The sequence below is a fragment of the Rosa chinensis genome, chromosome 1 (assembly GCF_002994745.2).
Source record: "Rosa chinensis cultivar Old Blush chromosome 1, RchiOBHm-V2, whole genome shotgun sequence".
NCBI lineage: Eukaryota > Viridiplantae > Streptophyta > Magnoliopsida > Rosales > Rosaceae > Rosa > Rosa chinensis.
Window position 1 is genome coordinate 6,634,060 of NC_037088.1, and position 128,451 is coordinate 6,762,510.

At 38.8% G+C, this 128,451-nt stretch overlaps 9 protein-coding genes and 4 long non-coding RNA genes across 36 annotated transcripts in view; 3 read left to right on the plus strand and 10 right to left on the minus strand.

The window, feature by feature from the left end:
• LOC112187831 (calcium-transporting ATPase 4, plasma membrane-type) overlaps positions 1 to 2,544 on the plus strand; it is a 7,083-nt gene extending 4,539 nt beyond the window's left edge. Inside the window, exons 3-7 of the mRNA XM_024326786.2 lie at positions 1 to 472; positions 578 to 736; positions 1,244 to 1,415; positions 1,528 to 1,826; positions 2,044 to 2,544. The exon at positions 1 to 472 is cut by the window's left edge and continues 1,471 nt beyond it. Coding sequence (XP_024182554.1) covers positions 1 to 472; positions 578 to 736; positions 1,244 to 1,415; positions 1,528 to 1,826; positions 2,044 to 2,355 — 1,414 coding nt within the window. The 3' untranslated portion in view covers positions 2,356 to 2,544. The remainder of the gene's footprint in view (positions 473 to 577; positions 737 to 1,243; positions 1,416 to 1,527; positions 1,827 to 2,043) is intronic.
• Positions 2,545 to 4,245: 1,701 nt separating this feature from the next.
• Positions 4,246 to 5,855, minus strand: LOC112199245. The gene is made up of 2 exons (XM_040512428.1): positions 5,489 to 5,855; positions 4,246 to 5,175 (listed from the first exon to the last, which is right to left on the minus strand). Exon 2 carries the CDS (start codon positions 4,974 to 4,976, stop codon positions 4,284 to 4,286), a length of 693 nt encoding a protein of 230 aa, XP_040368362.1. The 5' UTR covers positions 4,977 to 5,175; positions 5,489 to 5,855; the 3' UTR covers positions 4,246 to 4,283.
• Positions 5,856 to 5,949: 94 nt separating this feature from the next.
• Positions 5,950 to 9,037, minus strand: LOC112201253. Its single transcript, XM_024342212.2, has 3 exons — positions 8,814 to 9,037; positions 7,734 to 8,030; positions 5,950 to 6,260 (listed from the first exon to the last, which is right to left on the minus strand). Exons 1-3 carry the CDS (start codon positions 8,945 to 8,947, stop codon positions 6,194 to 6,196), a joined length of 498 nt encoding a protein of 165 aa, XP_024197980.1. The 5' UTR covers positions 8,948 to 9,037; the 3' UTR covers positions 5,950 to 6,193.
• Positions 9,038 to 16,025: 6,988 nt separating this feature from the next.
• LOC112199252 (receptor-like protein 2) lies at positions 16,026 to 18,230 on the plus strand. Its single transcript, XM_024340295.1, has one exon. It carries the CDS (start codon positions 16,026 to 16,028, stop codon positions 18,228 to 18,230), a length of 2,205 nt encoding a protein of 734 aa, XP_024196063.1.
• Positions 18,231 to 18,420: 190 nt separating this feature from the next.
• On the minus strand, positions 18,421 to 21,652 carry LOC112199260 (putative B3 domain-containing protein At5g66980). Its single transcript, XM_024340304.2, has 6 exons — positions 20,907 to 21,652; positions 20,738 to 20,789; positions 20,173 to 20,251; positions 19,386 to 19,680; positions 19,170 to 19,273; positions 18,421 to 18,871 (listed from the first exon to the last, which is right to left on the minus strand). The coding sequence occupies exons 1-6, from the start codon at positions 21,049 to 21,051 to the stop codon at positions 18,596 to 18,598; spliced, it is 951 nt and encodes a 316-aa protein (XP_024196072.2). The 5' UTR covers positions 21,052 to 21,652; the 3' UTR covers positions 18,421 to 18,595.
• A 1,681-nt stretch (positions 21,653 to 23,333) lies between these two features.
• LOC112192570 (probable glycerol-3-phosphate dehydrogenase [NAD(+)] 1, cytosolic) lies at positions 23,334 to 62,300 on the minus strand. 5 transcript variants are annotated; one of them, XM_040512907.1, is made up of 6 exons: positions 27,364 to 28,458; positions 26,764 to 26,985; positions 25,607 to 25,854; positions 24,436 to 24,575; positions 24,083 to 24,234; positions 23,334 to 23,511 (listed from the first exon to the last, which is right to left on the minus strand). In XM_040512907.1, the coding sequence occupies exons 1-5, from the start codon at positions 28,016 to 28,018 to the stop codon at positions 24,105 to 24,107; spliced, it is 1,395 nt and encodes a 464-aa protein (XP_040368841.1). In that variant the 5' UTR covers positions 28,019 to 28,458; the 3' UTR covers positions 23,334 to 23,511; positions 24,083 to 24,104. The 5 variants fall into 5 exon arrangements, with proteins under 5 accessions (XP_040368841.1, XP_024188150.1, XP_024188142.1 ...); XM_024332374.2 differs by having other exon boundaries at positions 23,459 to 23,869; XM_040512906.1 differs by having other exon boundaries at positions 23,459 to 23,920.
• On the minus strand, positions 32,889 to 34,738 carry LOC121051048. The gene is made up of 3 exons (XR_005804935.1): positions 34,451 to 34,738; positions 34,096 to 34,240; positions 32,889 to 33,271 (listed from the first exon to the last, which is right to left on the minus strand). It is a non-coding gene; the product is annotated as an uncharacterized LOC121051048 (long non-coding RNA).
• On the minus strand, positions 47,486 to 50,098 carry LOC121051049. Its single transcript, XR_005804936.1, has 3 exons — positions 49,370 to 50,098; positions 48,934 to 49,059; positions 47,486 to 47,918 (listed from the first exon to the last, which is right to left on the minus strand). It is a non-coding gene; the product is annotated as an uncharacterized LOC121051049 (long non-coding RNA).
• Positions 51,390 to 61,126, minus strand: LOC121051047 (disease resistance protein RPV1-like). Of its 19 annotated transcripts, none has more exons than XM_040512905.1 (13): positions 60,466 to 61,126; positions 60,300 to 60,346; positions 59,006 to 59,075; positions 58,754 to 58,869; positions 57,436 to 58,666; positions 56,199 to 57,321; positions 55,749 to 56,036; positions 54,438 to 55,615; positions 53,903 to 54,028; positions 52,551 to 53,560; positions 52,015 to 52,202; positions 51,851 to 51,934; positions 51,390 to 51,664 (listed from the first exon to the last, which is right to left on the minus strand). In XM_040512905.1, exons 5-8 carry the CDS (start codon positions 57,954 to 57,956, stop codon positions 54,536 to 54,538), a joined length of 3,012 nt encoding a protein of 1,003 aa, XP_040368839.1. In that variant the 5' UTR covers positions 57,957 to 58,666; positions 58,754 to 58,869; positions 59,006 to 59,075; positions 60,300 to 60,346; positions 60,466 to 61,126; the 3' UTR covers positions 51,390 to 51,664; positions 51,851 to 51,934; positions 52,015 to 52,202; positions 52,551 to 53,560; positions 53,903 to 54,028; positions 54,438 to 54,535. The 19 variants fall into 19 exon arrangements, with proteins under 19 accessions (XP_040368839.1, XP_040368838.1, XP_040368837.1 ...); XM_040512904.1 differs by having other exon boundaries at positions 60,239 to 60,346; XM_040512903.1 differs by having other exon boundaries at positions 59,006 to 59,141; positions 60,239 to 60,346.
• A 1,576-nt stretch (positions 62,301 to 63,876) lies between the features above and the next one.
• On the minus strand, positions 63,877 to 68,191 carry LOC112164362 (G-type lectin S-receptor-like serine/threonine-protein kinase SD1-29). Of its 2 annotated transcripts, none has more exons than XM_040513033.1 (8): positions 68,048 to 68,191; positions 66,536 to 67,839; positions 66,320 to 66,427; positions 65,947 to 66,125; positions 65,639 to 65,849; positions 64,732 to 64,969; positions 64,511 to 64,661; positions 63,877 to 64,405 (listed from the first exon to the last, which is right to left on the minus strand). In XM_040513033.1, the coding sequence occupies exons 1-8, from the start codon at positions 68,125 to 68,127 to the stop codon at positions 64,103 to 64,105; spliced, it is 2,574 nt and encodes an 857-aa protein (XP_040368967.1). In that variant the 5' UTR covers positions 68,128 to 68,191; the 3' UTR covers positions 63,877 to 64,102. The 2 variants fall into 2 exon arrangements, with proteins under 2 accessions (XP_040368967.1, XP_040368966.1); XM_040513032.1 differs by having other exon boundaries at positions 63,878 to 64,405; positions 66,536 to 67,928; positions 68,048 to 68,182.
• A 1,384-nt stretch (positions 68,192 to 69,575) lies between these two features.
• Positions 69,576 to 70,342, minus strand: LOC112199269 (probable glycerol-3-phosphate dehydrogenase [NAD(+)] 2, cytosolic). The gene is made up of 2 exons (XM_024340311.1): positions 70,141 to 70,342; positions 69,576 to 70,072 (listed from the first exon to the last, which is right to left on the minus strand). Exons 1-2 carry the CDS (start codon positions 70,340 to 70,342, stop codon positions 69,576 to 69,578), a joined length of 699 nt encoding a protein of 232 aa, XP_024196079.1.
• A 23,147-nt stretch (positions 70,343 to 93,489) lies between these two features.
• LOC121050724 lies at positions 93,490 to 99,566 on the minus strand. The gene is made up of 3 exons (XR_005803665.1): positions 99,468 to 99,566; positions 93,618 to 93,674; positions 93,490 to 93,505 (listed from the first exon to the last, which is right to left on the minus strand). It is a non-coding gene; the product is annotated as an uncharacterized LOC121050724 (long non-coding RNA).
• On the plus strand, positions 96,901 to 98,441 carry LOC121050723. The gene is made up of 3 exons (XR_005803662.1): positions 96,901 to 97,104; positions 97,944 to 97,997; positions 98,093 to 98,441. It is a non-coding gene; the product is annotated as an uncharacterized LOC121050723 (long non-coding RNA).
• Positions 99,567 to 128,451: the final 28,885 nt, after the last annotated feature.

Consider the following 128,451-nt stretch of genomic DNA (forward strand, 5'->3'; position numbering starts at 1 on the left):
TCCTGGTAGTGATATGTGTCGAGCATTCTGCAAAGGAGCATCAGAAATTATTTTAGGAATGTGTGACAAGGTTGTCAATACTGATGGTGAAGCTATGCCTTTGTCTGAGGAGCAGAGAAAGAAAATATCTGATGTCATAAATGGTTTTGCTTGTGAAGCTTTAAGAACTCTATGCATAGCTTTCAAGGATATAGAGGACCCTTCTAGTGCAAAAAGTATTCCTGAAGATAAATATACATTAATAGCTGTTGTGGGAATTAAGGATCCTGTGCGCCCTGGCGTGAGGGAAGCCGTGAAGACTTGTTTAGATGCTGGGATTACTGTACGGATGGTCACTGGTGATAATATCAATACAGCTAAAGCCATAGCTAAAGAGTGTGGCATTTTGACAGAAGATGGTTTAGCTATAGAAGGGCCAGATTTCCAAAAAATGAGCCAACAGGAGATGGCAGAAATAATCCCAAAACTGCAGGTTTTAGTTTTTCACTTGCTGAAACAACTTAGCATCTAAGGTTCCCTTCTTTTGAGAAAAAATAGTTCTTAGACCAGGAAAATTTCTGAAATATGCTTTGTGCAGGTAATGGCACGATCCTTGCCTTTGGACAAGCACACTTTAGTGAAGCAGTTGAGGAATGTGCATAAAGAAGTAGTGGCAGTAACTGGTGATGGAACTAATGATGCTCCTGCTTTGCACGAGGCAGACATTGGACTCGCTATGGGTATAGCCGGAACAGAGGTTTGTTACACATCTCTGCATTTATGCAATGACCTCATCTGACAATCTTACATGTATAGATTTTTACTTCTTGTAAGGGGGTCTTTGAAGTGAACTGTTTTTCTCATGAATGTCGACATATTCAGACGTCTGCATTTATGCCCATATTCAGACGTCTGCAAAATAATTCTTAAGAAAAAGGTTTTTCTTCTGTTTCCTTCGCATCAAGTCAATATAATAGTACCTGTGTGTGTTTTACCAGTGTGATACAGAAGAGCTTCAATTTCGTTCTTCGATTCATATCTAAGCTGTTTTTGGAATTCATTAACAATGAATATGACGTTTTTCTGGTCTTCTTACTAAATTTTTAGTTTAGTGCAACAATACCGACTCAGTTAGATAAGAGCTCCCTTTCATACACTAGTGTTTACTTATAGTCATAAGAAGGGCATATAGAGAAGATCTATCAGAGGAAACACTCCTGATTTGAATACTACAATTGGCTTAACATCTTCTACCTGTTCACAGGTTGCAAAAGAAAATGCTGATGTTATCATTATGGATGACAACTTTACAAGTATAGTGAATGTTGCAAGATGGGGTCGTTCAGTTTATATCAACATTCAAAAGTTTGTTCAGTTCCAGTTAACGGTTAATATTGTCGCTCTGATGCTCAATTTCGTATCAGCATGCGTCTCAGGTTTGTTCATACATGGAAAAATAAACCTTTCTTGTTAAACTTAAACTATTACAGAAATCTTTCGTTTCTTTACCTAATGCATATGCAAATGGAACTTTGAAATAACATTCAGGATCAGCTCCTCTCACTGCTGTCCAGATGCTTTGGGTAAACTTGATTATGGATACTCTTGGCGCTTTGGCACTGGCTACAGAGCCACCGCATGATGGCCTTATGAAAAGACCACCAGTTGGAAGGAATATTAAATTCATCACTGGGATCATGTGGAGGAATATTATCGGTCAGAGTATCTATCAAATTGCTGTCCTTCTGGTTCTTAATTTTTGTGGGAAACGTCTTTTAAAACTCACCGGTCCAAATGCAAGTTCCATTCTCAAGACCTTCATATTCAACTGTTTTGTATTTTGCCAGGTAATATCTTACTGATATTTTGTTTTTCTCTTTGTTTGTCCCAGTTAAATCATGATAGTTTCTTGTAAATAGTATCAGTCATTTAATTCTTTTGCCTCTTATATTTTACTCATAAGTTGAGAAATAGAGAAGGGAAAAAGTAATAGAAACCTACGTCTGTTTTAAAATATCACATTGAATGTTTTACCTTTCATAATAATCAAAACTTGCATGGCAGGTATTCAACGAGATTAACAGCCGTGATATGGAGAAAATCAATGTGTTCAGAGGGATGTTTAATAGTTATACTTTCATGATAGTGATGATCTGCACAGTAGTTTTCCAGATCATAATAGTTGAATTTTTGGGCACTTTCGCTCAAACTGTGCCACTGAGCTGGAAGTTGTGGTTATCAAGCGTCTTGATTGGAGCCGTAAGTTTACCAGTTGCTGTTGTCTTGAAGTGCATTCCTGTATCATTAAGGAAACAAGCTGCTAAGGGTCACAGTGATATCCACGAACCTCTTCTCCGTGGCCCTGAGCTGGCTTGAAGCCAAAATATAACTGCTACTGGGGTACCGAACCTTGAAAGCATTCTCTTACATTTCAAGGCATGCTTAATTGCTTATAGCAATTTCTACACCAGTGCACATAATTTTGATTTTACGTTCCTTTCATAAGTCAGGTGGACATTGACCTTGTACTTTTTTATTTTGGTGATATCATTCGAAATTTACTGATGATATACTTCAGTTAGCTGGGAAGTGTATTTTCTCGGAGCAGGAATTTGCAGGATTTATTTTCGGGTTGACATTTCTACGTTCTACTCTCATTTTTTATCTATTCAGTATTGAGAATGTTCCCTCTTAACCTCTAGATTTGTGGACAGGGATGTGCACTGTGTGTGTTGAACTAACCATATTGATCCCTAGTGCAGGATTTTGAGAAAGAGAAGTACTTCAGGTTCATAAATATCTTTAGTTATAGTGTAGTCTTGACTTGTAATACTTCTGAACTATACTATTGCTACTAACCAATTAATAACATTGAGATCTTTTACACTCTTTCAGAAACAAAAGCAGATCTGGTTCTGTTTCTATGCTGGCCTTAAACAAATACAAAAAAAGTTTGGTGGTATAAAGTTAAACATGAGTTGCTTCCAATGAAGCTATCAGCCTGTTGCAAGTTTTGCCTGATTCTGGCAAGCAGCATCCATGTTGTGAATTTGTAGCTTTGGATTTTTATTCTCAATCTAGCCTGCTGCTTCTTGCCCTTCTTGTCTTCCATAATTTTCATCTAGGAATCATATAAACCAGACGAATACAAAATATGAACCTAGTTCTCTACGAAGTGGAGATGGTGGAGGAGTTGTAATACCCATTGACGACCTTGCTTATAGGCGACCTTGTACTACAGATGAAGCATCCTTCATTGCCAGCACGCCTTACCTTGTAGTTGGTTACAATGCAGTAGAATTCTGTAACTGTAAAATTTGGAGCTAAAGTCTCTGGTTGAGTCTTGTGAGCTTAGAACATTACCATGCAAAGGTGGGTGCCACAAAGTATGACAAACTCATCCGCCTTATCACATAAACTCTTATTTTCCATTTTAGGTGAGGGATTACAAGAGGCCCCTGAACTAATAATGGTAACTTGGTTACTGTGGACCTGTAGTTAGCTTGCTTTGATATGAGAATGTTGAACGGGCTTGGATATAAGCGTAGCAAAGCATCAAGAAGAGAAACTCTAAGGTTGAAAATGGTTGCAAAATACCATACGGTGAGACTGCTCTTGTCAAGCAATGTCTCTTCTTCTGTTTGGATGATAGTCATGGGAAGCGGATCATAGCTCAAGTACTTTCCAATCTTATTCCACTCATTTTCTACTCGAAAGAATATCGATTGGAAGCATCGAAGAACCAATGCAGTGATTGCAATATAGTCATGAAGTCATGATAATTTGAGATCAGCTGATACATTAACAAGTCGATATAACAGTGAATGTGACAGAAAAGCTCTGCCTGCTGATATATAACCAAGTCGATCAGATAGAGAATGTTACTAAGACATAACCAAGTCGATCTAATAGAGCAACTCCTTACCCATTTTTGTCCATCTAATAAGTAGGAATAATTGTTGGCTATTTAAAAGCTGTACTATCAGGGAAGACATGATATTTAAAGGGCTGAAAGAAAAATCACCAGGACTGCGATGACATGTTAGCATTAGCAGTAAAAAAGAACCTGATTATATTGAATAGGCAATGTGTAACATTGATGCGAAACGATTCATACACTCAAGTGAATCAGAAGAATGTGCCTTTGAACTTTGTATGTATGCTTTATTTCTGGATTGCTATATATAATGAGGAAATAATAACTAGAGATATACATAGTGAAAGAACTTCCATTCAGGATGATTTGCATATATGTCAACACCAGTTTGCATTTGAATTAAAACATCCAGTCCTCCTTAAAAAAATTAAGCATGAGTTGCCTCCAATGAAGCAATTCTTTTTGTTATAGCTTTTTGCTTAGCTTCCAATGAAGCAAGTTTTGCTTGATGATCATCATATCCAATCATCAATTCCCCGTCGTCGTATAAATTTTCTCTTTCAGCATGATCCCAGATTGTTGGATACTTGAGCTGCATCTCCATGCCGGCCTCTTGTGAATTTATATTCTCATCATCATCCCAAGCATGCAACTTCTTCTTCCCCTCGTCCTCTTTCAACTTTTTCGTTTGGGAATCATAAGAACCGGACAAAGACAAATCTAAGTTCATGTATTTTCTCTTCTCTGGTACACTTCGAGATGGAGATGGAGATGGAGATGAAGATGGAGGAGTACTAGTAGACTTATCTTTGATTTCCGGCACGCTTGTGCTAGGAGATGAAGCATGAGTGGAGGCTGCAAGCTTTGCCTTGTATCTGCGGATAATGCGTTCGACTTCTGTGGGATCTTTAGGCCAAGTCTCTGCAGCTGGCTGACTAGTAGTACCCTTGTCAGTTGGTTGGAACAGGATCACAAGGACATCGGTACCACAAAGTATGGAAAGCTCCTCCCCCTTTTTAAATATATTCATCTTTCGATCTCGATACATCTTCTTACGAGCCCTCCTCTGATCGGGTAACAGTTCCATGTTTCTATTAATAGGAAAAAGAGAAAGAGCCATATATCGATCTTGTTTATAGCACTATGAATGTATATCCACCAGAGAAAGAACTTTATCTTCAAGTTAGCTATATGCAAGTACCTTGTAGCTTTCGAGTGGTAAGCAGTTACAGCTAGCTTCTTGCTCCCAGTTACCTCTTTCTGGATACAAGAATGCAGTGTTCCATTGGCATCCTCTGATTTATAGAGACCGTTGTTTCCTGAATAAAAAGGGAAAACGCGAATATAAAATAGGAATTAATATTTTTCCTATTGCAAGTTGGGAAGAGAGAAAAGGAAAGTCAGGACACGTGTCTTTCTTTCACTACTGTAGGAATAAAATTCCCGGTTTGACCAGGATTTCATTCCCTCATTACACACGGGATTGAAGCCAATTCCCAATTAGAACATGGGGTTGCTGAAATTCAAAGTTGCCAATCCCCAAGTAGCCAACCATCAATTAATTTCTATCAAATTTTCAAACCCTATAGAAAGAAAAGAAAAGTGAACGTATCAAAGGAAAAGGATTCAAACTTGCTCGGAGTTCAATTATTGGGTTATGGCATGAAGTAGGGGGATGAAGTCACTGGGATTTTGCCACCTTCTGGGTCCGATAGGATTGACGTCAGCCTGTCGGCAATAGTCAGATTGCATTGCCGTCTGAGCCTAATAAGCTTTATTTAGGAAGTAAAAATGAAACCTTGAAGGAGTCTTAGATTGCGAGCTGACAAGTGCCTGTAAGCAAGCTATTCTAGTGGTGAAGTTGGGCCAGTATTGCTGTGGTTGCCTGTATCATGTGTCATATTTTGCCTAGAGGGGCAAACTTTTCTCGAAGGAGGAGGTATGAGCAATCGGCGTAGGCCCTGGCCCTGGCGGCTTCTGATTGCAAAGGAATATAATCATAGAATGAATAACAAAGGGACTATCAAAATTGAGAAATGTTCCAAAATTTGCTTCGTAAGTGCAACAGAGGCAATTAAAAGATGAAAATTATCTTTGAATAACTGAAAAATTAGGAATTGTCATTGTCTCAATGGTGCTCTTATGCAGTAGTTCATCCAGTGAGTGCGACCACGTCAACTAGTGCAACACAATGTCCGAGTCTAATATGTAAATACAATAAAAGGGGGGTCCTCTAAAAGTCTTTACATTTTACGGAAGCGGAAATTTCAGCAGTCATTTATGATAAAGTGTCATTATCTACTACTACAACTACACCGTCATACATTTAGATATCCTCTACTGTGGTGAACCACCTTGCTTTTTGACAAATAGCTTGCTGACATCTTCTGTGACAATATTGCTCCTGGACCCAAAAAGAAAACAGCTGATGAGCAATACGCAACTTACTAAAACATAGAAATATTCTTCTGGCCAAAAGAGCCAAAAATGTTTAGAGAACAAAAAAAAAAACGAAAAACAAAAATTTCTCAGAAGAAAGTACTTGTCACAAAATCAGATGTGACCGAATGGTGGTGCTGGACCAAATACATCGTTTGATGTAAAACCAAAGATTAAAGGATGCAAATATAGTGAATCTTATAATTACAGAACAGTACAACATAATTCACATTGCACACCCAAGAGGTTGCAAAAGAACTAGTGTGGAGGAAGTGAGGAACCAACTCATTTGATTAAATTAAATTGAGCGCATATAGCTTTTCTCACGTAATAGAGTCCTCTCCAACAAAGGATCACAACTATTGTACAATACTGTGCTCCACATAAATACAGTCCATTCATTGAAGTCACTAGTAGTATATATCTGGCACATCCACATGTACAATTGGTTCTCTAGTATGCAAAGTCTACCAAGTGATTGGCGAATCTATGGGAATGCTTTGAGGGAAAAAGAAATGTCTAATTGAAGTACTACTTTACCCTCAATTCATAATTTAGATGTCCATGTTAAATTATGTGCTAGTATGAAGACCCAGCTCAGAAAGTTCACTCATTGGACTGATATAAATAAGTCACTAAAACTGACCACATACCTCAAATATACTAATCTACATATAGTCACAAGCTCACAGGATCACCTAATCAAATCACCAGTACACAGATTTTGAAGTTGTGGTGACCGGCAAATGCACCTACAGCTAAATTTATGACTTGCATTTCATATAATACAAACACATGAACCATTCAGCCTTGACGTTAAAAGTGCAGATCCCCATTATGCTGTGCTGGTGTGCAGATAACAGTCGTTCTAGCCCAATTCTAAACATATTCAAGCATTTACAAGGCTACGACCTAAACTTGCTGATTAATAACATCATCATCAAATGACTGGGGTAAAGACGAGTTCTCAATATCCACTCTGTTTATAATGATTAGTCTGTTGGCTTCCCCAAATTGCATTTATCTATTTTTTTTTCCAACCAGAGACGAACACCACCTGACTGTAATCACAATCCATTGTGATGTTCAGATCCCTCTACAACCAGAGTATCCCTCCACATTACTAGATAAGTTACTTATAAATAACAAAACTAGGTTGTAGTTGGACTACTTCCCACCACTTGCATATATGTAACATAACAAGATATAGGCCCTGGCATAGAATAGGTGGGCTCTGCTAGAGATAATTTTTACATGTGATAATAGGAAGATCACTTAGTACAGTGAAAATGCAACTTTTGATGTAAATTCATTGAGTAATGTGTACGCGCATGCAAAAGAATGCGAGTGTTTGTTCATGTGCAAAATATTGAACAGAGTGCATACAATTCAGACACCAAATAACACTCAGATGTACTTCAATCATTAATAAACTGACCTTCCACTAAGCTGAGGTGGAACCAGCATACCACCAAGTGTATCTGGAACATTCCTGGAATGGGGCAAGTTACCTCTAGGAACTTTACTGCGAGGAATAGGGGAAGCAAAGGAATTTGACTCTCTTTTGCGTGATGCACTTTCAGCTCCAACAAGAGAAGACTGGTAGTTACCACTCAGCATATTGGATGAGAACTCAGAAGAACCAAAGAGTTGTGAAGCATCAGGAAGTTTCTCGACCGAAGGAGCTGATGAATAAGCAGTACTTTCAGACTGCTGATATGATGAAACAACAGATCTATTACACAGGAAAAAGTACCAAATTAAAAGCAACCCAAGGGAGAGGCTTATCTAAATCATTCTGACTACTTCCCTGCTAAGAATTACATATATATCTATATATAAGACAAGACAAGAAAAAGAAAAGAAACAGCCCTCTTTTAGCATCCAAGCAATCAAATCAAAGACAATGGAAGCCAAACTCAGCTTTTACAAGATTCATCCGTGATATATTTATTCCATAATTCCGAGTATCTGACACATTTGCATTATCTATCCCATGTCATTATCCCTCTATCTACGAAAACAAGATATCTCTAGTAAGATAAATAGGCAGAATCTCTTAATATGAGCCCTACATCAAAACCCAAATACATTTGCCACATCAACTGCAAGCACCCGTAATACTCGCATGTGCAATCCAATTGTTAAGCAAATACCAGCTTACTTACCAAGGAAACCATTCCAAAAACACGGTTAGCCCGGTGTTTTACCACCCCATATATCTAACACTATCTGTAGATTATTTCAATTGTGCTTTAGAGTAAATTTGACAGTCATGTATATGAAATAGTAAGTAACCCAAGAAACCCAATTACTTAAAAAAAAAAAAATTGAAAATTTTTTTACTAGCTAATTACAGTATGCTTCTTCCTGAGAACCCTAACAATTAGAGCATTAATTCATGAAAACAATGCAAGCATTCTGAATGGAGATGATAAAAAGTTCATGGGTAATAAAGAAAGAAGTGAACTTTATCAAAAGAAGAACCCGAAATCGAAAGAAAGGATGATAGAATTACTGGGTGTGAGGAGGACGAGTCGGAGGGTGGGGTTCATCCATGGCTACTTGGGCTGGTTCGTTTTCCTTGTTCTCTTTATCTTCCTCCTCCTCTGAAACGTCGTCGTCTGAAGATGCGTAGTCTACCAGTGACATCTTCGCTTGCTCCTCTCAACTCTTCGCGTCCGCCGGTCGGAGGGCACCACTGCCTCTGCTATTCTCCAAAGAGTGAGAGACTGACCCACTCTCTGCCCCTTTTTGTAATACTTGTCATTTTTTTTTTTTATAATATTTTTGAGCAAATTGTCAATTACATCAATAAAGAAAAAAAATCTAGAATAGTAATTACAGAACCAAAATTACAAGATACAGATTTCGGAACCGGAAAAAAAGATTTAAGGGAAACCCATGGTCCATATGTCACGTCTAAGTTTGAACGATGTGTATAAATAATAAGGAATCAGCGATCTTCAGTATAAATGATGATCTTATTCGTAGAGTATGTCTTCATGGGGATTTAGGACCAAGTTTGGTACGGTTGTGCTTATAAGATAATTTGGTTTATACTGTGATATGAAAATAAGTGAATGTTAAGTACAGCAGCGGAGTATTTAATAAACTAGATTTGCTTATAGTACTAAAAATAGTGGTAAAGTATTTTACTTAATATGAAACTAAAAGTGCTACAGTGAAAAATAAGGTTATTCTATAAGTTGGTTTGAGTAAGTTTCTACTTTTGTCTCTAAAAGAGTTTTGGCTTAGAATGAAAGCTTATGTTTTGGGTGAGGTGGGCTAAGAGTTTTTTATTATTATTATTTATTTATTTTTATTTTTTATTTTTATAAAGCTTATATTTTTTCAGTTTTTACCAAGTATGTTATGTTTGTTGCTTTTAATTTAAGCTGCTTATAAGTTTTCCCAAACGCAACTTAATCTTCAAAAGCTGAAATGACAAGATGGTGGGCATGGCAGATTTAGGACCATAGGCATGGCCATATATCTTTGTCATTGGAGATTTTAATATGATCTCATTGGAAATTTTACACATGGACATAGCCAGATTTCGCATCATGAAAGACTTTTAGATTGTTGAAGGAGACAATTCACAGTCAATTCTAATTGACTATCCAAAGACAAACTTGAGCAAGCTGAGAAATAGGGATCGAGGGAGTTTTGTTTGAAGAAAATTATGCAATTGGTCAGACATTTGGAGTTGTGAAAGCCTATAAGTCAAACGCCTTTATTTTAGTGAACAATTCATAAAGGGAGGTCTCCTGACCTAAGGGATAGTTTTTTAGGGACAAGTGAATATGACGGTTTTTTAAATGCACAGTGTTAAGTTGTTATAATTTTACTGTTATATTTAATACATATATGACTTAGATGCATGTGTCCCTCATAGTCACTTAGGTGAGTAAAATTATTCATAAAGGTACTGTGTGTGTGTGTATATATATATATTAATAAATAAGAGATTAGGCGATATTAGCTCCTCGGAGGTAAACAATGTAGGGAACAAGCCCCACCCTCAAACCCGAAGGTGAACGGTCCACCATACTCTGGGAGCCCACCGCTCGTCCTATTTAATTTTGTTAACTGACAAGAAAAAAATACCAAAGTACGATTAGCAAAATACAAGAAAAAAAAGAAGGAAAAAAAAAATAGGAGAACCAACGAGGCATCCTCATCTCTTGTACAAAACCAAAAGGAAACTTGCACAAAACCAAAAGGAAACTTATACAAAAACAAGAAGAGGATAACTCTTCCTGACCTAACATGCAAGTAGTCCAAGTGGGAGAAGCAATTATGTCTTTGTGATGCAGGTACCCTGAGAACAAATCTGATCTCTTCCAAAAGCATCACCCTGTGATAGAAAAAACACTCCCAAGTATCATGATAAGCTACTAACATGTTAAACTAGTGGACAAAAACCAATATGAAAAATTGCCAAATTAAGTTGCCCTATGATATGGGAAACCCATGACATCTATATATAACAATGGGAGAAGCTCAGATGGAGGAGTATCATACCAAACAAGAGATGTGGATGTCAAACCCAGGCTCGTAATCTTATCAGCCACTGTGTTGCCCTCAGGAAGAATATGAGAGCAGAAGAGATGCATGGCACGAACGTTCTAAGCAATTTTAACCAAAGGATTTGCAGTGGCCATGGTGGAATAAAAGAAGAGGAAGAGAGACATGCCAGTACGCTAGTTGAATCACTTTCAAGTCAGATAGGATGCCACCCCAATTGGTAAGCCAATTCAACCCTAATAATGATTGCCATTAACTCAGAGAAGAAAGCACTTTATTGATCTAGGCCTTTACAAAAACATCCAACGAATTGCCCAAAACAATCCCGGAAAACACCACCACAAGCAGCAGGGTCTGGATTTCCTTTAGCAAGGCCATCAATATTAAGTTTCAACCAAGGAAGAAGAGGGGATGCCAAAAAACTTGTCGGGGAATTAGCCTAGCTAATTTGCACTGGAGTTACACCTAGCCCCACAAGTAACTTACTGTCCAAGATTGCATAGAGTGTCCAGGCATGTGTGGGGCAATAAAACAAATCCAAGCTTTAGTTAAGCGGAACGCTTTCATTAGTGAAGGCTGTTTCGTTTGAAATCGCAGCTTGTTCTAGTCTTCCAAATAGCCAGTGCATATAGACCGCTAGCAATCTAAAGATTCATCAATTGCGCAGAGAATACTTTACTAGTATATGAACCCCAAAGATCAATGAGCATACCTGATGATGGGAGGGAGGTACCAAAACAGCAAGCAAGCCATTGCTAGATGTGTTGAGCAAAAGCATAGGTGGCAAAGAGATGGGTCAGCATTTCCTCATGACAAAAAGTGCATAGCTGACAAACTGAAACCACTAGGAGACCTCGCCTATGAAGCTGATCATCTGTAGGTAATTTATTATGACAAAGATGCCATGCGAGCATAGAAAAACGATAAAGGTACTATATCTTAATTGGTTGAGTTCTGCATGTACGAGGTGCTTGATCTTTCATTCTTTTTGTGTTTTGAGTTTGTACGTACGATTGAATGTTGCCTTTGTTGCTTTGTGCTTGCATGTGTTTGGAAACAACTATGATTTGATTATTTTTCTTTTCCTTTTTGGTTTGCTTTTTGAGAGGCTAGCATTTAAATCAAGTTAAATGTATGACTCATTTTATGTTATCTCAACCAGGTTGGTGTTGAAAAAAGTTGGGGTATATGACGAGAAGAGGTTATTTGGTGGAGTAATTATTCTATGGTCCCGGATTACCATGTGACATTGCTATGTGGTGATCACGGCTAATCATATCATTTGAATGGTGGGGACCTTTTAAGGGGTGAAAAAAAAAATTAAATTAAGAGAATCAATTAGGAATAAGTATATGTCAGATGGACGAATAACATCAAACAGAATCACCACATGTACTATGGTCTGGGACCATATAACAATTTTCTTGTTTGGTGTGACTACTCTTATGTGGTTAAGGCTAAGACTTTTTATGGTGCAAGGCCAATGTGTATCCACTCTTGGTATAACTCTACGTTGTACAAAGCTTCTCAGAATTCATTGCTTTTGCATCAGTTAAGTACGTGTTAATATCCCCTTTGGTGGCTTGCATTCATTTGCTCTGTATATTTCCTTACAGTCAATCTTAGTAAGAAGAATGCACACAAAAGTGTCATGTTCTATAAGGAATATGCAATGTAGCACAAGTTAAGCATGGTTGCAAGTCAATTGCAAAAGAAGAAATGTGAAGCAATGGAAGAAAAGATCATGGAGCAATTGCAAGAGATGCAATGTGAGTGCAAAAATTGGGCCAATAAGTGTGAAATGTTGTATCAAGAAAATGAGAGATGGAAGAACTGTTAGACTACTTTTGTTTTGTTATAAAAGTCTTTAATATAAGATATTTTATTTACATGTACTCTATATATTGGTATATATTAATTAGTCCAGCGGTGGTGAGAGGTTTCCATTAATATCAAAAGGAGATTACAAGGTATTTAACATTCAAACCCAATTCCCAATTAAACCTGAATACACTCACAGAAAGAGAAACACCAAATAGAAAAATGACTACCTTAGATATATAGTTGCTCACAAGAACAGAAGCAACAAACCAAAGGTAATCTTTTTATAGAACTCGAAACTGTGGCTACTTCTTTTCTCTCACACCATTTTTGGTGACAGAAAGTATATATTTATATGTGCATGAGGCTGACACTCTCCAAAACCTAATAGGATTAGGTTAATTATATGGACTTGGTCCAAAAGATAATTTATGGGCTTATTAATTTAAGCCACATACCAACAATCTCCACCTTAATTAGCTTAAATTAACCAAAATCTTCTCCAAATGTCTTTTCCATCAAACCCCGAAGGGTACTAACTCCTACTAGCAATCAAGCCCAAGCAAAGCTTGAACTTGCAAACATGAACCAGCTTGATCAAAATTAGATGACCCTGATGAAGAGACTGAATTTCTTCATACAAAGCAACATTGTAGAACCGAAGTTGCTTCTCTTCAATATCACCAACAAAAACAAGCATCTCCTAAGTAGGTTGAATAAAAGTGTAGTCTGACACTTTCTCTTAAGCTTAAACAAGCTCCACTTACTTACTAACAGCATGGCTTGAACCTGCATCAATAGACTCTCCTTCAAATAGCATGGCATACTCTTCAAAGTTCATAACTTGGCCAATTACAAATTTGGGTTACTTAGACTGGACACACCACAAGTCATAATTATTCAGTCCATATGCAAGTCCATGGAATACAATTTTTTCCCTCCACTCAAGTTTACCATCACTCAAATGAGCACCAACGGGACGACTAATATCAGAATAATCAGCATGAGTACCAAACTGTACCTTAATTGGAGTCTTCATACAAAATGAGGATGATGGAGACCAATTAACCAAGTAGCAGGAACTAATAGATTTAGCACAGAAGTTTTTAGACTTATCCAAGTTTCTCTATAAGGGACCCACAAATATGTTATGCGATTTTTATATATGATGTCTTCAAAGCAGTGCAGTGTCTCACTATCCAATCTTCACATAATTGATCAACCCTCAACAAATACACTTGTACCAAAGTCTAAATATGGACTTGATGAAGAGGCAACTGATGGAGCACCAATAACTGTGCTACCCTGAAGTACGTAGAGTTATGACAAATCAACTTTCCCTGAATCACAACAAGAGCGCACCCTTACTAACTCTTAAAACTCCACCTTGAGATGAGACTTATAGCCTTGTGAGTCAAGAGTACCCAAAGATATCTGATTATTTTTCAAATCTGGGACAATGCCTAACCTTTGTCAAAGTCTTGATAATTTCATCGTGCATCTTAATTTGAATTGTTCCAATCCCCATTACTTTATTAGGAATATTATCCCCTTAAAAACATACCTTCCATCAATAGACTGATAAGTGTCAAACCAGTCTCGATTGAAGCACATATGGTATGAGCAAGTTTAATCAAGCAACCAAGCATTAACAGAAGAATCACCAGCAGATAAGGCAAAAGCAAAAGTAGATTTATTATCCTCATAATTCGCATTATCACCAGAATTTTTTTTAGAAGGCTTACCTTTATCATTAATTTTCACATCCGTACTTCTCAAATTAGATATAAGCTTATTAAACTCATAAATATGGCTTTAAACAGGTGCACCTTCAGACATACGAAAAGTGTATAGTCGCTACTTCAAATATAGTCGACTGGTTAGGGATTTGGTCATATATAATTTCTCTAGCTTTAGCCACAATTTAGGGGCAGTTGTCTCATCGACAACTTCACGCAGAACCTCATCAGATAGACATAACAAAATTGCACTATGTGCTCATTCTAACATGTCTCATTTTTCTTCTTCTAACAAAGTAGTTGGCAAAGCATTCACACTTTTAGCGCCTTTAATTAATAACTCTTGCTGAACTAACATGGCTCGCATCTTCAAACACCAAAGGTTGAAATCATTCATCCCATAAATTTTATCAATCACATATTTCATCGAAGAAACAGACTTCATCATTGAATCCAAAATCATAGCTCAAATTACCATGCCAACAAGAAAAAAAAAAAAAAAAAATCAGCAAATCAGTGATTAGCTCTAAATCAAATAGCCCTAGGTGTAGCCTGAGCTCTGATACCATTTGCTGTGTGAAAGCGTCAAACATGTATGAAATATAAAAAATATGAAAAAGATAAATTAATAGACAAATGCAGAACACCAAGGATTTACGTGGTTGACCCCAAAATCAAAGGGTTACATCCACGGGCAGAAACGGTGAGAGGATTCTATTAATATCAAAAGAAGATTACAAGGTGTTTAACACTAAACTCAATTTCCAATTACACCTGAATAAAGTCACAGAAAGAGAAACAACAGATAGAAAAACGACTATTCAAATATATATTGTTGCTCACAAGAACAAAAGCAACAAACCAAAATGTAATATTTCTATAGAACCCGAAACTGCGGCTACTTCTTTTCTCTCACACCTTAATTTGTGATAGAAAACATACATTTATATGTGCATGAGGAAAACTCCAAAACCTAATAGGATTAGGTTAATTATGTGGGCTTAGTCCAAAAGATAATTGATGGGCTTCTTAATTTCTTAATTCCAGCAACAAACCAACAAGTTCAACGTGGATATATAAACTTGCAATAATTTCCCACAAATGTACCTTTCATCTAATAACTGTAATTTGATCACATCTTTGATCCTTTCTTCCTATGCTGCTATTGAAGATTTGTTGATATGGTCAGGATATGGTTAACTTGCAATTTACGTTTGTGCAAGTGGTGAATCCTCTATTATTCCAAAGCAAGCATGGTGGTGCTGCTGCACAAAAAGTCCTTTCTCATTCAACGAAGTTTAATGCATGGGGAAGGAAGTCTAAAGCATGGCGTTGACTTTCTTCTATTGTAATTAGTTTAGGTAGGATTCAAGTAATGTGAATCCTCCTAGTCTTCTTTCTCTTTTCTTTGTAGAGTGAATCTCTTAATGTTCTTTCTCTTTTCTTTGTCTATATGTTTACTCATTCATGTAAAGTTTCAATCACAATTCAATACAAAGAAAATTGCAACCATCAGTTTGTGTTTTTCTACAGCTGCTAGTTCACTTCGTTTCTATAATTCGATACACAGTTCTTCCATTCAGAAATTCAACAAGAATTTTTCTCAAAAGAAAAGAAGATAATAAATTCAACAAGCTAGAATGATGCCATTACAACCTAACTATCTTACTCCTTATGCCATCATCTTCATCTTTTTCATCTCATCTGTCGATTGTAGAAGCACTGCATGCAACAAACTGGATCAAGATTCTCTATGGTCCTCTTTCAACATGCCCTCTTCTCCTTTAAACTGGTCGTCGGATGATTGCTGTCAATGGGAGGGCATCACTTGTGATATGAGTGGTCGGGTGGCCCGTGTATCGTTGCCCTCCAAAGGCCTCAAAGGATATATATTTTCCTCTTCATCACTACGAAATCTCACACATCTCACCCACCTGAATCTCTCCCACAATTCACTTACTGGTTCACTAGATCAAACTGGTTTCTTCTTGTCTTTGAGTCATCTTGAAATCCTAGATTTGAGCTACAACTTTCTTTCTGGAGAGCTACCATTTTCTCTATCGTCTGTTAATATTCGGATGCTTGATTTGTCCAGCAATCACTTCCATGGTGCAATTCCATCTTCATTCTTCCAACAAGCTTGGAACTTGACTAGTTTTAACGTCAGCAATAATACGTTCGCCGGGTCTATCCCATCCTCTATTTGTACCCGTTCTTATCCCTTGATTAGGCTACTGGATTTTTCGTTCAATAAATTCAATGGCAGTATTTCTGGTGGAATAGGGGAATGTTCCAAGCTAGAAGTTCTTCGTGCTGGTTACAATAATCTCTCGGGAATACTTCCAGATGATATCTACTCTGCTTCAGCACTTGAAGAAATTGTATTACCTCACAATTCAATCTACGGATCCATAAGCGAAAGAGTTGTCAACCTCACCAACCTCAGAATCCTTGACCTCTACTCTAACGAGTTGAGTGGTGCCCTCCCTACAAGTATTGGTAAGCTATCGAAATTGCAATTCATGCTCCTTCATTTCAACAATCTAGAAGGTTATCTACCTCCATCTTTGATGAATTGCACAAGCATTGTAGAACTAAATCTAGTAAGAAACCATTTGGAAGGAAATATCTCTACCCTAAATTTCTCCAAACTTGGTCAACTTACTAAACTTGACCTTGGGATTAATTACTTCACTGGTATCTTGCCACTTAGCCTTTACTCCTGCAAGTCCTTGAAAGCTATTAGATTGAGCAAAAATGACCTTGAAGGGCAAATACAACCTGAGATTCGTTCATTGAAACTTTTGTCCTTCCTCTCACTCAGTTATACCAGATTGACTAATGTCACTCGGGCAATACAGATACTGATGGGTTGCAAAAGGCTCAGGGCACTCTTACTCTCATCAAGTTTTCATCTAGCAGAAAATTTTCCAGCTGACTATGGTATGGTTGATTTTGATGGATTCCAAAATCTGCAATTTTTGGATTTGGCTAACTGTGAGCTCATGGGACAGATACCTATATGGTTATCTAAGCTCAAGAAACTAGAGGTTTTGGAACTCGGTTATAATAGAATCACAGGATCCATTCCTAGTTGGTTGGGGAATCTTCCGAAGCTCTTTTATCTGGGTTTGTATTTCAACCAACTTTCAGGTGAATTTCCAAAGGAAATCTGCAGACTACCGTCATTGGTTTCTGATCAATCCACGGATCAAGTAGACGATTATCTTGAACTGCCCATCTATGAATCCAGAAATACAATATTTGTGCAGTACACATTGTCTTACTTCCCCCGAGGGATTGAGATACAGAACAACACCATTACTGGGAGTCTACCTATTGAGATTGGTGAACTTCAGCTTCTCCAAATCTTGTCTATTAGCGGAAACAACTTCTCCGGCAACATTCCAGAGGAAATATCCAACCTTAAGAACTTGGAAGAATTGGATCTTTCCATGAATCATTTCTCTGGAACTATCCCACAGTCATTGGCAGCCCTTACTTTCTTGAAATCTTTCAATGCCTCATACAATGATTTTGAAGGACAGATACCAATTGGTACTCAGCTCCAAAGCTTCAGTGCCTCTGCATTTGAGGGGAACCCGAAACTTTGTGGTGCTCCACTTCCAAATCACTGCCTACCGATTAATGACAATGATGCAGATAAGAACAGCCAATATATGGAAAGTGAGAAAAAAATTGACTGGTTTCATATATCTGTGGCACTTGGGTTCATCACAGGGTTTCTGGGAGTCTTTGGCCCTTTGTATAACCAGGCATGGAGGTATGCATATTTCAATTTCCTAGACAATCTATGGAATAGACTTTACAGTTTGTACTGCTAAGATACAGAGAAGGGTTAGAAGCTAGACTGTTGTACTCTTTGTTCAAATCATGCACGATAATATGTTTCTGAGTTATTTTCTAGTCACAGAGATCACACTCTCAGATTCGTGTAGATTTGCAGTGCAATTGTAAATCTGTAATCGCAACATATAAGTCCCTGCTCCATCATTATGGGATCATTCAAATCCAAACTAGTCAATTATCTCTTTTCAATTGCATTCAAATCCCATTACAGAACATACCAAACAACAATCACTAATTAACAGGAATAGAAGCGTCCCCGAAATGAAAAATAACCATACTTAAGTAACACAGGATCCTTTACTGAAAACAGACAAGACTATTGCACCTGCAGTGACTAGCTTCAATACACGATATTAGGACCTGTGAGCATCACTTCATATCCCTCATCTCTAACGATGTGAAGCTTCACATGTCCCTTCACAAACTCAAAAACAACGGTGTTCCCTTTCTTAATCTGGTTCGCCTTGTAACAATCACACCAGCCTTTGTTCATAAGTGTACGACCATCTTCCATGGGGGTCACTGCAACAGGCCATGATCTGTTGCTTGGATCCCGAAGCTCTATAGTCCGCTTGCTCATGAGACCCTTAGCCCTGGCTATTATTATAGGAATGTTCTACAATTGGAACATATTTGATATCAGGGGACGAAATATTAGAAATAAATTAACCTTGTAGATGACAAAAGAACAAAAAAGGGAAAGAAAACTCTGCTGACAAGTGAAGAACTCTAAAGAACAACTTCTGATTCACAAGTGATGGAACTTTGATTTTCACTGAAATGATTGAAAATTCTTATACTCACGTACGCATTCCATTCAAAAGACAAGAATCAATATTTTTCAGTCATAACAGGGAAAAGACTTTTAGAAACATAATTAGCTTTTTCATTGGGTATTATCACTTATTACTTACCAGCTGATACAGTCTGTGAGTCTCCATAGTTCTCTTAAAGCAAAGATGCTCTGATTTGAACTCAATGATTCTGAGTCTTGTCTCCCCAGGCATGACATAATCCCCTATACAGTCCCAAATTGAAACACAATTTCAGAAGAATGTAAATTACTTGGCAGATAAGAGAAAAACTTGATTGTCTGGTCTTGTATACAAGTAAAGCAAACTAGAACTCACTCATTTGACCAACAAGACCACCAGTACTTCTCTTTCTCTTGGCTTCTTCCATGTCCATTTCACATGCACTTTCATCATAGATTGTCACACTGAACAATGAATTGCCATCATAATTGAAAACCAGAAAGTCTCCTTCCTCCAAATAGTTATCCTTCACAAATTTCTTCCAGCCTTTATGGAAGAAAAGATCATTGTTTTTCTCTTCCAATTTTACATCCCAGCATTTTCCATTAGGGCCTCGAAGTTTGCATAGTGCTGGTCCATTGAAGTCGTTGACAAAAGCTGTTGGCATTTTCTACAAAATATAATTGCTTCTCAGAAAACATCAATGTTTTTAGAACCAATAAAAAATTCTTACATCAGCAAGAATATCATTTGTTTTACAAGTTTAGAACACAGACAATTTGGTCATGGAAATAATTCATGCCAAGTCAATGACAATTTGATTATTGACTAGCTCATTGAGCAAATTAGGTGAGATCATGTTAAAAATGCATCTTTTCCCTGAGCTTTATGTCACTATATTCCATAATCAGTCATAATGTTGATCAATAACACTACTTCAGCTAAGACAGTTGCTGTGTACTATATTAGAAAGATATGGACTCATGATTCAGTGTCACACATTAAATATAATAGAATTTGATGAAAATCATACACTTGACATGGAATACACTAGAAAGATATGGATTCATGAATATCTAATACATTAAATTAAATTTGAGGAGAACTATACACTCAATTTTGGAAATATCTTGAAAACCGAAAAAGGAGGTCAAGATGTTACCAGTTTCTCAGAGAAATCACCAACAAGGACCTGGAAAAAGGCGGGTACTGGTGCTGAACGAGCCATTTGAAGATGGTACCTGCAGCTATTTTGGATTTAGTTTATAGGCTCAACAATTCCATCACAGATAAATTTTTTTTGTAAACAGTTGCTTCATATACTAATGCTAATTCAAAGCTTTCAGCTTTGGGTAAAAACAGCTACAAAATAGATATAATGAACCTCAAGGATGAATAGAGGTAAATATAGCTTTGAAGGCAGTGGCTTCATATGCTTGGGGACTAAAGGTAAAATAATAGATTTAATGAACCTCTTTCTGAGTGAAATTTGTAGTTATATACGTTGCTCTTATGCTATACTATTTTCCAAAGCGTTTTTGAGTTTTGATATTATAGGCTCAACTGTTTCACTAGTTTCAAGCCTTGAGGCTCAACTTTTTCTCCAAAATAAGGTATAAACTTGGTACAAAACAGAAGCAGATTGGAGTAACAAAAATGCAAACCCCAACAAGAGAAAAAGACTGAAAGAGATGCAATAAACTAAAGAAAGAAGAGAAAAAACTGACCTTGAAGCCTTGAAGAGGAATAGGAAATGCAGAGCTCTCTCAAGTGTAAACTCTGAAAGTTAAAATTAGAATTCCTTTAATTAGTTTGTGCTAGTTCCAAGGAAATATAAAGATGAAGAAGAAGAAGAAGAAGAAGAGTAAGAATGAGTAAGTAAAGTAGGGTTTGAACCTGAGGCAGCAGCAGAAGTAAGGACTGCCTTGAATCCCCAAGATAAATATGTAAACCAACAAAAAGAAAGAGGGAAAAAATAGCCTAAATTTAAAAGAATAAAGCTGAATGAAGTGATCATAAGGACATGGGACACAGTAAGCATTGACTCCAAACGTAAATGCTTTGAGTAATGTCCAAAAGGACATACACACAGAGAAGAAACCCAGCTGAGCAATAACTCTTATCTCGTTTATATTTAATATAAAACCAGCAAGTCTGACTTCTGAGCTCGGTTTCTGTTTTTGTGGCCTGTAAACTATTATATGCAGTTGTCCTTCCTATATTGCTTGCCTCTTCTTGTGCAAAGTTGCTCTGCCTTGCTGATTCGTTTTGATTTTGTGCAGACTGGAAAAACCAGTGAGCTTTAATTTTCTTATAGCCGTTGCTTCTTGTCTCTGCTAGATGGTTTTCTTTTGGGCCTTGGGCTTCAAGAACTGCATTACCTTCACCATATGAATCCATAAGCAAAAGAGTTGTCAACTTCACCATAGACCAAGACCTTTGCTATAACCTCAACTAGTCAATTGTTTCTTTTCAATTTCGTTCAAATCCCATTACAGAAATCACCACACCGATCAGTAACATTTGAGAGAAACAGAAGTGTCTCCTTAATTAAGTAACATAGGATCATCTCAAAGCAGACAAGTTAGTGCTCCAATCACATTCCAATCAACCACATTTGAAAAGAGTTTTTCACCTGCAATGGAACTGTCTTCAATCTTTGGCTTTAGGGCCAGTGAGTACCACAGCAAGCTAGGACCTGAAAAAATGCTGGCACTGGTACTGTATAAGCCATTTGAGGATGTTACCTTCATCTGCTTCAAAGTTTTAGCTTTTGGGTGAATAAAGGCAAAACATACATATAATGTAACATATGGGGTATACTTAATTTCTGAATGCAAATAGATAATTAGATATGTCCCTCTTATAGGCTCACCGCTTTCGCAGTCACAAATAATAATTTTGGAGGCAGTTGCTTTTTATGATAATTCAAAATTTTTAGCTAGCTTCTGGTTAGTAAAAGTAAAAAGTAGACGCAATGAGACTCCATGATATCTTTGTGAGTGCAAATACATACTTCTTATGGTGTGTTTACATATGATTTTGATATTTATGCCAGTGATACTCTTGTTTGCTAGCAATAAAGGTATAAACTTGCAAAAACAAACTGAAAACCCCTAAAATGGAGACCAGAAAAGGCACAAAAAACTTAAGAAAGAAAAAGAAAAACTAAGCTTGGGAAGAACAGGAAATGCAGAAGTCACTTCAATGTAAAATCTGAAAGGTAATGAATGCAAGCCCCAAAAGATATATATGACATGGTAGATAAACAAGCATTGACTCCAAAGAGAAAAGAGAAATGCTATCAGTAATAAATAAGTATCGTTTGTGTTCTGATGCAATCAGTCTGGTTTCTGTTTTTGTGGCCTTTGAGCTCTGATGCAATCGTCCTTCCTATAATGTTTGCCTATTCTTGTGCAAACTTGCTCCACCTTTTGATTTTTCTGCTGACTCAGAAAGCTGTGAGCTTTAATGCACTCATCTTATAGTGATAGCCTGTTTTTGCGTTAGGCTTTCTGGGCCTTAAGGTTAAATTTTGCACCAAAATAATCTACACGTTTAGACCCAAAAGCACATTTTTGTTTGGAATTTAACTCCTAATGAGAATGAAATAAAGAGAATTAATTACTCTCAGTTCCCCTTCAATCATGTGTTTACCAACAGTTAAGGGGAATCAAATGTTTGTTTGATCAACGAGAAAATCTGAAATGACTCGTTCATTTTCATGTCAGTTAAAATTTATTTAATAGTCTTGGATCACCATTTATACACTGGGCCAAGCTAATATTATTAGTCCATGTAATAATTTATTATTGATTGGTCATTTAATATATTCTTTTTACTTCTGCGATGAAACCCACAAATATATTTTAAATCTATTGGTTTAGACCATTACATGACAATATCACATAATACTTCGAGACCATAGAATAATGACTCCATTTTGGTGGAGGGTTGTTAGTGACTTTCATTCATGGATGAATTAAATCGTCATACCGAACAATCATCCAAAAATACCCATTTGTATTCTTCGGAAAGAATATCAGTAAATATTAAACACCTCAATAAGAATGACTCATGTTCACTCTTTTTCCATATTTCCCTCACTAGTCATTACTCCTCTCTGTTTCCTTTATTACTATTTTTCATTTTTAGCAAATGGTTCATTATTAATACAGAAGAAACCCTCTTATAAATACTATGAATGATACAATAATGAGTCACTAGTGGGCCTACTTATAACAAAACGCCTACTTATAACAAAACATCAGACCAATGAGCCATGAGCCTGAATTTAACTTCCCGAGTCTAAAAGGACAACAATAAAACTATAGCATCTCTAGTATAACTCAAGGCTGGAAAGCGGTCATGTGACCATAGTGAACCCAAATCCAACAAAGCATCAACAATAATGGTAGAAGAAAGTCGACATACCAAACAGATAGTGATTCTGAAGTCTGAACCCGTGAAGCAATTACTTGGGTGAATACACATGATAAATCTGGATGATATGTCATCACTTAATTAGCTTTCTTTTGTATTAAAACGTCAAAACAACAACAAAACAGAGAAAACATAACACAAAATCAAAAGGACTATTCTGCGGCTAATTTTCAGGCCAAGGTTTGGCCCAAATTCAAGCCCAATTTTATAACCAGGCCCAAAACAAGGCCCAATCCTAATCCCAGGCCCAAAACAAGTTGTCCCCAACCGCCAGTCACCGATCAACAACACCACCAACCGGATAGTCTGCTGCAGACCGAAGAAGCCCTTCTGCCATCGAGAACCCCCACCGCCAGATCCTCCGACCTCTCCACTTCCTTCTTGACTGACCTTAAGTAATCCTTTCAATCTGGTTGCTGTGGGAACTTATTTGTCATTCATCTCAGGAGAAATATGTAATGACAATTCTGAGTAGAGAGTGACGATTTCCAACGCAAGTAAAAATCTACACCAACTTTAAACAATACACAACAGAACAAACCATCTGTACCAAGGCATTCTCCAGATAAAATCACCACCAGACAGGAATTGCTATTTTGAATTTTATGCTAACAGTTCTTGCCACTTACATGCTAGAGGAAATTTCCATTATCAGAGCTGCTGCTGACCAAGAAGAAATGGCTTGTAAAAAGCATGGGTTTGTGCAATCTCAATACGCTCCCGAGGGTCATGCATGGTCTCATCCCTTAAAGCTTCAAGAATAGCCTGAGGTGGGAACTCCCTATTCACACAATCATACAGAATGCCATTACATCTGTAATACTAATTAACATCATGATAGACCAATTATATTAGTGATTTAAACCAACTTGCCAACTTGATCAATGCAATTCACACTAGCTGAGTCAGAACTCAGAAGATATTGACCCAACTCAAACTCAAGTGGAATTTTTTTCTTTGAGAATAGGAAAAAAAAAATTACCTTTTTATAAGTATACTATATAGAATCCTCAAGATAGGACAAAGCTGAACAGGAGCAATGAGCCTATCTTCTTCAGGATGTTTGACACTTAGAGAGGGCTCACTAAGCAACTCATAAAATGCTTTCACAGCAGAGACTCCCTGAAAGATAAAAAAGGAATTATCATTCACATATGGTGAGTTGACTCTGTGCTAAATCCAAATGATTATGGTCTTCTAATCAAGCCGCTAATCTGACTTTATTACAAAAAGAGTGATCATTCCACACAAAACATAAAAATAAAAACAAAGAAAAAGAAGTCACACGACAGAACAAAATGCAGACTCATACTCCAAACTAGTTCTTAAATAGCCAGTGAAATCAAACATGAATGAAAAAAGATAAAGAGTAGATTCATCATCTATGCTGCAAGTGATATAGATTTGTAGTAATGCAACTGTGAAACAGCTCTCCCAAAACAATGGTTCATTGGGGCACTCAATAAAAATAATTATAGTTTGTATCCAGCTATAAACTTCTATCATCAAGGAATTACACATCCTATATGATCCTTCATTCTATAATTATACCGAACTCTTAACTTTCCAATTGCAGAGTCAGCAAGGCCCAACAAACAATGAATATATGTAGTTCAAGTTCCATAATATATTCTGGCCAACAGGCCACACAGTATACATTTCCCCACACCTTGAATATCTAGACAACGCAACTCCATTTGGATAGTTGACTGTAAATTTTCTAAATTATAACTTTGCAATCACTTGTCATTAGAATTTAATCAATGCAAACATTATTTATAATATATACCCAGAAATCCCACAAAATCACTTTGCAGGGCTCAAAACTGGGGCTTCCTGCCGAACCCTATACTCTTTAGGTACCATGAGGAGGTTTCAACCCTTGATCACATGAGACTAAAACACAGGCAAGACCACTCCTATAACCCCTAACTGGCATGCTTCCCATATTGTTCATATGTTCCCAAGTCGAAGCCCTGAGCTATAAAAAAGTAATATGATTTAATTCAAGGAAGTTGTAAGTATTCATTACCCTTCCCCATCTCTCCCTTTTTTAACTCCATTTGGATTGCCAGTCATTTCACGTTTAGTTCTAAACAAACTCATGCTTGTTTCTTTTTCCTATTTAATTTTAACATGATTGAGATCCATACCTGAATCATACCCTTCCCCTTGATGCTATCACCCATTTCAAGGCTTAACTCCCCGTTGGCCAGCTTTTGTCCATACCATGCATTACGACCTTTCAACAGGGTTACATACGTGTCAGCCAATAAAGGTCCTGCTAGCTTCTCTGGTTCTTTTGCCAACAAATGAGTGATAAATATCATCTCTGATGTACAATGTGCAAAGTATACAGATTTGCTGGTGGCGCTCTCATTGGTTAACCCAGCTACCATTCCTGTTGAATCATAATTAAAAATTAATGTACAGATTAAGCCTTGAACTACATTTGTTAGAAACGATAGAACAATAATCAAAGTATTAAGGTCCCATAAACAAAAGATAATATCACAGGAATGAAAGAAACATCCGAACATAAGATATAGTAGAACAACACGAGGCCATAGGATGATAATTGAACAGACCAACATTCCAACTGACAAAATATGGCCAATTAAAGCAGGCAATTAACAATAGTTCTTGGTTTCATACGCAAAGGATTTTAGCAAGAAACTTCAGAAAGTCTTCACCCAATTAACTGGACTATATACATAAATATTTTCCTTATGACAACTTGAAGTACCTAGGTTTCCTTACAATATGTCCTTACCTATCACGGTACCTAGGTTTATATATCACTGAACTACCAAATAGTAGTGAATAATGCACAGAACTTTTGGATCGTAGGACATGAGCTTGTTGTATTTAGACAATAAAGTGCATGTAATTCAACCCCCCACCACCACCACATCTGTGAAAGTGTATGATTTGGTTACGCTAGCTAATGTGCAAAGTAGAAGCTTCATCTTCCAATAATTAATTTAAGTCCACCTGTATTTCATCTCTGCCAAAAGCTAAGGAATATATGATGTTACACTCAATTGTTTGCAATCCTTTGGTCACATCACATGCAGTCTTTTTCCAGTTGTCAATTCATGAAATAAATAGCATCTATGAAAGGCACTGTAGTACGTGTTAATTGTACAGCAAGTAAGAAAGGCATTCCTAAACTGAAAGCATCAAGAGATGGAACCTCTTAACATCACAATATAGCATTTATCTTAAATAGCGGTTTTGTGTTCCTTATTTTTTCTCCTAAATTTTTACTCATGTTCAGGTTGCACTAAGCTATGAGACTGAATCTTACCAGCTCCAATGGCATAGACATTCTTTAAGCCACCCATAACTTCATGAGTAACAAGGTCACCATTGTCCCACACAATGAAGTGTGGCTGCCTTAAAAACTTAGCCATTGGTTTTCTCCACTTTTCCGCTCCACATAACCGAGCATTAGCATATTCGTTGTTGTATATCTCTGAGGCAATGTTGGGTCCTCCAAGGTAGAGAATGTTTTCAACAGGAGCACCGGCTGAAAATACCATACAAATTAGATAGAGACGAGATAATCCGCGACCAAAGAGAATTGCTTAACTACTAATTGATGACAGATGTTCCCTAATCATACAGGCATTCCATTGCATTATAAACCACTGTAATAGTACAAGTAAAGAAATGAAGATCATTTTTATTATCATAAGAAGATACCCACTACAAGCCTGAAGATCTTCAACTTATTAGGGGGTTGGGGGTAGTCGTAGTAGTACACCAAATAACACCAGAGAGCACCAAAAATGTTGAAACAGATAAAAAAGAAGAGAAAATGAATCTAAAATCAGAATCTTCTATACCAGTGCATGAACCCTGAAATTTACCAACTATTGAAGCAAAAAATGGGAATCAGCCTTACTTGCTCGCTGGATCATCTGAGTGGGAGTAAGTATGCGTGGTTCAGGCGCCAATTCAGCTTCAACACCTTTTGAAAGAGAAACTATGATTGGCATTGTTTTTCTATCCCTCCAATACCGACTAATTTCCTCAAACACGACACGAGTTTCAGTCGACGGCAGCCCATTCACCACAATATCAGCATCCCACACAGCCTCCTGCAAATTGGTGACAACCTTCAAAGGGCAAAGAGGGGTGTCAATCATATTCAGACAGAACCCGTCTCTCAATATCTCATCCGCAAAAAGTATCCGGTCACCTAATCTCCCCTCGACATACTTCAAGTAAGCGCACCGCCTAATAAGCCTCCTCAACACATCTTCCCTTGCATTGATCACTTCAAACAAATGTTCAGCTGTGGCTCTATCCACAGACCTTCCAGATCTTCTCCATATTCTCACCACCGCCTTCTCTCTCAAGTGTCCATAACTGTCTTGCAACATAGCAACAAAAACACTCCCCCAAGCACCTGCCCCTACACCAACTATCCTTAACGGATCACCTTCGGCTTTGCCCATCAAACGCCGAAGCTCGTCAAGCTTCTCCTCAACAGAAACATTCGAGTGCTTAACCAACCACTCGGGTGAGTACTTCACTCCATCCGCGGTAGCACTCATCCTTCTTCTTTTTCCTTCTTACAGTTACAAACAAACTCACCTCCAAACCCAAGTAACTCTTAACATTTAGACACACATCAACTGCCCCATCTCAACTCAGAAATCAAAAAAGCTTTGATCTTGTTTGTGGGATTTTCGGCAAATTAAAAAAAACAACCCTTCTCTAATCCAAGTTGGTTCAATTAATACAAGAATTGAAAGGAAAAGGAGACGAACCAAACTGGGTGAGATCGAACCTAAACGAACCCAACAGCCTTGTTCAAACCTCCACGCATTGCATGTGTACGCAGAGTGGTTCCCAGAAGAGGAAAAATGAATGGGAATGAGGAAAACGCAGAAAGAACCAAAAATGGAAAATAACAAAGCTGTTACTGGCTGCTCTGCCGACTTGTGTTTAAGGAGAGAGCTAAGATTGTAGGATTGTACTAATTGCGTGGGGCAGCTGCAAATGAAAGTCGGAGTTGTTGTTGTTGTCACTTGTCACTTGTCAGTTGGCCCGTCTTACAATTGCACGGATATTCTTGATATGTGTCGCACTAGTTGACAAAAAAAAAGCCCATCGCACCGCTCACAATGTTCATCAAGGTGTGAAATGACGGTTTTGCTTCTTCTTTTTTTCATTAATTACGGAGTGCCTGAGTTGTTCAAGTAAATTCAGAATATGTGTCTGGCCCAAACTCGAGGTTACTTGCTCTAATTGAAATAGGGTTTATATTAGAGATATTCTTGGAGAATCTTAGGAGATATCCAATCAATGTACGATTATGTTTCTATGTACAATTCTATCTCTATGCTTGTAATTCTCTATATAAAGAGACCCCTATTATCAATGAAAGCACGATTCAATTCTGTCCCAATTCTGTTTTCCTTAAACACGTTATCAGCACGAAGCCCTAACCCTGAAACAAATAGCAAAATCCTGATTCAAGAAGCAAAAACCATAAATCCGACAACAAAACCTCAAAACCTTTTCTGCCTCCGCCACACAACTTGAAGCCCTCGACCGCAGGAATCCATAACCGGCGGCAGAATCATCAGAACCGGCCGGAACCTACCGAACCGGCCATCGGAATCTCTAAACCATCCATAGCAAATATTCCACCGGTTCACCAACTTCCAGACCTCCAATTACTACCAAATTTTACTAATAGTAGGTACTCAATCCCAGAATCAGGGAACCAGAAAATTTTTTCTCGGAACCTGCATAAAAGTATGTGAACCGACCACTTGACTATTGCTAGACCTTAAACCGGCAGAGAGAAGAAAAAAAAAAAAAAAAGGAGGCAGCCCAGAAGAAGTCAGCGGCCCAGAGAAAATAAAGAAGAGGAGGCCTAAGCCCGTGAAGCAGCCCAGAAGCAGGCCCACTGCCGTAGCCCAGAATCAGGCCCACTGCCACACACCTTGCCACGTCAGCAACAGGGACCACACTGCCACGTCAGCAAAGGACCCACTGCCACGTCAACTCTGTCAGCTCACTGGTCAACCTGGTCAGCAGTCAATGCCAGTCAACGACCGCCGACCTCTTTTTTTGGCAAAATTTCCCGGCGACCTATTTCGAGGTATTTTTTTCTAAAAGTTCCCGTTTTTTTTTTAATTCAATTTCTCTTCTTTTTATCGGGGACTTGCAACCTCTCTTCTTCTACCCCCGTTTCTTCATCATAGGGGAGACCAAATTAAGCCGAACTGTGGGGGTTTGTGCTCACTCCAAGCTTCGAGCTTGTTGAGATCTCCAAACTTAGAGTTTGTAGAGAATTTATGATTGACCACTTACGTCATTGTTTCGATCTAATCCAATACCTCTTGGTATTTAATTTCTTGGAAGCGATTACGCTTAGAAATTCCTAATTTCTTGGAAGCGATTACGCTCAGGAATTTTATATGTTTTCGTGGTAGCTTTTTACGCTCCGAAACTAACCTTTTTTTCTTGTTCTCTTTCAGGATGAGTAACCTGAACAAATTGGACTTTGCTCCATTGGGAACAACTGGCTCTGGATATCACAGGTGGGTTCGTGATGTCCGCCAGCATCTCAAGGCCGATGGAATCCTAGATATGATTCTCAAGCCTAGCCATGACGTGCTAACTGTTGAGCAAGCTCAAGCTTTGGAAGCAAATAGAGCAGCCTTAGAGGCAAATAAAGCGAAAGCCGTCATCCTAATGACTCGTCATATAGATGATTCGCTATGGATGATTCGCTCCACTACGAGTGTATAAATGAAGAAGACCCCAGAAGGCTGTTGGTCTCACTCGAAGAAAGATTTGGCAACGTCCGTGACTCCTTGCTTCCTAACCTAGAAGTGAGATGCCATAGCCTACGCTTCTGTGATTTCAAGTCAGTTCTTGACTACAACTCGGAAGCACTTCGCATGGAATTCTGTGGTAAAGAGATCACACATGGGATTTTGATTGAGAAAACTCTCTCTACCTCCCCCGTCTTTGCATTGATGGTTGCTAATAACTATCGAATCGATATTGCTACAGGACGGATCACAAGGTTTCATGAGCTCATTGGAGCTATGAATGTCGCTGAAAAGCATGACAACATCCTTGTGAAGAACTATAATTCGAGATCCGTGGAAATAGAGCATATTCCGGAATCCAATTATAGTCACGCCCCTAAGAGAAGGCGCCAAGAGCGAAACCCTAACCTTAGGGATACTTCTGGACGTTCTGGTCCATATAATCGCTCTACTTGGGAAGGTAATCGCTAAAATAGGCGAACACTGAACCGAAGAGGTCAACGTGGAAAGAGAGAGGGAGGCAACACCTCTGGCCATGTTGGTAGCACCACCAACACTAAGAGCCATCTAAATGACTCTTTCAAAGCGCCTCAATCAATGGAGTCTGAGCAAAGAGACGTATGTTCTCGATGTGGAGTATTCGGTCATTGGGCACACATTTGTAGAGCTCGTGGAGCAATTGTCACCGCCTACAAAGCATATTGTGAAGAAAGAGAAGCTCACTACGTGGAACAAGAAGATCAAGAAGATGATCTAGAGTGAAGGGTTGAAGACTACAAATCTGGCTTGGATCAATAGATTGCCAATTCTGTTTAAGTCTTTTTATTTTCCAAGAGATGTAATAGGCAATTGCCATATATTTTTGTAGTAGATGCCAATGGTTTAGTCTTTCTTCAAAGTAGTCTCACCCCAAAGTAAGTGTGATGTCTAGGAAGGTTACGAGATTAGTGGTACTTAAGCGAGCCTTGCACCACCGACATCTCCTTACTCACCTGGTCACATTTATTTTGGAATTACCAAAAGAAGTTAGACGACTACCATTGTTTTGCATTAGCTAGCATTTTGGATTAGATTTTCTTTGGTCAAAGAGACAATGATGTAACTTCGTTGGCTTATGAATAAAATTTCGAGTTCTTTTCATTATGACTCAATTTTGATTCTGAGCATATTACTTTATGACTACGATGGCTGAGTCATCAGTATTAATTCAAGGACATGGAATAGCCCAAGTTCCCTTTGCCAAATGGCACCTTGATTACTACCACAGAAACTCTACGCTCCTTGGGAAAATCGCACCTATGAATAGCCAACGGATTCCATGCGAAAACACATGTAGAGAACGAAAATGAGTTCTTTTGCAATACCCCTAATGATTGCGAACAAATGCGCATCTTAGAGAAGTTTATGTGTCTCTCTAGTGGACTCTATGTTACTATTCGAGCTATTAAATCCAATAAAGTTGTGAGAGAAAATCTCTTGGATTTAGACACATATTGGCTTTGTCACGACAGGATAGGTCATCCTAGTCATGATATGATGATCCGTCTACTAAAGACTTCACATGGACATCCTTTCTTTCGAGTGACACGAAGCATGAATCAAAAGTTGATTCCTGGACTAAGTGTGACCGCCGCTGCTACCTCTGGCACCTCCGCCGTCCACCACCAGCCTAGGGCTGGCACAGTCCCTATTCATGATGATCACCAACTTTGCTTCAAGTAGCGTTTCAGATGCTTAGGCCCAACCACAATCCTCATTGGTTGCTTCTAAAGCCTCTCGCTCCTTTACAAAGTTGGTTCCTTAGAGAAATTAGGACTGAGACCGTCCTATGCAAAGGATATGAAAATACTCATTCTGTTCTTACATAGAATCCGTAGGGTATCTATGGACTGTTTCAACCAACCTGCAGACGTTTAAATATCTCATGATGTTGGTTGACACGCAAACACGCTGGTCACATGTTGTGCCATTGTCCACTTGTAATGCTACTTATGCTACACTCCTAGCAAACATCATATGACAACGGGCTCACTCCTCGAACCATCTTATTCAGTCAATTGGATTTGACTATGCTAGAGAGTTTACATCGACGACTTTCGATGGATATTGCAATAGGGACTGATGTTGGACATCATATTCTCATGACCACACCCAAATAGTCTCGCAGAAACGACTACGATCACTACTACAATAAGTTAATTAGACGACGGGTATTTGTAGTTGTGTGATGACCAGCCTCACTGTGGTCTAAATGAGTGTTGTGTGATTGAAAAATCAGACAACGGTGATTTCACCGTTGTGTGACAATACTTTGCTCAACAGAATATCTGTTTCCGTTGTGTGAATTCTGCGCAGGCATGTGCCTAGCATGGCATGCACGGGGATGTGTCGGTACATTCAGACAACAGAAGAAGGAATTCACCGTTGTGTGAGATTCATAACACACAACAGATATAACTCATTCTTTGTTGTCTGAGGTTCATAACACACAACAGATATTACTCATTCTTTGTTGTTTGAGATATGTAACACACAACAGATATTACTCATCCTTTGTTGTCTGAAATTAATAACACACAACTGAAGTGAAATGATCTCCCTTGTCTGTTGATTACTCAGACAACAGATATGATTTCATTTCTGTTGTGTGTTATGAATCTCACACAACAGAACTTTGTTTTCTTTTGTTGTTGGTTGTTAGTTCACACAACTACTCTATTTGGTTAGCTGTGGTGTGAATATTGTAATCAAATTAGGTAGTAATTACCACAAAAACAATCCTCTAATTCATATCATTCCATTACCATTTTTCAAACATCCATACATTCAAGTAACTAGATAATGTACCAAACAAGAAATCATTCCTAGCTGTGTACACTTGAATCAAAAGCTTATATAAAATTATTCCTAGATATCATTCCAACTGCTGTTCCACTGACAACTACTTGGCGACCTGATCTGCAACTGCTTTGATGAGCCCCTCAATATCAGCATCTTCATTTTTTGCATCATTTTCTGCTATAAGATGCCAAAATGACATGGAATAAGCCATTTTGATACATCACACAAACTTCAATTGATTCACCATATACAATTTTATAAGCATTGCAATAAATTTCAATTGATTCACTGTATTCTTGTTACAAAATTGAAATCACAAATCAAGACATGAACAAAAGTGAGGAAACCAGGAAGCAATTTTGGGTACCTTCCATCCATGCCAATGATCATGATAAAGGAATAAGAGTGAAACAAACCAAAAATTGTTCTCTTAACACATTATAAAAATATCTTCAGATGCCTTCCAGAATCTGTTCACAGACTTTATGCTACAAAGTACAAACCAAAAATTTACCTATACAGAATAGAAGGAATATGGTCTAGATGCAAAGCAGGAAGTTGTTTTCCTAAATTCCTAAACAGTACATATCAACAAGTTTATCCAAAGATCATTCATGTCTGTGGGAGTCCATAGATCAAAGAATTAAGTCAGCACCACATGTACTCAACGGAATCATGAAGTATCACGAACGACTTGACGTCATGATGGACAACAAAGTTTAATTATAACTCATAGGAACAAAATTGAAGTTTGGGTTGAGCTCCTTAAAACTGCCAATCTTAGACTAAATTTTTGCTTTGTTCCAACCTAAAACACAACAATCGAAGCTTGATATGGGAGGCCGACAGAACACCAAGAAAATGAAATATATATATACTAGATATGTAAGCAGACACCTAACCCAAAAAAATCATCTGATCAGTCACAATGTAGACTACACAAGGTCAATTTCTGACTAATGAACAAAACATACAAACAATTATGAAGACAATGTTACCTGAAGAACGGTGAGTGTTAAGGCCACCATTGGGTACTAAGATCTCTAAATGACCCGTCAAAGGCTTCACTACTTTCTGGAGAAGCTCATGCTGTTCCTTCAAGCTCTCATGCTATATGTCAAACACCTCCCGCACATTCTTTGCCTGTGTCAATAAAAGTATTAAATACCTTTTCCTTTCTACCTTATTACTATCAGTTAAACAAACTATTACAAGTTGTCAAGCAAACATTTCCAAGATCATAAAACTGTTCACAGAGCTTATAGCTAATTTCTAGCATTACAGGAAGCAAAGGCTTGCACCTGCCAAGCGTTTAACATTCAAGTCCCAAACCAAATCCCTAAGCAACCATACCTTTAAGTTATGATCCTCTTCAATGCTCTCTTCCAACCGAGCAAGTCCACCAAACGCAATCAATAGATACCTAACAAATTTCATTCAGTCAAATAACAAGTATAAGTGGATAAGCAGGTACAAATCTCTATTTAAATAACTATACATTAGCTTCATGTCTCAATTAATTTTTCCTAAAGAAAAGCAATGGAACCTGATATATCGATACTAATTATAGGTCCATGGTCCTCTTAAATACACTCAGAGCAATCAATTGTTAAACCAAAATATTCAACAGGAATTATGCCTACTAACCCCTTTAACCTTGATGCATCTTTACATATATGTATGTGTGTGTGTGTGTGTATATATATATATGTATATATATATATAGATATATTTTCTTAAAGTAATATAAAAAAAAAGAAAAAGGAATGGCTGCCTCACGGCAAATCTTTGAAAAAGCTACTAGGGCACCTACTTGATTGGAAAATAACAAAAACCAGCAATTTTTAAAGGAGCAATTCAAGCACTTGTTAGAAAAGTAAAAAAGGAAATGGAGAAGGTGGGGTGAGGTGCGCTATCTATCTCATGTTACAGGAGGGAAGGATTTTCTTCAATTGCGAAAGCCTGATGGAGAAAGAGATGAGATGTTCCTCATAGAGCTATCACCAGCTAGTCCTTAAGTTGCAAAGAGATACAGCAAAAATGAAATTGAAGGAAGAATATGGCATGGTTCATTTTCATAACTTCTCCAACTTCAGAAATTTCAATTGGCATGATGCATTTAGTAGGATATTAAAGGTGAGTTTCCCTATAAATAAGCAATTGGCCCTGAAAGAAATCAGAGGTCAACAGATTCAAAGATGTTTAAAACCTGTCCCACATACATCAAGAGTCTCCCTATAAATAAGCAATCTAGTTTATGGACACAGTAGGCATCTAGCAAAGAGAACAACCACCATTTGTGGCTAAAGACCAGCTACCCAGGAAAAGCAATACCCGCCTCATCTAAAAGTACAATCTTATCAATTAATGGTTAGTACCTGAAAGTGGGTATAGTGAGATCGGAGGAATTGATAATCTGACCATGCTCTGAGGTCCCAATCAAATGATCATAGCCACCCTGTCATTAAGATAACAGAAGTTGGTAAGGAAGGTCATATCCGAACGATTAGAGAGACAACATGAATATATAAGGCAAAGAGAGGCATAGAGTCAATGTATGGATACCTCGTATGGAGATTCAATCATTACCGAAGTGATATTGGAAGCATAGTGCACTTTGTACCCCCAATACATCCCTGCTTCTTCCCTTGGCTTGGATGATGATCCAACCTACCGTGATATATCTAGATAAATGCCATAGGAAAAAGAAACCATTACGTATCTAAGATTCATACTAAAATATTAAAAGAAACCTTAACTAACTGTTAAGAAAGGAATCACTATAGTTAAAAGAATTCAGAACAAAACATTCATTACCAGCATCCAAATTCCATCTGTCTCCCATAGCCACTGTAACTCTTGTTCTAGGATCAAGTACTTGATCAACAACGACATTCTGCATATTGTCAACAAAATCAATTAATCGCTAACTCCCGGGATATAAGAAAAGTACCAGGCAATAACTCGTGAAAGACTAGCAAAACCAGACAATGAGAATACCTTACTCAAGCCCACATCAACTAACGTCCTAACACCGTCTGGAGATCTTTCCTTTAGTGTGACACCTATGCATTAATGGCAAATATCAAAACTTGTCCAATGTTCTAAACAGCAAACACAAACAAGCCACCAAAACTAAACATTAGCAGTACAAACTCCAAACCATCTCATTTCTCAGTTGGTTCTAGTTCAATATCTTCAACATAAGCAAGTTAAACAATTGCTTATCTTGCGATAAACTAATAAAGCCAATAACCATAGCACAACCGTACGAGAAACAAAACTAGTCACTTGAATAGCACAAAATGGGTACTAAGCATTGGTAAACATACTACTGAACTGAACTGGTTTTGGTTTACCTATGAAATACTTGGTCATGACATCAGGAGTAACAACCTCGCGCTCATCAATATCACCAGGTCGAGAAGCCTTGAATTGGAGGTGGGTTTGGATAAGTGAAGAGCGAGCCCCAATTCGAACCCTAATCTCTCGCTGGAGAGCAAGAACAACCGGTGAATTAGGGTTTCAACGATAAAGAGTAAATCGGAGTAGAGGATTTGGGTAATCGAATTTGCACTACACAATGATATAACTTCTATTCATCAATTTCACCGATCCCAAACCTCTACTCAAATCCATAGAAAATCAAGCACGAAATCGAATCATAAATAGAAGACAGAGAGAGAGAGAGACCAGAGCGACGGAGGAGTCGAGGGGGTTCGGCTGTGCAAAGAGCGTAGAAGATGTCGTCTTGCCACTGAGTCGACTCGTTGATGTCGTCCCACCAGCACAGCACGAATGTCGCGACCTCCATCGGCGCCGAGGTCTGAGAGAGTGAGAGAGAGAGAGAGAGAGAGAGAGAGAGAGAGAGAGAGAGAGAGAGAGAGAGAGAGAGAGAGAGAGAGAGAGAGAGAGAGAGAGAGAGAGAGAGAGAGAGAGAGAGAGAGAGAGAGAGAGGACCTAGAGGGTTCAAGAATTGAGAGAGGACTGAGAGAGAGAAGGTCGAGAAGGTCGAGAGCTTTTGTTTTCTTTTCTCTATATTTAGGTCGATATGTGGCTAGGTCTAGGGATTGTCGGGCTTGGTGGGAGTAATTGGGGGAAGTAAAGGAATAAGAGTGGTTGTCGGGCTTCAATGAAGTTGTTTGGTGGGAAACTTCAATTTGTCTCAAGTTTCTCCCACAACAGATGAAAATGACCGTTGTGTTAAATTGTGATGAAAAAGCAGGCTGGGAGGGAAAATTTGCCGCTTGTGCCTACATATGTTTCATCAAATTGAAATTTTGCCGCGCTATGCAACTTGCTGAGTTGCTTCCTTGCTCAGACAACAGAACTATGACAATCTGTTGTACAAATTTGTGAATCTTACACTTGGTGTACCTAGAGGATTTCTAAAAGTTCGTACAACATTTCTTATACAACAGATATAAAAAAAACTGTTGTGTGGATAGTTCAAATTGAGCTCCTTTTGGGAGGGAATTATGTGCTCATTTCCCTCCATTTAGGCCTCACATTCACACAACGGAAACTTCTTAACTCAGTTGTGCAATATCTTCCTAAAAAAAAAAATTTCAGTTTGCTTACATTCACACAACAGAAACATATTTGTACCGTTGTATGATAGAGTTCATGTTAACACACAACAGAAAATTTTAGATCTGTTGTGTGATGAGTGTTGTGTGTTTCGATTTTTGTAGTAGTGGATGGTAGTCAGGACATGGGTAATGCGCACCACTCTCCATATATCCTCTTGGGGTGATGCAATATCGCATGCAGCTATGCTAATACGACCCACCGCCACTCAATCTAACTGTGCGTTGCAGCTAGTGACTGGATACAAGCATCGTACTTACGCATATTTGAGTGTGCGATTTATGTGCCAATTGCGCCGCCACAGCGTTCTATGATGGGTTCTTACAGACGAATGGGCAACTACGTTGGATTTGAGATTCCAACAATTGTCGGCCACTTAATGCCCTTGCTAGGCGATCTCCTTACCGCTAGATTTGCGGATGTCACTTTCATGAGACAGTCTTCCCATCATTAGGGGGAGATAAGAACACGAGACGTGGGATAGAAACTCCATCATAATTGATGATGTAGTTGCCCATTTCGTTGCGCATGAGTTTGTTGAGTCTGATGATATCGAACTACACTCCGTTGATGAATGAATACCAACAAAGAGAAATTTGGCCTAAATGGAAAGATGCGATCCAGGTTAAGTTGGATTCTCTAACAAAGAGGAAGGTTTTTTGAGCCAGTGATGCCAACACCTCCTAACATAAAACCTATTGACTAATGGGTCTTCATTAGAAAGCGTGATGAGAAAAAGAGATGGCAATTTGGCCTTATGGCGCAAGGCTTCTCACAAAACGCCCTGGAATCGACAACGATGAGATATATTCTCTCGTAATGGATGTCATTGCACTCCACTACCCTGTCAGTTTCGTAGTTTCCAAATAACTGATCATGCAGCTTATGAATGTAGTCACTATGTATCTCTATGGGATCTAGATACAGAATATACATGAAGGCTCATGGTGAACTTCATTTACCCAAGTCAAGTGGCTCTAGACCACGGAGTGCGTTTGCAATAAGATTGAAACGCTCACTAAAGTGACTACTTGATTGGGAAGGGATATGCCTGTGCGTTTCCATAACAAGTTTCGGATTCTATCGCGGGTTCATGTTGGACATGATCTTCATTATAAGCTCTTAAAGAGTTCAGGGAAACCGCTAAACAATTGAAATCCGAGTTTGAGATGAAGAATTTTGGGTGAACACGATTATGTCTCGGGTTGGAACTTGAGCATCGTGTTAATAGATGCTTAGGTATTTTGACAAGGTCAAACTTTCAAGCATCCCCATGATCGTCCGTAGTCTTGATCCTGAAAAGGATCCTATTCGTCTGAAGGATGATAACAAAGATGTGCTAGAGGCAGAAGTGTCTTACTTAAGTACAATAGACGCATTATTGTACTTAGCTCAATGCACAAGACCAAACATCTCATTTGCAGTGAACTTGTTAGCTAAGATATAGCTCTGCGCCAACGCGACACCATTTGATTGGTGTAAAAGATATCTTTCGGTACTTGAGATGTATGATTGATATGGGCTTGTTTTATCCCTTTAGAGATATGATGGATTCAGACCCATAACACACCAGAAACGCCGCCAACGCTGGCCTGCGTTCTCTATCCCCACCCCAAAACGACATAAGTGTTTTGGAAGGTTTTGCTGATATTGGGTGTCTCTCTGACCCACACAAAGGTCATTCCCAAACTGGTTAAGTGTCCAGCATGGGTAAAGACTATGATATCTTGGAGGTCTACATAACAGACCCTAGTCGCTATATCTTTGAACAATGCTGAGATTATTGCTCTTCATGAACTGGTTCGTGAATGTATATGGATTGGATCTATAATTACGCATGTTCGAACAATTGTGGTGTGAAGTCTACCACAGATGAGCCTACGAGCATTCAGGATAATGCTGCTTGTTTTGAACGAATGAAGTAATGCTACATCTAAAGCGACAACACCAAGGATAATCAGCAACAACAAACTCTCCTCAAGATCAAAGTGAACTAGGTTCAATCTGAGGACAGTCTGGCAGGCTTGCTCACTAAGTCATTGCCTAAATTCCACTTTCGAGGAACATGTTGGTAGTATCATTTGCGGAAGTTATCCAAACTCCCATGACTGTAGTCATCAGGGGGAGATGCAGACATCAGAGGGAGATGTCTACATGTATGGTCTCGAAACGTGAATGGTGTGTTGTACTCTTTTTCCCCTTCGACCGAGGTTATTTTTGTCCCACATAGTTTTTGTTACTCGGCAAGGTTTTAACCAGGCAACGAGAGAAGCACCACGTTTGGGCGACACAAGGGGGAGTGTTCAAGTAAATCCAGAATATGTGTCTCGCCCAAACTCGAGGTTACTTGCTCTAGTTGAAATAGGGTTTATATTAGAGATATTCTTGGAGAATATCAGGAGATATCCAATCAATGTACAATTATGTTTCCATGTACAACTCTATCTCTATGCTTGTAATCCTCTATATAAAGAGGCCCCTATTATCAATGAAAGCACTATTCAATTCTCTCCCAATTCAGTTTTCCTTAAACATGAGTTTGTTTGTTTGTTTGTTTTTTTTTTTTTTTTTTGACACGATCTGGTTTCCATAATACTGTGGTGCTCGAATAGAAAGAGAAAGAAGAGGGTTTGGTTTTGGTGGGTATGGCGAGAGTGAGGATTGTAGGTTTGGAAGTTTACTTATGCTATTCTTTTTCTTAGTTTTTGTGTGCTTTGGTTTTTAATTGATATAGATTTTTACGTTTTAGGGGTTTCATTTATCTTCGACTTTAGGATCTTGGTGATTGATTGGAAAGGTTTCAAGGTATGGTTTTGATCTTTAGCAATTTTTTGCTATTGTTTTTTCTTAGTTTTTGTATCTTTGGGTGTTTGATGCGGGAGCGTGAACACAATAGTAAAAGGCTCTGTCAAATGTCGAAAACCATATGAGATGAGCTAGAATCCACTAGCAATTACTGACACAGCCGTAAGAAACATAAAGAAACTTCTTTAATATTTGGTATTTTTATTGATAACTTGAATGAAAATTACAATCTAAGAGGTGCCTTATATAGGGCACATAGCATAAACCTAATACAACTAGAAAACATAGAACAATTTATTGTAGACTAAAACTAGGAAACCTAATTAAATCTGATTAAATAAAAATCGGAAATAGAATCCTAGATACTAAAGAATATTACGGAATTTCAATCAAGATTTGCTCGAGAATCACGATATGTCCAAAAGAGTAATTTATAATTAATTTCATCATTAAGAAGCCTATTTGAATACCAATTTCTAATATTCAAATTATTTTTCTTAATGTGAAAATGCTTCTTTCTTTTCGAGATTTTTTGTTGAAATTGGCTAAAATCTCGTCCTACATCAGTGTTTTAATTGGGTTTTTTTTGTTGTTGTTGGTTTTGAGTTGATATCGGTTTTTACGTCTTAGGGGTTTTTTGGTTTATCGTCAGCTTTGGGATCCCCGTGATCGTATATCTCTGTATGTGTGAGGTAGTTGGATTTCTCATACTTTTCACCAGGGACGTAGCCAAGAATTGAGTTTGGGTTGGACTAATTTTTATTTTTAGCTATATAAAAAATATGCGAAGATTCAATGCTCTCTTCTAATTTTTAAAGAACCGTCGGCGTTTCCAACACTACCATTGTCTGCACAACAAAAACAACTTATTCTAATTAATTATATACAGCAACAAAGGAGCTATGGAAACAGACAATTAATGTATTCAAACGCGAAAACCTTTTTTCATCAAATACAAACAATTATAGTCGGATGCGACCTGTGTATGCAATTACGGTCATACAAACAAACCTGATGACTTTTATGCATAATAATTATGTATAGCATCAACTAAGAATTTTATTCATCAATTAACCAAAAAAAAAAAAAAAAGAATTGTATTCATCAACTAGGATACAAACAGACAATTAAGTATTTTAACCAATGCATCATACAAACAGACTTTGATTATAAATTTATAAACCAAATGAAACCGTGGAAGAAGCCATAACTACTAAGGAATCAAACTTTGATTATATATACAGACATCAATGCATCATATACCAATAGAATCGATTAAAACCCAAATGAACATAAATTCTAATTGACCTTTACTTCAATTAATGTATTCAATTCCTCCAAGCAACTAAGCCCAAGGTATATTCAGGAGGCTCTAGAAACAGGAGGCATCAAGCGTGGCCGCGTGGAGCGGTGGAGGTGGCTCGGTGGCGAGACTAAGTGTTTGAGCCTCAGAGAGGCAAAGAGTAAAGGAGTTGCGGCGAGGGATTGAAGGAGTCATGGCCGGATTGAGCATCGGAGGGAGTCGCGAGCCCCTGGTGGCTGCAGGAGATTCTCAGACAGTCTGTGGGTGTTGAGACCTAGTCTCTAAGAGCATCAGCAGTGGAGACTCATTTTTTGGACTCAAATTTGGGTCCAAATAAGCTGGAATAGTCATTTGAGTCCATCTGAATAGTGTACAAAAGGACTTACTTTTATTGGGTGCTGCAGTGGTGCAGGACTTATTTTAGGACCCATATTTTGGACTCATTTTTTTAGACTCAAATTTGGGTCCAAAACACAAATCTTGCCACTGTGGAACATATTCATATTTGAGTCTTCTACTTTATGTTTGTTTTAATATATATATATATATATATATATATATATATATATATACAGATTCTATCCAGAGCGGAGCTCCGCTTTGAAAATTAACGTGTGAAGTTCGAGTTTTTGGTCACTTTTTGGTCGCATATCCACATCTCGACTGTTCAGTTTTTAGGTACTAGTGTATAGATCATCTCTGCAAATTTTCAGCCAAAATGATGATCGTTAAGGTATTGATAACTGCCTTAAAGCTCGTACAGTTCAGGTTGACAGATTCAGTCCGTCCATTGGTTTAAGCGAGTTAGATAGCTTAATGATCATCAATTTGGCTGAAAATTTGCAGAGATGATCTATACACTAGTACCTAAAAACTGAACGGTCGAGATGTGGATATGCGACCGAAAAGTGACCTAAAACTCAAACTTCACACCTTAATTTCAAAGTGGAGCTTCGCTCTGGATAGGATCTGTATATATATATATATATATATATATATATATATATATATATATATATATAGACACACACATATACAACTTAAATTAAGATAAAAAAAATGCCTAACAAATTAGTATAAATAAAAGTTAATCATCAAACATTAAACATAACATTCATTAAATTTTATAAGTAAAAAAACATCACAAAGCCGTTGAAAAACGGCTATTTTATAAGTAAAAATCAAAATTTTACGTTTCTCAAAAAAAAAAAAAACTGTAAATTTATATATAATTGATGAAATCTATTTCTGGCCGTTAGATTGAATTAAACATTCAATCTTGGCCTTTAATTATACACAGAAAGAGACGTTGGGTTAAAAGAAACTGTGGGTCCCAGAATTTTCTGATCCCTTCCTACACGTGCATGCAGCTTTTCTGGTCCCTGCTTTTCACTAGCCAACTGGTATCATTCCATTACTGCTTCTTCAAAATCCTGAAATTCCCACCTGATTGAGTACATAGCCACAGTTTGGAACCAACCTTTCTATAAATCTACGATAATGCACGTTTGCCTATAGATAATGAACTATAGACTCAAAAACTTTTGTCTTAGTTTAGGAGAAAAGAACTTTGAGGTTATCTTAGATATATTCTAAGCCCATGCATCATTTCCAAATGTTTACAGTTGATTTTTTTATCACATGTAAACTTATCTTTTTGTTTAAATTTCAGATAGAGTAAGATCTACGTGATTGCTGCTAACAAGTGGTGACTATGAAAAGAACAAAATTCAGCGGCTTCAACGCATTCTCGAAAAGGTCTAATCCTTCTATTGAATACCATACATGTGTTATGACTTATGATCAAAGTCATGATTGTAACCGCATCTTCAACGACATGCTAAGGTTAGGTCCTATTAGAACTTGAGCTTGCCATGGATGTCTTAGTGCTTGCAGTTTGAATTCCAATTCTAATTTATAAACTTTGTAATTTAATATTGAAATTGGTATATTTAATGTTTAGATTGATTTTGTACTTCTAAATATACTAAAGCCCATTACACTGTTCATAAGGGTGTGTTTCGCCCTTTTTTCATCAATTACAGGGTGCCACTGTGAGTCTGAGTGGGAGTACTTATGCGTGGTACAGGCGCCAATTCAGCTTTAACACCTTTTGAAAGAGAACTTCATTGTTTTTCTATCTCTCCAATACCTACTAATTTCTTCAAACACGACACGAGTTTCTGTTGATGGCAGCCTATTCACCACAATATCAGCATCCCACACAACCTCCTGCAATTGGTGACAACCTTCAAAGGGCAAAGAGGGATGTCAGACAGAACCCGTCTCTCAATATCTCATCCTCAAAAAGTGTCCGGTCACCTAATCTACCCTCAACATACTTCAAGAGTTCAAGTAAGCGCACCGCCTAATCAGTCTCCTGTCTCCTCAACACATCTTCCCTTGCATTGATCACTTCAAACAAATGTTCAGTTGTGGTTCTATCCACAGACATGCCGGATCTTCTCCAAATTCTCACCACCGCCTTCTCTCTCAGGTGTCCATAAGTATCTTGCAACATAGCAACAAAAACACTTCCCCAAGCACCTGCCTCTGCACCAACTATCCTTAGTGGATTGCCTTTGGCTTTGCCCATATATCAAATGCCAACTATCCTTAGTGGATTGCCACTTGCTACATATCTGTTGCTTAAAAACATTATGAAACATATGAAGGAAAAAGAGATGGATGTATAAATCTGAATCACAATGTAGCAGTAGATGACCAGTTTCGATTTAAGGCTATCTGATCAAGGAATAGCCTAGGGAGAAAAAATAAAATAAAAAACAATGATATCGAGATTCTCTTAGCAAATTAAGCACATTGATACTACAAAGAGATAACACTAGACCCAGTTTAATGTGCAGATATTTAAATTTAAATGAGCTAACTTTTCAAGATTTTCTGTTTATATGACTAGTAGAATGCCAATCTAATTTCAGAACCTTGTTTAGTACACACTACGGAATCTTAGTGACATTTCACTTTGAAAGATAACAACCACTGTTATTGGATGTGAAACAACCTCACCTGTCATCATACAGCAGCAGCAACATGGTGATAGTAATTTGCTACTTCCTTTGAGTTACAAAACAAGGAAATGAAAAAGACACATGCCCTTATTCGTAGCATCAGATTACAAGTATTTATATCTCATTTTCAGAACTCAACTAAGCGTCGTTAACTGCAAAAGACAAGACTGTTAGAAAGAGCCTTAGATATTGCCGTGATGGTATTTGGAGGTGTTCTGCAGCAGCCTCCAAACAGGGAAGCCCCAGCCTCACGTCATTTTCTATGACCATATCTGCTTTGATTAGATATGCAACTCCAACAAGCAATAACTACTCAAATCATCAACCCCATCATTAGAAATAAAGAAAACGTTCTTCCCTCAAGAAGGTCAGCACATGCCTGCTGCCTCACCTTGAAGCGGAATTCAGCCAAATCAGACCAGAACTTTTAGCTGATACCATAGTGATGTATATGATTCTATCAAATAAATGGCCAAAGAGATAGGAAGATTCTTCTTAACCCAGTGACCATATGGACGAGGCAACATTGTGTCTCTTAAACATGATATGTTCTGATTAATTGTAAACAATGACAGGCACTTGAGCATAAATGTAGGGAAAAATTCACCAACGGTGTCTGGACACTTTGGTGACTTTCAGAATGATACCTGAACTCTGAATGTTATCAATGTGATACCTAGACTTTACTTTTCGTATTATCGTCGTACCTCTGGCGAACTTCCGTCACGTCTCCGTCAACTGTGAGCATGTGTGACTCACGTGAGCCTAAAAATGAGGGCAAAAAAGACATTCTGCCCTCAGTTTGTTTTAAGAAAAAATTCACCAACTGTGTCTAGACACTTAGGGGACTTTCAGAATGATACCTGAACTTACAAAACTATCAATGTGATACCTGAACTCATTTTTTCATATCAACGTCGTACCTACGACCAATTTCCGTCACGGAGCCGTTAAATTTTGCACGTGAGTAACTTAATGAAGACAAAATGATCGATTTACCCTCAAAAGTTTTTTTTTTTTTCCTTTTATTTCTTTCTTTCTTTCTTTCTTTCTTTATTCTTCTTTCTTTCTTTCTTTCTTTCTTTCTTTCTTCTTCTTCTTTTTTGGTTTCTTCTTCCCCTGATTTGAATCATTTGAATCATCAAGATTCAAATCATCTTGCTCGTTCAATTCCCACCGCCGATTGCCTATCAAACACCGCCGCTGTGTCTCAATCCACCTTCATGCACCGCAGATGTTTATGGTTCCCCCCACTTCAAATCCTACAGCAAATTGAAATTGCACTAAGGCTTCGCCGCTCACTCCGAGTTCATCCCTGCCGCTGCCGCCGACGACTTAGCCACCACCACTCTCGTTCTCTCCTCCGACCCCCTTTTATACACCATTGATCAGAAACTCAGACCCTGTCAGCCCTCCACTCTCAAATCACAGCTCCAATCCCACCCTGCCATCCTCTCCGTCGTTCCCGACATGCAACACCACCTCCACACCATCCTCACCTGCAACTTCATCGGTTTAGCAGACAACTTCGGCCTCTGGCCAAACTTCAATCAGAAGCAATTGTAGGTAGCCAAAGATTAACAACTTCGGCCTCCACACCATCCTCACCTGCAGAAAATTCGAGCTGTTCTGATTCACCAGCTCCGCCACTCCACTACTACCCACCATTGCGCCTCGCCGATTAGCAGACAAAGAACTTGGAGCCTCCACCATCTAGAAATGGAGGCTCGCATTCTGCGTGTCCTGCGCGGCGTATATTGGCACCGTCGGAGAAGATGTTGTCTGAACAGAAATTGAGTTCGGGTTCCACGGCGACAGTTCGTCGATTGCGGCCTTGGCTTTCTTGATGACCCAATCGACTGCCTAGTCGGTCTTGCACGTTGTAGAATTGAATGGCGGTGTGGGCGGCGAGCCGGACGCGGTGGTCCCTGGGGCCTTTGGCGGTGTAGACCTTGCTGTGGCGGTCCTTCCGGTCAGTGGCCCTTAGAATGTGGCCTCGAGCCTCCACGATTTCGCTGGCGGTGGAGGGAGAAGCAGTCCTTATACCCAAACCCAATCGAGAAGCAGCGGAGGACGACGTCATTGCGAGGTGGTGGAGGTTGTTGTGGCTCTCCCCCATTTTTCTTCCTGCATATTCCATGGTGGGTTCTCCGAAAGCGGTGGTGTTGGCAAGGAGAGAAGGAGAGAATAAAGAAACCGAAAAAGAAGAAGAAGAAGAATAAAGAAAGAAAGAAAGAAAAGAAAAGGAAAAAAAAAACTTTTGAGGGTAAATCAGTCTTTTTGTCTTTATTAAGTGACTCACGTGCATTGCACGTGCAAAATTTAACGGCTCCGTGACGGAAATTGGTCGTAGGTATAACGTTGATATGAAAAAATGAGTCCAGGTATCACATTAATAACTTTGTAAGTTCAAGTATCATTCTGAATGTCCCCTAAGTGTCCAGACACCGTTGGTGAATTTTTCTCGAGGGTAAATCGGTCTTTTTGTCTTCATTTGCACGTGCAAAATTTAACGGCTCCGTGACGGAAATTGGTCGTAGGTACGACGTTGATATGAAAAAATGAGTTCAGGTATCACATTGATAACTTTGTAAGTTCAGGTATCATTCTGAAAGTCCCCTAAGTGTCCAGACACCGTTGGTGAATTTTTCCCATAAATGTAATGGAAAAGTGCATAGGCACAAGTATAACCAAGGGAAATAGCACATACATTTGCCTTTATCTTATTTGTAGTCGTCTCAAATTCAGTTAGATCAGCATGTACTTGACTTGACCGGAATCTGTAACCATTCCAAGTGAAAAGTTTAGAGTTCCCACTACAAACAGAAACAACAATCAAAACTTATTACATCAATCACCCAGAAACATAGTATTAAGTAACAAAGTGAAACCAAAAATTAATACTGGATCACATCAACCAATTTGTATGACTAACTTGATTTGCAGAGCCTAGCTGACTGCCACCAATATTCTCCTACAACAGTGGGATCACTGGTAATCAACAATGAGGAAAAATAGATGTAATTGAATACCATTATTCTTCATCATCATGTGGCCAATCTTTGCAGCACCGTGACTTTGTTGATTCCATCTGTCCACAATAGCATCAAGCAACAAATGAAAGGCCTTTAGGTTCTTCTGATCAGTATTATTTTGTGCTTGTTATTTTCTTTCATGAGAAACTTTGTTAAATTCTTAGACTGGTTCAGATTAGATGTATTCTTGTATTTCCAAATGTGAAAATAAAATACAGTTTTTTCACGTATCCCACATATGGGCTTCTAAGAAGCAGCCTCATTCTTATCACCAAAATCAGAGAATGCAGCATATTCTTCATTGCTTGCAAATATACCAATTATATAATCCTTAGGTTTGAAAATTAAAATAGTGAAAAAGATTAACATGAGAATGTTTGTCCTTCAGTAAATGAATGAAAACAAATGGCACAGAAAGAAGGGGAGGAAAACCAAATGTCTACAAATGTCAACCCTAGTATGCTTACTACTGCAGTTTTTAGAACAAAGAGAAAATCCTAAATTGGAATATCTTGAAGGAAGGAATACTCATAATCTAGATTCTAACAATTTGAAGCTTGAAGTTAAGAGAGCAGCATCATTTCAAGTTGTTGCTTTGAACCACTCTAAAAGAACACATCTCAGTGAAATTTGCTTCCACTAATGCACTTCAAAATAGACCAAAGTAAATTGTATGGATATGATATTACATGGTAATGCATGGGAGTAACAAGATGTCAGATTCTAATGCAGTAACAGTCCAGATAGACTGCCCCATTCTGATCTCAATGCTGACTACCACAATGCATTACACAGGTTAAAACAACAGTTAGGATTCAATTGAAGCGGACTCCATGTAATTAAGATAATGCCATTGAGATACTTGACACCTCAATGTATAGGTTTTTAAAGTTTGTTTAGGAACCTATGAAAATGAGAGCTATCCTTTCAATGTTCCATTTGCCTTATTAATCCAAGGTTTCTGAATGTAGGATTACTCTGAAAGTGATTTGTTTTTATGCTTTCTCTAAGTTACAATACTTGGAAAAGGAAATGACATAATTCTAAGAGGTTATGCATATATATACTTACACATTGACTAGTTCTAGTGAATAGAAAAACTTGTTGGAGAGAGCCTGATCTTGCAGCAGCCTTTAAAGGGCCTCATGTCACTTGCTAATACTCCGAAAAACTCTTGTAAATCACCCCACTTGATCTCTGCAATGGAATACAAGCAGTCAGAGTTTTCCAAGGGAACACATTAGAAATCAAAATTGGCAATAGTGATGGAAGCCTTAATTTGAAACCGATGCTGTTTCCTGATATAACCAAGTACTTTTGCTGCTGTTTCTTAAGGTGCAAGTAAACATTGTAAATGGTGAGTTCAGATTAATGATAAGCTGATAAATTGATGCAGTTTACTGAATTCCAATTTTTGTAACTGCCTACCTGAATTCCATAACCTCTAACCTCATTCCTATAAAAACATCAAATCTGCCGAAGTTTAGAACAGAGAGGAAAGCCAAACCTGAAACATATCTAAATGCATGGCATTATTGTTTGAATTCTGGAGTGGCTGGTGAGGTAGGATCAAGATTCCCGGGAGTCCACTGCGAATTGGGAAGAGGATAATCATTTGCTTGGCAATCAGACGTCTGGAAGATTTGATCCAGGGGACTCCACCACATATCTGAGGTGGATAGAAAGGTCGGAGGAGGGAATAGAAAGGTCGTCGTCATCGATGATGGGGATGGGAGCCTCAGTGCAGTGTCGTTTTCAAGGAAATGGTTGCTTCTGCTGCTCTTGTTGATGGTGATAATCGTCGTTGGCTCTAGTGCGAGGCATCTTTTGTTCTGCATTCGCAGACCAAAGCCACCAAAGCCAGTCTCTCATCGGCAGGTTCAGGCGCCATTGCAATCTTATTTGAATATTCCATCGGTGGTTGGCATACGAGGTGAACCCCACAGCTTTTTATTCAAACGACTTCCGAGGAGCAAAATCGAAAGAGTGACGTCGAATTAGGCCACCAACCCTTTGGATCCACATTTCGCTTTATATCAGCGGATAATGGAATATAAGTCAGCCCCATATGGTCTGACGTTAAACTCTTTCTATTGTAAGTTCTCTTATGGCAACACCGATATATGAGTTCTGCAGCGATGAAAATATCAGCTGTAAAAGAAGAGTTCTCACCTAAAGGACAAAAAACAGAACAAACAGCCAGTCCTAGGATGTTCTCCCAATTCAATTTGCTTGGGATTTCAAAAAGAATTGCACATGTACTGGACGGGCCTTTTTCATTAGCAACAACCTCCTTCGAAAAAAAATGGAACCACTTCGGAACCTCAATACCGGGTAGTACAAGATTAAACCGGGAGTCCTACAATAAAAGTGTCAACTATGTAAAACTGACTCGCACGCGTTCCTTATATTCAGGTGAGAGACCCCTTGTGTGTGTAGCCGGGTCTCACCCCATAAATTTAAAGGTCAATGAATCATGAATACAGTAACTACTATTTACTAATCAATAATTACATCAAACAAAAAGAGAGAGAATAGAGAGACCTGATTATTCATCAAAATATTTTCCATCTTCTCCATGTCATAGCCTAGACTGTATCTAAATCTATGGGAATTCCACAAGTTCATCTTTAGCATACTCTTAAAGTTGGAGACCTGGGCAATATCAAAAATCTCTCCAGTGGTTCACAATCACTAGCGTTTACCTCACGTGTATTTGGGGGAAGCTCTGGAATTTCTCTAAGTCTCTTGCAAGGATGCATGTCAATCTCTGCCAAGTTGACAAATTTACCAAGTGCAGGAACATTAACAAAATTGTTACTTGAGCGATCAAGTTGGGATAATGTTTCCAAGCAATCAAGACTTCTAATGAAATCAGCAGTTGATAAATTACATCGGTTGATTTTGAGTACACGGAGCTTGGGAAGCCCTAGTGAGCCACTGTCATGATCATGTGAAATTAATACTTGCTTTTGTTGGAAATGTAACAAGATTTGAGCATGCACCACATTTAGGATCTCTAGACTTTGTAACTCATATATGCTACATGGTAGAGTCGTAAGATTTTTACAATCATCTAGATATAACTCATTAAGCCCAATGAGATTTTCAATTGATGGATGCAATTCTATAATGCCACTGCCTTTTAGATACAACTTTTTTAAAGAATTCATCTTTCCCTTGATTTCTGGAAATGTAAATTTTGAGCATCCACTCACCTTTAGGATCTCTAGACTTTGTAACTCATATACGCAGCATGGTTATTGTTGTAAGATCTTCACAACCATCTAGACACAACTCATCAAGCCTAATGAGATTTCCAATTGACAGATGCAATTCTGTAATGCCACTGCCTCTTAGATACAATGCTTTTAATGAATTCATCTTTCCCTTAATTTCTGGAAATGTAACAAGATTTGAGCATCCGCTCACATCTAGGATTTCTAGATTTTGTAACTCATGTATGCTGCATGATATTGTTGTAAGATTTTTACAATATGCTAGATCCAACTCATTAAGCCCGATGAGATTTCCAATTGACAGATGCAATTCTGTAATGCCACAGCCTCTTAAACACAACTCTTTTTAAGGAATTCATCTTTCCTTTAATTTCTGGAAATGTAACAAGATTTGGAACTCCATTAGTTTTTGGAAATGTAACGTGCATATCAATCAGTTTTTGGAACTCCAGTAAGCCTTAGATATTGGCCCCATGATGTTTGGAGCTTCGAATCAGGGAAGCACTATGTCATGCCACTTGCCTATGGCTACGTCTGCTGCAAACTCTTGATCAACCACCCCACTAGACGACCACAATGGAAAAGACATGCTGTCAGAATTTCTCAAGAACAGATGAGAAATGCCATCATTCTCTTTCTTAATGTGCAAGAAGTACTAAGCATTCATATGAATCATATCTTGTTTTGGTACTAAGGTTGTTGGAGAAAAAAGGAACAGACTATAAACTGGTGTATAGCAGGGGACTCACGCTCATTCCTTGCTCAGACCATCATAAGAGTCTCACCACTCTCGAGGCATATCACCATATGCATGTTTGCTGGTAACCTTCCAACTATGTAAGCAATGGAACATTATACTAGAAGGTTAAGAGCTAACCATTTTTTATTTAAACTAATTGACCCGAGATCATACCTTTGAAAATTGAAATAGGTAAAATCCATCAGTGCACAAATCTAGGTGGGGTTCATTTGATATTTACAGCACCAACTTGCTTGCATGACTCTAAGAAGCAGTACTCACACCGTCAATTCCATCATTAGAAACAAAGAAAACCAACTTTTACTTCCCCAAGAAGGTAAGCACGTGCCTGCCGCATCACCCTGAAGCGGAATTTTGCCAACACCAGACTAAAACACTTAGCAAAATGATGTGTATGATCCAATCAAATCATTGGCCAAATTTGTTTATGAATTTAGAAGTTTTAATCTATAAATAATAACTTAATTATTCTGCCTCTGGCATGTAAATGTGCTAGGAAGATTCTTCTTACAGTGACAGTTTCACATTCCATTGGCTTATCACAATGTCCATGTGGACAATGTAACAACGTGCCTCGTAAATGTGATATGTTTCAATAACTTGTAAACAATGAGATAAAGGCACTTGAGCATAGAAGTACTGGGAAAGTATATATGGGCACATGTATAACCAGGGGAAATAGCACATACCTTTACTTCTAGCTTATTTTCAGTCATCTCAAATTCAATCAGATCAACTTTTACCAGACTTTGCCCGAATCTGCAACCATTCCAAGTGGAGAGTTTAAAGTTCCCACTGCAAACGGAAGCAACAATCTAAATGTATAACATTAATCAGTCAATCACCCAGAAACACAGTAGTAAATAACAAGTGAAACCAAAAAAATGAACTAGAAACCAAATATTAATACTGGATCGTTTGTATGTACTACCTTAATTGCAGAGCTGATGGCCATGAATATTCTCCACAATAACACAAAGAAACTATTAAATGCCTTTAGGTTCTTCCAAGTATTATATTATGCTTGTTATTTTTGTCATGTGAAATTTTTGTTAAATTCTTAGACTTGTTTATTGTATTGTTATATTTCTAGATGTGAACAAAATATACAAGCTTTTTACAAATCCTGCAGATTGGCTTCTAAGAAGCAGCCTCATCATACATTCCCATATAATACAGCAATGTCTGTCTTACAACCAGAACCAAAGAGTGCATATTCTTAACTACTCGGAAAGTTGGTCAAGTAGACCAATTATATAGTCCAATCCTTAAGTTTGAAAATCAATCTACTGATATAAAGATTATCATGAAAATAAATATATGTTTGTCATTCAATATATTAATCAAAACAAATGACACGGAGAATAAAGGGGAGGAAAAACCAAATGTGTACAAATGTCAACCCTAGTAAGCAAAATATCTGCAGAATTTAGAAGTTAGAACAAAGAGAAAACCCGAAATTGGAAAATCTTCAAGGAAGGAAGACTCACAAAAATCTCGATTCTCGCAATTTAAAACGTGAAGTTGAAACTGCAGCAGCGTTTCAAGTGGTTGCTTCAAGCCACTGTAAAAAAACACATCTGAGTGAACTTTGCTTCCCTTAATGCAGATTGCAGACTACCACAAGTATCACACAGGGTGACACAACAGTTGGGATTCAATTCATGCAGACATGGGTAGGATTTCTTCAGGGAATTGGCTGCAAAATTGAGATACTTCATGTAATCAAGATAATGCCAAAGATGAGAAGTGTGTGTAGGTTTTTAAATTGAGGATCCTCCGATACTTCCAACTGTTTTCTAAATTTACAGAGGAACTTACGAAAATGAGCTATTCTTTCATTTTTCTGTTTATTCCATTAAACCGGTTTTTGATTGTAGGATTATGATCAAATAAAGTCTAAATACAAACCTTAATGTGTACGCACTATTATTCTGAAACTGAATAGTTTTAATACTTCCTCTAAGTTACAAAACTTGAAAAAGGAAATGATACACGTATTTAACTATTTATTCTTAGAGGAGTAAATATATACACTTACTCAATGATCAGTTTTGATGAGTAGAAATGCTTTCTGGAAAGAGCCTGATCCTGCAGCAACCTCTAAAGAGACTCATGCCACTTTCTAATGAATTAGAAGACTCTCATCAACCACCACATACGATCACTGCAATGCAATACAGGCAATCAGACTTTTTGAAGAACGCATTAGAAATCAATATTGCCATCAATCAACGGAATATTAAGATCCAAGTTCTCTCATAATATAAGTATTAAGTAGAAGTAGTTGCTTTTCTTTCTTAAGGTGCCACTAGACCCAGTGAATGGTATTCCAGATTGATGTTAGCTACTGAATATATGCTGTTTAAACAGGTTTCTTAGATGTGTAGGATTAAGATGGAATAAACCTTAATACACACTGTTATTCTGAAACAACCTCGCATACTGTACAAACACCAGCACCATGGAGAAGTCAGAAAAGTTGGAAAAGAAAAAGATACTAAGAAAATCACATATAAACTTATAGATTGATGAATTTGATGAACACAGATACTGAAACAGCCTTATATCCAAACCTGAAAAATGCTGATTAGCTCTGGCACACTGAAGCTTCAAGTGTAAATAAATAGCAGGTGGGACACACACTGCATATAAATAGCAGTTGGCTCCTCTATCACAGCTCCAAGATTTGACAGTTTCCAGAATTTGGATGATGATCTTCACTTGACGGCGACGCCGCCTCTATCACAGCTCCAGGATTTGACAATTTCCAGAATTTTTGTCGTGATTCACAATCTTCCAAGTTTGGTGGAAGCTCCGGAACTTCTAGGAGTCTCTTGCAACCCTCCAAGTAAAACCATCGCAAGTTGACACATTTGGTGATGCAAGCAGGAAGACTAACAAAATTGTTAAATGACAGATCAAGGAAGTATAATGTTTCCCAGCAATCAAGGGTCATGAGGAAATCACAATCTGATAAACCACATCCTCTGATACTTAATGAACGTAGCTTGGGAAGTGATAATGAGCAACCATAGACATTCAAAATGTTGGTATTTGTAGGAAATCTAACAAGTTTTGAGCAGTTATAAAGATAAAGCTTCTCTAAATTTTGCAACCGATAAATGCTGCACGGTAGAGTTGTAAGATTTTTGCAAAGACTGAGGAACAACTTTTCAAGCCCAATGAGATTTCCAATTGATTCATCCAATTCTCTGATATCACTGCTTGCTAGAAAAAGTTGTCTCAAAGAATCCATCCTTATTGGAACTTTTGGAAATGTAGCCAGTTTTGAGCATCTACTCACATCAAGAACCTTTAGATTTTGCAACTCATAAATATTATAAGGCAAAGTTGTAAGATTTTGACAATTCAGTAGTTTCAACTTTTCTAGACCAATAAGTTTTGTGATTGACGAATGCAAATTTTTAATGTAAGTTCCTGATAGATCCAAATTTGTCAATGAACCCATCTCTTCCCCAACTTCTGAAAATTCCTCAAGCTTGCAATAGCTAACAGAAATAGTTTCCACGGATTTCAAGTTGATTTTTCTTGGAAACATAATAAGGTTAGAGCAGCGGTCCACATTCAAGGTAACAAGGTTACGAAGGAATCCAACGAAATCAGGAACCTCAACTAAACTCTTACAATCAGATAGATCCAACTCTTTCAAGTTGGGGATTCCACTGAAGTCTGGGAGTTCTGTTAGGGATTCACAACCCCTTAAATTCATATATGTTAGCCTTGAAAAATTCTGTATGGCAAAAGGAAAAGGAAAAGGAAAAGATCAACCAATTGGAGGCAGGAAATTACAATATAGTTATTTATTTTTTATTTTTAATTAAAAAAGCCATAAATAAAATAAATTATTAGAGTAAAGTACGTACCTTACGTCCCTTCCATAGTTGTGTGATTCCGCAGCTGCCAGAAATATTGAGCTTTACAAGTTTGTTTGCATGAAAATCAGATGGAAAAGATTGCAACGGACTATTAGGCCAACCAAGCCACCTCAACTGGTTGGAGAGATAATCAATATCTCCAGAAAAACATTCATATTCCATATACGTGCTCATAGAAATATATCTAAGATTCGTCATCTTTGAGAGGCTTTTAGCATTCAAATATATCGTAGATGATCGCCGCGAGACTTGAATGCCTATAATATTTTTTGTTCCCTAGAATAGAAGAAAGCAATCATTTTAACATAGCAATTTCTTATTAGAAGCACAAATACCGTTTCAATACAGTTTTCTTCAACGTTTCAATAAGAAATTATATTCAATATAAAATGCTTTCCAGAATGAAAAACATAGAACATACATCATTAATATACTTACAGTATTATTTGTTAGAACGTGGTCGACATCATCTCCACTCCAGACTCTACTGCGTTCCCCAGGCTCACCGGGCGACTCTTGATACACAATGTTTTTACCCATTTCTTCTATCAAGTCATGCATCCAAATACAACCTTTGTCTATTCCATTTGTCCGAGGCTCATATCTATCAATTCTAATTAAGGCTTTTTCTTGTAGTTGTGCAATACTAGTCACCGATTTGAGGTCGTAGCAAGCTTCTAGTATTTGTTTCACATGGTGGACCTCCATACCTTTAAAGAAGCAAGCGATATCAAGAAATATTTCTTTTAAATCTGGTCCAAGAGCATCATAACTTAGTCTAAGAACATCTTGTATCTCCGTCTGAGGACCTCCTTTACAACTACCTATTAATGTTGCTTCCCACTCTTCTCTGCTTCTACGAAATAGATGAGAGCCTAAAACTATCAAAGCCAAAGGAAGGCCTTGGGCATAGTAAATAGCACGTTGGGCAAGTTCCAGATAATCTTCTGGAGGTCCATTTCTTTTGAATGCATTTAACCTAAACAACTCCAAAGCTCGACTATAGTCTAACATTTTGACCTCGTATACTTCATCAACTTCATGAGTAGTTAGACAACGTTTATCTCTTGTTGTTATGAGGATTCTACTGCCCGGTCCAAAACAATGAGGGGATGGAACTAAGTTCTGTAATTGGCTAGAATGACTCACATCATCAAGGATTAAGAGAACTCTTTTATTTCGCATCCTTGTCTTTATCAAACCGACTCCTTTATCAACACTGCGCACCTTCAAAGTTGAGTCTTCTAAGATATCAAACAAAAGTGTCTCTTGCAATTGGGTTAGGCCATTTGATCTAACATCTGCCAAGAAACAACTACGTTTAAACTTATGGCGAATTGAATTAAACACATCTTTCGCAATTGTGGTCTTTCCTATCCCACCAGTCCCCCATATGCCTACCATGCGAACAATATTTTCGTCAACATGTAAAAGTCTGATGACATCTTGTCTACAAGACTCTAATCCAATGGGATGTTCAGTAACATGCAACTCACATGAAGGGTTTACTACTCCGGCAGACAACTCCCCAACAATATCATTTATAAATTTACCCTCGTACCTATGAATTTAAAAGCATATGTACGAAATCAAATAAAGTAGATGATTAATGGTGTCTTCAAAAAAAAAAAAAGGCTAACTAATTAACTAGCTAGTGGAGGGGTTAAAAACATACTCGTCGTCCCGGACAGGCCAGCCAGACAAATCTGCTGCTTCCTTAAGAGCTGCCTTCCATTTATCCATGCTATCCTTGTATTTGCATTGATCAAGCGTAGCAAATGCGTCACCGAAAGCACCTGTTTGATTCCGTACATCTGAGGGATCTACCTTGTAGAAAACTGATCTAACCTCTTGCCCTTTTGATTTTCTGCATTCAAGTATCTTGACCAGTTCTTCTAAGCACCACCTTGAGGCAGCATAATTTTGAGAGAAGACTATGATTGAAACTCTCGACTCGTCAATTGCTTTGAGGAGCTCTTGTGATATGTTTTCTCCTCTGCTAAGCTTATCATCTCTGAAGGTCTCAATCCCCCTCTGACACAAAGCAGTATACAAATGATCTGTAAAATTAAAGCGTGTATCCTCGCCTCGAAAACTCAGGAAAACCTCGTATGTGTAATGATTTTGGTGATCAGTAGAAGAATGTGGGAGAGAAGAAGATAAAGAACTGGCTGCTTCATGGGTCAGAGAAACCATATTTTGCTTGCTCTGCTCGATCTGTTGAATGTTGCCTTCCTGGAGTGCTTTTGTATTGTAGATATGAGATCTCAACTCTCAAGAAGATAGTTTCTTGGTTCCTGCTGCAATGTGAATTGTGAGGTTGAAAGTGACTAAATCAGAACCTCTACGAGCCTTGTTCTTCTTTCTTTGCAATTTCACTTGGACTAAAATTATCTTGGAAGATTTTCCTTTTTATTTTTTATTTTTCAGTGGTGATGACTTTAAAGACTTGGAAAATCATTACTTTGATGCTTGATGGAACAGGGAAATTATCTCGTCTACTGTGTACATTTTGTTTCGGTTCAATGTATTTTCTAGGGAGGAGATTGCATACGGCATAGGGAAATGAGTTCTCAATTATGTCATAAATGAGATAACTTACTACTAGCATAGGGAAATGAGTTCTCAATTATGTCATAAATTCTCATTGCAATTTGTTTTGTTTAATTATCAAGTATCAGTTGCTTGGTTAATATCCCAAGTAGTCTTATATGTTGCCGTCCTGCAGCAGCCTATTAAGATGGAATCCGCGGCATCATGCCAGTTGATCACTGCTCCTGAAACCTATTCAGCAACCACCCCTGTTAATCACTTAACTGAAAAAGAAATGCAGTTGGCCCTTTTGAAGTACACTTTAGAATTCAAAACTGCGGTCATCCATGGAACTGTTTCTGAGGATCAAAATCCTACAGTAGAAAGGAATCAAAGGATTGCTTAATCCAAGAAAACATGGTGCAAATATGATATGTTTCGATAAATTGGCACCTGAGTACCTAGGAAAATAATGTAGGCACAAGGGGCACAACTAAGGTGAACAGCAAACACTTTTGCTTCTAGCTTAGCTTATTCCCAGTGGCACTATTCTGATGTTTCTATACTTCTCTCCTCCCTGCAAACACAAATTATATCTCGATAGCCTGCAATATGGCAAGTAGTAAAGTAAAACAAAAACAAAAAAACAAAAAAACCAGAAAGAAAGATCAATAACAACGGCATACAAGATGTGTGGAAAACCACTTCCTTACCTGATCATCAATTTTCTCTGAAAACGGTGGGACCAATTCACTGTTGGCAATGAGAACGCATACGGCAAACCTGATCTCATCATCATGTAGCCAACCTCCGACTATCAGATCCTCTGCGTTTGTTGAATCCTTGTGTCTACAATTATAAAGTAACTCAAAAACCAAAACCAAAAGCAAATGGCCAAATGCACACTGATTGGGAAACAGAAAGCCAGCCAACATTGCTCAAGGAGGCCAAAGTTCATTGCTGATTTCTACTTCTTAACGAAAATTAGCATTATCTGACTCTTGTTCTAGAAAGAAAGTTTTAATCACTTAACTAAAGAGTGATTTGGCGAATACTGTATACAGAGGTTTTGGAACATATTCTAGAAAGAAAGAAAAATGAAAGACAAAGATAGAGACAACGATTTTGTTCCTTAACAATTTAGGGATTAATGTCATGTTCTTCTCTTTTTCCTTATATCAAGTGTTAGGGGATTAATATCAATGTCGATACCTTATGTGTAGCCACTAGCTAACCTGTCTCATAATAGTGCAAGTATTAACTAACAAACTATACATATTTAGGACTGTCACTGTATATGTCAATTTCAAGTGACCTATGTAGTTCTTATCGATATGCTCAATTATGAAGTTACACTTGCTACGCTAAAATTTGAATTTTTCTTCAGTCAATGCTCATCAAAATATACCAGAGTTAATTGTACATGATAAACATGGTAATGGGAGTAACAAGGTAGCACTACTAATGCAGTAAAAATCAAGATAGATCTTGCCCCTTTCTGCCCCCAATGCAGACATGGGTGAAACAACAGTCGGGATTCAATTGAAGCAGACATGGTTTGGGCCTTCTGGACGGATTTGGATGCAACATTTAGATACTCAATATAAATACGATGATGGTGTAGTTGCTAGAGCTGAGATACTCGAAACCTCAGTTTATAGATCTTTAAATTGAGGGTACTCCAATCCTTCCAACTACTTTCTAAATTTACAGAGGAAGAATAAGTTTGCTAAAGAATGAGCCATTTTTCAATGTTCTGTTCATTTTACTAAACAGGTTTCAGAAACATGTAGAATAATGATTGAATAATCATAGATGCGTACTGTTATACTGCAATATAACGACACAAAACCAGCACCATCTAAGTTAAAAATTAAAATTAAAAACTTGGAAAAGGAAAAGGAAAAGATTCAGGTATTCATTAGAAGATTATTACATTTACATACCTACATATTGTAAATTTGTACTCATCCTGCAGCAGCCTCTAAATAGCCTCATGCCACTTACCTATGACTCTGCAGATAATCAGTCTCATCAACCACACTACTTGATCACTGCAATGGAATACAGGCAGTCAGACCTTTTCAAGAACAGATATACAAAACAAAATTGCCATTAATCCATGGAGCCATTTACTAATATCAAAGTTCTTTCCAAATATAACTAGACGTACTTGCTCCTCTTTCTTAAGGTGCTAGTATGGTAACCCCAGATCCAAGCTATCCATATATGCTGATTAGTTGATGCAACTCCCTTTTGCTAATTTCAAATGTTACTAACCACTATAATTTAAAAGCTCAGAAAAACCAACAAATGAAAAAACAATGATATCCAGAAGACCAAAAGACCAACATGGCTGCATGCTGTTAGTACTGCCACAAAGACTACTTCATCTGGTTTCACCCCTTGCTTAAGCATGTCATCGAAAAGCTCTATAGCTCGCTCCCCATTTCCTTGGATGGCCATTGCTCCAATGGCTGCTGTCCAAGCAGAAACATCTCTTCTTGCCATGTTATCGAACACCTTCATTGCACTTTGAGGGTCGCCACATCTAGCAAACATGTCAACTAAAGCTGTCCGAGCCGCATGTCACAGCTAATTTGGTGGGGGGGGGGGGGGGGGGGGGGTGTTTGGTTTGGATGTAGTAGTGCACCAACTAATTTCCAAATAAACAACAGTTACACAATTACAAAACACAGCAACAAACTAGCGCCAAAGAGCACCGCAAATGTTGAAACATATGAAAAAGAAAAGAAAATGAATTTAAAAATCAGAACCTTCTATACCAGTGCATGAACCCTGAAATTTACCAACTATCGAAGCAAAAAATGCAGCCTTACTTGCTCGCTGGATCATCTGAGTGGGAGTAAGTATGCGCGGTTCAGGCACCAATTCAGCTTCAACACCTTTTGAAAGAGAAACTATGATTGGCATTGTTTTCCTATCCCTCCAATACCTACTAATTTCTTCAAACACGACACGAGTTTCAGTCGATGGCAGCCCATTCACCACAATATCAGCATCCCACACAGCCTCCTGCAAATTGGTGACAACCTTCAAAGGGCAAAGAGGGGTGTCAATCATATTCAGACAGAACCCGTCTCTCAATATCTCATCCGCAAAAAGTATCCGGTCACCTAATCTCCCCTCGACATACTTCAAGTAAGCGCACCGCCTAATCAGCCTCCTCAACACATCTTCCCTTGCATTGATCACTTCAAACAAATGTTCAGCTGTGGCTCTATCCACAGACCTTCCAGATCTTCTCCATATTCTCACCACCGCCTTCTGTCTCAAGTGTCCATAAGTGTCTTGCAGCATAGCAACAAAAACACTCCCCCAAGCACCTGCCCCTACACCAACTATCCTTAACGGATCACCTTCGGCTTTGCCCATCAAACGCCGAAGCTCGTCAAGCTTCTCCTCAACAGAAACATTCGAGTGCTTAACCAACCACTCCGGTGAGTAGTTCACTCCATCCGCGGTAGCACTCATCCTTCTTCTTTTTCCTTCTTACAGTTACAAACAAACTCACCTCCAAACCCAAGTAACTCTTAACATTTAGACACACATCAACTGCCCCATCTCAACTCAGAAATCAAAAAAGCTTTGATCTTGTTTCTGGGATTTTTCGGCAAATTAAAAAACAACCCTTCTCTAATCCAAGTTGGTCCAATTAATACAAGAATTGAAAGGAAAAGGAGACGAACCAAACTGGGTGAGATCGAATTTTGGGCTCCAAAACGTGTCCAACAGCCTTGTTCAAACCTTCACGCATTGCATGTGTACGCAGAGTGGTTCGCAGAAGAGGAAAAATTAATGGGGAATGAGGAAAACGCAGAAAGAACCCAAAAAAGGAAAATAACAAGCTGTTACTGGCTGCTCTGCCGACTTGTGTTTAAGGAGTGAGCTAAGATTGTAGGATTGTACTAAATGCGAGGGGCAGCAGCAAATGAAACGTGTTTGTTCCAATTTTTTTTTTTAAATCAGTTACGGAGTGCTATTGTGAGTCTGGATTAAGAGGTTGGTCGTCGTTTTTTTTTTTTGACGCGATAGAACGGACTGGATGAATGGATTTGGCTTCGATAATACAGTGGGTGCTCGAATAGAAAGAGAAAGAAGAGGATTTGGTTTAGATAATACCCAATTTGTGGTTTTGGTGGGTTTGGCGAGCATTGAAGTTTTCTTCTGCTATTGTTTTTCTTAGTTTTTGTGTCTTTTGGTGTTTAATTGTTTTTTGTTGTTGTTAGTTTTGAATATTAATATCAGTTTTTACGTTTTAGAAGTTTGGTTTATCTTCGGCTTTGGGATCTCGGTGATTGTATATCTCTCTATGTGTTAGTTGGATTTCTCATACTTATCACTAGCCATTACCATTGGTATTATTCCATTATTGTTCAAAATCCTGAAATTCCCACCTGATTGAATATATAGCCACAATCTGGAACGGGAACCAACCCTTCTTTAAGTTTATGATAATGCACTTTTGCCTATAGATAATGAACTGCATACTCAAAAACTCATTTTAGGAGAAAAGAACTTTGGGGTTATCTTAGATATATTGTTAGAACAAGCCCACCTAAGTAGGTAATGGCCCATTAGGCCCAGTTGCTTATCTTAGCCATGCCATCTTGGAATGACGTCTTGGGGGTCCTGTGCCAAACGTCCCTTTCTTATTTTGTTTAGATGGAATGTCATCTATATCTTGTATTCAATCTGCAAAGAATGGGCATTGATGAATGATGATTAGTCTTTAATAATATACTAACTGAGATCAAACGAACAAACACGGATCGTGTCGGGCAAGTAACCATGTGGACGCAATCAACATTGATCTATATCAATCTCACTATCTTCTCTGATCACTTTCAGTAATATTTAAATTGTTTTCAACCATGGACACAATTAATATTGAGAAAAAGTTTAAATTTAAGTGAATGAAGCGAAGTGGAGTATAATATTTTCATCATGAGAGAGAAGCAGATTACATGCAAAGAAATCATCTAATAGGTAAATTCAACATCAAGAAATTCAAAAAAAGTAAATGAAACCCAGCAAATATCACCCATGACTTCCCCCAACCCCTCACCTAAAACCAATGAATGTCTACATGAAAGAATCATAACACCCATCATAATCATCATGACAAAGAGCTTAAATAAATAAGAACTTGATGGAAAAGATTGAAACTATGCATTGTACAGTAGAAACAACTGAGTTCCTGAAAGGAGTCAAGGGAAGTGAGAGCAAAATGCTTTGACTTTTTGACGAGTTGTATGCTTTTAGGGAGTATACGACGCCTACCGGAGATCCAGCAAGCCGCCATTGACGGGAAATTGACCCAGTTTTTAATCTAGGGTAATTAGCATCCACAATTAACATCTCATATTTACCTAAGTTTTAATCTCATACGGCAGTAAAAAACACACAAAACAAATAATTGTGGGTATGGACAAGTGGTGCACTGGTGCAGCGTTGCAGTGATACTCCAAATGCCTAACCGTTTTAAATGACTCAACAATATATATTAAATTTTATCGTGAACAATTTAGGGAAACTAATTTCAAATGATGAAATTCCTTCGACAAAAAGGTATCATGTGCTGGAGACTTAATTTTTATATAAATAATTGTCAATACAATGTCTAAACTCATGAATGAAGGTGCATCTTCTTTATGAAGATACCTTCATATACTACTTAATCCAAGAGAAACAGGCTGTTTTCTATATCGAAAAGAAAACCCTCAATATGTATAAGAACTCTTGAGAATGACCGAAAGGCATTGCATTGTGGTGTAAGTTGCTATCGCTTATCGTCCTTCAATCATTGTAATGCTAGCTTCATTTTTGGAGGAATTTGTATTCTCAGAGTGTGGTTGAGGATAATGAGCTGTGTTTTGGATAGTGAATACAGGCAGTTTAGGTTGTGGACCATCTTTCTCACTACTTAACATCAAAGCTATATCTGCCATGGTTGGCCTATCCACAGCATTGTCTTGTACACACAGAAGCCCAATATGTATGCATTTTAGTACTTCCAATGAGGAATATGAATCGCCCAATATTTCATCTACCAACTCCAACCCCCTGCCTTCATTCCACAAGTTCCATGCCTGAAAAAGGATTCACATATATGGTTTAAGTTATATGAAACTATGAAAGACACTGCATGTTCATGAGTTCACATTTTACATTAGATGTTAAGAGTATGAACTTACATAGGCTAGAAAGCCTAGCTGTTGGTCATATAAAGAGAAGCTGGTATTCTTCTTGCTGCTAATAATCTCCAACATCAAAACCCCAAAGCTGTAGACATCAGATTTTTCAGAAAAAATTCCCCCCATGGCATACTCAGGAGACATGTAGCCACTGCATATAGCAAACTAATTAGTATGTAACTATTCAACATATTGGAGATTAGGAAGAAAATGATTCTTACCGTGTTCCCACAACTTTTTGAGTATTTTCTAGATTTTGTGTTCCTTCGATTATGCGTGCTAATCCAAAATCTGAAATTTTTGGATTCATTTTCTCATCCAAGAGAATGTTGCTGACTTTCAGATCTCTATGTATTACCTTCACATACGAATCATGATGAAGATAAAGAAGCCCTCTAGCAATACCCTGAATAATATTAAAGCGTGTCACCCAATCAAGCACGGCTCTCTTCCTCGTATCTGATCAAATAATCAACGCACCTAGTTAGTGTAATCAGTAAAGGTTTTTTTTATAGATCACGACTCCCATGTATGTTTCAATGAAATATCATGAGACTGCTACCATTTCAAAACTTGGTTAACACCAGATTTCTATCCTTGTTGTAATTGCTAGGAAATGCAGACACAGCTATATGAAAAGTAGTAGTGAATGCATCATAGATTTCTGAGCTGAACACACAGTAGAGATTATATTATACAGACGTATTCAATATCTAGTAGTTCTCTGCATTATTTTTGACAGCCGCATTCAATATATAATATATATATATATATATATATATATAATAGTTTAGATCTAGAAAGTACTGACTGATGGAGTTTGTCTCTTGGTAATTTATTTCATGTGACTATTCATAGCTTTATGGTAGTATGTCGCTGTGAATTTGTGATTCCAAAACCCATATATTGCTAAGGTTCAATTCTTCAGACTTTCCTAATCTCTTTCTTCTTAGATGAGAATAGATAGGTGAGATCCTACTTTTTCAAAGAAATTTTCATGGTTATCCCAAGTTTGACATTTAAAAACAGCTAATAAGAGATGAAAGAATATATTGAAATATTAAGAAGATAAGTGAAGATGAGTTTTGCAATGCAACTGAACATGCATAAAACACTATTGAAACTAACCGAATAGAAAAGTATCCAAGCTTTTGTTTGGCATGAACTCGTAAATCAGTAACTTCTCATCCTCTTTAACACAGCAACCCATGATCCTAACTAGATTTTTATGTTGAAGATTGGAGATCAACAACATCTCGTTCTTGAACTCTTCAATGCCTTGTCCTGAGCTACTAGATAGTCTCTTTACAGCTACTTCCTTCCCATCTTGTAGCATACCCTATAAATCACGAGCTCCACAATTTATTAACCGAAGACATGTTTGTTTCTTGTACTTGTCGAAATTAGATATATAGTATCCTTGAGAAAGAAAGTACCTTATAAACTGGGCCAAATCCTCCTTGCCCAAGTTTGTTTGCGAGACTGAAATTGTTTGTAGCAATTACTATGCTATCAAAATCATATATCTTTAGCTCTGAGGGATCATGCTTTCCTATATATTCTCGGAGACCATCTCTTGAACTCTTAATCATACCAGTCGATTTAAAGTTCTGTCCTGTACGTTTTCATAAATAACATCGAACACTGAGTTGGAGCCAAACAACAAAGCAACATTCGGATGCCAATTAATAAACAAAACAAAAACATACTCCTATGAAGTTATTAATGAAAGTTATACTGGTTTCATTTTATATTTAAAAAGAGAGCGGAGAGATAATGTGCTAATGTATGAATTGGTTTATTTCTTACTCTTCTGGTTAGCTTGCCTCCTGTAAAATCCGAATACTATGGCTGCCAAGATACTCACAAAACCAATAGCTGTAAGGCTGGCGATTAACTTTATTGGCTTTCCTTCACCTGAAAAAAGGAGAGACAAAATGAACTTACAATACAAACACAGGCATGAAACAGAAAATTAAGAAAAGAGATTGTCGTAAGAGTTATGCAAGCACTACTATCAGTTACCTAGTTCGGAGCGTGCTAGGCGAATATAAATATCTACTCCGACAGATGCCGAAAACTGCTGTATATCAATAAGATCTTTGGACCACACCAAACACCCTATATTATTGACAAATGCATAAGCAAGGCAAGAACAGTTGGTTAGGCACCGTAATTTGCAGTCGTCGGACGTTTCTTCAGCATTGAAAGCAGTAATGAACTCATGAGAATCTGGTATTTTCAACTTCACCATCTTCCAAAACCCATCATCATCAACTTGTTTTTCTCTTGATGAGACTGATTTATTTGTTTGTCTCTCACAAAACAATTTGTTCTGCCTCACACACCCTCCTGTCCAGTTTCCTTTGCTCCATTGCGCGCTTGACTTCGGTACAAAACCTTTCAAACACTTACAGATTGGATATGCAGAAGCTTTGCAAAGTCCAAAAGGTCCACAAGCTCCATAAATGTCACATGCATTCTTAGGTGTCTGCCAATAAACATACCACTTCCCATCATTCTTCGAAAATGTAAGCCTCACTATTCCTTCTGGAGATATGTATATGTATGCCACCGGTTTGTCATATAAACTATAAGAAAAATCCTGCGTGCCCTGCTTTAAGTTATCATCTACACTAAATCCATTTATATATCGATGATCCATTTCTGGTACACCAATGAAGCTTGACTTATCCCATGGTCCACTTCTCCAGTAAGGAACTGAATGTGAATCATTTGATCCATTATTGATCCAAATGAACACTTGTGACGGCGTCTGTGGCGCCAATCCAAGCAAGAATCTCCCTGGTGATGGATCATTCTCTGCTTTCCAAGAACTCAAGAAGTTCCCCTTTCCAGACTTATCGTAACGCAAGACCATGTTTGGCAGGACTGTGTCACCAGGATGATCAAAGCTCTGCCATAACTCAGCTCCCAGATGATCATTGACAACAAAGTTTCCATTGTCTAAAAGAACTGCAGCAACTGAGCTATTATCCAATGATGACACCAAAGAAGTAACATTGGTAGACCAAATAGACTTCTGTTTCCCATCAATAAGCTTCAGATTCCCATTGCTGCTAACAGTCAAGCTCGCCGAGGTGTCTGTAGCTGCAAGGGGATTTTCTCTATTGGCCACCCATACAACTTTTCGCGGAGATATATCTTTGTGCCATATCCCCACATACTTGTTAGCAGAGTTATTTGGACTGAAGAAGCCTAACTCAAAAATGTGGCCAGGGGAAACTAGAGCTTGTCCTTGCGCTAATGGTTGCGAAGGAGTTATCTCATCAACGTCGACAGCGCAATGATAATGGGATGGAAACAAGCTGAATAAGAAAATCAAAAGGAAGAAGAACATGGAGCCATTTAAAGCACTGACGCTTCTGGTTCTAGTATCCATTGGCATCCCAATAGGCTGTCAAACAATAATGGACATTAAATGCTACTCTTATACTAGTGGTCAAGTTCAATTGCTTACAAACTTCTGTCAATATCGAAATAGTTGCGCATTTTGAAGCTTGTGAATTTCCTTACCTAACTTGAGTTCTGGAGGGTTCTGGAGGATACGAGCCACAAAGATCCAGAAATTGCACCGTGTCATTCCCATCGACCATTGTAAGAACAATCAACAAGTTGCCCTAACCTTATCGGGCCCATACAAAGGTGACAATATTCCTCTTGTATAGTATGAAATTAAATTAAAAGACCTTGGCAGTAGTGCGTGCGATTCCCTTATTTCGTATGTGGGACTACACTACAGCACGGTTTTTGTCCAAGACTCCAAGTTGTCAAAAAATTATACATATTCTTCTCCAATGCAGTCCACTTGTGCGGCTGGCAAAGTGCACATCGCACTGAAGCAGCAAGTGCATTCACTTCAATCAACGCACTGCACTTAGTCTTTCCACTTCGATCGACTAGATACACAAACTTAATTGCTACCTCTACTGTGAGTCTGTGAGCGCAAGAAGTGAAGAAACTCCGATTGGGCTACTAGCTAGGCGGTAGGGACTCCAAAGTCTAAGTCTTTCTTTCAAGTTTTCAACGCAATTCTTTGGACAGGTGCTAGATTTCATAAGATTTATGTTCCCAGGACCAGCTATTTTTCCCGTTGAATAAATGGAAACTTGGGACCCCTACAAGGAAATCATAAACAAAATAAAAAAGGAGAAAAAATTCACGGTGCGGTTGTCTTCAAGTAGGGTGGTAGACTTTTTTTTTTTTTGGTTACAAGTTGGGTGGTAGACTTGGGGCAAGGATTAAAATATATCAGATCAGAACTTTCAAAAAAGAATATATCAAAAATATCAGGAATATTTTGAAAAAAAAAATTTAATAGAGTCAATTTATTGAATTTATATATAATAAATATAAATGTCAACTTTATCTACATAAAAAAAGAGACTTCAGATGGTTGAAAATAGCTCGCTGATCTATGGAAGTACGTACTATAATTGTTGATTTCTTTTCTTTTCACCCAGATTCGTTTTGAGGGAATTTCTCCTTCTTCGTATTCCATTCGAGAGGATTACTCCTCACTTAGATTCCCTTCGAGGAGATTACTCCTCACTCAGATTCACTTTGAGGGGATTTCTCCTCACTCAGATTTTTCTTGAGGGGATCGATTATTCCTCACCCATATTCGCCTTGAGGGGATTTCTCCTCACACAAATTCACTTTTAGGGAATTGCTTCTCTCCTAGATTCGCCTTGAAGGGATTTCTCATTTTCTCCTCACTCAGATTCGCCTTGAGGGGATTCGCCTCACCTAAATCCGCCTTTAGAGGTTTCACTTCGAGGCATTTTTCCCAAACAGGTTGCATTGCCTCTCTATTAGGCCATTTCTTGACTAGAAACTGTTCTTAAAATTTTACACCTCCACATAACATACATATCTCATAATGTATGTTTCATCTCATAATGAATGTTTCTCTGAAATAATTGAGTAATTTTTTATTTTATTTTTGTTTCTCTCATCAGATTTTATAGATATTTCTTCATTCGGGATATATCCTAAATATCAGAACCTTCTATACCAGTGCATGAACCCTGAAATTTACCAACTATTGAAGCATAAAATGGGAATCAGCCTTATTTGCTCGCTGGATCATCTGAGTGGGAGTAACTATGCGCGGTGCAGGAGCCAGTTCAGCTAATTCAACACCTTTTGAAAGAGAAACTATGATTGGCATTGTTTTTCTATCCCTCCAATACCGACTAATTTCTTCAAACACAACACGAGTTTCAGTCGATGGCAGCCCATTCACCACAATATCAGCATCCCACACAGCCTCCTGCAAATTGGTGACAACCTTCAAAGGGCAAAGAGGGGTGTCAATCATATTCAGACAGAACCCGTCTCTCAATATCTCATCCGCAAAAAGTATCCGGTCACCTAATCTCCCCTCAACATACTTCAAGTAAGCGCACCGCCTAATAAGCCTCCTCAACACATCTTCCCTTGCATTGATCACTTCAAACAAATGTTCAGCTGTGGCTCTATCCACAGACCTTCCAGATCTTCTCCATATTCTCACTGCCGCCTTCTCTCTCAAGTGTCCTTAAGTGTCTTGCAACATAGCAACAAAAACACTCCTGCCCCTATACCAACTATCCATAATGGATCACCTTCGGCTTTGCCCATCAAAAGCCTAAGCTCGACAAGCTTCTCCTCAACAGAAACATTCGAGTGCTTAACCAACCACTCGGGTGAGTACTTCACTCCATCCGCGGTAGCACTCATCCTTCTTCTTTTCCTTCTTACAGTTACAAACAAACTCAGCTCCAAACCCAAATAACTTTTAACATTTAGACACATCAACTGCCCCATCTCAACTCAGAAATCAAAAAAGCTTTGATCTTGTTGCTGGGATTTTCGGCAAATTAGAAACAACCCTTCTCTAATCCAAGTTGGTTCAACTAATACAAGAATTGAAAGGAAAAGGAGACAAACCAAACTGGGTGAGATCGAATTTTGGGCCCCAAAACGTATCAACAGCCTTCTTCAAACCTTCACGCATTGCATGTGTACGCAAAGTGGTCCCCAGAAGAGGATAAGTGAATGAGAATGTTGAAAACGCAGAAAGAGCCAAAATTGGAAAATAACAAGTTGTTATTGGCTGCTGTGCCGACTCGTGTTTAAGGAGAGTTAAGATTGTAGGATTGTACCAAATGCGTGGGGCATCCAAGGAAGGGAGTTGTTGTTGGCGGTTGTTCCTTTTTACAATTGCACGGATGTAAAAACCATTTTAACTGATGAAACAATTGTTACTTGCAAGGACCAAAATATCGAGTTTCGAGGAAATATCGATGGTCCCGGAAACGGAAATTTCGACGGAAATATCGAGGATATATCGATTTAGGTAAATAATAAAAAAAAATGATGGAAATTTGAGGAAAAACATGGAAATTTTAAGTGAAACTTTAGAAGATTTTTGTTTGATCAATTATGTACTCTATTTTAGATGAAAATGTTGAACCAAGATTACTAAATAATGAGTTAGAGTAATTTAAAGTGAATATTGATACATCGAGTTACTGACAATTCTTAAAATATGATTTAATAATATTTATTATTATGAAACTTATTGTCTTAATACTTCACTACTCCTCTACATAAATAATGAGTTTACTAAAAATAATAATTAAGAATCAATATTCAGTATTAACATACCTAATTTTTGTCATATAAAATTAGGAACACAAGAAATATTTGGAGCATAAAAATGAAGTTGCGGAAGATAATGAGTTTAATGAAAATATTTTTATTTATAAAGCAAAATTTTTGAAACGTTTAAATTTAGAATGGTCGGTAAATTTAATATTTTGCAAGGTGTTTTTAGACTTGTGATCCTATATATATTTAAAGTTGGTACATACTTACCAATTCAAGTTTCAGCTGGGGTGGTTGATATGCATGGGTTTTTCCCTCTCTACCAAGGTTCGAATCTCAGGGTGTCAATTCGGCTTTTTGCTCAGTTCAAAACCAATTTGGGCCCAAGTTTGGCTGTTGGGCCACATGCAAATGGCAAAATATCGAGAATTTCGCGATAATTTCGGAAATATCGCGAAATATCCAAAATTTCGCACGAAATTTTCTTGGTATATCGCGATAATATCGAGAGGTTAAAAAAACGAAAATTTCACCGAAATATCGGTGAAATTATCGAATTTTAAGACCTTGGTTACTTGTGGAATGAGTCTTTAATAAAGAAACTGAGGTTACAATTTTTTTTCGGAAACTTCATCACATTATTTGTTGGTGGGTAAAAAGAAAAATCGGTCCGGACCGGCAGGTGTGGTCTGATTTGGTCTGAATTTATTTTTTAAATTTATCGGCTAGTTCAGGGGTTGAACCGGCTCAGATCTGGTTCAGTTTTGATCCGAGATTCTAAAATATATGCAATTATTAGTAACTATAAGGCCTCATTTGGTTTGCGGAAAGGAAATTGCTTACTTGACATTTCCCATGAGCATGGGAAACTAAATTTCTCACTAGTTTCTCTTCTAATGTTTGGGAATGTGAGGAAAGAAATATGAAAATGTATTTTACTTTCCTTTCCAATCTTTGGTTTGTGCATGAATAGAAAAGTAAGCAACATTAAATTTCCAACTGTATCATTAAGAAAAATTTTTAGGTAGGGCAAACGTATCAGCCACGTGGTACACCCAGCTAATCATCATCTCTATTTTTTAATTGTATTTTGAAACTATCCATGTTTAATTAAAATGAATAAATACCCACAACACCCCCTGCATAAACTTTGATTGGCTCGGCGTACCGCCACATGGCACGCCTACTCTACCTAAGAATATCTCGTGTGTTAATATAAAAGCATAAACATTTCAAGATTCAAAATTTTCTTGGATAAATAATAATCTTTAAAATAATATTTAAAGAAGGCAGTTAATGTGCAATTAGTGAAGGGGTGTGGGAGGATCCACTTCCCCCATATTTTCCCTTCATACAGGAAGCTTGTTTCTTTCCTTGGGCGTGCCATACATCGGAAAAAATAAAGTTTCCATTCCCAAATTTTCCATTATGCGAACCAAATGGGGCCTAAAGATAAAATAGGTTATTCCATTGCGACCAAACAACTTTCAAAATGACGAAAATGAGATCAAGATTCTGCTGCAACTTATTTTGTCCTCACCCATCATATGGGTGAGTTTCTTTTAAATTTTAAATCTACTGCACGGCTGCAAGTTTCTTTTAAATTTTAAATCTACTGCACCGCTACACCCCGTTTTAACATGTAAGTTTGTTTACTAGCTCCTTGTGAATAGAGTTGTAGAAATTTTGCTTTGTTTTGCATAAAGTTAATTGTATACCATAATGCTTGTAATTTTGAATTTTAGTGTGTGTCATCTGACCAGAAACTCTTGAGATCGGCAAACTTTGTGTTTCATGATTACGTAACTTGGGAAGCGATAGTGAACCACTATCATGATCATGTGAAATGCTTGCTTTTGTTGGAAATGTAACAAGATTTGAGCATCCACTCACATCTAGGATATCTAGATTTTGTATCTCATGTATGCTGCATGGTATTGTTGTAAGATTTTTACAATATGCTAGATCCAACTCATTAAGCCTAGCGAGATTTTCAATTGATATATGGATGCAATTATGTAATGCCACTACCTCTTAGATAGAACTCTTTTAAGGAATTCATCTTTCCCTTGGTTTTTTGGAAATGTAATCGGATTTGAGCATCCACTCACATTTAGCATTTCTAGACTTTGTAACTTATATATGCTGCATGGTATTGTTGTAAGATCTTCACAACCATCTAGATACAACTCATTGAGCCCAATAAGATTTCCAATTGACAGATGCAATTCTATAATGCCACTACATCTTAGATACAACTCTTTTAAGAAATTTATCTGTTAACGTTAGTGATCCGTGGGACTTCTAGTTAGCATAAAGAATGAGAGAGAGAGAGAGAGAGAGAACGACACAAGATGTATAGTGGTTCGTTTCCCGCCTCAGCGGGAAACTACGTCCACTTGAATGTTGTAGTATGTGTGTTTAGGATTACAAAGTATGTAATGGAGTCCGGCTTGACTTGTGGGAGGAGGCATTCCTTTTATATGTGAAGGAAGCCATCTCCTTTACATGGTTTTCAATGTGGGACAAGCAAAGATAACTATTCTAGTGTAGAAAGCCTAGTTGTGAGGGCAACTTGGCAAGGCCGGAAATGTGACTTCCCGGCGACGGATTTGTGACTTCCGGATACCGTAGCGTAGCTTGAACATAGGGCTACAAGATGCAAGTAGCGGTTGGGCCTCATCATGGCTTGTGGGTGTCCCAAAGAGCGTGTTACTTATGCTTGGTGAGATAGCAAACTAGTCTTGCTAGTAGAGGTATCTACAAGTCCCCGAAGTCCCCAAGTAAGAGGAGCTTCTTGGTTGGGGAGTTATAATCATGAAGTCATCAAGCATAAGTAACCGGGCGGCACGGAGCCCCTACAAGTCCCCGAACTCCGTAAGCAAGAAGGGACTTGTTATCCTGCAAAACAAAGACAAAAAACAGGCATATGTAGGATGCTCGTTGCATTGGGCAACAAATGTGAGTTGCACCGATATGCGTTGGCATATATGAACGTACGGGGTGCGTGATACATGTTGATGTATACAAGCGAATGCCGCCGAGTACGATCGCTCATGACGTACAAATTCGAGAGCGCATATGGTCGTGTGAGCATATGGATTGCATATGATAAATGTAAGTTGTATGAGCGCCGCGAAGGTAAGCGTTTGTAATTCGTGAACGATGACCGCGCATACGGTTTGTTTGGACCCAAAATGAGCATTTTGGCCTGACAAGGCATGTGTTGGAGAAATTGAGCCAATGCTAGTGGCTCAAGCTATATATTCTCGGCAAGTTCGAAATATATATTTAGAGGCTAAATAAAGCCTACTATGGAAGCATGAAAAGTCAACTTTAGCACATTTTCCTACTTCGGCTAGGAGAAACCGAGCTAAACAAGGAAGGAGGGGCGGCAGACTAACCAAATGAAATCGAAATGAGCTGAAACTTTTCAGAATAATACTAGACATCCCAAGGATCATTTATTATGAAGAGTTCCAGAGCTATTTTTAAGTGGAAAGCCTTCAAACAATCAGCCCAATTTTCTACAGAAGCAAAACTGGAAAACTGGACCTGTAAGAGGTCCAGCAGCATTTCCGGCCCAACCACATGGAAATAAATTTTGAAATTTTACCACAGTAATCTAAACTCATGGTGGATAATTTCATATGAAGAAGTTGAAGGCTCATTACGAAGTCTTGTTAGAGAAATAATTGAAGGAATAAAGGGGCAGAAACTGACCTAAAACCAGCTCAATATTCACATGTTCATGTTTCCTACCCACATGAAGAAAGCTAGATGCTTTTCTCTTTTTCCTTGGATATATTTTTCTTCTACAATCTCTTTAATAGATCATCATCACTTCCATGTTTATGCACCTTCATGCTTTGCTTTCATTTCATCATTTCTCTATCTTTTCCATATTTTACAAATCACTTTCATACTCCACTTTCATTATTTTTCTTCCACTCATCATTTCACTCTTCTTTTTCTTCCCTATATAAACACCTTCTCCTCTCATTCTAAAACACACATTCACATTCAACAACAACATCTCTAAGATGATCTAAGTTCTCTCTAGAGCAACCTCTCTAAGAGCAACTCCTCTCCTTCTCTTTCTCTTACCGGTGATCACACTCCTAGTCCTAGTCTTCTCAGAAGCCGACTTTCAGTGCCACCAAACCCTCTGTCAACGTACTTCGGTCCTAGTCTCCTCGGGAGCCGACGGTAGTGCCGCGACCACAACTGTTACAGAATCAGCCAAGCAAGGGTAACGCCCTAGCAACCCAGCCAAGCTAAAGTCACGCTTTAGCAAGATCTCAATACTTCCCGGTGATTTCGCTCTGCTCAATCTGCAATATTGAGTATCGACTTGTGAACAAGAAGAAACTTCAGCAAAGTCCTCACCACGAGGCACAAAGAATCCCACAACGAGGTTGGTGCTCTCCTCGTCCACAATCGCTCGACAGAAGTCAGGTCAAGGGACACCCCCGACGACCGCACCCTACGGTGCTGGCACGCCCGCGCAGAAAAGAGACTGTTGACTAGCTGCAACAAAACTGGAGCCAAACATTTTGGCACGCCCAGTGGGACTATACTAGAGTCTTTTTGCATTTGTTCTCCATCATTGAGATGCTAGGGGAAAATCTTTACCAAAAGAAATTCCTAAAGTGAATGATGGTCAATGTTGCCACCACTTGCGATACTGCCATTAATGATGAGTTTATGCCTATTCCCATCCCAGAGGGGGCAAGCATTGAGGAACAGCTCGCGATCATCCTGGCCAACATCGAGAGGCATAAAGAAAAGCGAGTCAGGGACATGGCCAGTTTGATCGCAAAAACAAAGCAGAAGTTTCGCGATTGGGACCAACAAATTGAGCAGAACGCTCGAGAAGCTAGAGAACAATTCCATAAGCCTTTCTTGAGCAGCGACAAACAGACCACTCAACATGCCGCGAACATCACATCTGAGTTCACAACCTTACGCGAGGAAGGTTCCAGCTTGGCTAATTCACAGCAAGGCGAATTGGAACGTCAAAAACCTGCTCGCAAAAAGGTCGTTTCTGAGACTAACTTGCCTATAGGTGGCAATCAAACTAAGGGTCTCACTGGTGAGTCACAGCCTTACACAGAGGCTGTGCATGGAAAAGGTCATCAACAAGATTGTTCTTCTGACAATACAATTGTCTCTGAACAAATATTTGATTTCTCCACTGATCAAGCCAAATATGTGGCTATTGATAAGATGCATGGGGGGCAAGATATGACCCATGATCATCCCTTTGATCAAGAGAAGTTGGCGACTGTTGGCGACAAAGCCGATCTTGGGACACCGTCATCTCCTAAATTACAATTGAAGATCATGTCTAGTCAACCAACAAAGATACTTGGGGGCAAGAATACCCCTCTCACGAGCCAAATTCCTCTAAATTCTTCAACGAGAAGTATCTTTGTTCTTTTCCTACAAGCTCTCACAGGAGGGATTTTTACCTTACAAATTTTGATACATCGGAGCTTGGAATGAAGCATAGATGGCCTCCCCCGTGGTTTTCTAGAGGTTAGTCAAACGTGTTGCTGCTAGCTCCTTGCTTTGTTGTTAATTTCCTATCAGTTTTCATGTTTTTTACCTTTATTTTCGTAGTTTAAAAAAAAAAAGAAAAAAAAAAGTTGAATTTGGTAAAGGGTTGTGAATCATAACGGAATAGGTGAAGTCTCTTTTGTTAATATTGGTCTAAACTCCTTATTGGTGCCTAGTTCAGGTCCCTTAAGGTTAAAGGTGGCTTTTATTAACACTTTTTGAACTGTCTTCACACTTATGACCTTTCTCATCTTAGTAAGTATAGCCTATGTGAAATGGTGTCTAGAAAGGGGACAACGTTCGTGACAGGTTCTTGAATCCAGAAGTGCGTACAAATGGGCCTAAACCACTATATGTGGAAGTAGCTCATGCCAAAATGGATTTTGCCTCTCTTGTTCGCCCTCCCCCATCTGGCCATTTCAGTAAGGTTGCCCAAAGGATTTGAAAAAAAATTTGTGTCAAGACGACTATACTTGGGCCGCATGTCTAAACCTTGATTCACAATGTCTAATTAATAATAATAATATTAAAAAAAAAAAAAAAGAAGTCATTAATACAACTCTTAAGGGGCAATTCTAAGTGTCCCTACACTCGCGAAGCTACTAAGCCGAGTCAGCGACTCCGGAAACTTTTTCCAGCTTTGCCCTCACAGGAAAGGCTGAGCTCAAGGGAAATGTAAGAGCCACCACCGTGACCACCACCTCCGTCGGAAGTAGTCTTCATGTTGCCAAAGATGTCCTCACTGTGCATGGGAAACAGTGGAAGGGTTTTAACCTCCTGGTGATCTTCTCCTCGTTGTTCCATGATGGATCCACCAACATCAGCAGAACTAGTTGACCCAAAATTGAGATTAATGGATCCACCAACAAGCCCTGATCTTTGCTTGGGAACTTGAACATCTGAAGTGAGATTCTTCTTTTTCAGCTTCTCCCGAGCCCTTTGATTCTGGAACCAATAAAAGACGTTCTTGTTCTCGATCTGTCCGTACCATTTTAGCTAGAGAGTGATCCTCTGAACCTGCTCTACAGTGGGGGACTTAACTCCCTTGTCATCGTAAAGCTCCTTGAGGATTCTTATCTGATCTGTAGTAGGAAGCCACCTGGTGTTAGTCTGCTTGCAATGCATGTTAGGACTACTCTCGGCGGCTTTGTTGCTTCCTCCATCCTCGGTTGGATGACGGTTTTGTGGTTCCATTGATGATGGATTAAAGAGAATGTGAGAATGGAAGAGTGATGATGATAAGTAATTAAGAAAGATTGATGTTGATGAAACGATTTTGGGATTGGAAATTTGGGTTTACAATATGGAGGAAGATATATGCATCCAAATGTCCGCTCTTGGATGAACGGTCAAAGAGAAGAGTCAAGTGTCAGTAAAGCGTGATTAAAGTTGCCCTAAATTTCGGAAAAGAAGGAATTATTGGCGCGTGAGGGAACTGAACGGTTTTCGAGGATGTAACTATTCCATTTTCAATATTATCTTCTCACGGTGGAGTTTTCAACAGCTAATGCGAATTGAGTTGGGGCCAGCAAGTGGATCCAAAAGAAAATATTTTCTCAAAACCCTCGTCGCGAGGCTCTTTTTGACGCGGAACGTATTTTAAAAGTTCATATTATTTTTAATATGCAACTACGGGGGCCTATATTTGGGGCCTTGCGAGACACAATTATTGGCTTCTCACGGATATTTGAATATCAGGATAAGAAAATATTATTGTATTCATAAAGTGGCTTTGCGGCCAAAAGCAGTACATTCATTACAAAGCCAAAAGTGGCTAGAATACAAAACAGGAATCTTCAGATATCTTCTGAATCTTTTCTCAAGTGGAAGCAGCTATGGAATCCAACGTCGTGTTGAGCCGCGCCATTAGCTCAAGGAGGGCAGACTTCAGGGAAGGAAAAAGAGGAGTACCGGAGCCCCCGCGCCCCCTTTACATGGAAACGGCAGAGGAATACAACATAGGCTTGGCCAACGCCAGTATCTATGAGAAGGGGAGACACCTGTAAAAGAAAATGGAGCCTCTAAGCCCCCTCAATTGGAAGCAGCTATGGAATCCAACGCCGGGTTGAGCCGCGCCATTATCTCCTGGAGGGGCAAAGAGTGAATGAACCGAATATCAGCTTGAGTCTCTGCACCCCCTCTAGCCTTGGTAACCACCATTAGCTGGACGTGAAGTACAGGAACAACCATTCTGTAGCTTGAACCCATTCCTTCAAAGAGTCCATCCCTTCTCATCCCTCCAAGATTCTATCAAGAAGAGAAAGGGGGAGAAGGAGGTGAGAACCAAAGCCCCTTCCATCTGGAGGGCACAACACGGGCCGGGTCCAGAAGGAAGGAAACAGAGGAGGAAAGACGAACCTCAATTTAGCTTCCCTCCTTTCCCCGATTTGCTCCAAGTGGGGGATCCTAATAAAGATGATCTCGCATGATCGTGGATCTCACACTCGGAGCCCCCTCGTGTTTCTAAACCAATCTGAAGTCTGGCATTGTTGTTGCAAGATTTCAGAAAGGCGAAACAAGGGGTTGCCTAAGATTACGCCATAAGGCCTAACCCAGGCTTAAGATTACGCCATAAAGCCTAAAATTTAGAGGCTAAAGGTCATTTCATGAGGGGAAGATTTGTGAAGAAGGAGAAAGAGAAGCAAGGACTGAAAGGCCATTTCTTGAATGTTTCAGAAAATTTGTTGTGAGTATTCCTTGCTCAAAATACAACTATTTAAAGGGACTTCAGGAAAATCTCCACCCTTGGATGGATGGTTAAAGAGTCAAACCGATGTCAGTAAATCGAGATTAGTGATTCCAAATCTCGGGAAAAAAAGGGACTGGTAGCATGTGAGGAGCGGTTTTTGAGGAGTTAGCTATTAAAAGAAGGGATTATTGGCATTTGAGGAGACCGACCGGTTTATGAGGGGGCCTACAAAGATTGGCCTGCAAAGCTCAATTTCAAACTGATAGGAGCATTTTAATGCGACGTTTTAACTGTTATTTCCTCATATTTACTTAGTTATTTCCTTAAATAAATCCGTCTTGATTAGGAAAGTTTCCATCTTTAGAAAGTTTCTATTTTTAGTAATTTTAATAAAAGTTTCTATTTTCTAGGTACATTGAAATAAATTTTGAAGAAATCAGCTGAAATGAAGAAATGGAGTTTTCCTGGTCCAACTAGGAATCCCAGTCAACGCAGGAATCCTGATGAGGCTAGGAAACCTGAAGGCATTAGGAGACAACATGATGACGTGGGAGATATTATGGGAGATTAAATCTAATTTTTGCATGGGAAATCATGGAGATAATGTGAAAATCGTGGAGTTAATGTCAAAAATCAAGAGAGGATCAAGGATAATGACACCATGGAGAGATTTAAGGGAGAAAAGGTCCAAAACAAGTCCAGATTCATTCCTATTTTCACTCAAGATTATTTTGGCCGAAAATTAAGAGGAAAATCAGATTAAATCTTGGGAAAATCAGCAATAATATATTTGGAAAGATTATGGATTTATTTTGGAGCTTTTTGATTGGTTGAGTGACATGGCAGAGCTGACATGGCATTCTGTGATTGGTCAAAGTTGTGTGGCATGATTGGATAGTTATTTGAGGAGATAAATCAGAAAATAATCATGCAATTAATTCAAAAATAATCTCTCTAAATCAAGGTGTTAAATTGGAGGTTTCTTATTGGTTGGATGACATAGTAGAGCTGACGTGGCGTTCTCTGATTGGCTAATGCTGTGTGGATCAATCTTGAAGACTTGGAGACTAAGTTGCCATCCTCCTATAAATAGGAGCATTCTCACACACCAACACACCATCAAACAGAAGAACAACACCACAACATCTCTTCATTCAGAAAAATTCTCTCCATTCTCTAGTTGCAAAGCTCTGCGTTTTCAAGCAAGGAGAGGAAGAAGAAGAATGAGCCGTGAAGATCATATCCTCCATCATCCACCTTGAAGGCTTGCTTCCAAGATTCAAGATCCAACCATCTAGCTCTCCATCTCCATCTCTACTCACGGTGTAATTCGTTCCTTTTCCTTGTAACCTTTTTGGTTTCCTTGTTTGATTTCGTATGAACTTGTTTCTAGTTAACAATAACGTTTAGGGCAAAGTTTAAGCCCAATTTCTATGTTTAAATAAAGTTTTCGAATTCTATAATTGAGATTCTAAGTTGCTTATGTGAGTTTGTTCGATTAAATTTGCTTTACAGAAAACTTTTATATGTTTATCTTATTTGGGTCGACACTTATAGGATTTGCATGTAATTGGTACTAGGTTTAAGAACATGAATCAACTTTTTGCTTTGTGTAACTTGAATCAAAAGTAGTAAAGGTTCTGGACAAGAATCGAATTTAATTGAAGAGGATTGCAATTAGGTGGACTTTTCCATAACTAAGTTGTACACTTGAGTTGATAGCCTTTCTCTATGTGTAATGCGTTAAACATGTTATGATTAACTAGCTTTCTAGTGCTTGAATGCATGTTTGATAGGATTGATCTAGGTGCTTTCGCTTAGGTTAATTAGCATTGAAAAGTAAAATATGGGAAATCATTTGCTTTCGAATGTTTCACATGATCAACTCATTTCTCATGACTTAGATGAACAATTATAGGGTTTGAATCGAATTTGATTACATGGAATTGGTTTTGATCTTTGTTCCTTGCGTTCCACCCTTGTATATATGTTTTTACGTTTTGTTTATTTGATTTACTTTAACTTTTGATTTTATAATTCTTAAACCCCCCTTTTATTTCGTTATTTGTATATATTCTTTTGTAAATAATACTTTTTACTTTTACTAATTAATTAATTGTTTTTGCAATTACAGGTGTACCCTCAATCCCCGGAATAGAACGATCCCTATTTGCTTATACTACTAACGATATTTTTAGGGTTAAATTGCGCGCTTACTTTTAGCGTATCACAAACAAAGTTCCTCCACGTGGCGTTTCGCCTCAATAGCACCAGCTTCGGCCTGAGTGGCCCGATCTCTGATATGGGCCAGGTTGCGGCCCATTTCTTCAGAAGCAGCCAAAGGTTCATCGAGTTGAGCTTCTTCTGCAACAATCGCATTCTCAACAAAGGCTAAACCGACTTGGAGATCCTCGATCCAAAGTTTGTAGTCGGACCTTTGGATTTGTAGTTCCCGCAGGCGGATGGCTCACTCATTTAAAATACCGCGGGGGATGTCCATTTCTTGGGAAAGACTATTCAAAGTCTCTTGAGCATCCCGAGCCTGGGTGTTCGCGGCCGATTGACGTCGGCGGGCCATATCAAGTTCATTCAACAGATCATTAATAGCACTAAATTGCTGCAGGGTCAATACCTTCTCCTGGCAAAGATACCTTAGGGCTTCTAAGACTCGCGGGAGAATGTCAGTCTCCAATACCTGAGGACCCAGATGTTCGCGAAGCACCATTTTAGCCTCATCCATAGCAGAAGGAGGAGTTACCTCCAACACCCTCATCAATCTCTCAAATCTGGTAGGAGGAGGAGGCGGCAGAGGCGCTACAGGATCACGAACCACCAATGCAAAAGGATGGACAGCTTCCTCAGTTTCTTCATCTTCAACAGGTTGGTCTGTCCCTTCAGCCTCAGGGGAATCTGGAAACTCAACTCGCGGCTCACCATGGGTAAGTAGAGCAGATTCAAGCACAGAGCCCTCAGCTTCGACGGTTGTCTCATTTGTTTGCGAGACTTGGGGGGCACCACCATCGTTAGTATCATTTTCCATCTCTGGGGCGACTGTCCCGTCGATAAGACCAGCAGGATTTGCAGCCACCTCCTCGGTACAAACAGAATCCTAGTCAGGTTTAGAAATGTCAGAGAGCAGGGTTGGATCTAAAGGGAAATGGAAAGTATTGGCCAAACAGTGGCTTACCTCTCGAGCTGTCGGGTCGATATCTGGTACGTGGTCACTAAGAGGAAGAGGCCCCGCCTCAATCACCTCTTGAACCTCTAGTGCCGCGAGAATCTCTGTCGTCATCAGTTCCTCATAAGCGGCAGAAGTCTCAGAGTGGCTTTCCACGCTTTCATCCTCCGAGGAGTCGTCATCAGAGATCGTTATTAGAATGGTAGGACCTTGCAGATGCTCTGTAGTGGGAGATGGGAGAGGTGCCACAGGGTTAGTTGATGCTTGAACTAGCGAGATAATTGGCTCTTCTGTAGTGGCTGAGGGTCCAGCCTCGCTCAGGCGAGAGGGATCAGTGGTCCTTTGACGGACCTGTCAAAAGATACATAGTGAAAATCCTGCCCAGATTTCAAAATTTAAATAGGATAAGACGGGGTCGGAATTTACCAATCGCATTCCCAGAGGTTCATCATCTTCAAAATTCTCTTCGACGAATTGAGGTCGATCGCGTTTGCAAGCAAATACAGCAGTGGCCTGTATGAGAAAAGAGTCATAACTCAAAAGGGGGGGGGGGAAGCACCAAATATACAAGTTTGGGATCGTTCTTAACCAAATTACCTCAGCAGGATCTTCATCATGCGAAGACTCTCCCTCAGAAGTCTCCTCTGCTATTGCCTTTTGTTTCCCGGCCTGAACAGAGGCTGTCCTGCTCTGGGTAGTTTGCTGCAAAACACACTCAGGAATAAGAGTGGGAAAATCAACACAAGGAAATGGAATGGTGAAGAAAGACAAAAACTTACTATTGCCCTAGGCTCGTGGATTTGTATCCCTGGACACAATGAGCGAGAAGGTAGAATAGGTCGCGGGGGTTGTTCTGCAGGTTTGGAGAACCGCTCAAGAATCTCGCGGTCCTCCGGACCAGGGCTACTCATGCCACGAAAGATCAGGATGAAGAGTTCGTCATGTGGCAGGTCCCAACAGTTCACTGACACTTCTTTCCACCAATCAGCATAGTCATCATCGACATCGTTGAGGGGGTATAGCGCTCTGACCCAAGGGGGAATCACTATCAAAGTAAACTGACTCTGAAAGGGGCAGACCCAGGTGGGGTTAATCTCCACCAAGAAGTGTAGTAATTGGCAGAATCAACCAAAGGCCAGGGTACCAACTGGGCCAACCCAAATTGGCGAGCAAAGTGGTTAGGGGCGTAGAGCTCGTAACTTACGCGATCAGTGGCAAGACGAATATCCAAGCAGGAGATGGCGCGACGAAAGGCCAGGAGGGCTCTTTCACTATGATCCCGTCCACTGGGCAGAAAGCCATCATCAAGGGGAGGAGGGAAACGCCTAGAAAGGACTATTTTTGGGTCCGGCATCTCTCCCAGCAAGTACAAATAAATAAAACACTTAGAGTAGGGTGGAGCTCGATACCTTACATTGTGGCAAAGCCAGTTCCCCAAAAGGGAATCAACTGGAGGTTCCTTTGGAATATCACCGCGACGGAAGAGAGTGAAATAAATCTGTAGCCAAAAGGCAAGGATCCAGAAGGGACCACTAATGTCGGTATCAAATGGGCGCATTACGGCTCTATAAAGGGAGCGATATAACGCACCCAATACAGGTTGCCCAAGGCCAATGCAAATACCATTGTAGAGAGCAGTGGCCAGAGAATTCCAGGGCCCAGTAGGTTTGTTGGAAGAAGTGCAAAAGATAAATTTGCAAAGCCAGAATTCCAGGAATGCGATACCTCCTATATGGTCTCGCTGGGTGCAGTAATAGTCGCACTAGAATGGGTAGGATTTTCTGTAATGCCCTCGACCAGCCATATCCATTCTCAAAGGAAATTGAATGCCAGCAAATTGACCATGCACATAAGGGTCAAAATCAATAGGCAACCCCGTGATGGTAAGAACATCCAGCAAAGTTATGCTCATTTACCCAAACCGGAAATCGAATGTATTGCTGGAGGTGTTCCAGAAGCAAATAGCGGCGGCTAGCGGTGCAGGGCTAGTATTATAGGGCAGACAGAAGCATAAATCGATGGTTTGGGTGATACCCATCGCGTCCCATCGGGCCAAATCTCTCGCTCGGACCTCCTGATACCAAACCTTTTCCTCGGGAGTGACAGTAGGCCAGAAGCCCACTTTCCTTCTTGGTCCCCAACTGCTAAAATCACCAGGCACTTGCCGAAGAGCCGCTATGGGACGGCGGATGGGAAGCCCATAATAGGCCATAACATCATCTGGCAAACGATCGCGAGGTGTGGGACCCAGACTCGCTTGACTATCACCGCCACCAAAGCCCATCAGTCGGCTTCTCTCCTCTCCGGTCTGACGTCTACATCGAATACTCATGTTAGTCCGCCAGTTGAATGCGGCTTTCTCAGTGATTTCATCTGCCTGATCGATAACGAATGGTTTCTTGGATGCCATTTCTAGGTCGCAAGGATTACTTCTCCATTACACCTCGATTTATAGCTCAGATATTTTGGAGATTAATTATTAGTTGGGCCAGTGAGTGGCCCTGGTTGATAATTAATGAGTCATTATTTCATCTTGAGAATCGCATCTAAGGCGACAGTGAAGATACTTCTCCATTACACCTCGATTTATAGCTCAGATATTTTGGAGATTAATTTATTAGTTGGGCCAGTGAGTGGCCCTGGTTGATAATTAATGAGTCATTATTTCATCTTGAGAATTGCATCTAAGGCGACAGTGAAGATATTCCACCTTTTCTTACCACGGCAGGGCCAACATAGCGGCCTGATGTTTTTTAATTAAAACATGATTAAAACCGATGCGGTTTTAGATGCTAAAGTTGCAGCAAGTATGGTGGTTTCACTTGGTCACACGTCATGATGTCGATAGCCATGATCCAATCATCCTCTTCGGCATAAGACTCGCGAAGGATTAAATGACAGCAAACAGTTTGCTATTTTGCATCTTATGTCGCCAAGTACTATAGGCTTTGATCAAGCCAGGAAAGCGGCTACAACCCCTACATTTGAGAAAATCAACAGAGAGCCAGCAAACAAGGCAGATACTTGTTGCTATACACATGGCGAAGCAACCACCAAGGAAGAGAAGGATCCTCATTCGCGATCAAAAGCAGTCTCCTTTGCATGAGGGGCACGCTAAAGTTCTGATCTCCTACAACCTACCCAAGTTCACCAATTCACTACATACCAGACATCAGATACATAGGGGCAATAAAGTTGGCAAAGGAAGCGTCAGTTCATGACAAAGGCAATTCAGTAGTGGCATTCAAGCTTTATGGCCTATTTAGAGGCCTATATGAAATCAGTCAAGCAATTTCAAGCCAATAAAAGTGGCTTTGGAACAACGACTTTGAAGCAACAACATTATAAGAGTGGTACTGATTCAGGACCTCTTCAGTCAAGACGAAGACCTTTTGACTTCGAGGTCTGGGGGGCAATGTTTGGACCCAAAATGAGCATTTTGGCCTGACAAGGCATGTGTTGGAGAAATTGAGCCAATGCCAGTGGCTCAAGCTATATATTGTCGACAAGTTCGAAATATATATTTAGAGGCTAAATAAAGCCTACTATGGAAGCATGAAAAGTCAACTTTAGCACATTTTCCTACTTCGGCTAGGAGAAACCGAGCTAAACAAGGATGGAGGGGCGGAAGACTAACCAAATGAAATCGAAATGAGCTGAAAATTTCCAGATTAATATTAGACATCCCAAGGATCATTTCTTATGAAGAGTGCCAGAGCTAGTTTTAAGTGAAAAGCCTTCAAACAATCAGCCCAATTTTCTACAGAAGCAAAACTGGAAAACTGGACCTGTAAGAGGTCCAGCAGCATTTCCGGCCCAACCACATGGAAATAAATTTTGAAATTTTACCACAGTAATCTACACTCATGGTGGATAATTTCATATGAAGAAGTCGAAGGCTCATTATGAAGTCTTGTTGGAGAAATAATTGAAGGAATAAAGGGGCAGAAACTGACCTAAAACCAGCTCAATATTCACATGTTCATGTTTCCTACCCACATGAAGAAAGCTAGATGCTTTTCTCTTTTTCCTTGGATATATTTTTCTTCTACAATCTCTTTAATAGATCATCATCACTTCCATGTTTCTGCACCTTCATGCTTTGCTTTCATTTCATCATTTCTCTATCTTTTCCATATTTTACAAATCACTTTCATACTCCACTTTCATTATTTTCTTCCACTCATCATTTCACTCTTCTTTTTCTTTCCTATATAAACACCTTCTCCTCTCATTCTAAAACACACATTCACATTCAACAACAACATCTCTAAGATGATCTAAGTTCTCTCTAGAGCAACCTCTCTAAGAGCAACTCCTCTCCTTCTCTTTCTCTTACCTGTGATCACACTCCTAGTCCTAGTCTTCTCAGAAGCCGACTTTCAGTGCCACCAAACCCTCTGTCAACGTACTTCGGTCCTAGTCTCCTCGGGAGCCGACGGTAGTGCTGCGACCACAACGGTTACAGAATCAGCCAAGCAAGGGTAACGCCCTAGCAACCCAGCCAAGCTAAAGTCACGCTTTAGCAAGATCTCAATACTTCCTGGTGATTTCGCTCTACTCAATCTGCAATATTGAGTATCGACTTGTGAACAAGAAGAAACTTCAGCAAAGTCCTCACCACGAGGCACAAAGAATCCCACGGCGAGGTTGGTGCTCTCCTCGTCCACAATCGCTCGACAGAAGTCAGGTCAAGGGACACCCCCGACGACCGCACCCTACGGTGCTGGCACGCCCGCGCAGAAAAGAGACTGTTGACCAGCTGCAACAAAACTGGAGCCAAACACGGTTGTGTTTGTTTGGTTGTCGCTCGTATTAATGGAACGCGAAAAAAATTCAATTTGTCACAAGCGGCAAATGGTAGAAGAATTCAATGTTCCATTAACATGTGGTGTGTCGAGTAGACATGAGCGGGAAGCTCGGGGATTGCTGGGAAGGCATGAGCGGGAAGCTCGGGGATTGCTGGGAAGGCATGAGCGGGAAGCTCGGGGGTGCCGGGAAAGGCATGAGCGGGAAGCTCGTGAGTTGCCTGGGAAGGCATGAGCGGGAAGCTCGTGGGTTGCCTGGGAAGGCATGAGCGGGAAGCTCGTGGGTTGCCGGGAAGGCATGAGCGGGAAGCTCGTGTGTTGCTGGGAAGGCATGAGCGGTAAGCTCGTGAACGGAAGCTCAAGGGGGTGCCGCGAAGGCGTGAGCGGTAAGCTCATGAGAGGAAAGCTCGTGAGAGGAAGCTCAAGGGTGCCGCGAAGGCGTGAGCGGAAAGCTTGTGAGCGGAAACTCAAGGGTGCCGCAAAGGCGTGAACGGTAAGCTCGTGAACGGAAACTCAAGGGTGCCGCGAAGGCATGAGCGGTAAGCTCGTGAGCGGAAACTCAAGGGTGCCGCGAAGGCGTGAGCGGTAAGCTCATGAGCGGAAAGCTCGTGAGTGGAAGCTTGGAATGAAGCATAGATGGATCTTTGTTCTTTTCCTACAAGCTCTCACAGGAGGGATTTTTACCCTACAAATTTTGATACATCGGAGCTTAGAATGAAGCATAGATGGCCTCCCCCGTGGTCTTCTAGAGGTTAGCCAAACATGGTGTTGCTAGCTTCTTTCTTTCTTTGCTTTTATTTTTCTGTTACTTTTTCGTTTTCTTTTCATAAAAAAAAAAAAAAAAAAAAAGAGTTGAATTTGGTAAAGGGTTTGTGAATCATAACGGGATAGGTGAAGTTTCTTTTGTTAATATTGGTCTAAACTCCTTATTGGTACCTAGTTCAGGTCCCTTAAGGTTAAGGGCGGCTTTTATTAACACTTGTTAAACTGTCTTCACACTTATGACTTTTCTCATCTTAGTAAGTATAGCCTATGTGAAATGGTGTCTAGAAAGGGGACAACGTTCATGACAGGTTCTTGAATCCAAAAGTGCATGCAAATGGGCCTAAACCACTATGTGGGAGTAGCTCATGCCAAAATGGATTCTACCTCTCTTGTTCGCCCTCCCCCATCTGGCCATTTCAGTAAGGTTGCCCAAAGGATTTGAAATAAAATTTGTGTCTAGACGACTATACTTGGGCCACATGTCTAAACCTTGATTCACAATGTCTTATTAAAAAAAAAAATACAAAAATACAAAAAGACTTTCAAATTTATGCGTCGCGGAGGATGCAAAAAATTGTGTTCTTGCCTAATAGTGGCTGGAACTTGCTAATATACTTAAGAGGCCATTGGTATTGGTCTGGGCACATATACAAGAGGCATTTAATATGCCTAGTATGGTATTAGCAGTGGAGGAGGTCAAATCAATATTTTTGCCAATAATTGTGGCGAAAGCTGGGTTACGAATTGTTGGCAGCGAAGTGGTTTTAATTACATGGCCTCGCAAAGGATGGTTCGCAAAGGAAGACTGGCGATTAATATATGTATGCTCACTATATATAATTAAGAGGGAGAGAGGCCACTGTTCAAGTAATTTTAGTCAAGCCAATACAAGTGGCTTTGGAGCAACGACATTATAAGAGCAGTGCTGATTCAAGACCTCTTCAGTCAAGACGAAGACCTTTTGACTTCGAGGTTTGGGGGGCAATGTTTGGACCCAAAATGAACATTTTGGCCTGACAAGGCACGTTTTGGAGAAATTGAGCCAATGTCAGTGGCTCAAGCTATATATTGTCGAGGCACGTTTTGGAGAAATTGAGCCAATGTCAGTGGCTCAAGCTATATATTGTCGACAAGCTCGAAATATATATTTAGAGGCTAAATAAAGCCTACTATGGAAGCATTGAAGCATGAAAAGTCAACTTTAGCACATTTTCCTACTTCGGCTAGGAGAAACCGAGCTAAACAAGGAAGGAGGGGAGGCAGACTAACAAAATGAAATCTAAATGAGCTAAAACTTTCCAGATTAATACTAGACATCCCAAGGATCATTTCTTATGAAGAGTTCCAGAGCTATTTTTGAGTGGAAGGCCTTCAAACAATAAGTCCAATTTTCTACAGAAGCAAAACTGGAAAACTGGACCTGTAAGAGGTCCAGCAGCATTTTCGGCCCAACCACATGGAATATAGCTCTGAAAATTTGTCAGGATGATCTACACTCATAGTGGAACATTTTTTATGAAGAAGTCGAAGGCTCATTCTGAAGTCTTGTTGGAGAAATAATTGAAGGAATAAAGGGGCAGAAACTGACCTAAAACCAGCTCAATATTCACATGTTCATATTTCCTACCCACATGAAGAAAGCTAGATGCTTTTCTTTTTTTCCTTGGATATATTTTTCTACTACAATCTCTTTAATAGATCATCATCACTTCCATGTTTCTGCACCTTCATGCTTTGCTTTCATTTCATCGTTTCTCTATCTTTTCCATATTTTACAAATCACTTTCATACTCCACTTTCATTATTTTTTCTACTCATCATTTCACTCTTCTTTTTCTTCCCTAGATAAACACCTTCTCCTCTCATTCTAAAACACACATTCACAACATCAAAACATCTCTAAGATGATCTAAGTTCTCTCTAGAGCAACCTCTCTAAGAGCAACTCCTCTCCTTCTCTTTCTCTTACCGGTGATCACACTCCTAGTCCTAGTCTTCTCAGAAGCCGACTTTCAGTGCCGCCAAACCCTCTGTCAACGTACTTCGGTCCTAGTCTCCTCGAGAGCCAATTGTAGTACCACGACCAAACACCAACACCAAGACACATTCACAACATCAAAACATCTCTAAGATGATCTAAGTTCTCTCTAGAGCAAACCTCTCTAAGAGCAACTCCTCTCCTTCTCTTTCTCTTACCGGTGATCACACTCCTAGTCCTAGTCTTCTCAGAAGCCGACTTTCAGTGCCACCAAATCCTCTGTCAACGTACTTCTGTCCTAGTCTCCTCGGGAGCCGACGGTAGTGCCGCGACCACAACGGTTACAGAACCAGCCAAGCTAAAGTCACGCTTTAGCAAGATCTCAACACTTTCCGGTGATGTCGCTCTGCTCAATCTACAATATGGAGTATCGATTGTGTGAACAAGAAGAAACTATAGCAAAGTCCTCACCACGAGGCACAAAGAATCCCACGACGAGGTTGGTGCTCTCCTCGTCCACAATCACTTGAAAGAAGTCAGGTCAAGGGACACCCCCGACGACCGCACCCGAACGGTGCTGGCACGCCCGCGCAGAAAAGAGACTGTTGACCAGCTGCAACAAAATTGGAGCCAAACAGGTGCCGCGAAGGCGTGAGCGGAAAACTCGTGAGCATGATAGCTCGGTGGTACCGCTGCGGCGAGAGTGTGAGAGCTCGTGGATGCCGCTGAGGCTTTAACGGGTAGCTCGAAGGTGATGCCCTGAGGCATGAGCGTGGCCGTTGCTAATTATGCTAGGCTGTATGTACAAGTCCCCGAAGTCCCCAGTCAAGGAGGGTGTTCTCGCGGGTTGATACCAAAGCGTAGCTTTGTGCCGTATATCAAGCATAATTAGTGCGAGTGAGTCGTCCATCTAGAATTTTTTGGAGCGAACACTTTTGCCCTTTCGGGTGGGCCCCTGCTAGGCCCGCCAGGGAGTCCCCCACTCCCCAGCCACGACGGACCTCAGGATGGTCGGTAAATTGTTTGTTGAGGGGGAGCTGCACGGAGCAGAGGGTGTTGGGTAGCGAGCCCAATCTTTGGTACCCAAGCGTCGGGGTAAACTGCCGGATCAATGGCTGCCGTGGGCTGTGTTAACTAGTCCCTTTACTATTTCTCAGAGGAGAAACTTGACTGCAATGCCGCGTAGCGGTCATTGTCATTATGAGTCGTTGCCTTACCGCCTGGCGGTGACCACAGACTCGTAAAGTTTGTACTTGTAATGAAACATGACAAACAAATAGAGCAAGTAATAAAATTTTGTTTGAGTGTCCCATATTTATTTAATTGAGTTGCAATTAAGTAGTAGCATGGCATATGTGTATAGCATGTACTTGTAGTAAAGTTGCTAATAACATTATGTATTATTGTAAACTTGCTTAGAGATCGTTTGAGATCGGTATACGAAGCACGGCATATCTAGCATGTGAGGTCTAGAAAGTGTTGCCAAATCTACGAAATGTTGTAGGCATGCTTAAAAGTTATGGAAGCATGTAAAGGTATACCAAGTATGATATTCTATAAGCATGCTTAGAAGTAGTAAAAGCATGGTATTGGCATGGCGTTAGCTCAAAATTGAAGAGCGTAAAAGAGAAGGTATAATTGCTTATCTTATGCCGTTTTGGAGGCTAGCGGAGATGTCCGAGCATGACGCTCCATGTGATCGCTCGATGACCGCAAATGGCTCGCTTTGGCCTTACTCTCATGAGAGGTTGTCCGGTTGAATGAATGTTCATGCGTTACCCGAACAAAATAAATTATTAGCATTTGGTTTACATAGTTTAATTTGACCAAGAAAGATTGGCTTGTTTGTACACATATGTCAATGAAGAAAGAGTGCACACAATATAAGCATGTTGATTATGTACGTGTCTAACCTTGAAATTTCAAACTTTTCGATGAAATGTGTAAAGAAGCATGTGCAACCAGCCATTATGTATGTAGTAGCCGCTGGAGCCTACACAGTTATGTACATATAATAAACCAAGGATCGTTGCCATTGTGGAGTCAAAATATGCACTTCTAGTGGAAGTACATGCATAATTGAGGCTATAGATATATCAATTCGTTGATGCTTGATAAGTTAGAGAAGTCAAGGTATATATAGTGAGCCCCCCAAAACATGCATATGTGTACATGATCAAGTAAAGGAGAGCATGCGTCCAATAGGCTTGCATCAAATGTGATATACCCTAAGAGCTAGCATGCAAATCCAACATCTAGCATAGATAGTATATTATTGTTTTTGATAAGTATATAATAGCAATTGAGTAAATGAGAAGGCATATGATACCACCAGTATTCCTAACCAAGTGTTGTACTTGGCTAGTCCACTTGTGTGGGGGCACGTCTGTACCAAAAGTAGAGAGAGGAAAGGACTTATCTTGATGGTTGGCCTTGCCTTAATTATGACAATAGTTTATTATGCTCCCAAAAAGTCATCAATTGCTAGTTGTCACGTGCACAGATGCAATATGCAATAGAATGAAGCTAACTGAGGTGTCTAGCAATAGAATCACATATGCATGTGCCAAACCACTTGTGCGGTGGACACGGAATCTGGGGATGCACAGCAGGTCGAGGAGCATACATATATATATATATATATATATATATATATATGTAGGACACGGAATCTGGGGATGCACAGCAGGTCGAGGAGCATATATATATATATATACTAGAAATTGTTCCCGCGCTTTGCTGCGGGTTTTGGAACTACACAACGATATTATTTAAGGACTAAATTCAAAAACATAGAAAATAGAGTTGACAACTATAGTGTCGTCATGCAGAAATAATTACATTTTCAGTTTCAACAGTTCGTACAAATGAAAAAAAAAGGAAAAAAAAAGAGACTATTACTCAGTTTGGAAAAATAATGACTATTACTCAGTTTTAGCAGTCCATATAAATGAAAAACAATGACTATTACTAAGAAGTATCCAACATTATTACACTTACATATCATATTTGTATTATAAGCATCTGAATTTTCATGGGAAAAGAACCTTTCATTTACAATCACGTCAGAATTTTGTCGATCGTTTCTACTTCCCTCATCACAATAGTTAGATGCATTGTCATTTTCATTATTACTCTCGAAAGTTCTTTTCAATTAACACTGGCTCAGATGCTGCAAACAAAATTTTAGTGATATCAACTATGTTAAATATGTAAATACAGCAGATGAATGCAAAAGGAATTTTATGTAAGTAATTCATCGATATAAACAATTTAAAGTTAATAATATATGGTTACCTTCTCTCCACCTTTTTGATTTTCTTCAACAATCCATGCTCATATTAGCAACATCACATTCTGAAACTCTCCTTAGTTTCCATTTTCCACTGTTTGTTGACATCCTTGTATTGAAAGGACGATCATTTATCAATGAAGTTGTACATGATTTTAGCTGGAAAGATGCAAATCACTGATTATTCAAGTAAAAAATCATTCTTAGTCAAAATGTATTACCATTTTGATCATTGCTGTCAAAAATCTGATTGTCTTTGATGATCAATGTCTCAGATGCTGCAAACAAAATCCTTGTATTGAAAGGACGATCATTTATCAATGAAGTTGCACATGATTTTAGCTGGAAAGATGCAAATCACTGATTATTCAAGTAAAAAATCATTCTTAGTCAAAATGTATTACCATTTTTATCATTGCTGTCAAAAATCTGATTGTCTTTGATGATCAATGTCTCAGATGCTGCAAACAAAATTTTTAATAATGTCAACCATCTTAAATCTATGGACACTAAAAGAAATTCTATGAAAATTACTCATCTACACAAACATCACTACGTCAATAAACCTATCAGACGACAGAGCTCAGACGACAGAATGATTGTTTTCTGTTGTCTAAATAATTTTAACGACAGAATGTAAAAATTCTGTTGTCTGAATATAGTGTATATCATGGTAAATCAGTTTTCTGAAAAAGGTTCTATTTCAGACAACAGATTTCTGTTGTGCATTACATTGAGATTGATTTAGTTTTGGTTGTTTGGATTTTTTTTTTCTTGAAAGGAACTGTTTGGAAAGGGTTATGTTTCAGACAACAGATTTCTGTTGTGCATTGAACTGACTTTGGTTTTTTTTTTCCCCTCCTTTCGGTTTGGTTTTTTGGCATAACGGAAAGATATATCCGTCTAACACTTAAAAAAATTTTGGCCCGACAAATTTATCAAACTGAAAGAAACCTAAAAACCTTCTCTTAGCTCGCTCTCACTCTCAAACCCATCTCCTCTCTTGCTCTCGCTTTCGTTCTCGCACCCAATAGAAATCTTCGAACTGAAAACCTAAGCCAACATCAATTTCTTTGAATCCGACATGGAAACTGAAAACCCAGAATCATCTCAACCATCTCACCTCGCAAAATAGAAAACCCCATTCCAGCCAAACGATTTCGGTCTCAATCTCAATCCGTATCTTGGTCTCAGTCTGAGTTCGCATCTATCACTGGTAATCCCCTTGGTTAAGTGTTAATAGATTTAAGGTTTTTGTTGGATTGGGTATTTAGGGTTTTCTTGATTAAGTGTTCATCTCACTTTGCCTAGCTAGGCGATTGCATTGGGTAGCAGCACAATCGATTCAAGCTGAGGCTGTTATCTCTTTAATCCAAAATAGGAAGAGGAAAGTTCAAGGGCAAGCCCACGGGTCACTGAGACTTCTCCACTCACGAAGAGATGGGTATTCAATCTCTCTCTCATTCTTTCATTTTTTCCTCTATTTCTATATCTATTTGCAAGGTCTCAGTTGCTTGGTGTTTTCTCCACTCACGAAGAGATGGGTATTCAATAGATGAATTTGTAAATGTTTTGCGTATTCTAATTTGGAATTTGGCGTCGTCATCTAAAAGCTCGTACTTCTTTCACTGAAATTTTGTTCCTTTATTGAAGTTTGGTCCAGTAAAGCAGTGAAGATAAGTTATAGGCTTCTGGTAGTGATTTGGCTTGAAATCTGGTAGTGATTTCTATTCACAACAGTCAATTTGAAGGTATTGAAGTTCGATTCGCAGCAGGCCATTTGAAGGTATGATTCCAATTGATTTCATTATAAATCTGGGTTTGAGTTGTTTCGTTTGGACAATCATATAGAGTAAGTGTCTATGCTTTTCTGGGGAATCTTTGTGGGGTATTCCAGCTGCTATCCTTTCACTGATGAATGGGAAACCTCTGATCTATATGAAGTTCCTCTCTGCTTCTGCCAATGAAAAAGTCAAAAAAGTTTTATCTGGTCATTAGAGTATATCATTATAATTTGATATATGATGATATAGAATTGTAAACCTGATAGTAATTGCTTTGAAATTGTTGTCGAACTGTGCTCTGCGCCTCTGGGTCTATATAGTTTCTGATCCTCAGTGTAGTTGCTAATCTCAAACTATCTAACCCACTTCTGTGTCTATATAGCTAGTATAGATCCAAATATGTCTTAGATTACTACGATGAGAAGCTTGTCGTTTAGTGCTGCTTATAAAAATTTGATTCACTTCTTTCAACTTAGATTGCGTATTTTTGGTTGTTTTACTTGGCTTGGACTGTAAGACCAAAAGGACTTTGACTCGGGAGAAAGGATCTCACAATACTGTGATAATGCTTGATGTTTTGTATTAACCTCCCTTCACTTAAGGCTTTTGCGAATGCAGGGAGATGATTTGAAAGTGAAAGTGAACAAATTGACATCTACAGAGACTCAGCGTCCTTACTTATATTACTATCTCCCTTACTGCTTGCTCTCCTTTGAATCTGTGTAGTTTAAAAAGCAGGAGCCACAGATGTGCAATATTGTCTGTCAGTTTACACCTGATGCCAAAACTGTAAAGCAGTTTAAAGAGAAGATAGATGATCAGTATCGAGTGAACATGTATGTACTTTTCAAGACACTTCATTATATATAGTATTTGTGATTGAATTTGCATATCGTAACAAAAATCTTTTCCATTGATAGGATCCTTGATAATCTGCCTCTAGTGGTTCCCATTCAAAGGCCATATCAGGAATCACCTACCATTTATCAGCTTGGCTTTTCACGTTGGGCTTAAAGGCCATTATGCTGGGGTACTTAATTCAATACATAAATCATATTAAACTGGTTGTTCTTTTAGCATCTTTTATTGGTGTACAGGAGCTTCTGTAGCTTGCATATGTAGTTTGAATGGACAATACTTAAATTACCAAACATGAACTCCCTTTTCATCAATAATTTTATATATTTATTTGCTTTTAAGTGTCCATTGTGAAATAAGTGGTGAGTGGACATCCGTTACCTTTTGTGCTGTCAATAATCTTTTTTTTTTTTTTTTCTTTTCATGTGTATTCTTTAGGAGAGTGATGTAAAGTGGGCTTCTAGATGGGATGCTTATCTGTTAATGACTGGCAACAAAATTCACTGGTTTTCAATTGTCAATTCGGTGATGATTTTCCTCTTCCCTTTCGGGATGGTAGCAATGATAATGCTAAGAACACTCTACCGTGACATTTGATAAATAATTTATCGTGGGATTGGTATATATAAATTTTGAATATGCAAGCTATTTGATTGTATGGTCTGTAGAATTGGATTATTTTCTTTGTTCTATTTTGTCATTCAATTGCGAACAATAATTTTAATGTGTTAACTATGGAGTTTCTTTCACTATATCAGGGAGCATGATACTGTGTGCTGATGGTACCATCTCATTTTGGCTTTATCTTGTGACAAATAAAAAGGCCTCGTGAGATTCCGATGTGACAACTCTGCCATGCTTGGTGAGAGAAAGAATGTTAATCTTCCAGGGGTCGTTGTGGATCTCCCAACCTCAACAGAAAAAGACAAAGAAGATATTATCAATTGGGGGATTCCAAACAAGATTGACATGATTGCTCTGTCTTTTGTTCGAAAAGGTTCAGACCTAGTGGAGGTATGCAAGCTCCTTTGGAAAGCATGATAAGAACATCCTTCTCATGTTAAAGGTATGTTCGTTTCCATGAAAAGATATATCAAATAGTTGTGGATTCAGTTGTTTTACCACTTTGGAGTACAGTGAGGTCTAAATAAACGTTTATCTTACCTAGATCATTTAGAGATTGCAAATGGAACTATGTTCTTGTTTGTTGGTGTGTTTCAGGACCAACAAACATTTGTACAGAGACCCAAGTTTCATTTATCTAGTGTGGTTCGAGTTGTTAATCTTGAGGTAGAACTGTAGAAGACTCGGCACTGCTCTTAATTTCATCTGGGTAGCATTTGTTTTTGTTTGTTTTCTTTTGTTTTTGATTTGAACAATTGGGTAGCATTTGTTTAGCAGAGACCCAGATAAAAATAGGGTTCTAAACAAGAAGGGGTTTTTGGTGGAAGCACATTTTCGTGTTGTCCCTTTGTGTTATTGCTGCTGCCCTTTTGTGGTTTGAAAAGAAAGTTTTTGGGCTAAAAAAAAAGTGTTTATGGATATATTTGATTTCAAAGAAGAAGCAAAGTGTCAACCTTTTTTCAGAATTTGGAAACCTTGTTGGGTAAAAGGTATATCCTATTGCATTTCTAAGCCATTTGTCTGACCTCATTGATTGAAAGGTCTCCCAGGTTTCAAAAGAAACACACATTATATGTCCAAACTTTCACCAGGACTCACACTCTGCTTTGTGTAGTAGATATTAGGCAATAGTATTATGAGAGATTTGTTTAGCCTTTGCCCCAATAGTAGATAACTGCAAAAATCTTGCTGTAAGTTGATGGAGGGATATAAAGTATCCTACCATCTTAAGGTTTACATGGTAAGTAGTGCTTCTGATATGGTGCCTTGTGTTATTTTCAGGGTATTCCTACTAAGGAGATAGTTGAAGACAAGAATTTGGAGTTTGCTACTAAGGTATTTGAGCAGCTTCCAATGCTTTAATACACTTTATTTAATGATTTCAATGTAATCTTCATCAGTGGGATATATCATACTATGGTTTTTTGCAGTGGGATAGAAGAACAAATCTTGTTTACACAGGACATGATATTGATGAAGTTCGAGCTGAACGGGCGAAGCATGTTTTGAAGTTTCCACAAATGTAGTGCACACAAAGAGGGTCTATGGTATATGCATAGTTAGGGTCAACTGTGATTTTGTGCATATTGACATTGCATGCATAGCTAGATTATGGAGGGTTTTTTAGCCTAGCTAAGATGATCGACTTTTGCCTTTATCGATCATTATTTTAACCTCCTAACAGCTTATCAACTTTAGGATGAATTGATGGAAATGTTGAATGTTGATGTAGTTACTGGTTGATTGAAATGAAATGACTTTTGACTTGTTATAGTTAGATGTTGTTATTGTACGTGCCTATCTGTTAGCACAGGTTTTACAATACATGCTATGGTTATAAGACAACTCAGACAACATAAGTATTAAAAGAAGCAATGTTGCACTAAACATCACACAACAGAAAGGTATGGTTTTAAGACAACTCAAGCAACATAAATACCTGGACAAACTGATGTTGCACGAAACATCAGACAACAGAAAGATATGGTTATAGAACAGCTAAGACAACATAAATAACAAAGAAACTGTGGTTGCACGAAACATCAGACAACAGAAATATGTGGTTATAAGACAACTAAGACAACATAAGTAACATAAGCAGCAAATATCAAACAACAGAAATCTGTGGTTATAACAGAACCCGAACAACATAAATACCAAAGATACTGATGTTGCACCTAACATAAAACAACAGAATTTTATCAAATATCTGTTGTCTGAAGCAATTGAAGACCACATAAGAAACAAACCACCTATAATCCTTATGACAATCAGACAACAGAAAACTTCAAAATTCATTGCTCAAAGTTAATTACCACAACAAAACCTACGAACCAATGTCGTTGAAGCAAACTCAGAACCACAGAAAATTTCCAAACTATTGTTTGTTAGTATTGTACATCGACATATTTTTGTGGTCTGAAACATAGTCAGACAACAGAAAATAGTCAAGATTGTTGTATTCACACCACAGATTTCTGTCGTCTCAATTAATTACATACGAGAGAGTTTTATGAAAATATGTTGTGTAGGGTTCTGTATAAGAACATATAAATGTCGTTTCGTTACTACTTCAACCATAGAAAGTCATAATTCATCATACCTCGACATAATCAGACAACAGATTATTGGCAGCCTCTGTTGTTTGAGTGAAATATAAACCACAGGTAATATCTGTCGTCTGAAGGCCTAAGAGACATCACGCCAGGAGACAACAAAATTTTTCTGAATCAGACGACAGATATAATCTGTCGTCTGATAGCTTTGGTGACATAGTGCATTGTCAAGTTAATAATACCTAATTACCTTCTCTCCACCTTTTTGATTTTCTTCTCCAATCCATGGTCATGTTAGGAATAGTCAGATTCTGATCATTAAGCATTCTTTGTCCTCTCTTTTGACTATCTCTATTATCGCCTCCTAAAAATTTGCTCTTTTTTCCACACTCTGTTGACATCACTGTTTTCAAATGGATTTTGTTATCGAATTGTAAGATCATTGATCTAAATTATAAAAGCAAATATCAAAATCAAAAACTCACTTGACAAATGAGCTTCATACATGTATCACAGAGTGTAGTCAATATCTCATGAATGGAAAGGAATTAACCTTAACAACTCCAATAACAAAAATTATAACTTGATGATCACACCACATTGAAAACAGTTCATGATATATATGCCATCATCAAGAACAAACAGTAGAATAATCGATTCAAATCATCTCAGAAGCTCCAATATATCCAATAATTAATCAATTACATATGCATGATAGAAAATATAGAATCTAAATTAAAACCTCAGATGCCTTATATATGGTCATATAGGCAAATCAACTGTGGGCGCGTAGCATTGAGCTTGCAATGAAAAATATGGTCTGAAGGCAAATAAACTGCAAAATTCAACTAATCCATGTTCTTCAGCAGCATCATATACAGTACATCTTGTATATTTGATAAAGCTGATCATTTAGGTGAACATGAATAAAGAAAAGCCAAAACCTTACAGAATACACATATGGTATTAAAGAAAGAAATGTTTAACCATTTCTAAATGGTAGTTGAGTTATTGGAATTATGCCAAGCAATATTCAAATTATCAATCAATCAATGATGAAATTCATAGAAGATGTTTCTTATTTAATCATTACAGAAAACATAGTTATCACCTGTCAGCTATTCCAATTTCCAAGTCTAAATTGGTATCCACATCTATAATGAACAAAGTGAAGGGACATATAAAAGAGTACAGAAATCAAATGTAATTGAACTCGATCAAACAACCCAACAACATATAAAAATGAACATTTTAATCATGAACATAAGACTAATCATTACTTAAAACTTTATCGCAGCAAAGATATATCAATGTCTTGGTTTTCAAGTCCATGGCCAATTCGTCCTAAAGCTGTTTTATGGATTAATAGGTATTTGATGAATCATAATCTGAAGCATGTGGCCTAGTAAGGTCAAAACAACGGGGTATCTCTACCTAATTGCCTAATGGAGTGGCCCTGTAATCCTAATATAAATCCTACTACAATAGGGTTGATCTGTCATTGCTAGATTCACTCGTATACATATACCCTATATATATTGATGACAGTTGTCATAAGCAATTCCATAAACCAAACATGGAAGAAACTATTAATGCTTAACAGACAGATCCAGAATCAAAGAACATGAAGAATACTCTAAGAAACTAAGGACAATTGCACAACCAAAAACAAACAAAAGAAAAACCTGTCTTTGAAAATGACTGAATCAAAATTCACAAATCAAACTCACAGAACAAATAACCCACTCACTCAATCGTAACAAATAACCCACTCACTCAATCGTGGTCATACAACTACATCCCTAGAAAAAGAGGAAATCGCATTTCACATCTTATTACTCGAATGCATTGAAGCAGCAATAAATACCCAGAAATTACTGGAATCAAATAAACGAAGACGGTTCAAATCCCACTTACAGTCAACTTTCTATCTTCTTCTCCTAGCCTCAGTCGCTTAGAGCTGCTTTTTCGTCCATCACAATTGAGATTGGCACTTCTGATCTCTCTCTCCTTCTTCTTTTCCTTCTTCCCCGGTTTTTCTCTCCCTCTCTCTGTGTGCTTGACGAACAACAAACAAACTTTGATCACAACAGAACCTGCTAATCTGGAGTATCAAACTCGCTTTGATTGTTAACCAAACCCGATAACCGGAAACAGCGAATTTCAGTATATATAGAGGCTTCGGTCGGTGTGATTAGAGGCTTCCAGATTTGTAGATAGATCATAGATGCTTTTGTCAGTGTAAATAGGTCGGTGTAAACAGAGGCTTCTAGATAGAGGCTTCGAGATTTCTAGATAGGTCGGTGTATATAGGAATCGGCTGAGCTCCAGCCGACACACCAAAACAGCTTACAAAATAGAAAACGGCTTATGAACAGTAAAAAGGCTTATGAACAGTTAACTGACGTTTTATATATAGTAAATATGAATGGCAGTGATTTCGAAAGAAACAAACTGCATAGAGAAAGTCAGAAAGGGACTTAGCTTTCCATAGCTTTGCATAGAGATAGGCGTTCGAGCGCGCAGAGAGCGGTGATGCTCGGAAGCTGGAGTTTACTTTGCCGCTGGTGGTGCTTAGCAGAGAAGATGGTTCTTGGCGGAGAAGATAGGTCTCAGCGGAAGTTGCTCAGCGATGATCGACCGGCAGAGACGCTGTCTAGAGGTCGGCTAGCGGAGCTTCTGGTCAGCGGAGCTTGGTGCTCAGCGGAAACACGGAGCTCAGTGGAGATTTGGAGTTAAACGGAGGCTCTAAGCTCAGCTGATCCTTGGAGTTTCTCAGCGGAGCCTTGCCGGCGGAGGGCTGTGCAGCGGAGGAAGCTTTGCCGACGGTATTCTAACGGAGCGGTGAAGCCCGGCGGAGCGGAGCTCGATTTGGTCAGCGGAGCTTGTCCGCGAAGCTTTGGTCAGCGGAGCTTTGTCCATGGCCGGCGGAGGCAGGCTAGCGGAGATAGTCCGGCGGAGCGGAGCTCGGTGCTCGGCGGAGACCACCCAACTGTGAAGCCCAGCGGAGGAGGATGTCAGCGGGGGTTGCCTAGCTGTTAAGCACAGTGGGCAAGCTCGGCGGATGCGTGGGGCAGTGGAGCTTTTGCCGGCGGAGGTGGCTTAGCGGAAGATCATGGCAGAAGCGTTCAGCGGAGACTGTCGGCGCTGGAGCGTCCATGGCGATGTGGCACTTAGCGGTGTACGGTTTGCCGCTGGTGATGATTGAAGAGTGCTGGTTTGACTGGAGGCTTCTCCGCTGATAGAGTTGTGCGGAAAAAGTGCCGCTGACTGGAGTTGGCGGTGGCTAGCCTTGTTGCCACCTCAACGAGCTGCGATTGATGGTTGGAGATGGTCAGCGGTGCCCGGCGGTGTTGCTGGTTGGTGTTGTCGTCGGTGGTGGTGCCCAGCGGACAAGGCCTCATTGTTGGTGTTGATGATCGATCGAAAGAAGAAAGTAGAGTGTCCAAAGGAGTCTTGTGGGTGCCAAGAGTAAATTGGCAATTTTTTTTATTTTGTAGTGCAGCGTTGACTAGCCTTTAGTTGGCATTGACTATTTGTTGACCACGTTTGTTCGGCGTTGACCGAACTTGATCAGTCCTAAGGGTGCTGACCGGCTCAAGTTATGAGTGGGTGTAGCGTTGACTTTTCTTTAACTTGAAAACTTGCAACTTAGCAAGAACTGGGAACAAATTTATGTTGAAAAATTTTGTTACCGCCAAGGATGGGGCTGGGTGCAATGCTTGCTAGTGGTTTATATAATTATTCAAAGAAGAAAGAAATAAAAAATGGCAGTGAGCAATTTTGATAACTCAAAGAAGAGAAGAAATAACTCTTTTGAGCTTCGTTAAGATGACTTAACTCAATGGTAAGTGACGAAGCCTTTGTGTTGGCTTCCCACAGACGGCGCCAATGTTAACGTTAGTGATCCGTGGGACCTCTAGTTAGCATAAAGAATGAGAGAGAGAGAGAGAGAGAGAGAGAGAGAGAGAGAGAGAACGACACAAGATGTATAGTGGTTCGTTTCCCGCCTCAGCGGGAAACTACGTCTACTTGAATGTTGTACTATGTGTGTTTAGGATTACAAAGTATGTAATGGAGTCCGGCTTGAGTTGTGGGAGGAGGCATTCCTTTTATAGGTGAAGGAAGCCATCTCCTTTACATGGTTTTCGATGTGGGACAAGCAAAGATAACTATTCTAGTGTAGAAAGCCTAGTTGTGAGGGCAACTTGGCAAGGCCGGAAAGGTGACTTCCCGGTGACGGATTTGTGACTTCCGGATACCGTAGCGTAGCTTGAACATAGGGCTACAAGATGCAAGTAGCGGTTGGGCCTCATCATGGCTTGTGGGTATCCCAAAGAGCGTGTTACTTATGCTTGGTGAGATAGCAAACTAGTCTTGCTAGTAGAGGTATCTACATTATCTTTCCCTTCATTTCTGGAAATGTAACAAGTTTTGAGCTTCAACTCACACTTAGAATCTCTAGATTTTGCAACCTGTAAATGCTGAATGGTAGAGTCGTAAGAGCTTCACAAGCATCTATAGATACAACTCATGAAGCCTAATGAGATTTCCAATTGACAGATGCAATTATTTAACACAAGTATATGATAGGTTCTCTATGAAAGAATCCACTTTCCAATAATGTTTGGAAATTCCTCTAGGCTAGTGCAATCACTAAGACACAGCACGGAGAGATTTCAAGCTAATTTTGGTTGGCAACTTAACAAGGTTACAACATCCTTCAAGACTTAAGGTCACAAGCTTATCTAGGAATCCAATGGACTGATGAACCTCAACTAAACATTCACAATGATCATTTTAGTGAAAAACTAATTCATGAGTACGAGTTTGGATATGATTAGCACAAAATGAATTATTCTGTGGTCTCAGATTACCATGTGGCATTGACATGTGATGGTCTGAGCCAATAATATCATTCGAATGTAGTGGGGATGTTACAGGAGGAGAAAAAAAAAATTAAAATTAAGAGACCAATCAGAAATAAGTTATATGAACCAATGACATCAACCCGAACTACCACATATACCATGATCCTGGACCATCTAATAACTTTCCAGAAAAAACAATCACGACATTTGCAAGTTATCTTAGATAAGAACCGCAGCTATTTATTAATATCTCATCAACTTAACTTGTCATGCTCCATTTCCCATATTTTCACTGTCTCATTTACTGACCCAAGTACTACTACTAATGCAATGCACTTCCCCTTCAAAGTTCATCTAGTCAATTATATGCAAATCGTTACGTATTCTAATTGAGGTATTTCAATCCTTCTCACTACGTACCCATAAACTCTGTGAGGAAGAATCAGTATCAGAACACTACGAATGAGCTATAGTCTGGATCAAGGGACACAATTGTACAAAAAATATTTACACACCTCAATGAGGTATTTCAATCCTTCTCACTACCCATAAACTCTGTGAGGAAGAATCAGTATCAGGACACTACAAAATAAGCTAAGGTCTGGATACAGGGAAGCACAATTTTTTTTTTTTTTTAAAGATAAACTAAAACGTTTTCAATCCAGATGGCTAGAACAGAGTCACATAATTAATGAATACACAAAGTCAAATCGTCACATAGAAAGCGGTAAAAATCTCAAATGGAAATGCACCAGGCACTGAACATAGATAATAAAAACGGAGTTTATCATATCTGTAGTTCACCTATTTGATCATTCAGTGATTTGCTTGGTTCCATCATATCATCATGTCCAGGCCCCGAATCAGTGTATGGATTATGTTCAAATCCGGAAGGCTCAAATCCAGAAAGCCCCTCATAAAACTCCAACATACTTTTGAGCTCTTGTTGAACATCAGAATTATCGAACATATATGACTACTTCCCACACGAGACCCGCCATAATACTACATATTTGTGCATTTGCTACAATAGCAATACAATGTTCATTATGTTTAATTTCACAGGGGAACCGCTGACCAACCTCCTTCATGAATTCTTCATATTTGTCAACAAACTGGTTGAAGCGATCACGCACTTGATTCTCACTAATCTTGTCTTCAAAGTCTCTAAAGATTAACCCATAATCGCCCGACAGTACTTTCAATGCCCTCTTTGCCGAGAACCCCGTTATGAAGGCATCAAGAGAATTCTCAGCCCTCCTAGCGACATCCAAGCGCGGAATGTCTATTGTTGGATCAATTGTAAATCCCATTTCATGCTCATTCCACCATGTGCATACTAAGCCAAGCTTAGCAAATTCCGATACCAGCTGTGTATTCCAAGCATTGCTGTCGATCTTTTCTGGATATGGCACATTAAAAGAAAATGAGTCGGACGCTGACACCTTGGGATTGCAGCGACCGTTCACAAACACGTCATCGTCCACCCACACGTCCTCGTACATCATTATCTCGTCCATCGTCGCGATTGCAAACCCTAGGCAGATTCCAATTGATTGGTGTTTTTATCCAAGGACACATAATTATACACAAATTTTTTACACTCCTCATGAGCCTTTAGATTTTAAAATATTCAATGATTTAGATTAAATGTGAGAATGACATGGCATAAATAACCAAAAAATAATAATATATTTTTCAACAAAAATAAATAAATAAAGAGTGAAAAATATCTTATTTTGGTACTATGGTTGTAATTATGTAAGCACACACCCTCTCACTCAAAGCAACATCCTTCAACTTCGCACAAGCAGAAATGACACACACCATAGTCACTGAATTGGGATTAATCCCGGTAGCCACCATAGTCATAGGTGGTCGAGTTGGTAAGAGCCTCTAGGTGTGGAACCCCCATATCCGGGTTCGAATATCGCCGACACTTATTGGAGTTAAATCCCAATATATTCTTGGTGGCCAGGGAGGAGGAAACGTTCTGACAAGATCCCCCGAGCACGGATTAGTCTCTGGGCCTAGGAAGCCTTTGAGGACACCGTGTGATTGAACAATAAAAAAATAAAAAAAAATCCCGGTAGCCACTATCTTGAAAAACAAAGAAATTCCTCTTACCATAAGCACGAATCAAACTAGTTCTCTTAGTCATTTGATCAAACAACTTCCGGGCATAATCCAAGTCCCCACATCCTGCATAGAAATGAATCGAAGAATTCCCAATAAGCAATACACCCTTTTGTTTCTTCTTCTTCTTCCTCAAGGAACGAGTTACTATCTCATTGATTTATAACATGATACTATAGTACATAGCACCAACACATCATATCTACATTACTACCTTGTTCCCTAGCTCATTGATTCATCCCCAAGTTGCTACACAGATATCAGAGAAAATCTCAGTTGAGGTTCTACAGGTTCAATGGTTGAGATATAAATAGAGGTCAAACTACGCTACAAATTAAACATCCTCCTCTACATTCACCACGTCTTTTTTATGAATTACACCTCAGAATGTCAATCCATTGTGGGCAGATAAATCTTTTGAATGCAATCGACTCTATAATTCCTATTAGTGAAATTTAGCTTGACAGATATAAAGACAGCCCTAATTGGCTTCATTGCAATAGTTAAAAGGAATATACTGCAGCAACATATCTGTTGCTTAAAATTAAACATTATAAAACATATGAAGCAAAAAGAGATGGATGCATAAATCTGAATCACAATGTAGCAATAGATGACCAGTTTCGATTTAAGGCTATCTGATCAAGGAACTACCTAGGGAGCTAAAAAAAAAAAAAACAATGATATCGAGATTCTCTTAGCAAATTAAGCACAATGATACTACAAAGAGATAACATTGGACGCAGTTTAATGTGCAGATATTATACATATATAAAGCGTCGATGCACTGTTACACTGTGCTAAGCACAGTGAACAGTCGATTTTGCCCTTGCATTTATGGAAAAATACGAAGCTGCCATTAATCACTGTTCATTCATAGAAAAAGACAATTTTGCCCTCATTTGAATTTTTTTACGACTCTACCACTGTCCTTTTTTTCCTCTATCTTCCTCCATTCTGCCTCCCAGCAGATCCACTGTTCTTCACTATTCATCACTGATCATATAACAGTGGAATGACGGTTTTGCCCCCAACTTTTAACTAAAATTACAAATTGTTTTTTTTTTTTTTTTCAAGTTTGCCATATCTTTTCAGTTATATATATATATATTTTAGGAGAACAATTCTGTTTTGTATTTGTAAATTTCTACAAATGATACCTAAAGTAGGTTTTTTTTTTTTTTTTTAATCTTAAAAATGGAAGAGTTTCATTAATCATATTTTTGTAATTGTAGTTCTCGCAAATGTGTAATCTGTTCAAGCAGCTTATTAAAACTTGCACTATAGAGACTTTGTTTATTTTTTTGAATCCAACGAGGTCAACCCTTTATTGAATAGAAAAGAATTACACAATACAAAGATCTACTATAACAGCGACTATAAGAAACTCAAGAGCAGTAAAATAAAATTGAGCCTCTCCAAGACCGCAAGCACGGGTAGCCAGCTGGTGTGCTACCATATTTCCACTACGACCAACATAACACACCTGCATACCAGGCTGAAAATCCATAAGGACTCCCACATCCTCATAAATCCTTCCCAGTGCAGAAGTATTGGTTGAGCTGCAGGCCATGAGCTGACGCTGCACCTCCATGGCATATGTTTCCAAGATTGCTGGAGCAAATCCATAGTTTCGAGCGAATTCCAAAGCATGTTGACACACCAGCACCTCCGCATGTTCAGGGGAAATCAACCCCCGCAGAGGACAAGCTCCCCCTACCAACAAAGTGCCCCATTCATTCCTGATCACAAAACCCAATCCACCTACTCTAGTTTGATGATGGAAAGCACTATCCACATTTATTTTCAGAAAACCCGCTGGTGGGGCAACCCAACGAACTGCCCTTAAACTAGCACTTCTACTTCGGGACGGCTTTGAGTTATGAAACCAAAACTCCTGTAACCGGGATATCAGCCCCAAACACACATCACTTGCCTCCCTTATCTTCTGGTTCCAGACCCTATCATTTCTTTCCTTCCATACTCCCCAAAGTACGAATAAAAGCTCACCAAACTGAGTAAGAGAAAGAGCTTGGGCACACCTATTCTGCCAACAAAGAACATCCCCATGCTCTATCTGAGGATTATATCATACCTGTTGAAGGACAGCATTTGCTTGCACTACCAATTTTGTGAACTGGCACTCCCTACAAAGATGGAGTGTTGTTTCATTATGAGCATCACATAAAACACACACCTAAGAATCCAAAAATACTCGCCTCGTAGCCAAACTGCCTACAGATGGCAGAATGTCAAGGCACACTCTCCACATGTGTATCTTTGCTTTGTTCGGTATATCCACCTTCCAGAACTTCTTCCAGAATGCACTTCCAACCGTCAAAAGCAAGGGACAAAAACTTGAAGAATGAGTAAAAGCATAGTGATAAGCAGTCTTTATGGAGAACTTCCCATCCCGGGATAACTTCCATACCAACCGATCCACCACATTCCTACGACTCAAAGGAATATGAATCGCTTAAGCTACAATCTAAAATTATACTTCTCAAACTTATGTAACTATGATCTATTACATTTTTTATCAGAATTACAAAAAAGAATTGTTTAACAACTAAGCACTACATAAAAAATAGTTAACAACTAACAAATCCAATTCCCGCAGCATCGCGCGGTTGCCTTTTCTAGTTTAAATTTAAATGATCTAACTTTTCAAGATTTTCTGTTTATATGACTAGTAGAATGCCAATCTAATTCAGAAACTTGTTTAGTACACACTACGGAATCTTACTAACATTTCACTTTGAAAGATAACAACCACTGTTATTGGATGTGAAACAACCTCACCTGTCATCATACAGCAGCAGCAACATGGTGATAGTAATTTGCTACTTGCCCTGAGTTACAAAACAAGGAAATGAAAAATACACATGCCCTTATTCGTAGCATCAGATTACAGGTATTTATATCTCATTTTCAGAACTCAACTAAGCGTTGTTAACTGCAAAAGACTAGACTGTGAGAAAGAGCCTTAGATATTTCCGTGATGGTATTTGGAGGTGTTCTACAGCAGCCTCCAAACAGGGAAGCCCCAGCCTCACGTCACTTCTCTATGACCATATCTGCAAACTCTTCATCAACCCACCCACTCGATGGCTGCAATGAAAAGCACATGCGGTCAAGACTTTTTCACCAACTTGTAAATTCAATATTTTCATCATCCTTGGAACAGTTCATCATATACAAGGAAGATCAGTTTTATATTTTTATCGACAATGGTACAAGATTCACCATCTGGTAATATGACATTAAATCTGACAAAAGAACATACTTTGTGAATTATACCATGAATGAAATGATCTAAACCCGGATGCTATAGCTGAAAGAGTAGGGCAAGCACTGTGCATTCATATAGAAGTAGACTTACCACCCATTGCTTGCTCTGAACAACAAATGGTCTCACCACTGTTGGTGTATATCACTATTGGTTCACTTTTTACCTGAAAATTTGATAGGCAAGGAACATTAATTATATGAAAATGTTAAAGGGCTAAGTTTAAAATGCTAATTTATTCCAATTAACCTAAGAAAATGAGCTATTCGTCCAATGTTCTGTTCATTTCAAAGAACAAGTTTCTGATTGTAGAATTATGATCAATTAAAACCTAAATACAAAGCTTAATACATATACACTATTAATCTGAAACTGAATAGTTTTATTCTTCCTCTAAGTTACAAAACAATGAAAAAGGAAAGGTATTTATTCTAAGAGGATTACACATATACACTCACTCATTGTTCTGTTTTGATGAATAGACATACTTGTTGGATAGAGCTTGATCCTGTAGCAGCCTCTAAATACACTCATGCCACTTGCTTATGACTGTGAAAACCCTCATTGGCCACCACATAAGATCGCTGCATTGGAATACCGGCAGTCAGACTGTTTGAAGAACACATTAGAAATAAAAATTGCCATGAGTTAAAGGAACCGTATATTAAGATCCAAGTTTTTCATAATATAAGTATTAAGTAGTAGTTGCTTCTCTTTCTTACGGTACCACTAGACCTGGGGAATGGTAATCCAGATTGGCCCTAGTTACTGAATATGTGCTGCTGAATTGCTGCAAATAATTAATGTTTGCTTGCATGAATCTACAACAGATGCAAACTGCCAAACTCCAAGAAGGAGTAACTACTATTCATCCTTAGAAACAATGAAAACCAATTCCTTCTTCCTCAAGAAGTTCAGCACACCTACTGCATCACCTTGAAGCAAGATACTTTGTCAAAGCCAGGCCAGAACTTCTTATACCAAAAAATTGTTGTATATTTTTTTTTGGTCAATAAAAAAAATTGTTGTATATGAGTTTGACAAATTATTGGTCATATTTATGAAATTTCAAGTTGTAACCTATAGAGGAAAATTTAATATGCTTGAACAAACCTTTTTTTTTTTTTTTTGACTTAGTCAAGGGTGTCCCAAAGGCTTCCTAGGCCCAAAGACTAATCCCTCCAGCGCATATGAAATGCTTCAACTGTGCATTATAGCATAATGCCTGGCCACTTTGACAGCTTCGGGGTTCAAATCTAGGTTGGAGAGCACACCCAACTAGGCAAGAACCACTAGACCATTTGCAGTGGTTTGAACAAACCTTAATAAGCACTGCTATTCTGAAATAATCTCAGCATAGAACACCAGCACCATATATGCTTATAGCTCTAGCATCATGACACTTCCTATGGCTTTCTTTGCTGCAAACCCTTTATGCAACCACCCCATTAGATCACTACAATCAGTGCAATGGAAAACACATGCGGTTAGACTTTTTTAAGAACAGATGAAAAATCTAAATTGCCATCATCTTCTGTTTTCATGTGCTCGACGTACCGTGCATTCATTTGAATCATATCTTATTTTAGTAGAAGGGTGTTGGAGGAGAAGAATGAACAGAATATCATTTATATAAAGCAAGAGACTCACCATCCCTTACTTGCTCTGACCATCAGAAGAGTCTCGCCACTATCAAGGTATACCAGTGCATGTTTGCTGGTAACCTTCCAACTACATAAGCAAAGGAACATTATACAAAAATATTTAAGAGCTAGTCATGCATGTTTAATTTAACTACTTACTAGAGATCATGCCTTTTAAATATAGGTAAAATCTACCAGTGAAGAAATCTAGGTGGTGTTAAGTTGATTTCAACAGCAACAACTTGCTTGCATGAATCTACAACATCGCAAACTCCAACAAGCAATAACTACTCAAAGCATCAACCCCATCATTAGAAACAAAGAAACCGTTCTTCCCTCAAGAAGGTCAGCACACGCCTGTCGCCTTACCTTGAAGCGGAATTCAGCCAAATCAGACAAGAACTTTTAGCTGATACCATAGTGATGTATATGATTCTATCAAATAAATGGCCAAAGCGATAGGAAGATTCTTCTTAAAGTGATGGTTTCACCTTCCATTTGCTTAACCCACTGACCATATGGACAAGGCAACATTGTGTCTCTTAAACATGATACGTTCTGATTAATTGTAAACAAAGACAGACACTTGAGCTTAAATGTAATGGAAAAGAGCATAGGCACAAGTATAACCAAGGGAAATAGCACATACATTTGCTTTTATCTTATTTGTAGCCGTCTCAAATTCAATTAGATCAGCATTTACTTGACTTGACTGGAATCTGTAACCATTCCAAGTGAAAAGTTTAGAGTTCCCACTGCAAACAGAAACAACAATCAAAACTTATTACATCAATCATCCAGAAACATAGTATTAAGCAACAAAGTGAAACCAAAAATTAATACTGGATCACATCAACCAATTTCTATGACTAACTTGATTTGCAGAGCCTAGCTGATTGCCACCAATATTCTCCTACAACAGTGGGATCATTGGTTTCAACAATGAGAACAAATAGATGTAATTGAATACCATTATTCTTCATCATCATGTGGCCAATCTTTGCAGCACCGTGACTTCGTTGATTCCATCTGTCCACAATAGCATCAAGCAACAAATGAAAGGCCTTTAGGTTCTTCTGATCAATATTATTTTGTGCTTGTTATTTTCTTTCATGAGAAACTTTGTTAAATTCTTAGACTGGTTCAGATTAGACGTATTCTTGCATTTCCACATGTGAAAATAAAATACAGTTTTTCACGTATCCCACATATTGGCTTCTAAGAAGCATAACCAAAATCAGAGAACGCAACATATTCTTCATTGCTTGCAAATATACCAATTATATAATACAATCCTTAGGTTTGAAAATTAAAATAGTGAAAAAGATTAACATGAGAATGTTTGTCCTTCAATAAATGAATAAAAACAAATGGCACAGAAAGAAGGGGAGCGGAAAAACCAAATGTCTAGAAATGTCAACTCTAGTATGCTTACTACTGCAGTTTTTAGAATAAAGAGAAAATCCTATAGCAAACTATATATACCCCCTTGATAGGATTTCAAAACACAAAAAACTCCACAACATTTGGTTTTGAACATTTAAGGACAATAAGCTCTCCACTTGCCACATGTCATGGGTTAATTTACTTTTTTACCCTTGACTACTTATTTTGACTTGTAATCCCTTTATAATGATTAAATCTTACAAATAAGGACAATATGCTCTTCACTTGCCACATGTCATGAGTTAATTTACTTTTTTACTCTCAACTCATTTTGACTTCTAATCCTTTTATATTACTTTTTTTTTTTCCGAGAATAATCCCTTTATGTTACTTTTTTTTTCCTTGAGAATAACCCGTTTATGTTACTTTTTTTTTTCCTCCTTTAACTACTCATTTTGACTTCTAATCCCTTTATATTACTTTTTTTTCTTTTTCTGAGAATAATCCATTTATGTTACTTTTTTTTTTTTAAGAATAATATGTTTATATTACTTTTTTTTTTTCTGAGAATAATCCATTTATGTTACTTCTCAAAAGCATAATATATATATATATATATATATATTTCTTCTACACGTTGCTAAGAGAAAGAATCTCAGACCTCACTCTCCTATACTCTCATCTCATCACCTAATCCTACTATTGTACTCGTCCAATCCTGCTACTGCACTCGCTGCACTCATACTCGTCAAGTTCTGCTACTACACTTGTACTTGTGTCCAGTTCTGCTACTCATGTTCTACTACTACACTCATCATCGCCTAATCCTGCTACTGCACTCATCATCGCCTAATCCTGCTACTGCACTCGTCCAATCCTGCTACTGTACTCGCTACACTCATACTCGTCCAGTTCTGCTATTGCACTCGTCATTGCCTAAGCCTGCTACTGCACTCATCCAATCTGCTACTGCACTCGTTGCACTCATACTCGTCCAGTTCTGCTACTACACTTGTACTCGTGTTCTGCTACTGCACTCATCATCATGTAATCCTGCTACTACACTCGTCCAATCCCGCTACTGCACTCATACTCGTCCAATTCTGCTACTGCACTTGTACTCTTGTCCTGCTACTGCACTCGTCATCACTTAATCCTGCTACTATACTAGTCATCGCTTAATCCTTGAGCAGTAGTAGTAGCAGGAGCAAGAGCAGTAACAGTAACAGTAGCAGTAGCAGTAGCAATATCAAGAGCAGGAGCAGGAGTAGGAGCAGGAGCAGGAGCAGGAGCAAGAGCAGAAGCAATAGCAGTAGCAGTAGCAGGAGCAGTAGCAGTAGCAGTAGCAGTAGCAGGAGTAGGAGCAATTAGATCAATTCAATTTGAACAGTAGCATATCATATCATTGACAGTAGCCGATCATGTCATTGAACCAAATAACATATCACTATCATTGAACAGTAGCAGAGCATATCATTGACATAAACTATAAACTATATATTAGCATATCAATTCAATTTGAATAGTAGCAGATCAATAAAAGCTTTTAACATGGTTAGAAAGACTGAAACTTTTGGAATTGGAACATGTAGATATAGTCTATAATGTGATTGAACAAAAAACAAGTGATGAAGGATAACAATGATAAATTGAACTCTGGTTTAATTAGCTACATCATTTTTTACTGACACTATCAGACAAGTATTATTATGTGAGCAATCAACTAGGCTGATGTTGTGACTAAAAGTTCCAACCAATTTCAGCAATAGCAGTAGTAAGGTAAAGAATGAAGCCTCTCGATGCTTGAATGCATTATAACATATAAATTATTGTTGTCTCTTTTACTTTCTAAACAACTTTAAACAAGTGATTGCAACTGAGAAAACTCACAGAACACACAAATGCTAAGTGAAGTACTGCACATAGTTAGTTAACTATTTATAGTACATATTGATAATTCACTAAACAGTACTTTATACTTTAGTAGTTTATTCATCAAGTAGAATAACTAGAAGGGGTAATTCCCGTTTGCCCAAAATTCTTAGGTATTGTTCCCAAATGCACCAAACCTTCCGTATCTTACTATTTGCTTAGGAAAAGACTAAAAAGGGTTTGTTCCTATGCTATTTTGAATTTTTAGAGCTTTTGCCTCCCTTAGAGACTCTATTAAAAAACAAAGACGAAAACAAAACTAGCCTTCAACATGCCTAATTTTCTCCTAACGGCTTCCTGCCTAACGGATACTTTAACAGGCGGAATCACTGCTGCTTGTCTCAATCTTAGTTTTAAAACTGGTTTCGTATGTTTAGCAAAAAATTTTCAATTTTCAAAAGGCAAATAGGAAATGGATGGTGATGTTTGTGGATGGTATGCAGGAATGAGAAATAACTATAGATAGAACAAAGACGTAAAATAGAAGTTTAATAAAGGTTTTTGACAAACCGGGTGGGTATCTCTTATTTATTCAACAGTAATACATGCTAATAATTCAGAGCCTCATCCTTAGGTAAACAGCAAAAACTGTTTAGCTAGCCATGAGATCAGATACTTACTTGTAATGAAAACACACTATTGCTGAATGAGAAACACACTGCTACTATGGCTTTCGTACTTCTTGAGTGAAGACTCTTCTCTCAATTTTCTGATGCCTTACAAATGAAACTTAAAGCTCTTTATATAGAGAGCGGAACTCAAACTAGAATTCAAAATCTAAAAATGTACAGGACAGCTCCGTGACCTTTTGCTTTTCTGAGTGCTCCTGCTGGTGGAGGTCGGGTAGAGAAAAACAAAAGAGAGAGGTGAAGGGTCTCTTTCAGTGATTCAGGTGCGTCTACTGCTTCTTTTCTTTTTCAAAAGCGTCAAAAGTGAATAGTTTTAAAGTTGGACGCTTGCACCTGTAGCTTCACCCGTGATGCTACATGTTCTCGTCTGTTTCTGAATGATAGCCAAAGACAAAAGAGCTGTTGTCTGCCTGGGCCATTCGAACAGTGGTAGCATTATCTTCTACATCAGTATCGACATACATTTTATAGTGGTTGTCAGTTTCAAGTTTTTCCACCCATCGCATGCATGCCATAGTTGAATCTATCTCTTTTCTGGTGAGAGATAGGAACAGGTCACTGCTGACTACGTCAGGATGATCGTATGCAATGATCATTATTTTTTCTCCTGCTGCCAGGAAGGTGTTGCTGATGTCTTCAGAGATGATCTTCTTTATGTATTCTAGGGTCATGGCCTTCATCCAAGGAATGCTTGAATTTGGTTGACCATTGTATGCTACACAGGCTGGTTGAAAATATTGTCTTTGAATAATTCGTACATAATGGTATGGAGGAATATATTCAACTTCTCCGTTTGCCTTCTGACTCCATTCTGGGGAGTAGATCTGAACTTCAGCCGAAGTGTACAGTCATTTTTCCGGATGTTCTTGACTGTGTTGACAATAATAGGTGGCAAACCCTTTAGATCATCATTAGTTTTAGTCCACAGATTATGGACAAAACCATTTTCAACAAGCCAAAGCTTGTGCTCTTGAGGATGTTCACTCTGAACATTTACCAAGTATCTTCCAACGTATGGTCCAGCAACAATGAAGAGTGTTGGAGGAACTAGGTCTTCTGAATTGTGCCTTCCTATCAGATTGTGGAATTCATGCCACTCTGATTCATTAAGTGCCATGATAGGGACTTTAGCACTTTCTGGACTTTCGAGGAAGGAAATTTTTTCTTTTCTTACAGCACTCTGCTGCATATGGATTTCTTCAGTTTGTGGTCTGGCATTCTCATAAAGTTCTTCAGCTAAGGCGAAGAGAGCTGGGAACATTAGACCACTGCTTCTTTCTTGAAAGGCAAATAAAAGATTATCCAGGATTGCCTTCTGGTGATAAGCTAGTCTCCTGCCAGTTCTGAACACAGGAGTATCAAAAGTTCTTAATTCATAATTAAAAACATTTATAACTCCACTAGGAGTTGGTCTGCTTTTTGGCAAAGCAGCAGCCATCAACGGTCTTGACGAGCCTTTACCGTCTGCCGTTTGAGACGGGCTAGCCAATCCTTTACCCTGGGATTGATCAGTTGAGGCCAAGCCTTTTGAGCTTAGCAGAAACCTTTTAAGGATTTTTTCTTTGGTTTCTTTTGGATCTTCTTCAGGTTCTTGTTCTTTCCCAGGCCTTTTACTTCTGGGATTACGACCTTCGTCGTCTTCTTTTTGGCTGAACATTGCCAATTCTCTGGTCAATGCGTCTGGGAGATAGTTCTTGTTTCCTGCAATTAATTCAACAGTGTAATCATATTGGTTAAGAAACAATTGCCAGTTGGCTAATCTTCCCCTATCAGCAGCTTTGTCAAGTTTAAAATTTTTAAAATTCTTTACTCTAGCACAATCGGTGCGGACAGTAAAGGTTTTTCCCAGATAAGCTGGAGAATTTAAAATCGTTTTCTTGACAGCTAAAATTTCTTTTTCCCCTGTGGGATAATTCAGTTCTGCAGGGCTGAACTTGCCACTACAAAATTTGCAGATCTTTTCAATGTTAGTTCCAGGCGCTCTTGCCAGAACAACACCGGACCAGTAATTATCACTCGCATCTGTCTGGAGGATAATTTCATCATTCTCTTCTGGTTGTTGAAGAGGAGGGAGGTTCTTGCAGAGGTTTTTTATCTGCTTCACGATCTTTTCATCATCTTCTGTGAAGTTCCATTTCCTTTTGGAACTTGTCTTGGGAGATAACATTGCTGTTAACCCTGAGATTCTAGGGATGAAATCTCTCCCATAATTTATGACACCAAGGAATCTCTCTAGACTCTTAGCATCAGGAATTTTGTCTGGAAACTTCCAGATCTTTTCAAGGATGTGAGGTTGGAGTTTTATGACTCCATTCTTGATGTTTATTCCTAGGAAATCAACTTCATCGAGGATAAAGAAGATTTTCTTCTCACCTAGGATAATTCCATGCTGGACTATCAGCTTTGCTACCTCGTGGAGGTGCTTCATGTGTTCTTCTCTGTTTTTGGAGAAGACCAGGATGTCATCTATGTAGACGACGCAGAACTCCGCTACATGCTTGAAGATGTTGTCCATCTTTCTTTGAAAGATTGAGGGAGCTTGTTTGAGACCAAAAGGCATTACCAGCCACTCGTAATGACCTTGTGGTGTTCCAAATGCAGTGAGAGGTACACTCTCAGGATGCATCTTGACCTGCCAGAAACCCGACTTTGCATCGAATTTCGAAAAGACTTTAGCTCCTCTGAGCTGGTTGATCAGGACTCTGACTTGAGCGATCTGATATCCGTCTTTGACAGTCTTCTTATTGACATCTCTATAGTCAATAACCATTCTAGCTTTTCCTCTTAGGTTCTCTGCATGATTTCTCACGTAGAATGCTGGAGCATGATGAGGGCTAGTGGAAGGTTGAATTAATCTCTTCTTCAGGAGATCTTTAATATCACTTCGGAATTCTTTTTGATCTTCCTCTTTGTACTGAGGAATGGCTTTGACATGGCAGATAGCATTCATGTCATGCAATCTCAATTCACAGACCACTGGGTCTTTTTCCCAAAACTTCTGAGGATTTGTATCCACATTCTGCTCGAGTAGTTTCTTGATTTTGTCAAGAGTGGGAGTTTGTTGAGACTCAAGCTTGTTCTGAAAGTGCTTGAGGTTGTGCTCATGGATGAAACTAGCTTCTTCATCTTCACTAGCTTCTTCTTCTTCTTCTGAAGAATCTTCAACAAGCAGTTCTTCTTGTTGTTTGATTTGGAGTATGGGCTCGAATTTGGGCTTGTAGGGGGTATCACCACTATTCTGTTGCGATCTCTGATAGTGAGTAGTAAAACCGGGACCTACCACACTGAATGAATGTGTAAGTCGGTCTGCCCAGAACACCCGTTCTCCTTTTCTGAAGCCTATCGCTTCTTCATCCTGAATGAACCGTTGTTGGAGAATAAAATCATTTCCCAACAAGAAATCAGATCCTTGGCCTTCAGATTGCCAAACATTCTGGATGATAAATGTTCCTCCACCAATGGTGATATGAACATTTTTTGCTACTTTCTTCATGGTGAGATGGCTTCCATCGAATGTAACACCAGTAGCTGACTTTTTCTTGTCTTCGTTCCAGAGTTCTTCTGGAATTGCAAATCTCTTTGCAACAGTAAAACCTGATCCATTATCTACAAAAGCATGTAGATGATATTTCCTGTGATCAGGGAACTTGAGTCCGATCTCTATGTAGTTGCTGTATCTACTTGTAGAGACGACTTTCGATTGGTGAAGCTCATTTTCTTGAGCTTGTTCCGTTGGAATGAATGGTTTACATTCTTCTGGAACATTTTCCTGAGTGGGTGATTTGTCATCATCATCCCAATCTGTAGGAGTTATCTTCTTGCTGTCTGGATTACTGAACTAGGGGGGAGGATCATATCTGACTTTGTAATCAAACTTGCCGGAAGGTTGGCCAAGTAGATCCCATGTATCAGTATCCGCAGCTATCTCTTGTCTTTCTAAGAGATGAACATTTTCTGGTGGTTTCACCAGTTCTTCTTTTGCTTCATTTTCTGGTATTTCAACCAGTTCAATATCTTCATCGATTGTTTCTTCACCGAGGATTTCTTCCTTTATTTCTGAGGAAGATGGTTGTTCCATAGTCGTTTCTTGGACTATAGTTGTTGCAACTTTTTTTGTTTGTTCCATGGTTTCCTGGAACAGAGTTTCAACTTCTTTCGCTTTTTTCTCAGCGAAATACTCTTCATATTCTTGCTCAACCCATTGGCTGACAAGACCATTCTTGGTTTTTCTTCTTGCTTCAGCTATGAAGCATTCTTTGTGATACGTCTTTTTAGACTCTTCACAGAACATAGGGAGACCATTCTTCTCGTGACATAAACAGTAGTCACAGACGAATGAACCAGGGTTCACCTGATAAGAAGACATAAATGATTCTGTCTTGCTTTCTTCCCAGTTTTTGACTTTCAAAACGTTCATTTGTCTGGATTCGAAGTACTCTACTTCAGAATCTATCTCAGACTCTTCTGATGAACTTTCTTCTTCTTCAGACCAGGCAGAATAGACTGACCTGTCGTCATCTTCATCATCAGAATAGGCTATTTCGTAGTCTTTCATGTTTGCTACCTCTACTATCTGCTCATATTCTTCAAAGAGAGCTTTAGTAGATCTGTTACCCTTTTCCGGGCATTCATTGGCATAGTGCCCTTCAGCTTTACACAACCAACATCTGCAAGCTTTCTTGCTAGGTTGTTTATGCTGCTGAGTATTCTTCTTTTTCTTGAAGAATTTCTTTTTTGGATCTTCATCCTGTTGCTTCTTGTAATTGGAGCTTTTCTTGAATCTCCAATTCTTTTTCTGATTACTCCTTTTGAATTTTTTCGAGTAATATTTTTCTTTTTTCTTCTTTCTGTGGAATTTGGATTCATGACATCCCCAGTTTGTGGGCATATCCAGTATTCCGTAACAGAAATTTTCAACTCCTTTGAGTTGCTTCTTGGCCATCTTAGCTCTAAGATTGGCTTTGCATTGCTCCTTCAGTAGTTGCCGGATTCTGTCGGCAATTCCTCCAACTGAAAATCGTTCAATTGGTTTTTCAGCTATGCTTTCTCTCACAGCTGTTCTCCATGGTTCAGGGAGCTTTCTGTGCAACAGATTAACTAGATCAGTATTCTCTAGTTCGCCAATTGTACAGTAATATTCCTGAAATTCATTCAGGTATTCCTCGAAATATCTCATGTCACAGATCTTGAGAGCATAGATATTCGATTTTGCCGTTTCTTTGGCTTTCTCACTCAGATTTGAGAGATCTCCACAGAATTGATCGTACAGGGGTACTGCAAAATCATACGGAGACTTTGAATTTTTTATCTCTTCAAGCCAGTCTCTTCCTCTGGTAGTTTCCTTGAAAGATAGGTAGTACTTTTTTGCTACTCCAGTGAGAGTAGTTTCATAGTACACCTGCAAATCTGGTGCTTCAAATTTTCCAAGGGTCAGTGCAGAAGCCATCATCAGGCTATCTACCCATTGGTCAATGGTTTTTCTTTTGTCTAAACTCTTGTCTAGATTCAGCCAGATGCCATAGTTCGTGATCGGAACTCTTGGCAGATTGTCCTCGGGGACGAATCTTTGAGAATTTCTTTCTCCTTTTTTACCCGTGGGGGCTTTCTGAACTGGGAGTTTTATTTCCCTTGTTTCTTTTTTTATGAAAGTTCCGGAGCTTCCTCCTTCTTCCATTTCAATATCTTGGTAAGGAAAGACTTTTCTTGTCTTTCTGCATTTGAATTCTTTCATTTCCTCGATTAGTTTTTCTAATCGTTCAGGACTTTCACTATTCTCAGCTTCTTTGTAAAGATCATAGAGCTTCTTAGTTCTGAGCATATGGACTGGTCTGCATAGATCAGCTTCCAGATCTTCTTCTGATATTGGTTCTTCAATAGTGGGTTTTGTACTACTGACACCGGCTTCTCTGGTGCTGTAGCTTCTTCTCAGAAGACTGCTGTTTATCCTGATGTTTTCAGGACAGACATCGCTTTTCCTGTGATCTTCAAAGTTGAGGCTGATTTCTCCAGTGCGTCTACTCTCGTAGATCTTTGCTTTTGCTCTTTCCGGCAGTTTTTTTGGACCGGACAGTTTCCATTCAAGAGGAAAAGTTACTTCATTCCAAGCAACCTTGTGAATCTGCTGTGAATGGTTCTTCTGGTTGGTGAGGAATCCAGTAGTGAGACCAGGGATATTGGAGATCCTTGTCTTTGGTTCCACTGTGGTGCTCATCAGTTTATAGTATACTCTGTATACTATTGCCAATTCTTGCATTTCTTCTTTCATTGAGATCCCGTTTGTCTTGACTCTCAGTCTGAGGCAGTGGGCTGCATCTTTCAAGCTGGTTGAAAAGTTGGGGAAGCAGTTGAAATATGCTACCTGGTTGCATAGTGATGCTTCTAGAGTCCCAAACAGACTAGCTTGGAAGTCTGTCAGTCTGTTATCTTGCAGGACACATAGGACTGAACAGTTGATGCCTTCTCTTGCCAATAGTTTTATGCCGACTTGGACTGCTCCAATGTGCATAAATTGGTATTGCTTTGCTTGTGCTCTGGCAACTTCAGCAGGGGTGATCATCAAGAGATCTGTTTCTCCTGTTGTTGAAGGGGTTGTGAATTCAAGTATTTTGAAATGATGGCTGTCCATCAGGTCAAATGTTCCCCGTCGGTAGATCTGTTTGAAATCTAGCTTTGGAATTGAGGAGTTTTTTACCTCATGCTCGATTTCATTGTATTCAAATTCTTCAGAATTTAGGAGTTGAACTCCTTTCTTTTTCCAAAGATGCTTAACATCTTCATTTCTCTTTTTCTGTATTTCCCGGGTTTTCATACCGGATGCTAGACTGACTAGTAGATGGTTCCAGAAAAATCATGTTAGGAACACGATTTGAGTCTGGTTTCTCTAATGGTTTGAACCCATTAGTCTTCTTTTTTACTGTAGGCAATTTTTTGTCCTTCAGTATAGTTTCCAGCGTTTTTTGCTGTTCTTTGATTTTTCTACTGACACTTGTCAGTCTTTCTTCTTCCGTTTTTGGAAGATCTTTGATATAATCCAGTTTGTTTTCCAATCTTTCTAATTGGTGGATTATAGCAGGTATTGTTTCTAGTGTCGACTGACATCTAGATATTTCTAGTAACATCTTCTGATATTTCTCATCAGAGGATTTTAGTAGAGAATTTATTTTCTCTAATAACAATTCTGACATTGTCCCCATTAAGGAGGGGTTCTCCTTTGAGCCTTTTACAGGCTCTGATACCAGTGAAGTGCGGATCTAACCAATGCTCAAATAATCAAGAGGTTTTTGTTCCTCTTCCAGAACATCTAAGAGATTATTTATCTCCTCTTCTATTCGATAGATTCTAGTCTGTAGTCTATAGATAATATCCCAATAGTTAGGTGACTCTCTATCAAGATTATCTCTATAGGCTTTTAGTTTTCTCAATTTTTCTCTTTCCTTTTGCAGTTCTTTGCTTGTAATTTTACAGATGGCTACTAATTCGAGTCTGTCAACAATCGAAATTATGAATAGTAAAGTGTACTGTTTACCTTTAGGATAGAGGATAAATTCGTATCATGCTTCTGTTTAAATAAAATAAAAAATGGGCCCACCACGTTTCATCAAAGAAAAAGAACAGAACATACTATGCAAAAGATATCTTAAAGGATATGATCGGGAGAGAAAAGGAAGAGTTGGGTGAGAAGGAATGAAAAGGACAAAAGTCTGGGTGGAGAGGAACAAAAATAGTTTAGTGGGGTTTTTGGGAAGTATTTTATCAGAAATCGGGTGTATGAGCATTATCCCTAACTAGAAAGTTGTAGTATCAGATATAACAGAAGAACAATAACAAAAAACGGGAGATTGAAACAAAGCTTGTATTCACATTCTTTAACAAACACTTTTCTTTGTTAAGTCTTTTATGAACCAGAATAATTAAAAAGTGGTATTATCATACAATACAGAGGAAAAATAACAGATAACAACAAGGAATGCGTTTTTGATGCTTATGCAAGACATTTAATATGGCCTTTGAATGAACAATTCACATGATAAGGTAGACAAATGACATTTAAAGTTAAGGATTTTTTCTTCCCCATATATTAATTATAAGAAATGGGAAGCGTAAAGGATTGTAGAAAATTACTCTGAAATCTCCAGAGAGTTCAGAATGGAGAGAATCAATGAGGGACTTATTGTAAAGCTGTTGATAAGTGTCTCTGATTATTCTTCACATGATCACTAATGATTCATGAACATAATTTCAAGCCAGAACGTCAAATTGACATAGAGAACAAATCTTACAAGACGATGTGGGCCTTTAATCCTCACCTTAGTCGCCTTTCCTTGCTCTGCGATTCAATTCAATCCAAATCCAAATCCAATAACGAAACAAAAAGCTCATAAGAAAAAAACCCTAAAAAAAAAAATCCCCAAATAAACAGAGAGAAAGCAAAAGCGATTGAGTTGGATTTACCGGAGAGTTTGGGAGGAGCAGAACTGAGGTCTTGGAGGAGGCGATAGTGACTGTCCGTTGAGGCTTTTGGGTATTGGATATTGGGTCAATGGCAATGTCCGTAAATTGTGATGAAACTCGAGTATTTTGGTCATTTTTCATTAAAATTAGCAGTCAAGCTTGCATCATTTAGCTTTTGGGCATGGGCTCATGTCCTTATTTGTATAAATTTTTGAAGGTAGGTTTTCTGTGTTTACATCTTTGGTCATGTGCTACTATGTAATTTTCTAAAAATCCTAAATTGGAATATCTTGAAGGAAGGAATACTCATAATCTAGATTCTAACAATATGAAGCTTGAAGTTAAAAGAGTAGCATCGTTTCAAGTTGTTGCTTTGAACCACTCTAAAAGAACACATCTCAGTGAAATTTGCTTCCACTAATGCACTTCAAAATAGACCAAAGTAAATTGTATGGATATGATATTACATGGTAATGCATGGGAGTAACAAGATGTTAGATTCTAATGTAGTAACAGTCCAGATAGACTGCCCCATTCTGATCTAAATGCTAACTACCACAATGCATTACACAAGGTTAAACAACAGTTAGGATTCAATTGAAGCGGACTCCATGTAATTAAGATAATGCCATTGAGATACTTGAGACCTCAATGCATAGGTTTTTAAAGTTTGTTTAGGAACCTATATGAAAATGAGAGCTATCCTTTCAATGTTCCATTTGTAGAATATTATGTAAATATTTACTTTCCTTGTATGTGTAGATTACGTACTCTGTATAGTTGTAGGAGATTATTTTCCTATTAGGATTACACTTGTATCTCTATATAAACCTCCTATTCAGAGATGAATAAAGTAGTGAAGTATTCTAAATACATCAAATCCCTATTTTCTACTTGGTATCAGAGCCAAGCCGAAACTTGAAGCCTGAACCATTGAAGACACAAATATCTTGAAGTGCGAAACTGAAAGTCACCATTGAATTGAAACTGCTGCACCGAAACTGAAAGGCATCATCACTAATTTAATTATAATTGTTGCACACCTTTTTGGCATATTTTTTGGTTGATTCAACCAAGCTGACAAGACATCCTGCAGTTTTAATTAAGTCTAGCACACCTTGTTTGACTAAGACCTATGAGACCTCCTTCCTATAGATTAATTAAATCCAGCCGACAAAGACCTTCTGCCCTCCTGCAGGTTTTTTAGCTTGGTCACGTGTAGGGTTCTTGCATTCTGGTCAATGGAAGACGACGCTGCCACCCTTGCACTCCACAACATGCCTCCAATCATCAACCATTATCATACCACCACTCAAGATAATTCAGCGTTTCCAACAGGCATGGCCTTGAGTGAATCCAACTACACCATATGGGCACCTCTTATGAAGATGAGGATTGGAGCACGAGGAAAGGTCGGCTACCTTACTGGAGCCAGAGCTGCACCAGATGCGAACTCTCCTGAATTTGAAATTTGGGTGACTGACAATGAAAAAGTGAAGAGTTGGCTCATTGATTCCATGGAGCCATCACTCATGAATCGATATATCTGACTCCCAACAGCCAAAGATGTTTGGGAAGCTGTTGAGAAGACCTTCTATGATGATTCTGATGAGACAAGAATTTTTGAATTAAACAAGTGTTTTGGAACAAAACAGAATGGCCGGACTCTTCCTACCTACTACAATGAATTGGTGGGAATGTTTCAGGAGATTGATCAGCGTATGGCCTCTCAAAATAACACGGTGGCAGCAGTTGTTCAAAAAACTACTGCTATGGCAAGGATGCGAGTTCACATGTTTCTTAGTGGACTCGATTCAGAGTATAATCAAGTCCGTAGTGAGATTCTGTGCAAAGACCCGAAATTCGACTTGGAGGAAAGTTATGCCTATGTCCGGAAGGTGCACTCTAAGAGGCAGACAAGGGGACACACCTCTGAGTCCTCTGTCATGGTTGTCCAATGCAACCAGGGTCCTCCTCCACAATGCCGTCCTCCAGGTAAAACAAATCCATATGCAAATACCAAGTGTCCAATTTGTGGAGATTTGGGTCATAGCAAGCAACGGTGCTATGAAGTAATTGGCTATCCTGATTGGTGGGATTTCACCAAGAAACCACGGAAGAACCTTGGAAAAGTTGTCATGGCTACTACAGAGGAAGAGCAACCATTTAATGCCTCCGCTAATGTAGCACAGTCAGGTATGAAGGGTAAGGTATCTATGAATAGTTGTTGGATAATTGATACAGGTGCATCTGACCATATGACTAATGATCCTAGCCTTTTGAAAAAAGTGAAACCCTCCTCTCAAAATATTGTTTCTACTGCTGACGGTACTCCAATTCTGGTTACCGGAGAAGGATCTGTTGTCCTTTTTGACACATTAACCCTTGATTCTCTGTTTGTTGTTCCTTCATTAGCATATAATCTTCTATCTATTGGCCAAATTATTCTAGCACTAGCATGTATTGTGACTTTTTATCCCTCTTTCTGTGTGTTTCAGGACATTCTGACTCGGCAGATTCTTGGTTATGGTGTTAGAAGGGGAAAACTCTACTACTTGGATCTGACAGAAAGTGGAGAGCAACAATTGTTAGGACATATGAATCAGGTCAATGGAGTAGAGAATGCTAGGGAAATAGTGTGGCTGTGGCATCATCGTTTGGGTCATCTATCTTTTAGTTATCTTAAAAAATTGCAACCTCATTTGTTTTTGGTTGTTAGTGATTCAGATTTTCGTTGTGATGTATGTGAACTGGCTAAGAGTCATCGGATTCATATTCACCCAGTTTTAATAAAAGTCCTATTCCGTTCATGAAAATTCATTCTGATGTCTGGGGTCCAGCCAAGATCCCTTCTCTCTCTGGAGCTCGATATTATGTCACTTTTATTGATGATTGTACTCGTATGACTTGGGTGTCTTTATTGAAGAACAAGAGTGATGTGTGTTCCATGTTTAAAGATTTTCACAAGATGGTGTCTACACAGTACCAACAGGCTATTCGAGTCTTTCAATCTGACAATGGCGGAGAATATGTTAATGGCCCTATGCAGGAGTTTATGCAATCTCATGGCATTCGACATCAGACTTCGAACTCGTATACTCCTCAGCAGAATGGATTGGCAGAAAGAAAGAATCGACAGTTATTTGAAGTTGTCCGTGCCTCTTTGTTTGGCATGCATGTACCTCGTGAATATTGGGGAGAAGCTGTGAAGTCCGCTGCCTACCTCATTAATTGTACTCCTTCTCGGGTGATTGAATTTCAAAACCCTCAACAGCAACTTCAAAAACTTCTTTCACTTCCGTCGTTACCTAACCTGGAGCCTCGTGTGTTTGGATGCGTAGCCTATGTTCATATTCCTAAGTCTCAACGTAGCAAGCTTGATCCCCGTGCCCGTAAGTGTATATTTGTTGGTTATGCTGATTTTCAAAAGGGTTATCGATGTTATGATCCTCTCACTGGCACTATACATGTCTCTCTTGATGCTGCGTTTCGTGAATCCGAACCTTATTATTCAGGGGGAGATTTGGAGTCTTCCCTTCAGGGGGAGAGAGGTTGTGAAGGAAATCTTCGAGATTTATTTGTATGTGAAGAATTTGAAGAATTAGAATCCTTGGAATCGAGATTTGGAGTTGGGAAGCCTCTCATACCAGTGGAAAATGAAAAAGATGACGTAAAAGATGGGACAATTGAAAGTGGACCAGTGGGGTCCCCAAGGGCAGTAGGAAACGAAGAAGATGGGGTGATTGAAGGTGGACAAGTGGGGTCCCAAACCTGCTGCAAGGATAGACATGTTGGTGTCGGCCCAGTGGCTTGCGGCAAGGACAGATCGGTAGGGTCCTCAACCTGCTACGATGACGGCCCAGTCTGTGGGGCCCTCGACCTGCCATGAGGACAGAACTAGTGACGACCCAACTTTTGCTTCTAGTCAACCTCATGACCAGCGAACAGATGCAGCACACCTCCAAAACATTAGTGCATATCCCCAAAGTGACCTCGACCTGTCAAACAGGGAAGATGCTACACGCCAGAAATTTGGTACACGTCCTGAGGATGACTATGACGCTTCATTGCGTCCTGAACTATATAAAACAGCACAAGCAGATGAAGTACTCATTTACCGGCCCAGTCATGATACTTCCAATGAAGAAAATATAATTCAGAATTCTCAATTGTCAGAGTTTTTTTCCCCTCTCTACATCGTCAACTGAAGAATCCGCCGCGAGTGTTCCTCCTCAGGTACCTTTAATTACAAATGAATCATTTGGGATAGATAATATTAGTTCTAGGAAATAACAGAGGGTTACTAAGGGTATTCCTAAGAAACAATATGAACCAGACATCAAAACCAAAGCTAAGTATCCTATAGCTAGTTACATGTCTAACCATAGGTTGTCTGGGTCACATGCACTTGTTGTTGATAAATTATCCAATGTATCTATTCCTAGTAGTGTACAGGATGCTTTGGTGAATCCTAAGTGGACTCAAGCGATGAATGAAGAACTAGAGGCCTTGCAGAAAAACTCGACTTGGGATATTGTGACTATGCCTGCTAGAAAAAAGACGGTTGGATGTCAGTGGGTATTCACTGTAAAACTTAAAGGTGATGGGAGCATTGACAGGTACAAAGCCAGATTAGTTGCCAAAGGATACACCCAGCGCTATGGAATTGATTATGAAAAGACGTTTGCCCCTGTAGCAAAGATCAACACTGTTCGAATTCTGATTTCACTTGCAGCAACTAAAGATTGGCCTCTACATCAGTTTGATGTGAAGAATGCTTTCCTCAATGGATACTTGGAGGAAGAAGTATATATGGACATACCGCCAGGAGTCAAAAATATGCCTTGCAATGCTGGCAAGGTTTGTAAGTTGAAGAAGTCTCTGTATGGTTTGAAGC

Coding starts and splice junctions, on each gene's coding strand:
- LOC112199245 (XM_040512428.1), bottom strand. CDS start 4,976: ATGGCTCTTTCTCTTTTTCCTATTAATAGAAACATGGAACTGTTACCC.
- LOC112199252 (XM_024340295.1), top strand. CDS start 16,026: ATGATGCCATTACAACCTAACTATCTTACTCCTTATGCCATCATCTTC.
- LOC112192570 (XM_040512907.1), bottom strand. CDS start 28,018: ATGAGTGCTACCGCGGATGGAGTGAAGTACTCACCCGAGTGGTTGGTT. Junction 26,986..27,363: donor TCAGATGATCCAGCGAGCAA/GTAAGGCTGATT, acceptor TGGTATTTTCAG/CCGGTGCTCCTGTTGAAAAC. Junction 24,576..25,606: donor AGGGGAAGGGTATGATTCAG/GTATGGATCTCA, acceptor TTTATCTTTCAG/GGAGTCTCTGCTGTGAAAGC.
- LOC112199260 (XM_024340304.2), bottom strand. CDS start 21,051: ATGCTTACTGTGTCCCATGTCCTTATGATCACTTCATTCAGCTTTATT. Junction 20,252..20,737: donor TTCCTCTTCAAGGCTTCAAG/GTCAGTTTTTTC, acceptor AAATAGCTGCAG/GTACCATCTTCAAATGGCTC. Junction 18,872..19,169: donor CTCACAGACTGTATCAGCTG/GTAAGTAATAAG, acceptor TTCCAATTGTAG/AACATTCCTATAATAATAGC.
- LOC121051047 (XM_040512905.1), bottom strand. CDS start 57,956: ATGGTTTCTCTGACCCATGAAGCAGCCAGTTCTTTATCTTCTTCTCTC. Junction 56,037..56,198: donor ACGTTCTAACAAATAATACT/GTAAGTATATTA, acceptor CTTCTATTCTAG/GGAACAAAAAATATTATAGG. Junction 55,616..55,748: donor AACTATGGAAGGGACGTAAG/GTACGTACTTTA, acceptor TTTGCCATACAG/AATTTTTCAAGGCTAACATA.
- LOC112164362 (XM_040513033.1), bottom strand. CDS start 68,127: ATGGTCGATGGGAATGACACGGTGCAATTTCTGGATCTTTGTGGCTCG. Junction 64,970..65,638: donor CTTGGATACTTTTCTATTCG/GTTAGTTTCAAT, acceptor TTATTTGATCAG/ATACGAGGAAGAGAGCCGTG. Junction 64,662..64,731: donor CAAAAAGTTGTGGGAACACG/GTAAGAATCATT, acceptor TGCTATATGCAG/TGGCTACATGTCTCCTGAGT.
- LOC112201253 (XM_024342212.2), bottom strand. CDS start 8,947: ATGTCACTGGTAGACTACGCATCTTCAGACGACGACGTTTCAGAGGAG. Junction 8,031..8,813: donor ACTCGTCCTCCTCACACCCA/GTAATTCTATCA, acceptor CCTGTGTAATAG/ATCTGTTGTTTCATCATATC. Junction 6,261..7,733: donor CCACCTCAGCTTAGTGGAAG/GTCAGTTTATTA, acceptor TTTTGGGTCCAG/GAGCAATATTGTCACAGAAG.
- LOC112199269 (XM_024340311.1), bottom strand. CDS start 70,342: ATGGGGCAGTTGATGTGTCTAAATGTTAAAAGTTATTTGGGTTTGGAG. Junction 70,073..70,140: donor TTTGATGGGCAAAGCCGAAG/GTGATCCATTAT, acceptor AAGACACTTAAG/GACACTTGAGAGAGAAGGCG.